Consider the following 144,179-nt stretch of genomic DNA (forward strand, 5'->3'; position numbering starts at 1 on the left):
ATGCCAGCAAGAAAATGAGCAGACAAGAAAAGCAATACATTAAAATCGCTAAGAAGAAAATAAGCGACAATCATGAAACCGTGAAGTCCTCGTCCACAAACAGAAAATGATTACAATGAAATGGAGCCGCAGGCGAGACACATGAACACCTGACATTTTTTAATAAGATTTGGTGGGGCTAGCATCCACCGGGCCCCTAGGCTCTCTGCAGGCCCTATCAACTGCCCAGGATGCCTTGTAGATGTTCTGGCTCTGGCCTCAAATGATTACATTCTCCATCCTCTGTCTCTCCTTCCCTCTCTCACCTAACAGGAGGGCTCTCATCCACTAAACCCCCCTATATCCGGTCATGTAAGGTCCTATCCAAGTGGAGAACTTGCATCCTGCTTAATACTGAATAGTAGAGGCAGTCAAAACTGATAAAACAATTAAAGCCAGTTAAAAAAAACAGTAGAGGCAGTGGTTGGCTTACCTCTCCTGCGGAACAGTAGCTAGTATGACTCAACTGTAGTTCAAGCAATGCGTTTTGCGGGTTTTATCCACTTCCTCAGGTTCATAACACCCCAAACGGCACGTGCAGCTTCTAAAAAATTGGGAGCGTCTCTCCTTTTTAAACTGATTTTAATTGTTTTATAATTATTTTGGGATGCCTCCACCATTTGGTATTACTGTTCACACACCTCTATTGGGAGGTTATCTTTTTAGCTTCGTCCCCTTCTTGGGATTTCCTAATCTTAAGGAACGCGACCAGAGAAGATCTTCTCAAACCCGAAAGGTGGTGGGAATTCCTTTGCATGCCTCATTGGTGGTTGCCACCAGAAAAATTTGAGTAATCCTCTTCACACAAATCATATCCTGTTATTGTGACAAATTGCACTATTGGCTTTTTTGGTTTTTCCAGGTCCGTCCTCCTTCAGGATCCTGCCTGCACCTCGCCGCACTACTCATTGCTGTCCTGATGCTGCCCCACCAAACAGAACAAATGGGAAGTTGATTGACAGGTTGCCTATGTCCCCTCCCACAGACACGAGGCAGGTCATTTCGGCGTGCGCGCTTCTCCGCACTGCGCTTATTCTGGGAGCCGCCATAGACATCATGTTTTTATGTTTATGGCCGTGCAGCGGTGTAATTCGAGTGTCCACGATTTAGAATAGTAATTACCACCCCCGGATTTCAGCGTGGGCAGGGCGAGCTGACATTCAGGAGACAAAACTCCGTATACGCCCACAGACAGCACCCCATGCGACTTCTCAGACACCCTGGCTCGAGATGACTGCGAACACAAAGAAAAACAAGCTCTGTTAGTGACTTCTGAGTACCAACACAGGACTGGGAAAAGGTTGTGCTTTGACTTGGGCTTTAAAGTAAAACTTAATTTTTGTTTAGAAAAAAGCAATTAATTGGGACACACACCAACTCCACAGTGTTCCTATCGTCAGATTGAAAGTGATACTGCTAGACTAGTCACCCAGTTACAGCAGGTGTGAAAATCAAGTAACAAGAATTCATAGTCTGTACAACGAATTACTGTTCCTGGAGAAGAATACCTGGGCAGTCTGCGCCACTAACAAGAGTACAAATTCCATCCTTGAAAAGAAGTGCACTTGGTGCTCATAGTAAGTTTTTAGGAATTGATTGCTGGCTGTGAACCAAGATGGTAAGGTAATTCTTAATGACATTACATTTACAAAAAACACAGTTGAGCAGCACTGACGTTCACAGCAATTTTTCAGTGAAAGTAGAATTAGGCTTCAACGAAACAGGAGGCCGATAAGAAGACAGATCAGCGGTTTCAAAAAAATATATTTTAATAAGAGAAGTAACAGACTTGGCGTTGTTTGCTCAGGGAGTCCATCCCGGCAAGGCCGGCAGCGTCCCCAGCACATAAATAAACTGCAGCGGTGATACAGCAAATACCTGACAGCCTATCTGAAAGTAAAATTGCCTCCGTAGAAAGCGGGAGTCACCGAGAAGCCTTCTCCTGTGTCTGGAGGACGAGTCGTGCTCGCCATTCATCACCGCCTGCCAAACTGGGCCAAACATAATGCACTGGAATCATACAAAAAATATCACTATCGATTTCACTGTCACTGCCGGCCGGTGATAGATCTGAGGCAGCTCTGTGACCCAGTTATGTATCTGGAGAGCTTTGCAGCAGGAGCTGACAGCGGCAAAAAACCCTTACAAGGCGCGGGATAGAAGCTACGGCTACGTGCAAGGCGGCGGCCATTTTAGAAACTGCAGACTGTAGAAAAGATGGACACTAGGGCCTTGACTCAATTAACTTTTCTCCTGAGTTTTATCCCAGGACATCTTTACAAAACTTAAAGCGGGATAAAACTCTGACATAACGTTCAATAATAATGTGTTTTCTTACTTCTTATTACCCATACCATTATCATATTTGACTTTGTGCACAAATAATATTGTCTTTCTACAAATTACAAAATCCCAAAGTACTGTTTATCTGCTCTGAAGGCTGCCATTGCATTTTATTGCATAGCTGCTGTATTTATATATTAAAATATATCTAGTGATCACTTCTCAGCTCTTTCTGCTTCTCAGCTCAGTTGCGTTAGTTTGCTAATGTTTACTAAATGTATCTGACAAAGGAATGTAAACTAAAAATAATGTTATCACCTCTTGGATGCGGCCAGAAGCTGCCCTCTGAAGCAAGGAGCTATTTTCAATGAAGAACTGTGTTTAACTGTTTGAATGCTGTTCTGCTACATTTTTTTTGTGGTAGTGGATTTTACGCTATAAATAATCTTTTAGAACAAAAAGGCAATGCTGAGTTTTATACCACTTAAAATAATAAATAAAATACACTTTTAGCTGCCATATCTCTCTCATATCTATATAATAAAACCCATATAAAAATTAGGAGCGCTGGTTTATATTAGACAGAATTGTGTAAGCAGTCATTAGTAGAAGAAACCGGGATGAAAAACAACACAGGGACTAGAAGTGGTACTGACTTACAGTACAGTATAGATAATGTAAAAGTGACATCTACAGGCTGGAGGACGGAACATAACATTTACCTCTGGTACAAAAAGCATTTCCTGACGTAGCAACATGTGAGCTGCAATAGTAATGAAGGCGAGAGCGGTCTCTGGTCTGTGATGCGGGACACAGAAGGTGGTGTAGGATAGAGATGGCCCAAACAGTTCGCCGATGTAGTCCGCTGTTCACGTTCTTGGCAAACTGTGAACATATGGCGCGTTTAACCCGCCCCCGTATACACCATCATGGAGCCAAACTTTGACCCCTTACCTCACAGTCAGCAGACACATGGCAGCCAATCAGCTAGCACCCCCCCCCCCCGGACCCCCCACCCTCCTATTAAAAAGCAGTAGCGGTGGCCATATTGGATTCATTCTCTGCTGGCTGCTGACTGTTAGTGAGAGCCGGGACAGACTTGCTGCAGATAGGTAGAGAAAGCATTAGCTAGGCCCGTGTTCTTGCTTCTCACTTACAGTGAAAGCACCCCAAACAGCCCTTATGATTGGTCTCCTTTGGGTTTTTTTTTGGGGGGGGCATCATCACAAGTTTGCCTCAGGCAGCAAAAAGTCTGGAACCGTCCCTGTATACATGTTGATTAGATCCCCTCTAAGGCGTCTTTTCTCCAGACTAAATAAACCCAGTTTATTTAACCTTTCTTGGTAAGCGAGACCTTCCATCCCACATATCAATTTTGTTGCTCGTCTCTGCACCTGCTCTAAAACTGCAATATCTTTCCTGTAATGTGGTGCCCAGAACTGAATTCCATATTCCAGATGTGGCCTTACTAGAGAGTTAAACAGGGGCAATGTTATGCTAGCATCCCAAGTCTGTATTTCCCGGTTAATGCATCCCAAAATGTTATTAGCTTTAGCTGCAGCGGCTTGGCATTGAGTATGATTATTTAACTTGTTCTTCGATGAGTACTCCTAAGTCCTTCTCCAAGTTTGATGTCCCCAACTGTATCCCATTTATTTTGTATGGTGCTAGACCATTGGTACGACCAAAATGCATGACTTTACATTTGTCAACATTAAATTTCATCTGCCATGTATGTGCCCATATAGCCATCCTATCCAGATCCTGTTGCAATATGTCCCTATCTTCATGAGAGTTGATGATTCTGCACAATTTTGTATCATCTGCAAAAATAGCAGCATTGCTTCTATTGCATCTACTAGCGCAGGGGTAGGGAACCTATGGCTCGGGAGCCGGATGTGGCATCTGATTCCCGTACAAATCAGTAGGGGTTGATTCACTAAGCTACACTGATCAAGCAGCGCTGCTTAGTGCAGCAGCACAAGTAACATACTGCTGTAGCATGCACTACTAACTTACTCGTGCTACCCCAAAACGAATGGTCGCTACAATTGTCCCACTCTGGACCCTTGACAGGCAGCCTATTGGGTCAAAGTGCGAGGACCTTGACCCACAAAGTGAATCAACCCCCAACTCAGCTAGCTAATTGTACAAGCGGTTAGTCGGTATTTCTCCTGTCTGGCTCTCGGGGGAAATTGCTGATGTTGATGAAACCTAAGAGAAGCTGAAGATGTGTCTGACACTTCCGCTGCCCAGCGGATGAACTGTATACACATCACCATGGCAACAGGGACAAGAGCCCCACTGTCCCAGTTTGAAACATATTGTATGGCTCTCACGGAATTACATGTTAAAGTGCGATAGCAAGAGCTGCGTGCACGCGAGCATGCGCAGAAGCCTCTGACCCAATGGGCTAGCGATCCACTACGGAGCCGAGAGCGGAGCGCGGAGCGGCACGGAATTGCAGCGACACTTCTAGGGGCTGGAAGAAGCCCCCAGGTAAGTAAATCAGAATACATTATTCTCACCTCACAACTCTTTAACTTTAATAAGTTTAAATGTCAGCGCTTCACACACAATGGGATTGATTCACTAAACCGTGATAACTCAAATATCACACCTTATCAAATATATCACACCTTATCAAAGTTATCACACCTTATCAATGATATCACAAGTTATCAGTCAACAAGCCTTATCAGAGTAGCATAGCGAGCGCTACAAACCTGCAGGGGCTCAGGGCAGGACGAGTGCCATTGCCAATTAGCAGGCATAAGTTCATAGCGCTCGCTATGCTACTCTGATAAGGCGTGTTAACTTTGATAAGGTGTGATATCTTTGATAAGGTGTGATATTTGAGTTATCACGGTTTAATGAATCAATTCTACAGTGTTACAACTACTGCAATTCAGCTGCATTTAAATTGCACCCAAATTGCACTGGCGGGCAGCAGATGGGAGACTGAACTGCTCGGCAAACACACAGTTCAGCCGCGCCGACCGTCTGAATGTACGGAACACTGTAAACATGTATCTGCCAGCCTATAGTAAAGGCAAAGAAGGGAGACACTCTGCATGGCCATTGGTGAGTAAGGGAGGGATCATACTGGCGTTTTGTCCCACAATAGCGTGTATTTTATTGAATTTTTTTTTATTACAGTAGACATTGATTCCACAGTAAAATTGCATGCGCCGTGTGAGAAAGTACTGCAGGTTGCCTGGGCAGTGAGTCTCGACACTGAGGAGGATCCGGGGCGCGGGGAGGGGGCGCGCGCTGCGGCGAAAAGTGGGGAGGACTGAGGAGCGCGCAGCGATGAAGACCGGGGGAGTGGCTGCGGCGATAAATGGGCGTGGTCATGACATTGTATGGGCGGAGCTAACATAATGATGTAACAGCGAGGCATAAGAAAGCAGTGTTTACGCCATGATGTGGACAAACGAGACTTTGCATCATGGGTGTGCAGAAACTGTGTGATGCTAATAGTATACCGTAACCACAAAGCAGCAAACATAGCCATCTATGACCATTAAATAATAAATGCAGTAACAGTTACCCCGGACACCAGAAAATAAACGCAATGGGCAACATGTCAGCACAAAATAAACGCAATGCGGGCAACATGTCAGTATAAAATAAATGCAATGCGGGCAACATGTCAGTATAAAATAAACGCAATGCGGGCAAACATGTCAGTACAAAATAAACGCAATGTGGGCAACATGTTAGTACAAAATAAACGCAATGCGGGCAAACATGTCAGTACAAAATAAACGCAATGCGGGCAACATGTCAGTACAAAATAAACGCAATGCGGGCAAACATTTCACCAGAAAATTACTGCAATGCGGGCAAACATTTCACCAGAAAATTAGTGCAATGCGGGCAAACATTTCACCAGAAAATTAACGCAATGCAGGCAAACATTTCACCAGAAAATAAACGCAATGCGGGATAACATTTCACTAGAAAATTTACGCAATGCGGGCAAACATCTCCCCAGAAAAGAAACGCAATGCGGGCAAACATTTCCCCAGAAAAGAAACGCAATGCGGGCAAACATTTCACCTGGAAAGAAACGCAATGCGGGCAAACATTTCACCAGAAAATAAACGCAATGCGGGCAAACATTTTACCAGAAAAGAAACGCAATGCGGGCAAACATTTCTCCAGAAAGTAAACGCAATGCGGGCAAACATTTCACCAGAAAATAAACGCAATGTGGGCAAACATTTCACTAGAAAGTAAACGCAATGTGGGCAAACATTTCACCAGAAAAGAAATGCAATGCGGGCAAACATTTCACTAGAAAGTAAACGCAATGCGGGCAAACATTTCACCAGAAAAGAAACGCAATGCGGGCAAACATTTCACCAGAAAAGAAACGCAATGCGGGCAAACATTTCACTAGAAAGTAAACGCAATGCGGGCAAACATTTCACCAGAAAAGAAACGCAATGCGGGCAAACATTTCACCAGAAAAGAAACGCAATGCGGGCAAACATTTCAACAGAACATAAATGCAATGCGGGCAAACATTTCACTAGAAAGTAAACGCAATGCGGGCAAACATTTCACCAGAAAAGAAACAATGCGGGCAAACATTTCCCCAGAAAAGAAACAAAATTGCGGGCAAACATTTCACCAGAAAAGAAACGTAATGGGAGCACATTACACCTGGAAAAGAAAGCATTTACTCACCTGGCAGAAGTCTCCGGCCTCTGGCGCGCTGCTCCCGGGACCACCTTCCTCCTGCTCGTCTCTCGCGCTGACAGGGCTACGGCAAGATGGCGCCCGAAGCCCTGTACTTGAGACACAAATAGGTCTCCAGTACAGGGCTTCAGCAGCCATCTTGCCGTAGCCCTGCTCGCCTGCCGGTGTCGGAACAGACACCGGAAAGAGGAGGCTGGAGCGGGGCTGCAGGCAATGAACTGGCACGGCGTCTATAGACGCCGCTGCCAGTTCATGAAGATAGAGTGGCCAGAGTCCCGAGGCCGGGACGTCCCGCTGCTGAAAGCGGGACGTTTCCCGGGACCTCATGCAGCCTGGGACAGCGGACCCCGAATCCGGGACGCGTCCCGGGCAATCCGGGACGTCTGGTCACTCTACTTTAAAGAGAATCTGAAGGGAAACTTAAAGCAAAAAAATATACTTACCTAAGGAGAAAGAAGGCTCGGGGTCCTATAGAGTCTTCCCGTTCTCCTCCCAGTCTCCGTGTTCCCATCATAGGCTCCCCTGCTAGCAGTCTATGACCCATTGATCGTAGACTGCTCCCTACTGGGTTTAGCTAGCTTCAGCAGTCTTCAGAAGCACTTGGGCTTCCAAAGTAGTGATGAGCATAAGGAGCATTCTACGCTACCCTGGAATTACGCATAATTTTCCACAATTTCGCATAGTTAAATTACGTTACGTTTCAATTTGCTCGGCTACTAATGTGCACCGTAATTACGCATTAATCTACGAAATTATGCGTAATCCATAACGTAGTTGTATGCAGACAAATATGCCATCATGCGGAAAAATTTCCGCATTAATCCGTCAAATGCGCATGAGTGGAAATCTCTTATGCGTACATCCCCTGTCCAATGCGTAATTTTATACGCTTGAAAATCCGTGCGCGTAAAAATAGACGCATTAACGCATGCGTTGTTGACTTCGCAATACAGATGTGATGTACGTGTAGCGGCCGTAATTACGCATAGCGTAATTTTGGAACTACGAATTGAAACTATGATGCGTAGGCGTCAACTACGATGCATAATTACGCATATGCGTAGATTACGAACATCGCTATTCCAAAGATGGGCCACTGCGGACTGCGCAGACGCTTCTCTCACGCACTCGCACGTGCTCAGTACAGCCTGAGTGCTTCTGAAGAATGCTGAAGTCTCCTGAGGCGGGAGATTTAAACCAAGAATCCTGCGAGGAGACCGAGAGGAGAACGGGAGGCTCTATAAGTGTTCCCTAACCCTGTCCTCAGGGCCCACTAACAGTGCATGTTTTGTAGAAATCCACACAGGCATATTACCTCCCAACTTTTTGAGATGAGAAAGAGGGACACTTAAGCCACGCCCATGCCACACCCCTGATCACGCCCCCGTCACACCCCTAGTCACTCATAGCATAAAGATTTCATAAGAAAAATATTTTGTTTTATAATTCACTAGCTGATTGCCCGGCGTTGCCCGGGAATGTATTTGGCTGGTGTTGGCTCCGCCTACTTTTTCTAACCCTAACACACAGTTACTCAATTACTCACTGACCAAGTTTGTGAGCTTTGCATTGTTTGGCATCAATAATTTGCATTGAAATGAAACAAATCTAATTGGCTGTGTGTGGCTCCAACCCCTTTTCTGAATTTGAACCCCAGTCACCCAATAACCAACTGTACCAGGTTTGAGGCCTGTGCCATTAACAGTGCAAGAATGGTAGCAATTAAATATTCCCCTTGAAAAGCAATAGGTGAAGTTTGATTCAATTTTGTAGGCTCCACCCACTTTTCTGAATATTAAACCCAGTCACCCAGTGACCAACTGTGCAACGTTTAAAAACCCTGCCCTTAACAGAATTGCTACAGTTTACATTTTCCCAGTGAAATTTGTATTTGTCTCCACCCACTGATGACCCGACGTTGCCCGGGTATGTATTTGACTGGTGTTGGCTCCGCCCACTTTCTAAACCTTAAAACACACAAACACTCAATGGCCAAGTTTGTGAGCTTTGGGGTCCATGGCATCAATAATTTGTATATTCCCATAGAAATTAAACAAATCAGATAGGCTGTTTGTGGCACCACCCCTCTCCAGAATTTGAACCCCAGTCACCCAATGACCAACTGTAGCAGGTTTGAGGCATCTGCTATTAACAGTGTAAAAATGGCAGCAATTTAAATATTCCACTTGAAAATCAACAGGTGAATTTTGATTGGCTATTATAGGCTCCACCCACTTCCCTGAATATTAATCTCAGTCACTCAGTGATCATCTGGGCAAAGATTGGAAACCCTGAAATAAACAGTGTAAGAATGGCTACAGTTTACACTTTCCCAGTGAAATTTGTTTTTGGCTCCACCCACTTTTTGTAACCTGGACACAAAGTCACTACTCAATGCCCAAGTCTGTGAGTTTTGGGGTCCTTGGCATCAATAATTTGTATTTTCCCATGAAATGAAACAAATCTGATTCACTGTTTGTGGCTCTGTCCCTTTTCTGAATTTGAACCTCAGTGACCCAATGACCAACTGTACCAGGTTTGAGGCTTGTGCCATTAACAGTGCAAGAATGGCAGCAATTTTAATATTCCACTTGAAAAGTGACATGTGATTTTTGATTGGCCTTTTTAGACTCCACCCACTTTTCTGAATATTAATCCCAGTCACCCAGTAACCAGCTATGCTAAGTTTGAGAACCCTGCCATTAACAGTGAAGAAGGGCTGCAGTTTACAATTTCCCGGAAAAATCTGTTTTGAACTCCACCCACTTTTTGTAACCTTGACACACAGTCACTACTCAATGACCAAGTTTGTGAGCTTTTGGGTTCCTGGCATCAAAATTGTGCTAATGGAAGCAGTTTATCCAGCAAAGAAATCTGGCTGTTTTTGGCTCCGCCCCTTTACTGAATTTGAACCCCAAACACTTAACGACCGACTGTAGCAGGTTTGAGGCCTCTGCTATTAACAGTGTGAGAAAGGCTGCAGTTTCAATATTCCCCTTGAAAATCAATAGGTGAATTTTGATTGGCTCTTGTAGGCTCCACCTACTTTTCCAAATATTAATCCTAGTCACCCAGTGACCAACTGTGTGAAGTTTGAGAACCCTGCCATTAACAGTGTAAGAAAAGCTGCAGTTTACATTTCCCCATGTAAAAAGTTAGTTGTTTTTGGCTCCGCCCACTATTTCTAATCTTGACATACAGTCACTTAATGACCAAGTTTATGAGCTTTGGGGTGTTTGGCATCAATAAGTTGCATTTTACCATTGAAATTAAACAAATCTGATTGGTTGTTTTTGGCCCGCTCCCTTCAGAATTTAAACCCCAGTCTCCCAGTGACTGACTGTAGCAGATGTTAGGCCTGTGCTATTAAGAGTGCATGAATGGCAGCAATGTAAATATTCCCCTTGAAAATCAAAAGGTGAATTTTGATTGGCTGCTGTAGTCTCCACCCACTTTTCTGAATATTAGTCCCAGTCACCCAGTGGCCAACTGTGTCACGTTTGAGAACCCTGCCAATAACAGAATGGCCCCCTTTAGTGAATTTGGACCCCAGTCACCCAATGACTGACTGTATCAGGTTTGAGGCCTCTGCCACTAACAGTGTAAGAATGGTAGCAATGTGAATATTCCCCTTGAAAATCAATAGGTACATTTTGATTGGCTGTTATAGGCTCCACCCACATTTCTGAATATTCATCCCAGTCACCCAGTGGCCAATTGTGTAAAGTTTGGGAACCCTGCAATGTAAAAAATGAAGTTGTGGGCACCGCCCACTTTTTCTAACCTTGACATACAGTCACTCAATTATCAAGTTTATCAGCTTTGGGGTCCTTGGTATCAATACTTTGTATATTCCCATTGAAAAATAAACAAATCTGGCTTTTTGTGGCTCCGCCCCCTTCCTGAATTTGGACCCTAGTCACCCAGTGACCAACTGTACCAGGTTTGAGTCATCTGCTTTTACCAGTATAAGAGAATGGTAGCAGATGAAACATTCCCTTTGAAAATCAAAAGGTGAAATTTTATTGGCTGTTGTAGGCTCCACCCACCTTCCAAAATCCTAATCTGTCACTCAATGACCAACTGTGCAAACTTTGAGAACGCTGCCATTATCGGTGTAAGAATGGCTGCAGTTTATATTTTCCCAGTAAAAGTTGTTTTGGCTCCACCCACTTTTTGTAACCTCGACACACAGTCACTCAATGGCCAAGTTTGTGAGCTGTCAGGTTCCTGGCATCAAAAATGTGTGATTGGAAGCAGTTTATCCACGAAGGAAATCTGATTGGCTGTATGTGGCCCCGCCCCTTTAGTGAATTTGGACCCCAGTTACCCAATGACCGACTGTAGCAAGTTTGAAGTCTCTGCCATTAAAAGTGTAAGAATAGCAGCAGTTTAAATATTCCCCTTGAAAATCAATAGGTGAATTTTGATTGGCTGTTGTAGGCTCCACCCATTTTCTTGAATCCTAATCGCATTCACCCAGTGACCAAGTGTGCCAAGTTTGAGAACCCTGCGATTAACGGTCTAAGAATGGCTGCAGTTTACATTTTACCATTTAAAATGAACGGCTGAAATTTGATTTGCTGTTTTATGCTCCGCCCACTTTTCCTGGGTTTGTAACCTCGGGCACCAAGTGACCAACTGTGCCAAGTGTGGGGACTTTGGCTTGATTACTGTGAGAATGGCAGCCTTTTACATTTTTTCCATTGACTTGAATGGGTGGAATCTGATTAGCTGTTTGTAGCTCCGCCCACATGTGCAGGGGGGCCGCGAGACCCCCAGAACATATGATCCCAGGTAGTAAGGGATCTGTGTACCAAGTCTCATTCAAATCGGTCAAGCCGTTTTGGCGTGATCGCGGCACATACACACATACATACATAACATATATACATACATACATACATCCGATTTTATATATATAGATATCACACTGGCCCTTTCTAGCCTAGTTCATTTTCCTTCATAGTAACATTTTAAAATTAGTAATGTATCAATTGAAAGGATGGGAATAAAGTTTAGAGTCAATTTAACACATTTTTCACTAGATAAAATACATATATTTACATAGATCTGTACATCAGTCCTGAAAGAGGGACAAATGAGGTGGAAAGAGGGACAGAGGGACAGGGTTCCCAAAGAGGGACAGTTGTGAGCTATGGGGCTGACAGATGATTGCCAAGTGCGACTGGTAACACCGTAGTATGGCAGCCTCGGCTCTTGACATTCGGACATTATCCCCTCATCCGCCCAGAACCTGTATGAGCCAAAACCAATTCCGAGTACAGCCCCCATTTGTACTTGGCAAAATAAATGATTCTGGCAAGGCCGATTCCTGAGAGATGTCAGCATGATATTGATCAGGAATTGGCCTGAGGCATATGGGTCAATCAAACACATTTGTAGTTGAGAACTATATATATTTATATAAAAAGAGGGACGTTCTGAAAGAGGGACAAATGAGGAGGAAAGAGGGACAGAGGGACAGGGCTCCCAAAGAGGGACTGTTCCTCCAAAAGAGGGAGAGTTGGGAGCTATGACACAGGTGATAGGACACAGAGCCTTCCCTCTCCTTAGGTAAGTATCTGTTTTTTTAATTTAAATTTCCTTTCAGATTTGCTTTAATTAATCAGTTCAGTTCTGTATCCACTAGTTCTGGATTCTACGGAACAAAAATCTATGCGAGAAATCTCTGAGATCTATTATCTGCCTATCTCTCTCCCTGATCATGATCCAGCAGGACACACAGCAGCAGCCTGGAGCAGGTCATGTGATTTTATGGTCACATGACACAGCAGCCAGGGTGGAGGCCTCAGATGTAGGAGCTGCCTGGCTGCAGACCAGGTGTGGGTTGTTGTGGATGAGTCATGGCTCATTCTGGTAATCCAAACCCAGTGGTGAGTACAAAGCATAGTGTGGGGCATTTACCAAGACTGCCTGTGCATAGCAAGGACCACACAGGGCATTCAATGTCAGAAATATCCCAGAGAACAGCTCTGAGGCCGGCGTACACCTAACCTTACATGAAAGGCTGCATTTTATGTTGTGTGCATTTTTTTCTGTGCATTCCCATTGACTTTCATTATGTGCATTTTTCATGCGTTTTTGAATATCATGCAACAAAACCAGCGTTTTAGAAAACGCACGCATCAAAAATGCGGTCCATAGACTTATATTCGTGGCAAAACGCAGTGTTTTCCGCAATGCTAGCGTTTCTGCTATGTGTGCACCTAGCCTGAGGAAGAGTTCATGCTTATTAAAATTTGCATGCAAACAAATTGCAAAAAATGCATGCACATTGTATTCCTGAGTGTGTGAGAATATGAGCGTGTGCATCTTCTGCATTTGAAATTTGTATGGCAATGTGTTTTTTTTTTTTTTTTGTTTTTTGTTTTGTGATTAATTTTTGGATGAAAACCCAGGGGAATGCTGAGAAATTACATTTTGTATGAAAATCGCATGTGATGTGAAAGTTAGATGTGTTTTTTTTTTTTTTCATTGTGAATTAGCTTAATTGATGATCATGCGAACAAAAGTTCATACAATATATAAAATTGCCAAAGGAGAGTTTTGCATGCAAAAAAATAATTTTTTTTTTTTTTTTTTTTTGCAATGATAAATGTGAACGCTTAATACAAATCACTTAATACCAAAGCCTCAGCTTTATATACCCCCAGAGTAGCAGCTGATGTTATAGTAGCCTTGCTTGAGAAATGTCTCTCACTGAGGTCTTGTTCCTTCTCACAGTGCATTGCGCTGGGCGCTTTTCTAGGTACAGCTTGTTACATTGATTCTAAATGTACCACATTCACTTCTATGTGCTTTGTTAGGCCTTGTTCACATTGCGTTACGATCGCGTTAGCGTTTGCGTTGGGTGGTTTTTGACGCGCTTGTTTTGTGATTTCTGTGTGTTGGGTGTTTTTAGTAAGCATTTTTTTAAGCAGGTAGGTGTTTTGCGATTTTTCTAAGTGTCCTAGCCATTATTTTTAAAGGGAAAAGGACCTAAAAATCCCAGAAACACTTCACAATTTGACAGGGGAAAAAAAGTCCACGAAATCGCTGGCAAAAGCGCTTTTTGTAGCACTTTGTGCTTTTCCCGGAGCAGTGCTTTTCAGCGCTGCTAGATTTGGGCGCAGCCGACGCCTCCATAGACTTCAATAGAAATCATTCCTATTGAAGCGCTCAGTGAGTAACGTCGGCTCCGTCAGAAGACAGAGCCGAAGTTGCTTAAAAACATAGTAATTTGGCCTCCAGCAATCGCTGGAAGCCGAATTAGGGCTGGTGCACACCGAGCGGCTTTTTGGGCGTTTTCAGATCCGCTTGCGGCTGCGGATCTGCTTGGTCAATGTATCTCAATGGGGTGGTGCACACCAGAGCGGGAGGCGTTTTGCAGAAACGAAAAATGCCTGGGTGAGGCATTTTTTGGATTGCGGATGCGTTTCTGCCTCAATGTTAAGTATAGGAAAAACGCAAACCGCTCTGAAAAACGGCACTTCAGAGCGGTTTGCCAGGCGGTTTTTGTTACAGTAGCTGTTCAGTAACAGCTTTACTGTAACAATACAGGAAATCTACTACACCAAAACCGCTAGACAAAACCGCAAAACGCTAGCTGAAACGCTACAGAAAAAGAAGAAAAAGCGTTTCAAAATCTGCTAGCATTTTGCGGATCTGCTAGCGGGTTTTGGTGTGCACCAGCCCTTATTTCATTCCCCCACTATCCATGTTGGCCTGGAGGGGGAATAGTAATTAAATCGGCCCGGACTTGTGCAGAAGCAGGATCAGCCATATACCGCTGTATCCTGCGCCCAAGTCTACCGGCGCCGATTTCAAATGTACTCGCTTTTCCTATACCTCCCATTATTATAAAATCACCCCGAAAATGGCAGTGCTTTCAGATCGGAAAGCGAACGGAACGCCCCAATCTGAACTAGCGCATAGGAAAGCATGGTGTAAGCGCTTTCAGGGCGATTTAAAAAAATTGTTAGCGCTGAAAAGAAATGAAAAAGCGCCTCTAGTGTGAACGAGCCCTTACTGTGCGTTTGAGAAACATGGCGTTGCGTGCATTTCTGTGCATAGCGATGTGAAGCGCACAGCAATGCAAGTGAAGGGGTGCACTTTATTAGCAATGCGGTTTGGAGATTCGTTTTTTACACCTAATTTTAAAAAATGTAATTTGCGCATCGCAACTCACTGAAACGCATTATGAAGCGAGCATCAACGCATGGGCTTGCTTCCATACGTTTCTGAACGCATCCAATGTGAACGAGGCCTTAAAGGGAACCTTAACTGAACAGGGGGTAAAGAGTTTTACTTGGGGCTATTACCAGCCCCCTGCAGCAGTCCTGTGCCCTCGGCGCCGCTCTGGAATCCTCTGGTCCCCCGCTGTCACTTAGTTTCGTTTTTGACGACTCACCAGTCGCCGGCCGCCATGCGTATTATTGGACGCATTCACCAATGCAATTAGCGCTATTGCGGACCGCAACGCGTACAAAAATACGCGTTGCTGCATATCTACGCGTGCGGAATGGGTCAACGCGTATTTTTGTACGCGTTGCGGTCCGCAATAGCGCTAATTGCATTGGTGAATGCGTCCAATAATACGCATGGCGGCCGGCGACTGGTGAGTCGTCAAAAACAAAACTAAGTGACAGCGGGGGACCAGAGGATTCCAGAGCGGCGCCGAGGGCACAGGACTGCTGCAGGGGGCTGGTAATAGCCCCAGGTAAGTGAAACTCTTTGCCCCCCGTCCAGTTAAGGTTCCCTTTAAGCCCCAATACGCGCCTGTTTGTTACAACCAATCAAGTTTTCCTTTCCAGCCATAGTGAAAATGTAGTTGCGATGTGTCATGTCTTTCTAGAATTAATTGGTTGTGTTTTTTGTTAACATATTGCTGATGTGTTTCAGATAAGCCTGGCACACACATTCAATTATGATTGGCCAATCACTGACCAATTTTACCACCTCTGTGCAGCATGAGGGTCAACAGATATTGAATTCTATGAGCAGAATGTGTAGGTAAAACCTCATACGAGGAGGTGGTAGTAAAATTGGTGAGTGGTTATACAATCATGATTGAAAGTGTGTACCAGGCTTAATTATTCTTTGGGAAGCTAGGGGCCCATATGCTGTTAAAGTGGACCCAAATTAAATTTACAAGACTTCAGAAATAAATTATAACTTATAATAAATAGCAGCCTTTTTTTTCAGCTGCATGATGACAAATATAAAACATTTTACATTTATTGGAGGAACCCCTCCCTTCCTTTCATATTGTCGGGACAGAATCCGGCAGACTGGTGGAGGAGATAAAAAACAAAACACAGGCTGCTACTGATGATGTCACAGGGGAGGTGATCTCAGCTTGTGTGAGATTTCACATAGACGATGCCCCTGTGAGGGAGGGTAGCTGATGACAGACACACCCATGATCAAAAACCTCCTACTAAGCTCAGAAGTAATGGCTGCCACCTGTATAACTCTAGTTATGAGAAGAGAAGGGTGAAAAGCATGCACTGAAATGCTCATAGGCTTGAAGGAGTGTTTATTTATCGTTGTGTGTGTCAGAGTGCTGCAACTAAATATTTTGAGTTAAAAAAGTTTGGTTTGGGTCCGCTTTAAGTTTTTTTTCTCCTGAGTTATCGCCTAGGTAATATTTTCACACCTTATCAATAAAATGCCTTTTAGGCCATCAGTAATCAAGAAAATACTGAAAATAACTTAGAGATTTTTTTCACCTACTTTTTACTAGTTTTTCAATTGTGAAATGCTGAAAATGTATTTTAAAGAGAAGATAATGATCTCCGAGGAGTTAACTCAGGTGAGATAGTTAATAGCATGTGGGCCCTGGTCTGAGAATCATTTTGGCGCTAGTCTACCCTAGAGGACCCTGCAGGAAACCTCGTTGGGAACAGTTCTCCAATCACAGCACAAAGCGTTGTGATTGGCTGAATAGTGTGGGCGGACTTCACTGCAACCTATTGGAAACCTAGCAGTTGGAGAGGGGGGCGTCCACCCAATCGCATGAATTTCCCCATGAGGTTTCCTGCTGGGACCCCTAAAGTAGATACCAGCGTCATCATTTGTCCCACCCGCATGGTCAGGCGTCATTCGAGTTGCTCTGGCAGCAGATACTGGGAGTTTCAGGGTGTTCCAGGCATTGGGAAAGCGGAACAGTGATGCTTTTCAAGTTCAAATTTCACATGTTCCTCTATTGAAGAGTGTGATCCACATAATTTAATATGCTTGGATTTAGGATTATAGTAGCACCTGTGTGTAGAAATTAAAGGACACAATTAAAGGGGCACTTTGGCGAAACATTTTAAGATATGTACAAACATATACAAATTAAGTTCCCCCCCAGAGTAAAATGAGCCATAAATCACTTTTCTCCTATGTTGCGATCACTTACAGTAGGTAGTAGAAATCTGACAGAAGTGACAGGTTTTGGACTAGTCCATCTCTTCATGGGGGATTCTCAAGTATTTATTTATTTTCAAAAGCACTTAGTGAATGGCAGTTGCTCTGTCCAACTGTCAAAAAACTGTGTAGCGAGCAGGACAGCTGGCCAGCATCATTGTTTAAATCCGAACATCTTTATAAAAAATAAAAGCCTTGCTGAAAATCCCCTATGAAGAGATGGACTAGTCCAAAACCTGTCGCTTCTGTCAGATTTCTACTACCTACTGTAAGTGACAGCAACATAGGAGAGAAGTAATTTATGGCTCATTTTACTCTAGAAAAAAAAATGTACTTCTTATTTGTCTGTTTGCACATATTTTACATTTTACAATTTTTCGCCATAGTGCCCCTTTAAGGGAAAAAAAAAAGAGATCTACTTACTTGGGGCATCTGCCAGCATTTGGCAGCTGATCTGTCCCTCACCACAGCTCCAGTGACTCCCGGTCCCCTCTGTGTCAGATGCCGACTTTGCCAGATCTGCAACTTCTGCGCGAGCACACTCTCATGGCCAGGAGCATTCTGCACAGGCGTGAGCACACTCCCACGGCCAGGAGCATTCTGCACAGGCATGAGCACACTCCCACGGCCAGGAGCATTCTGCACAGGTGCGAGCACACTCCCACGGCCAGGAGCATTCTGCACAGGCGTGAGCACACTCCCACGGCCAGGAGCATTCTGCACAGGTGCGAGCACACTCCCACGGCCAGGAGCATTCTGCACAGGCGTGAGCACACTCTCATGGTCAGGAGCATTCTGCACAGGTGTGAGCACACTCTCATGGCCAGAAGCATTCTGCACAGGTGCGAGCACACTCCCACGGCCAGGAGCATTCTGCACAGGCGTGAGCACACTCCCACGGCCAGGAGCATTCTGCACAGGCGTGAGCACACTCTCATGGCCAGGAGCATTCGGCACAGGCGTGAGCACACTCCCACGGCCAGGAGCATTCTGCACAGGCGTGAGCACACTCTCATGGCCAGAAGCATTCTGCACAGGCGCGAGCACACTCTCATGGCCAGGAGCATTCTGCACAGGCGCGAGCACACTCCCACGGCCAGAAGCATTCTGCACAGGCGTGAGCACACTCTCATGGCCAGGAGCATTCTGCACAGGCGTGAGCACACTCCCACGGCCAGGAGCATTCTGCACAGGCGTGAGCACACTCTCATGGCCAGGAGCATTCTGCACAGGCGTGAGCACACTCTCATGGCCAGGAGCATTCTGCACAGGCGTGAGCACACTCTCATGGCCAGGAGCATTCTGCACAGGCGTGAGCACACTCCCACGGCCAGGAGCATTCTGCACAGGCGTGAGCACACTCTCATGGCCAGGAGCATTCTGCACAGGCGTGAGCACACTCTCATGGCCAGGAGCATTCTGCACAGGCGTGAGCACACTCTCATGGCCAGGAGCATTCTGCACAAGCGTGAGCACACTCCCACGGCCAGGAGCATTCTGCACAGGCGCGAGCACACTCTCATGGCCAGGAGCATTCTGCACAGGCGTGAGCACACTCTCATGGCCAGGAGCATTCTGCACAGGCGTGAGCACACTCTCATGGCCAGGAGCATTCTGCACAGGCGTGAGCACACTCTCATGGCCAGGAGCATTCTGCACAGGCGTGAGCACACTCCCACGGCCAGGAGCATTCTGCACAGGCGCGAGCACACTCTCATGGCCAGGAGCATTCTGCACAGGCGCGAGCACACTCTCATGGCCAGGAGCATTCTGCACAGGCGCGAGCACACTCTCATGGCCAGGAGCATTCTGCACAGGCGTGAGCACACTCTCATGGCCAGGAGCATTCTGCACAGGCGTGAGCACACTCTCATGGCCAGGAGCATTCTGCACAGGCGCGAGCACACTCTCATGGCCAGGAGCATTCTGCACAGGCGCGAGCACACTCTCATGGCCAGGAGCATTCTGCACAGGCGCGAGCACACTCTCATGGCCAGGAGCATTCTGCACAGGCGCGAGCACACTCTCATGGCCAGGAGCATTCTGCACAGGCGTGAGCACACTCTCATGGCCAGGAGCATTCTGCACAGGCGTGAGCACACTCTCATGGCCAGGAGCATTCTGCACAGGCGTGAGCACACTCCCACGGCCAGGAGCATTCTGCACAGGCGTGAGCACACTCCCACGGCCAGGAGCATTCTGCACAGGCGCGAGCACACTCTCATGGCCAGGAGCATTCTGCACAGGCGCGAGCACACTCTCATGGCCAGGAGCATTCTGCACAGGCGCGAGCACACTCTCATGGCCAGGAGCATTCTGCACAGGCGTGAGCACACTCTCATGGCCAGGAGCATTCTGCACAGGCGTGAGCACACTCTCATGGCCAGGAGCATTCTGCACAGGCGCGAGCACACTCTCATGGCCAGGAGCATTCTGCACAGGCGCGAGCACACTCTCATGGCCAGGAGCATTCTGCACAGGCGTGAGCACACTCTCATGGCCAGGAGCATTCTGCACAGGCGCGAGCACACTCTCATGGCCAGGAGCATTCTGCACAGGCGCGAGCACACTCTCATGGCCAGGAGCATTCTGCACAGGCGTGAGCACACTCTCATGGCCAGGAGCATTCTGCACAGGCGTGAGCACACTCTCATGGCCAGGAGCATTCTGCACAGGCGTGAGCACACTCTCATGGCCAGGAGCATTCTGCACAGGCGTGAGCACACTCTCATGGCCAGGAGCATTCTGCACAGGCGTGAGCACACTCTCATGGCCAGGAGCATTCTGCACAAGCGTGAGCACACTCCCACGGCCAGGAGCATTCTGCACAGGTGCGAGCACACTCCCACGGCCAGGAGCATTCTGCACAGGTGCGAGCACACTCCCACGGCCAGGAGCATTCTGCACAGGCGTGAGCACACTCTCATGGTCAGGAGCATTCTGCACAGGCGTGAGCACACTCTCATGGCCAGAAGCATTCTGCACAGGTGCGAGCACACTCCCACGGCCAGGAGCATTCTGCACAGGCGTGAGCACACTCCCACGGCCAGGAGCATTCTGCACAGGCGTGAGCACACTCTCATGGCCAGGAGCATTCGGCACAGGCGTGAGCACACTCCCACGGCCAGGAGCATTCTGCACAGGCGTGAGCACACTCTCATGGCCAGAAGCATTCTGCACAGGCGCGAGCACACTCTCATGGCCAGGAGCATTCTGCACAGGCGCGAGCACACTCCCACGGCCAGAAGCATTCTGCACAGGCGTGAGCACACTCTCATGGCCAGGAGCATTCTGCACAGGCGTGAGCACACTCCCACGGCCAGGAGCATTCTGCACAGGCGTGAGCACACTCCCACGGCCAGGAGCATTCTGCACAGGCGTGAGCACACTCTCATGGCCAGGAGCATTCTGCACAGGCAAGGTCGGCATCTGCAACGGAGGGGACAGCGGAGCTACGTTGAGTGACAGGCTTCCAGGGGCTTTTTTTTTTTTTTTACTCAGACTTGTCCTTTAAAGGGATACTTTAGCCATGGATTAAAAAAAAAAATATAGATATATATCTGTTTTGCATACATGGGGCTTCTACCAGCCCCCTGCAGCCGCCCCTTGCCCTCGCAGTCACTCACGGGTCTTCCTGTCCCCCGCGGTCAGCTAGCTTCATTTCGCCGAAACTGTCCTGGTGTGTGCACAGGCCATGGCATAAGGGGTTAACTCACCAATGGCGCCACTTCTTGCTGATCAGTTGCTCGCCATCTTCTGACGCTTCTGTCTGCAGAGCTAGAAGTTCCGCTGTGAGAGCAGAAGTGTCAGGAAGATGGTGAACAGCGCGCTGCACATTGGCCAGAGGCAGCAACGTGGGGTAACCTCCCTGGCATTCAGTTTCCCCAGGATTTCTGTTCAAAAAGTAATTTTCATAACCTTTTTTTTTCCCCTGTAACTTGCCAAAATGTATCCAGCACGGGTCTAGTATGCAGTGCGGGAGAGTATTGTGTATGCACGTCCATACTGTTCACAGTGCGGGAGAGTATTGTGTATGCACGTCCATACTGTTCACAGCAGGTTTTATATTGACTTGTATAGCCGTAAATACCGCTAGGGAGGTTAACCTCTTATGCTGTGGCCTGTTACCCTAAACCTCCCGCCAGGGCAATCTGCATTTCAGAATTACTACTAGATACATACTGTAGATTTAGTAAGATGGTACAAAAAGATTGCATCATATTCATTAGTGAGCACCTTAAAGGGACACTTAAGTAAAAAAAAATGAGTTTAACTCACCTGGGGCTTCCAATAGCCCCCTGCAGCTGTCCGGTGCCCTCGCCATCTCCCTCCGATCCTCCTGGCCCCGTCGGCAGCCAATTCCTGTTTCGGTGACAGGAGCTGACAGCCTGGGGATGCGAGTGATTCTTCACGTTCCATACCACAATAGCGCCCTCTATGCTGCTATAGCATATATCATATACCATATAGCAGCATAGAGGGTGCTAATGTGTCTGGAAACGCGAAGAATCACTCGCGTCCCCAGCCTGTCAGCTCCTGTCACCGAAACAGGAAGTGGCTGCCGGTGGGGCCAGGAGGATTGGAGGGAGACGGCGAGGGCACCGGACAGCTGCAGAGGGCTATTGGAAGCCCTAGGTGAGTAAAACTCAAATTTTTTGTTTGACTTAAGTGTCCCTTTAATGCTATACAACATTAATTCAGACTGCTGATGGACTTAAAGGACAACTGTAATGAGACATAAGACATATGGAGGCTACCATATTTATTTCCTTTTAACCAATACCAGTTGCCTGGCTGTCCTGCTGATCCACTGCCTCTAATACTTTTAGCCATAGCCCCTGAACAAGCATGCAGCAGATCAGGTTTTTCTGACATTGTCAGATCTGGCAACATTAGCTGCATGCTTGTTTCTGGTGTTATTCAGACACTACTGCAGCCAATTAGATCAGCAGGACAGCCAGGCAACTGGTATTGTTTAAAAGGAAATAAATATAGCAGTCTCCATATTCTCCCCACTTCAGTTGTCCTTTGATCCAAAGCTTAATGCTAGGTATACACCATACAATATTCTGGCAGAGGTACCTGCCAGATTGATTAATTCCAACATGTCCGACCTGAATTTTGATATTCTGATCATTTTTTTTAAATCAACAAAAACAAAAAATCGACTAAAGAACGATTAAAAAAAGCGATTGGAAAATCGATACAAAATCAAATCAAACATGTTGGAAATAATCGATCTGAGAGGTAAATCTTCCAGAAAATTGTATGGTGTGTACCTAGCATTAGGTAATGAACGTACTTCACAGGAATCAGAACTTCACACAGAACTAATCAGGTTTAGAAACTATTCATTGATTGGCAGCTGAATAACCCGGCAAGCTGCCAGGTGACAGTCATTAGTCTGACAAATTCCTGCTTAGCCCAGAGGAGTTACAGTAGTTGGCACACTGAGGCCTGGGGCCCAGTAGGAGAACTTTTGCAGTGCTTGCCAGCAGTGTTGCTCGGATACGATCCGTGATCGCGGCATAGCCGTCATTCACCAGCATTTTTTCACTATCAGACGTCGTGACCTGAATCCGTGATCGGGAATTGATGACGGAATTCAATCATGGATGCGGCCGTTATTTCACGTATTCAGCCCGTGATCACGGAAAAAATAGCCGTGATTATATTATAAGCTGAAAAGCCGCCGACTTTAGCGGTTAATAGTAAAGCCTCCTTACCTGATATGAATACCAAATTTGCAGGATATGTTAAGTAGAACAGTGGAAACAAGGGATTTTTTTTTCCCTAAAACGACCTTATAGTTTTTGAGATAATCTATTTTAAAGGTTCCAGGTAAATAGTATACATTTAGGCTTCTTGCACACCAAGACGTTGCATTAGGTGCCACGTTAAGGTCGCATAACGTGCACCTAACACAACGTATGGTGCTGCAAGAGCCGACGGTAGAGTGAGCCGCGTTAGGCGGCTCGAGTCCTATAATGTCTCCCAGAGTGGCGCTGATTGGCCAGCGGGACCACGTGATGCGGAGCGAGACACTCCGCATCACGTGGTCCCGCCGGCCAATCAGCTGCCGCCAGTGCAGTGAATATTAAGTAGCCATGTGCGCGGCTACTGTAGCTGGCTCTCCCCGCCTCCTCTCCGCCCCCCACTGAGCATGTGCAAACAGTCTAACGCGGCTATAGCCGCTCCAACGCCGTAGCATGCTGCACTTTGCACAGAACGTGCAGCGTTACATGTAACGCAACGTGGGCTGTGTGAACAGCCCACTTGTGTTACATTGCTGTGCGTTGGGGGAGCGTTACGGGCGCACTAACGTGCGCCTGTAACGTCTTGGTGTGTAAGCAGCCTAAAAGAGAACCAGAGATGAAGGACCCTCATTTATTTTACCATATATATCAGTGGGAACATTAGAGAAAACACCTACCCTGCTCTCTGTTTCATCCTCCACTGCTCAGCCTGCTTGTTATCAGCCCTGATAAAATCCCCCACTGAGCATTCAGTCTAGCTTTGCCGCGCATTATTATAGCTGAGTCAGTCTTCTGTGATGCCTTTTCAAGCCCAAGTCTGCCCCCTTGTGGCTCTGCTTTCCTGCTGTGTATCATCTTCTTAGAGCCACAGAGTGGCTAATTTTTCTGATTTCTACCCCCCCCCCCTTTTTTTTTGTGCAGGAAAATTGAATTGTTTGGGATAGATTGTCAGTTTCAATTTTTTTGGGTAATTGGTGGGAAAAATTGGAAAAAAATAAGCGAGATGTACATTGGTAAGATTTTTCCAACGTTACAATCATTTAGAAAAACTGATTGTAATCCTCTATTTCAAAGGATACCTAAAAAGTTGTATGATGTGTGTCTGTCTGTCTGTTGTCAGTCTGTGCAGTACGTCAGTTGTGAGGAAGGTCTGTTGGTTATTTGGTTTATGATCTGGGGTTTGGCCTGTAAAGACCGCGAGCTCCAGAATTTCTGAGGTGCTGCCTATGTAGGGATTGATTCACTATGCGGTGCTAACCTACTTAGCACGTCTAAAGTCTTTTGGCGCGCTAACCAGGGTGCTAAGTAGGTTAGCACCGGTGTTCTCAATCAGATCGCGCGCTAAGTACCGCGCGCAAAGTCCTATGCGCGCGCTAAGTCCCAAAGGCTTTAATGGGCACTTCGCGCGGATGGCTCTGTGCAGTGTGCGCGTAAAGTTTTACGCGCATAAAGTTTTGCGCGCGAAAAGCTCGTTTAGACGTGCTAAAGGGGTTTTCACAGGCGTGCTAACAGTTAGCACCGCTTTGTGAATCAAGCCCTGTGTACTTTCAGACTTAGTTATTTATTTCCTGACAATACTGGATTTGTCAGAAAGAGGAAATAAGTTATTCTTTAGACTCAGCACTTTAGAAATGTTGATAATTGGCTGTTAAATCGTTGGGCTGCTGGGAGCTCCTATTAAGACACTTTCCCAGCTGTACATGTTTTGCTAGAAGTTCGAGGGAAGCATTTGCAGAATCTGTCTGAATGACTGACGGTGAAGCCTCTAACCAGCACTCTGACCTTTTCTGTACTTGTTCAGCCGAAACTCTACAAGTCTATAATAGAAGACGTTATCGAAGGCGTCAGCGAGCTTTTTACTGAAGAAGGCGTTGATGAGCAGGTTCTTAAAGAGCTAAAGCGAGTAAGTGCTGACTTGTTAATGTTCTGCAGATCACCTGTCTGTACTCCCAAAAAGGACACATTAGGGATTAACTCCTGACAAATGGGGGCTAAAACTCAGGAGTTTCTGACACTCGGCACCCTTACCATGCATTACTGTATTTGGGAAATATCAGATTTTAACCACTTCACTACCCTGGTCTTGTTCTCATTTCAGCACAGCTTCTGATTGCTTTCGCAATAACGTTATTGATGATTATTACAAATAATCGATTTTTTTTCAGGACAAATTAGGCTTTTGTGGCTATTTGTTTTTAGTATTTTCTCTGCATTTTAGAAGTAAAATAAGGGGAAAAAAAGTGAAAAAATACACGATTTAACCACTTTCATACATTATAGCTTTAATGTAAACCATTCTATTGTAAATTAAACCCATTTGTCTATCTCTCCTGTTTATTTAAACAGTTAATTTGTTTTCACAATGTATTAGTAACAGATTGTATACCCTACTCACTTGTTACATCTGTCCTCTCCTGCAATTTTTATTTTATACTTGTTTGCTTATTAACCCTGCCATTGAATTCCAAGGGAAAGAAAAGGGGTTTGCTGTCATTCGTTTTCAGCTCTGTAGCTCTGTATCAGCTCAGAGATAGTGTTATCTATGATTTTGTAGGGAGAAGAGTGCAGTGACTTATTTTCATGTCCTGGGGCAGGAAGTGGTTAAGGTGCCCATTAACGGTAGAATTTTTAGTGAGCGATCACATTTTTCAGATCGCTTTGTATCAAGACAGAGAACCTGGTGGGCCTCAGTTCATCCAAAATGATTGTTTCCTTAACCTCCCGGCGGTAAGCCCAACACAGTGTCGGGCTAGCCACCGCAGGAGATCGCGTAACCCCGGGAGGATTTTTTAAAAATAAAATTGATTCTATATTGTTAAGCTAGCACTTGGCTAGCTAACGATGCCCCCCAAGTGTTTCCGCTCTGCCCCCGATCACCGCCGCAATACATACCCACCAGGGATTCCGTTAATAGTGCAGCCTCCCGATCAGCTCCAGGCTTCACTATGGGGAGGATCGGGACTGCGCATGACGTCATGTCTGATTGTCACCATAGCGACAGTGAAGCTCATTGCTTCGGCTCTCGCGGGATCGCGGCGGCGGAGGGGTGAGAGTGTTGCCGGTGGCGATCGGTGGAGGGGGGGGTGTCGTGGAGGTGGCGGAGGACTTTGCGGAAATAGTCAGCCACTGCATCTGCGTACCGCCAGGGAGGTTAAAGAAATTGATCATTGTGGCAGATTTTTCCATCGATGCAATCCTAACTGGTTTAGATATGATCCGAAGTCAAAATCTTTAATGCCCTGGATCAATTTAAATATGATCTTATAGAAAATGCAATCATTCCACTAAATATTGTACCATGAATTAGTCACCTCCCACTAAGTTTGGGGAGGGAAAAACAATACCCCCCTCTCAGCAATAGGGCACCACACTCTGTGCACGAGAAAAGGAACCAGGCAGTATTTTTTTCCTCCGCATCGAAAAAAAGCGTATTGCCTCCAGTTTACTGTTAATCTCCACAGGCCACCGGCCAGCACTATGTGCGTTTTTTGCATTGCAGAAATTGCATGCGAATCTTGCAAGTGTTACCCCTGCCTGACCTCTACTTCAGAGATATAACTTTTAAAGGGGACCTGTGGAGAATATAAATGATTCAAGGCACTGGCTGTACTTGGTGAATCTGATCCACATTTTCTGCAATGAGTAATTGCAGGTGTTGAAAAAGTAACAATGGTTCCTTGTGTGAGCATCAACTCAGTCAGTAAAAATGGGAGTTTCAGGGCCATCTGTACTCCAGAATACCATCGCCATGGCCACATAGAAGTACAATTTGGAGGCAGCAGACTGAATTTTCTATAGCATTGTTACTAAATTTTGCATCCCTGATCAATGTTCATGGCCATGTTTATAATAAAGGTGAAATTTCACGTTGAATGTTGCATTAACGGACATTTATTCTGTTGTAGTTATGGGAAACCAAAGTCATGCAGTCCAAAGCCACAGAGGGCTTCTTCCGGGATCATTGCGCTATGCCTCAGTTTGTTCTGCAGCTTCCGCAGCATTTGCATCAGTCTCTGCATGCGTCAACAGGTCAGTATTATTCTGCTAACCTTCTGATAAATACTTTACATTTCAGGCTCTTAGCCCCGCCCCTTTATACTCACCTAGTGGTGCTGGGTCGCCCTGAGCTGTCTGGGTGCTCTGCAGTACTGGTCCAAGCACTATCCCATAGATCCACATCAATCTCTGCATCGGGCTACAGGCTCACTGTACACCAGCGGCTCTGGATGTGTAGCCTGGCTTTAGGGACATAAAGAGATGATTTGCACATTCAGGAGTGATGCCTCATGGGAAACCATACTTGCTCACTTAAATCTATGTTGTTTACAAATGCCTAAGATAGACATGTCCCTCTGGAGATCCTCCAAGGATGTCTCTTGTCTCCCTGCTCCTCCCTGTCCCACCTCTGACTCCCTTGACATGCGGCCGGACTCCGCCCGTGCAGTAGCATGGACCAGGTTGAAGTTCAGCTGGAAAAACCAAGCCGAATCGGGTCCATGCTGCTTGTAAGGAAACAAAGGGGAAGAGATGAAAAGCCCTCTATGGTGTAGTATTCTCAGGACAAGGGAGGTTTATAGAAAAGTATACATTTTATAATCTCAGGCGTGGATTACCAAGTAGGCAACCACTTTTCGGGCAGAGGGGGAACTTAGGCCCATCCTCTCAGGGCTATATGATGTCGGTCTCCATGGATGGGAATGGAGAAAAGGGGATAGACCCCCCTCCACCGGTGATGGGCTTCATTTATTGTATACAATGGAAACAGACGCCACAAGGATAAAATATATTTGTATCTATGTTAATATGATTAAAACAAGGGGAAGTAACAATTACCTCCCCACTGAAGAGACAGCAAGATACAATCATCAAAAACGTTTATTATGTACTCCAAAGGTTGCAACATGTTTCATGGGAGACAAGCCACTTCATCGGGCAATAAAAAACAGGAGCAGCTGGATGGCACCAACAGACATACTCTGAGTGTATACATGAATCACATGCTATATCTAGTCTATTTGATTGGGTACAATACAGATCGCGCCACTCTGCATAGGGCAATGCAATTACTAGGTTGCTCACTGTGCCCATAGGATCAGCAATAGGCACGCACAGTGTGTAAGTACCTAAGGGTCCATTTACACCTAAAGGGAATCTGAAGTGAAAATAATCGTATGATTTGGATGTGTAGTATAGCTAAGAAATACGGTAGAACATTACCGGTAGTAGCACAGATATGAGTCTCATATAGTTTCCAGTACAGTAAGAGTTACGAAACTTCACTTCTGTTGTTATCAGTGCAAAAGAACTTCTCTGACTAATAATATAGTCAGAGAGCAGTGCCATTTTCTGGAGCACTTACACATCAAAGAAACAATAAAAGACAACTTCAGATAAGGTTTTACTGCAGGAAAGTGTAAAGGGTCATTAGCTCTGCTCTGTGTCATAGTTTAAAATGCGGAGTGTAGTTTGTAAACTGCAAATATTAGAGAATGATGCAATGTTATAAAACAAAAGCTATATAACGGAAAATAAAAATGTGAGACTATTTTCTTTGCTACAAATGTTCTACTAATTATCCGTACTACACATGCAATACATTATATCATAAGTTTTTATTTTCAATTCAATGTCATGTTAATCAGTTGCTCTCAGTTATAGCAGAAAGATAACGGTTTTTCAAAGTAATCCTACCAGTGGCGTAGCTAAGGAGCTGTGGGCCCCGATGCAAGTTTTACAATGGGGCCCCCCAAGCACTCTATACATAACAATTGATACGGCGCCGGCGGACCAAAACCTGCCAATGGCAACTACAGTGTCAGAGGTGCAAGAAGGGGATGGGGAATAGCTTGTTAATGATTACCACTGTTCAAAGTATCTATAGAAGTGATTATTATGAGCACAGGACCAATAGAGAGCTAATACTGTAATTGAGGGTGAGCCCTTCGGGGCCCCTCTGCCCCAAGGGCCCCGATGCGGTCGCTACCTCTGCACCCCCTATTGCAACGCCCCTGAATCCTACCTAATAAAACCTCTGCGTCTCTGCGTCCCATGTCCGTGTGTGCCACTGTGTCTGCGCTATTGCTCATGTGCCGCAGGGACAGCCATTGTTGGCATGGGAGCAGGACAGCCAGGGGACCGGCGGGGGCACATGGCAGGCGGGTGCACGTGTGTGGCGGAGGCGCACGCGGCAGGCAGGCGGGTGCACGTGTGTGGCGGAGGCGCACGCGGCAGGCAGGCGGGTGCACGTGTGTGGCGGAGGCGCACGCGGCAGGCAGGCGGGTGCACGTGTGTGGCGGAGGCGCACGCGGCAGGCAGGCGGGTGCACGTGTGTGGCGGAGGCGCACGCGGCAGGCAGGCGGGTGCACGTGTGTGGCGGAGGCGCACGCGGCAGGCAGGCGGGTGCACGTGTGTGGCGGAGGAGCAAGCGGCAGGCAGGCGGGTGCACGTGTGTGGCGGAGGAGCAAGCGGAAGGCAGGCGGGTGCACGTGTGTGGCGGAGGCGCACGCGGCAGGCAGGCGGGTGCAGGTGTGTGGCGGAGGCGCAAGTGGCAGGCAGGCGGGTGCAGGTGTGTGGCGGAGGCGCAAGTGGCAGGCGGGTGCAGGTGTGTGGCGGAGGCGCAAGTGGCAGGCGGGTGCAGGTGTGTGGCGGAGGCGCAAGTGGCAGGCAGGCGGGTGCAGGTGTGTGGCGGAGGCGCAAGTGGCAGGCAGGCGGGTGCAGGTGTGTGGCGGAGGCGCAAGTGGCAGGCAGGCGGGTGCAGGTGTGTGGCGGAGGCGCAAGTGGCAGGCAGGCGGGTGCAGGTGTGTGGTGGAGGCGCAAGTGGCAGGCAGGCGGGTGCAGGTGTGTGGCGGAGGCGCAAGTGGCAGGCAGGCGGGTGCACGTGTGTGGCGGAGGCGCAAGTGGCAGGCGGGCGGATGCACGCGTGTGGCGGAGGCGCAAGTGGCAGGCGGGCGGATGCACGCACGTGGCGGAGGCGCACGCATGCGGCGGGTGGGCAGGCTGGCTTGCACATGCATGCTGACAGGTGGTGGTGGAGACAGACCTAGAGCCCATTATTAAACAGGCTAAGGTCTCTAGTGTCAGTATAAAAGGGCCCTGTCATTTCTATGGGCAGAGTTATAATTTAACAGAGGAAGAGCCTTGCACTTGCACTCCATCCCTCCCACAGATGTATTTGTTTAGGAGTAAAACCGCTGGAAGGTTTTAGGTTTATGTTGGGTGCCCCGTTTCTGGTATAAATAATTTTAAAGCCACGTTTTTTTAACAACATTCAATAATGCATCAAAGCACACATTGCTCCTCGCGAAGTCAAAAAACGAGGAATATTCTGATTTATGGGGTTCACACAAAGTGCAGGAACGGTTCCTGTGAACAGCTGGGCCCTTGTAAGAGATCAGTGATTCTTCATGAAGAAAATGAACGCTCAGAGTAAACCATTATCTCGTCTGTAAGTTTCCAGCGTAGAATTCTCTCCCCGCGTTGCCTGCCGATGAATATTCTGCATTGCACACGGGGGTCTTATTAAAGGTATCGCTGATGATGTAAGTCTGTGGGTTTTGTTTTAATTTCTTCTGAATGGGTTATTGATGAACCTCACGCTGTCATGATTCTGCATTCATCTCTTTCTCAGTGTATGCCAGTTATCTTACATCACGGCACAGTATTCATCTCTTTCTCAGTGTATGCCAGTTATCTTACATCACGGCACAGTATTCGTCTCTTTCTCAGTGTATGCCAGTTATCTTACATCACGGCACAGTATTCATCTCCTTCTCAGTGTATGCCAGTTATCTTACATCACGGCACAGTATTCATCTCCTTCACAGTGTATGCCAGTTATCTTACATCACGGCACAGTATTCATCTCTTTCTCAGTGTATGCCAGTTATCTTACATCAGGGCACAGCATTCATCTCCTTCTCAGAGTATGCCAGTTATCTTACATCACGGCACAGTATTCATCTCCTTCTCAGTGTATGCCAGTTATCTTACATCACGGCACAGCATTCATCTCTTTCTCAGTGTATGCCAGTTATCTTACATCACGGCACAGTATTCGTCTCTTTCTCAGTGTATGCCAGTTATCTTACATCACGGCACAGTATTCGTCTCTTTCTCAGTGTATGCCAGTTATCTTACATCAGGGCACAGTATTCATCTCCTTCTCAGTGTATGCCAGTTATCTTACATCCCGGCACAGTATTCATCTCTTTCTCAGTGTATGCCAGTTATCTTACATCAGGGCACAGTATTCGTCTCTTTCTCAGTGTATGCCAGTTATCTTACATCACGGCACAGCATTCATCTCTTTCTCAGTGTATGCCAGTTATCTTACATCACGGCACAGTATTCATCTCCTTCTCAGTGTATGCCAGTTATCTTACATCCCGGCACAGTATTCATCTCCTTCTCAGAGTATGCCAGTTATCTTACATCACGGCACAGCATTCATCTCTTTCTCAGTGTATGCCAGTTATCTTACATCACGGCACAGTATTCATCTCCTTCTCAGTGTATGCCAGTTATCTTACATCCCGGCACAGTATTCATCTCTTTCTCAGTGTATGCCAGTTATCTTACATCAGGGCACAGTATTCGTCTCTTTCTCAGTGTATGCCAGTTATCTTACATCAGGGCACAGTATTCATCTCCTTCTCAGTGTATGCCAGTTATCTTACATCACGGCACAGTATTCATCTCTTTCTCAGTGTATGCCAGTTATCTTACATCAGGGCACAGTATTCATCTCCTTCTCAGTGTATGCCAGTTATCTTACATCAGGGCACAGTATTCATCTCTTTCTCAGTGTATGCCAGTTATCTTACATCACGGCACAGTATTCATCTCCTTCTCAGTGTATGCCAGTTATCTTACATCAGGGCACAGTATTCATCTCCTCAGTGTATGCCAGTTATCTTACATCACGGCACAGTATTCATCTCCTTCTCAGTGTATGCCAGTTATCTTACATCACGGCACAGTATTCATCTCTTTCTCAGTATATGCCAGTTATCTTACATCACGGCACAGTATTCATCTCCTTCTCAGTGTATGCCAGTTATCTTACATCAGGGCACAGTATTCATCTCTTTCTCAGTGTATGCCAGTTATCTTACATCACGGCACAGTATTCATCTCCTTCTCAGCGTATGCCAGTTATCTTACATCACGGCACAGCATTCATCTCTTTCTCAGAGTATGCCAGTTATCTTACATCACGGCACAGTATTCATCTCCTTCTCAGTGTATGCCAGTTATCTTACATCAGGGCACAGTATTCATCTCCTTCTCAGTGTATGCCAGTTATCTTACATCAGGGCACAGTATTCATCTCTTTCTCAGTGTATGCCAGTTATCTTACATCACGGCACAGTATTCATCTCCTTCTCAGTGTATGCCAGTTATCTTACATCAGGGCACAGTATTCATCTCCTCAGTGTATGCCAGTTATCTTACATCACGGCACAGTATTCATCTCCTTCTCAGTGTATGCCAGTTATCTTACATCACGGCACAGTATTCATCTCTTTCTCAGTATATGCCAGTTATCTTACATCACGGCACAGTATTCATCTCCTTCTCAGTGTATGCCAGTTATCTTACATCAGGGCACAGTATTCATCTCTTTCTCAGTGTATGCCAGTTATCTTACATCACGGCACAGTATTCATCTCCTTCTCAGTGTATGCCAGTTATCTTACATCAGGGCACAGTATTCATCTCCTTCTCAGTGTATGCCAGTTATCTTACATCACGGCACAGTATTCATCTCCTTCTCAGTGTATGCCAGTTATCTTACATCAGGGCACAGTATTCATCTCCTCAGTGTATGCCAGTTATCTTACATCACGGCACAGTATTCATCTCTTTCTCAGTGTATGCCAGTTATCTTACATCAGGGCACAGTATTCATCTCCTTCTCAGTGTATGCCAGTTATCTTACATCACGGCACAGTATTCATCTCTTTCTCAGTGTATGCCAGTTATCTTACATCACGGCACAGTATTCATCTCTTTCTCAGTGTATGCCAGTTATCTTACATCAGGGCACAGCATTCATCTCGTTCTCAGTGTATGCCAGTTATCTTACATCAGGGCACAGCATTCATCTCCTTCTCAGTGTATGCCAGTTATCTTACATCACGGCACAGTATTCATCTCCTTCTCAGTGTATGCCAGTTATCTTACATCAGGGCACAGTATTCATCTCCTCAGTGTATGCCAGTTATCTTACATCACGGCACAGTATTCATCTCCTTCTCAGTGTATGCCAGTTATCTTACATCAGGGCACAGTATTCATCTCCTCAGTGTATGCCAGTTATCTTACATCACGGCACAGTATTCATCTCTTTCTCAGTGTATGCCAGTTATCTTACATCAGGGCACAGTATTCATCTCCTCAGTGTATGCCAGTTATCTTACATCACGGCACAGTATTCATCTCCTTCTCAGTGTATGCCAGTTATCTTACATCACGGCACAGTATTCATCTCTTTCTCAGTGTATGCCAGTTATCTTACATCAGGGCACAGTATTCATCTCCTTCTCAGTGTATGCCAGTTATCTTACATCAGGGCACAGTATTCATCTCCTTCTCAGCGTATGCCAGTTATCTTACATCACGGCACAGTATTCATCTCCTTCTCAGTGTATGCCAGTTATCTTACATCAGGGCACAGTATTCATCTCTTTCTCAGTGTATGCCAGTTATCTTACATCACGGCATGGTATTCATCTCCTTCTCAGTGTATGCCAGTTATCTTACATCAGGGCACAGTATTCATCTCCTTCTCAGTGTATGCCAGTTATCTTACATCACGGCATGGTATTCATCTCCTTCTCAGTGTATGCCAGTTATCTTACATCACGGCATGGTATTCATCTCCTTCTCAGTGTATGCCAGTTATCTTACATCACGGCACAGTATTCATCTCTTTCTCAGTGTATGCCAGTTATCTTACATCACGGCACAGTATTCATCTCCTTCTCAGTGTATGCCAGTTATCTTACATCAGGGCACAGTATTCATCTCCTCAGTGTATGCCAGTTATCTTACATCACGGCACAGTATTCATCTCCTTCTCAGTGTATGCCAGTTATCTTACATCAGGGCACAGTATTCATCTCTTTCTCAGTGTATGCCAGTTATCTTACATCAGGGCACAGTATTCATCTCTTTCTCAGTGTATGCCAGTTATCTTACATCACGGCACAGTATTCATCTCCTTCTCAGTGTATGCCAGTTATCTTACATCAGGGCACAGTATTCATCTCTTTCTCAGTGTATGCCAGTTATCTTACATCACGGCACAGTATTCATCTCCTTCTCAGTGTATGCCAGTTATCTTACATCACGGCACAGTATTCATCTCTTTCTCAGTGTATGCCAGTTATCTTACATCAGGGCACAGTATTCATCTCTTTCTCAGTGTATGCCAGTTATCTTACATCACGGCACAGTATTCATCTCCTTCTCAGTGTATGCCAGTTATCTTACATCAGGGCACAGTATTCATCTCCTTCTCAGTGTATGCCAGTTATCTTACATCACGGCACAGTATTCATCTCCTTCTCAGTGTATGCCAGTTATCTTACATCAGGGCACAGTATTCATCTCCTCAGTGTATGCCAGTTATCTTACATCACGGCACAGTATTCATCTCTTTCTCAGTGTATGCCAGTTATCTTACATCAGGGCACAGTATTCATCTCCTTCTCAGTGTATGCCAGTTATCTTACATCACGGCACAGTATTCATCTCTTTCTCAGTGTATGCCAGTTATCTTACATCACGGCACAGTATTCATCTCTTTCTCAGTGTATGCCAGTTATCTTACATCAGGGCACAGCATTCATCTCCTTCTCAGTGTATGCCAGTTATCTTACATCACGGCACAGTATTCATCTCCTTCTCAGTGTATGCCAGTTATCTTACATCAGGGCACAGTATTCATCTCCTCAGTGTATGCCAGTTATCTTACATCAGGGCACAGTATTCATCTCTTTCTCAGTGTATGCCAGTTATCTTACATCAGGGCACAGCATTCATCTCGTTCTCAGTGTATGCCAGTTATCTTACATCACGGCACAGCATTCATCTCCTTCTCAGTGTATGCCAGTTATCTTACATCACGGCACAGTATTCATCTCCTTCTCAGTGTATGCCAGTTATCTTACATCACGGCACAGTATTCATCTCCTTCTCAGTGTATGCCAGTTATCTTACATCACGGCACAGTATTCATCTCCTCAGTGTATGCCAGTTATCTTACATCACGGCACAGTATTCATCTCTTTCTCAGTGTATGCCAGTTATCTTACATCACGGCACAGCATTCATCTCCTTCTCAGTGTATGCCAGTTATCTTACATCACGGCACAGCATTCATCTCCTTCTCAGTGTATGCCAGTTATCTTACATCAGGGCACAGCATTCATCTCCTTCTCAGTGTATGCCAGTTATCTTACATCACGGCACAGTATTCATCTCTTTCTCAGTGTATGCCAGTTATCTTACATCCCGGCACAGTATTCATCTCTTTCTCAGTGTATGCCAGTTATCTTACATCACGGCACAGCATTCATCTCCTTCTCAGTGTATGCCAGTTATCTTACATCACGGCACAGTATTCATCTCCTTCTCAGTGTATGCCAGTTATCTTACATCAGGGCACAGTATTCATCTCTTTCTCAGTGTATGCCAGTTATCTTACATCACGGCACAGCATTCATCTCCTTCTCAGTGTATGCCAGTTATCTTACATCAGGGCACAGTATTCGTCTCTTTCTCAGTGTATGCCAGTTATCTTACATCAGGGCACAGTATTCATCTCCTTCTCAGTGTATGCCAGTTATCTTACATCACGGCACAGTATTCATCTCTTTCTCAGTGTATGCCAGTTATCTTACATCACGGCACAGTATTCGTCTCTTTCTCAGTGTATGCCAGTTATCTTACATCACGGCACAGTATTCGTCTCTTTCTCAGTGTATGCCAGTTATCTTACATCACGGCACAGTATTCGTCTCCTTCTCAGTGTATGCCAGTTATCTTACATCAGGGCACAGTATTCATCTCCTTCTCAGTGTATGCCAGTTATCTTACATCAGGGCACAGCATTCATCTCTTTCTCAGTGTATGCCAGTTATCTTACATCAGGGCACAGTATTCATCTCCTTCTCAGTGTATGCCAGTTATCTTACATCACGGCACAGTATTCATCTCTTTCTCAGTGTATGCCAGTTATCTTACATCACGGCACAGTATTCATCTCTTTCTCAGAGTATGCCAGTTATCTTACATCACGGCACAGTATTCATCTCTTTCTCAGTGTATGCCAGTCTTGTGAGCAACTTGGCATAATTCTTAAACCAGAGTTTTTATACCTAAATCTACAGCTTAAAGTGTACCAGAGACCATACAAAATAAGTTTTTTATATATACCTGGGGCCACCTTCAGCCACATCCGCAGGGATCGCTCCCACGCCTCCATCCTCGGCCTTCGCCGGTACTGGGCCCCGTAACTTTAGCCAGTTGTGACCAGTCTGCGCAAAAGTGCGCTTTCTACATAACTCATCAGCGGCTGCCGAAGAAGAGAGCACACTTCTCTTGCGTCAGACTGGCTGAAGTTATGGGACCCAATACGGGAACTGTTAGTAGATTGAGGACGGCGGCGTGGGTGTGATCCGAGCGGATGGGGCTGGAGGAAGCCCCAGGTATGTATAAAACTTTTTTTATTTTGTACGGTCTCTGGTTTAGAGTTCCTTAGAGGAGTTAAACTTTTTTTTTTATACATACCTGGGGTTTCCTCCGGCGTCCTCCAGGCTGATCAATCCTCCACTAGGTGGCCCGCTGACTTCTCAAGTCGCAGTCCGGCCTCACTCTCCCTTGTTGCACTCCCGCGGCTGGGAGTTTTCTTCACCTGCGCAGGGGTACAGCACCGACACAAAACTCTCCCGGCAACAGGAGACATGCAGGCAGGTTGCGCATGCATAGTGCCCCCCCGACTTCCAAAGTTACCGGACCGCCTACCGGAGGATCCAGGCGGCGGAGGAGGCGGACAATGGACCAATCGGCCTGAAGGGGGCTGGAGGAAGCCCAAGGTATGTACAGAAATTTTCTCATCTCAGGTTGTCTTTAACCACTTAAGGACCGCAGTCTTTTCACCCTTAAGGACCAGAGCCTTTTTTCCATTCGGACCACTGCAGCTTAAATGGTTTATTGCTCAGTCATACAAGCTACCATCTAAATGAATTTTACCTCCTTTTCTTGTCACTAATACAGCTTTCTTTTGGTGCTATTTGATTGGTGCTGCGATTTTTACTTTTTATTCTATTCATCAAAAAAGACATGAATTTTGGCAAAAAAATGATTTTTTTAACTTTCTGTGCTGACATTTTTCAAATAAAGTAAAATTTCTGTATACATGCAGCGCGAAAAATGTGGACAAACATGTTTTTGATCAAAAAAAACCCATTCAGTGTATATTTATTGGTTTGGGTAAAAGTTATAGCGTTTACAAACTATGGTGCAAAAATTGAATTTTCCCATTTTGAAGCATCTCTCTCATTTCTGAGCACCTGTCAGGTTTCATGAGGTGCTAGAATTCCAGGATAGTATAAATACCCCCCAAATGACCCCATTTTGGAAAGAAGACACCCCAAAGTATTCACTAAGAGGCATGGTGAGTTCATAGAAGATTTTATCTTTTGTCACAAGTTAGCGGAAAATGACACTTTGTGACAAAAAAAATAAATAAAAAAAAGTTTCCATTTCTGCTATCTGGTGACAAAAAAAAATGAAATCTGCCACGGACTCACCATGCCCCTCTCTGAATACCTTGAAGTGTCTAGTTTCCAAAATGGGGTCATTTGTGGGGTGTGTTTATTGTCCTGGCATTTTGGGGGGTGCTAAATTGTAAGCACCCCTGTAAAGCCTAAAGGTGCTCATAGGACTTTGGGCCCCTTAGCGCACCTAGGCTGCAAAAGAAATGTCACACATGTGGTATCGCCTTACTCAGGAGAAATAGTATAATGTGTTTTGGGGTGTATTTTTACACATACCCATGATGGGTGGGAGAAATATCTCTGTAAATGAGATTTCTTTTGATTTTTTTACACACAATTGTCCATTTACAGAGATATTTCTCCCACCCAGCATGGGTATGTGTAAAAATACACCCCAAAACACATTATACTACTTCTCCTGAGTACGGCGATACCACATGTGTGACACTTTTTTGCACCCTAACTGCGCTAAGGGGCCCAAAGTCCTATGAGTACCTTTAGGATTTCACAGGTCATTTTGAGGCATTTATTTTCTAGACTACTCCTCACGGTTTAGGGCCCCTAAAATGCCAGGACAGTATAGGAACCCTACAAGTGACCCCATTTTAGAAAGAAGACACCCCAAGGTATTCCGTTAGTAGTATGGGGAGTTCATAGAAGATTTCATTTTTTTTTCACAAGTTAGCGGAAATTGATTTTTATTGTTTTTTTCACAAAGTGTCATTTTCCACTAACTTGTGACAAAAAATAAAATCTTCTATGAATTCCCCATACACCTAATTGAATACCTTGGGGTGTCTTTTTTCTAAAATGGGGTCACTTGTGGGGTTCCTATAATGCCCTGGCATTTTAGGGGCCCTAAACCGTGAGGAGTAGTCTAGAAACCAAATGCCTCAAAATGACCTGTGAAATTCTAAAGGTACTCATAGGACGTTGGGCCTCTTAGCGCACCTAGGTTGCAAAAAAGTGTCACACATGTGGTATCGCCGTACTCAGGAGAAGTAGTATAATGTGTTTTGGGGTGTATTTTTACACATACCCATGCTGGGTGGGAGAAATATCTCTGTAAATTAAAATGTTTTGATTTTTTTTACACACAATTGTCCCTTTACAGAGAGATTTCTCCCTCCCAGCATGGGTATGTGTAAAAATACACCCCAAAACACATTATACTACTTCTCCTGAGTACGGCGATATCACATGTGTGACACTTTTTTGCAGCCTAGGTGCGCTATGGGGCCCAACGTCCTATTCACAGGTAATTTTGAGGCATTTGGTTTCTAGACTACTCCTCACGGTTTAGGGCCCCTAAAATGCCAGGGCAGTATAGAAACCCCACAAGTGACCCCATTTTAGAAAGAAGACACCCCAAGGTATTCCGTTAGGTGTATGGTGAGTTCATAGAAGATTTTATTTTTTGTCACAAGTTAGTGGAAAATGACACTTTGTGAAAAAAAACAATACAAATCAATTTCCGCTAACTTTTGACAAAAAATAAAATCTTCTATGAACTCACCATACACCTAACGGAATACCTTGGGGTGTCTTCTTTCTAAAATGGGGTCACTTGTGGGGTTCCTATACTGCCCTGGCATTTTAGGGGCCCAAAACCACGAGGAGTAGTCTGGAAACCAAATGCCTCAAAATGACTGTTCAGGGGTATAAGCATCTGCAAATTTTGATGACAGGTGGTCTATGAGGGGCCGAATTTTGTGGAACCGGTCATAAGCAGGGTGGCTTCTTAGATGACAGGTTGTATTGGCACTGAAGTGCAGGAATGTTCTCAAATCATGACCTGGACATGGCAATTAAGTCGTACCAGCAGTGATCAGAAAAAAAATTTCTGTCACTGCGGTGGGGCGGGTGAGGGTTTGGCCGGGTGATCAGAAGCCCGCAGGGGGCATATTAGGGCCTGATCTGATGGGTAGCAGTGACAGGTGGTGACAGGGGGTGACGGGGTGGTTGATAGGTGATCAGTAGGTGATTACAGAGGAGAATATATGCAAGCAATGCACTGGCGAGTTGATCAGAGGGGGTCTGGGGGGCTAATTTAGGGTGTGGGCAGGTGATTGGGTGCCCGCAAGGGGCAGATTAGTGTCTGATCTGATGGGTAGCAGTGACAGGTGGTGACGGGGTGATTGATGGGTGATCAGTGGATGATTAGAGGGGAGAACAGATGTAAACAATGCACTTTCAGAGGTGATCTGAGGGTGGGTCTGCACGCAATCTGAGGGTGTGGGTGGGTGATCAGGTGCCCACAAAAGGCAGGTTAGGGTCTGATCTGATGGGTGGCAGTGACAGGTGGTGACAGGGGGTGATTGATGGGTGATTGACAGGTGGTCAGTGGGTGATTATAGGGAAGAATAGATGTATACAGTACACAGGGGGGAGGACCTAGGGAGGATCTAAGGGTGTGGGGGGTGTGTGTTCAGGAGCCCCCAGGGGGCAGTTTAGGACCTAATCTAAAAAATAGCGTTGAGATAGTGACAGGGAGTGATTAATGGGTGATTAGGGGGGTGATTGGGTGCAAACAGGTGTCCCAGGGGTGGGCAGGGGGGGTCTGATGGGTGCAGTGGGCGATCAGGGGGCAGGATCAGTGTGCTTGGGTACTTACTAGGAGGGCTGCAACCTGCCCTGGTGGTCCCTCAATCACTGGGACCACCAGGGCAGGAGGCAGCCTGTATAATACGCTTTGTATACATTACAAAGCGTATTATCCGCTTTACATGCGGAAGATCGGGGGTTAACAACCCGCCGCCGCTGCTAATTGGCTGGCGGGTTGACGTCGCGGGTGGGCACATCCAGCATGCGATCCCCGGCCAGCTAGTCCGCAACGAGCCGCCGCCGATCGGCGTATTGCGCGGTCGTTGCGGGCTCCACTTTGCCGCCGCCCCTAGGTAGGGGCGGCCGGCAAGTGGTTAAAATCACAATCCAGTTATATATATATATAGATAGATAGATAGATAGATAGATAGATAGATAGATAGATAGATAGATATATATATATATATATATATATATATATATATATATATATATATATATATATATATATATATATATATATATATATATATATATATATATATATATATATATATATATATATATATATATATATATATATATATATATATATATATATATATATATATATATATATATATATATATATAGATATATATATAGATATATATATATATAGATATATATATAGATATAGATATAGATATAGATATAGATATAGATATAGATATAGATATAGATATATAGATATAGATATAGATATATAGATATAGATATAGATATAGATATAGATATATAGATATAGATATAGATATAGATATAGATATAGATATAGATATAGATATAGATATAGATATAGATATAGATATAGATATAGATATAGAGATAGAGATATAGATATAGATATAGATATAGATATAGATATAGATATAGATATAGATATAGATATAGATATAGATATAGATATAGATATAGATATAGATATAGATATAGATATAGATATAGATATAGATATAGATATAGATATAGATATAGATATAGATATAGATATAGATATAGATATAGATATAGATATAGATATATAGATATAGATATATAGATATAGATATATAGATATAGATATAGATATAGATATATATATATAGATATAGATATAGATATAGATATAGATATAGATATAGATATAGATATATAGAGATATATATATAGAGATATATATAGATATATAGATATATAGATCTATATATATATATAGATCTATATATATATATATATATAGATCTATATATATATATATAGATCTATATATATATAGATCTATATATATATATATAGATCTATATATATATAGATCTATATATATATAGATCTATATATATATCTATATATATATATATAGATCTATATATCTATATATATATATATATATATATAGATCTATATATATATAGATCTATATATATATATATATATATATATATATATATATATATATATATATATATATATATATATATATAGATCTATATATATATATAGATCTATATATATAGATCTATATATATATATATATATATATATATATAGTATATATATATATATATATATATATATATATATATATATATATATATATAGATCTATATATATATAATATATATATATATATATATATATATATAGATCTATATATATATATATATATATATATATATATATATATATATCTATCTATCTATCTATCTATCTATCTATCTATCTATCTATCTATCTATCTATCTATCTATCTATCTATCTATCTATCTATCTATCTATCTATCTATCTATCTATCTATCTATCTATCTATCTATCTATCTATCTATCTATCTATCTATCTATCTATCTATCTATCTATCTATCTATATATATATATATATATATATATATAGAGAGATCTATATATATAGATCTATATATATAGATCTATATATATATAGATCTATATATATAGATCTATATATATATAGATCTATATATATAGATCTATATATATATAGATCTATATATATATATAGGTTGGGAGGGGATCAAGGGATACATGGGGGGGAGAGAGCTGGAAAAAGGTTTATTTTTACACTAAAATCGCACAGCCTGTCACGGCTGCAGGCTGTGCGTCTCTCCCTGTCACACAAGATCCACAGTGACAGGGAGAGGGAGGCGGAGAGGGAGGCGGAACGGCAACTATGTTGCCTTTCGGAGGGTGATCGCTGTGATTGGCTCACAGCGATCACACGGCAGGGAGCCAATCAGTGACGGCTCCTGCCGATACCCGGAAGCCTTAGCTGTCATAAGACAGCTAAGTGCAGCCGGTTCGGTGCGCGCGATCGCGGCGGGGAGCGGCGGCGCCGGTGATAGAGATCTACGCCTTGCCAGCCAGGAGCCCATCAAAACAGGGCGTAGATCTCTATCACTGCGGTCCGGAAATGGTTAAAGGCACACAAAAAGGGTAAACAGGCGCCCTGGTAAAGATAAAATTAGGTTAAAATCAAATAAAACGTAGAAAAATGAGGTGGCCTACCTCAATGACAACCGTCCAATAAGACAACAAGATTTTTTATGCACAGACAACGCGTTTCACAGGTCTGAGTCCGCTTCCTCAGGCCAATGTAAGTGCTGCAGTGCTAACAGCCAATAGTATTGAGCGCCTCTCTTGGCTATTGGCACTGTGGACCTGTGAAACGTGTCAACCAGCTTCCCCCTGTCAACCAGCCAGGACTGTTTCTGGCTGTATTGGTGCCTCGAGCGCAGCATCTCATGCCTCCCCAAATCTAGTAAACATGGGTGTCCGAAACAGGGGCAAAATGAGGTGGACCCCCCTCCCCCCCACCTGGCCGTCCCAGCTGAATCCCGGCAGCCAGCATCAGACCTCAGAATCAGACACCACACTGATATGCAGAAAGTGACATTGCTTCCACATATTCAGTGTGGTGTCCATGGGGGTATTGTGCGCCCGCTCTCACCGGTCGTCAGCTGAGTCATGATGTCTGATGCTGGCTGCTGGAACGACTGGCGGTGAGTGGGGTACCTGTCACTCCCTACACTGGGGGCACCTGTCACTATCTAAACTGGGAGTCACCTGTGTCGAAGGCGCTCACAATCTAATCCCTACCATTGTCCTAGTCTAGTGTCCCACCATTGCGGAGTTTATGTAAATTTTGCTCCACCCATGACCACACCCACACCCTGGTCCATGGCTTGTCCCACCCATTTTTCCCACCACCCCCCCTGAACATTTTCTGTGGACGCCCATGCTTATAAATAGGAAGATTGTTACCTACATTGATTAGTTTTGCAGGCACCAATAACCAATTGATTAAGTTATATTGACAAATGTTATTGCTCAAGATTGGCCTATAGCCACAAATTATTACCTGGTCAAATACACCTCATCAGTCCAAACTTGCATAACAATCCCTTCCTATAAATATGAGGGATGTGTAGCCACTTTATAAAAACATACTTTGTATGTACAGCCTGGGTCCTTACAGGGCAGACCATTGTCCTGGAGATCCAGAGGGGTTGAGAAAATCGCACCAAAAACAATTGCAGCTTAATTAGCATATTAATAGCACCTGACATAGATTTGTTATGCTATCCATGCCTCCTTCGTTATGATAATCAGTGCTCATTTAGGTACTACAATTGCATTTCTTCCCTTTCTTAGTGATAGCATCAGTTGTTTATAAGAATCCCATAAAGCGCAGTGCTCAGATGCGCTCTGTGGTATCCCCTCTTAGACCCAGTGCACACCAAAACCGCTAGCAGATCCGCAATACGCTAGCGGTTTTGGGAGCTGATTTCAGAGCGATTCTAGGTATGTTTATAGAGGTTTTCTAAACATACCTAGCGGTTTTGGGTGCGGTTTTGTGTAGCAGATTACACATATTGTTACAGTAAAAGCTGTTACTGAACTCCTTCTGTAACAAAAATGCCTGGCAAACCGCTCTGAAGTAGCGTTTTTCAGAGCGGTTTGCGTTTTTCCTATACTTTACATTGAGGACGAAACGCTTCCGAAAACCGCAAACGTGCAGCAGGAGGCGCGTTTGCGGCTTGTCAAAAACCTCAAACCGCCGGTGTGCACCATCCCATTGCAATACATTAGACAAGCGTTTTTCCAGGCGGATGCGGCCGGCGGATTGCTCCAAAAACCGCTCGGTGTGCACCAGGCCTAACAGGTGTTACTCTAGGTATCTGCCTGGTTTCCTGTGCCTAAAAAGTGCCCAGCAACCATCTGTTCCTTGACAATCCCCTCCTGCTTCCTGATGTCTAATCCTAACACGGCCCCCCTTCCCCAATGTGAACCCCTTTCTGATGCGTAACCAGCCCCCTTCCCCCAGTTTAACACCGAAGCAGTAAGTTTGGGCGCATACAGCAACTGGTACAATTTGGGCACCGCATTGCCTTCAGTGTTATGTAGTGGCTATTGGGCATCGGAGTAGAAATGTAGGCGCCCTCTAAAGATTTTTCCATTTCACCTTCTTTTTCATTTTTGCAGAGAACCCAAGGTGGCTCTTGGAGGTGCAGATGGGGGGCAGAGGCATGTTCTCTGCCTCGTGGCATACCTCTGTGTACCCCCCCCACCGCCGCTCTCTGCGCCCCTACTCCCGCATTATAGCCACCCATGATTGGCGACATTTTTTGTCACTATCTTGGAGGTAAACATAAGGGAGAGGGTCCCCTGTACAAAACACCCACCAGGGGTGTTCCTGCGGGGTTTCCAGAGCTGCCATTGGACAGCTGTCTCCCTGGCCACGCCCCCTGCCGATCCCCTGCCTCCCTGCATGCTATGAATGGGAGACGGTCTCTCCTTCCAGCATCGTGACCCAGAGGTCACGAAAGTGAAAGTGGGCCAGTGCGTCCCACAGGAGCGACGGGGTGCGGCAGTTTTTGTGGCTACTTGTCCAATGTGGATATTTACGTTCTTTAAAGTGAACCTCCAGACTAAAAATCGACTCCGTTTCACAGCATCAGAACTTTGTTTCTCTTATACAAGCGTCATTTTTAGCTGCACAGAAGAAAACTGCTAGGGCAGTTTTCACCTTATGCTGTGCAAAGCATGATGGGATTTCTGATGTTGTTGCTCTCGTTCTGCTGTTTTGGTGCAATTTTTACATTTTGAATTTGACATTTGAAGCCTAGCACATGCAGCTGGGGAGGGGTTATCAGGACACAGGACAGTTGGAATGGTGTCTTATGCTCCCTGTCACCTCCTTTCAACCAAAAAGATGGCTACCCCCATGACAAAGATGGCAGCCCCCATGAATCACAAACATTTGCCTGTTCTTTTAAAACAGGGTGGGTAAAAGATTATATTACCTATCTATTCTAATTAACATAACGTAACTTAATAACAGTGTGTTTGTTTAGGCTGAAGTTCCCCTTTAACCACCCTGGCGTTCTGATTAAATCGCCAGGGTGGCTGCGGGAGGGTTTTTTTTAAATAAAAAAAAAACTATTTCATGCAGCCAACTGAAAGTTGGCTGCATGAAAGCCCACTAGAGGGCGCTCCGGAGGCGATCTTCCGATCGCCTCCGGCGCCCAGAATAAACAAGGAAGGCCGCAATGAGCGGCCTTCCTTGTTTTGCTTATATCGTCGCCATAGCGACGAGCGGAGTGACGTCATCGACGTCAGCCGACGTCCTGACGTCAGCCGCCTCCGATCCAGCCCTTAGCGCTGGCCGGAACTTTTTGTTCCGGCTACGCTGGGCTCAGGCGGCTGGGGGGACCCTCTTTCGCCGCTGCTCGCGGCGGATCGCCGCAGAGCGGCGGCGATCAGGCAGCACACGCGGCTGGCAAAGTGCCGGCTGCGTGTGCTGCTTTTTATTTGATGTAAATCGGCCCAGCAGGGCCTGAGCGGCAGCCTCCGGCGGTGTTGGACGAGCTGAGCTCGTCCAGACCGCTCAGGTGGTTAAGCCTTTCTTCCTTTTCTGCTATTTCACCAGGCAAAAGGTAAAGTGAACCTCCAGACTACAAATCTGCTCAGCAGCACTGAAAAGGCCTGGTGTTTCTTTAACAATTTCACAGCATCAGAACTTTGTTTTTCTTACCCAAGCCTCATTTTTAGCTACACAGAAGAAAAATGCCTGGGCATTTTTCCCCTAATGCTGTGCAAAGCATGATGGGATTTCTGATGTTCGTTTTTCTGCTGTTTTGGTGCAATTTTTTTTTTTTTTTTTAAATTTGAGATTTGAAGCCTAGCGCGTGCAGCTGGGAGGTGTGATCAGGACACAGGACAGTTGGAACTGTGTCTTATGCTCCCTGTCACCTCCTTTCAACCAGAAAGATGGCTGCCCCCATGAAATCACAAACATTTGCCTGTTCTTTTAAAACCGGGTTTGTAAGGGCCCGTCTCCACTATCGCGAATCCGCATGCGTTGCCCGCATGCGGATTCGCACAGTCAGTACAAGTGGATGGGACTGTTTCCACTTGTGCGTTTCCCCGCACGTTTTTCTGTGCAGGAAAAATCTGCAGGGTAGGGCCCTCAGAATTCGCCTGCGTGTGGAATGCAGGCGAATCGCACACAATGTATTTAATAGGGAAATCGCATGCGTTTTCCCCATGCGTTTTTTGCCGCGATTTCGCATGCGATTTCGCATAGGTATTAATGTTAATTTACACAGGCAGTGACATGGTTAATTTCGCATACAGCCTTACCTATGCGAAATCGTAGCAAAAAACGCATGCGGAATCGCACCCGCATGCGATTTGCCTGCGGTGATTCGCCGGCGATTCCGCAACGCTATAGTGGAAACGGCCCTAAGAGATTATATTACTATCTATTTTAATGAACATAACTAATGTAACTTAATGACAGCATGTTTGTTTCGGCTGAAGTTCCCCTTTAAGTGGCAGAGCAGTTTCTCGCTATCCTAGTGAGTTCCCCTGTATGAATTCCACGCTTAGGCCTCAATTCACTAAGCAGTTTAGACTAATCTACTGAAGGATTGGTGTAAATCAGTTGCATCAAAAGGGAATTCCCTAACAATTACCAAATGTTTTAGACCTATTTTTAGACCCTTAAAAGGTTCCATCCTCATGTTTAAAATGCCTCACAGAATTACTTTACCAACAGAAATCAGCTGGTCTTATCTGTCAGAAAAAGTGGGCGTGGTTCCTCCTTATTTGCCTTTGTGAATTGCATCTTTTGATCATTTTCCCTGCTTTACTGACTTAAAGGAATACTATCGATGTATGCATTTATTTTTAAATGCTGTATGTTGTAGCACACATTAGGACAAGTACTAGGAGCAATTTGATTCCTCACACAGCTGTTCCTCTCAGCTGTAAAATCCTCCGTCAGTTTTGGCGTCAGTGTTGGATACAAATGTATCTAATACTGAGGGCCAGTGGCGTAGCTAAGGAGCTATGGGCCCCGGTGCAAGTTTTACATGGGGCCCCCCAAGCACTCTATATATAACAATTGATGCGGCGCACTAAAACTTGCCAAGGATTTCCACAGTGTCAGAGGTGCAAGAAGGGGATGGGAAACACTTTGTTAATGATTACTACTATTTAAAGCATCTATAGAAGTGATTATTACCAGCACAGGACCAATAAAGAGCTAATACCGTGGTTGAGGGAGGGGCTTACGGGGCCCCTCTGACCCAGGGGCCCTGATGCGGTCGCTACCTCTGCACCCACTATTGCTACGCCACTGCTGAGGGCTCCCAGAGGGCTAGACCATGTCTCTGCACAGGGGAGTTGCTGCCTCCCAGAGGGCTAGACCATGTCTCTGCACAGGGGAGTTGCTAGTTCCCAGAGGGCTAGACCATGTCTCTGCACAGGGGAGTTGCTGCCTCCCAGAGGGCTAGACCATGTCTCTGCACAGGGGAGTTGCTGGCTCCCAGAGGGCTAGACCATGTCTCTGCACAGGGGAGTTGCTATCAACTCCTCAGTTTATGGTTTAATTATCACCTTGCTGAAAGACTCTTATTGATATGGTGGTAAGGGGTTAAAGATTCTAGCAATGTGTGTTTATTATCTTTGCTTCTCTTGACTGATAAAGATACTAATAATGCTAATTGTAGACAGTGGTCTGCCCCTCTCAGCAGCTTGTAAAGTGGATGCAGCCTGGAGTGAATCACCACAAGCAGGCAGCCAGTCTGAGTGTAAACACAGACTAGTGTTATAGCTAGTTATATTCCAGCAATATTCCAGCTCATTTAGCTACCTGTTACCACCTCAGATCAGCCTATTTCTCCTCATGTCTGCTGCATGCTGTGAGTGACACAGTGACATAAATTTGTGAGCTGTGTGACAGAGTAACCAAGCAGCTCAGGGTGACCCAAACTACTATGAGCTGTGTGAGAAATTTATTTTTAAGCAGCTATAGTGAGAGAGAGACCTGGGTGAATAAATAAAGTGCCCTTAGCACTAGTGGTAATGTGTACACTAATATAGAGTATTAAAAAAAAGTCGTTACAATCGATAGTACTCCTTTAATTACCGAATGTTTTAGACCAAGTCTAAAAACAGATCTAAAACATTACACCAAACCATCAGTAGACTAAAAACCTTCTGTAGACTAGTCTAAACTGCTTAGTGAATTGAAGCCTATAGTATGTTGTGGATGACAACTAGTGGCTAACAGTGGAATTACCACTACATGGCTTGCGAGTACTGCTGGAGAAAGAAGTGAAGCAGAGGTTGACATCATTGGAGTTTAAATAGGGAACAAATTCCTAAACAATATGGCCCCCCTCCTACACTGCACCCTGAGGCTGCAGCCTCTCTCGCCTCTGCGTCGGCCCAGCCCTGTGGTTGGCAAAACGATTGTTCTCTTAAAAAACGGGTTTGTTCCACCACCCGAGGTATACATTTTCCAAGGATGGTGAGAATTGCGCACCCACAGACTCTCCTCATTTCTGTAAAAAATATTCACCATGGAGCATGAAGTAATTATGCGAAAGCAAAAATTAGTAGTGATCAGAGTTCCACTTAAATATTTTTATGAAATCCAGTAGATGATGTATTTCAGCCTCGTTGTCCCTCTGGATTCTGCTACCGCTGTCTTATCGCCCGGCATCTGGTACATTCTGTATATGCTCTGACATTTTTCTTTCAGCAATAAGTATTTTTCAGCCAATATAAACTTTTATTTTGCTTTTTATGATTTATTTTTCAGTCCTTCAAGGAGGGAGAAATCTTTCAGCTTTTACAGGAACTGACATGGTAAGTGCTGTATTCTCAGGCCGTAAAGAATACATTATATGAAGTGTCACTGAATTGGACATTGCATAAGAATGACATTTGGAACTTATAACTAAAAAAATGTTTTGTCCTTTTTTAAGTTTTTCAGCTGCAATCGGTTCTAGAATTCCCTAATGTGCCTCTCCGTACAGATCCATGTAAAAGTGCGAATACACGAGGCACTGTCAAAACTAGATTTTAAAACGAAGCTGAAGTGAATATAAACTTATGAGATAATGATGTGTATGTGTAGTACAGCTAAGAAATAGAACACTAGTAGCAAAGAAAGGAATCTTGTTGTTTTTCAGTACAGGAAGCGTTAAAAAAAAACAAAAACTTCACTTCTCTATGCAAAAGAGCTTCTCTGAGCTATTTTGACCCACTCTTGGTCCAATACAGTCCTGTTTTCTGAAGCACTTAAAGGACAACTGAAATGAGAATATACGGAGGTTGCCATATTTATTTCCTTTTATACAATACCAGTTGCTTGGCAGCCCTGCTGGTCTATTTGGCTGCAGTAGTGTCCAAATAATGCCAGGAACAGGCATGAAGTTAATTTTTCAGATCTGACAATGTCAGAAACGCCTGATCTGCATATACTTGATCGGGGTCTTTTGCTAAAAGTATTAGAGGCAGAGGATCAGCAGGATAGCCAGGCAATGTGCATTGCTTAAAAGGTAATGAATATGTCAGCCTTCATATTCCTCTCACTTCAGTTGCCCTTTAACCACTTGAGGACTGCAGTGTTAAACCCCCCTAAAGACCAGGCCATTTTTTGTTAAATTGGCCACTGCAGCTTAGGCCTTGTTTCCATCTGTGCGCTTCTGTCCGCTTTTTATCAGCACATCAATGTTACAGATTGATACATGTTGCTGAAAAGCGGACAGAAGCGGATAGAAGCGCATAGATGGAAACAAGGCCTTAAGGCCAAGCTGCAGGGCGCAAGTGATTCCCTCCCTTCCCCCCCCCTTTTCTCCCCACCAACAGAGGTTTCTGGTGGTGGGGTCTGATTGTTCCCCCTGTGTTTTTTTTTTTTTTTTTTTTTTTTTTTTTTAATATTTACTTTATTTTTATAATGTTACTATTTTTTGTATTTTCATATCCCTCCCTCCCTTCCCCCTGCCAGCCAATCAGTGATCGGCTGTCATAGACTTCAGCCTATGACAGCGGATCACTTCCGCATCAACAGAGGGGACAGCTGTGTCACACGGACAGCGCTGTACAGCATAATTAGACAACTGTTTCGCCGTCTAACAGTCTCCATGCGGTGATCACCGCTGGGAGACTGAAGGCGGAGCGGAGCAGCGCGCGATCATCTGCTAGCCCCATTGAGAGCCATTCAAACAGAGCTTAAAATAAGGTTTTCTGCAGGAAAGTTCAAAGGGTCATTATGACTGCTTTGTTTTATAGCTTTAAGTGGACCCAAATTAAAAATACAAAATTTCAGAAATAAAATCTATTTTCTAAGGGCTCGTTTCCACTAGGGCGAATTCGCATGCGTGGCCTGCATGAGAATTCGCATAGTCAATGAAAGTGGATGGGACTGTTTCCACTTGTCTTTTTAAACGCACGTTTTTATGTGCAGAATTTTTCTGCACGGTAGGGCCTGCAGAATTCGCCTGCGTGAGGAATGCAGGCGAATCGCAGCCCATGTATTTGATAGGGAAACCGCGCGTGCGTTTTTTGCCGCGATTTCGCGTGCGAATTCGCACGCAAAGTAATACAAATTGGACCAGGCAGTGACATGGTTAAATTCGCATAGACCCTGCCTATGCGAATTCGCACGCGAAATCGCGGCAAAAAACGCACGCGGAATCGCATCCGCATGCGTTTTTGTCAGCGGTGGAATCCCAGGGATTCGCACCGCACTAGTGGAAACGGGCCCTAAATTATAGTAATAAATAGCAGCCTTTTTCAGCTGCATGATGACAAATATAAAATATTTTACATTTATTGGAGGAACCCCTCCCTTCCTTTCATATTGCCGGGACAGAATCCGGCAAACTGGTGGAGTAGGAGGTGCCTGGCAAAGGAGGAATTGCTAACGGCTGCCACCTGTATAACCCTAGTAATGAAAAAAAACATGCACTGAAGTGCTCATAGGATTGAAGGAGTGTTTATTTATCTTTGTATGTGTCAGAGTGGTGCAACTAAATATTTTGAAATAAATTAAATGTTTGGTTTGGGTCCGCTTTAAAAGACAGTGAGGTTTCTAAACGGCAAACATGATAAAATGATGCAATGTCATTAAAAAAAATAAAGCTAAATACCGAGCCTGAAAATGAAAATATTACGCTCTGATGTTCTATTTGTTATCCATACTACACATACAATTTATTATACAAAAATTTTTTTTTGCGCTTCAGGTTTGTTTTAAATACTTGTTTTCAAGTTGAACCGCACAACAAAGAGCAGTGCAATAGTGATTAGATTCATATGCTGGTCCTTATACCATAGAAATAAAGTGTATTAGTGTGCATTTAAAAAATGTGTTTTAAAGGAAAGGTCCGAGGTAATTAAAAAAAACAAAAATGTACTTACCCGGGCTTCCTCCAGCCCCTGGCAGCCATCCTGTGCCCTCGCCGCACCTCCTCTTCCAGCCGGGGTGCCCTCCGGTGCAGATGCCGACTTCAACAGGGTGGAGCAACAAACAGCCAATCAGATTTGTTTCATTTCAATGCAAATTATTGAGGCCAAAGACTGCAAAGCTCACAAACTTGGTCATTGAGTAATTGTGTTGGGGTTAGAAAAGTGGGTGGAGCCAACACCAGCCAAATACATACCCGGGCAATGCCGATTCATCAGCTAGTACAGTAATAAACCTCTGTTACATTACGTTAAGTCTGTCCTGTCTTAATTTGTTTTTGATTACTGTATTTCAGCATTAATACAGAGTTTATGGTAAGTATACAGTGTGGGGTATAGGACTGTTCCTTAGTTAGGCCTATTTTTAACACTGACTCTCAAGCAACCAGAAGCTACACTTATCTGGCAATCCCCATTGGTGCCGGATAATGGGGGTTTTAATGTACGCGGTATTTCTTTTGCTGCTTTGGTTGGTCTACCTTCTGTTAAAAGGATTCCTAATTCACTGTCTTTCCAGAATTCCTTGGGATCCGCTGGATCATTTACTCTGCCGCATGGCATCACGTACCCGATCCACCTGCCGGCTGGCATGACTGTGCAGACTGCTTCAGGTAAGTGTGTTTAGTGAAAGGCCTGGAGCCCACTAGCAGCGCTTTTCTGAGCGCTTTGTGATGTGAAAAGCTCTTGCATTAGCTATGCTATGGGTGTGATCCCACTAGAGAGGAGATGTGGTTTTATAACAATCCTCCGTAGCATTGCATTAGCAAGAGCTTTTTCGCATCGCTAGCGCTTAGAAAAGGCTGCTAGTGGGTTTGAGCCCTAAGACATGTGACTCTAGCTGGTGCTAAGATGATCCCTGTACAAGAGACGCTGGTTTAGTGGCTTGTTGATGAGTTGTGGTCGTAATGTGAGAGCAGCAAAAACTCGGTATACAGAGGCGCCAGAGTAGAGTAAAACGTTTTAAAAACCGCTTAAAAGGAGAGGGGGATGTAAAGGTGGACTCCCTCCCTCTTACAAAAAAAGAAAACTCACTTGAGTCTCAATAAAACAGAAATGTCATCATTTATTCAACTCCACAAATGCAACGCGTTTCGCGGGCGTGACCCCGCTTCCTCAGGCAAAAATGGGAGCACAACTCAGTGGGTCAAGCAATAGGTGGCGCTCAAACCTCAGAGGCGCTCAAACCTACTGCTTGACCCACTGAGTTGTGCTCCCATTTTTGCCTGAAGAAGCGGGGTCACGCCCGCGAAACGCATTGCATTTGTGGAGTTGAATAAATTGTTTGACAATTCTGTTTTATTGAGACTCAAGTGAGTTTTCTTTTTAGTAAGAGGGAGGGGAGTCCACCCTAACATCACCCTCGGCTTTTAAACGGTTTTTAAAACGTTTTACTCCACTCTGGCGCCTCTGTATACCGAGTTTTTGCTGATCTTCTAGTCCACCCTGGGAGGAGGGGTGCATCCCCATCTACTATCTACAGAGAGAGACTTCTTAACCTGAGTGGGGTCAGGTCCTAATGCTCCCCACCTGCATTTAAAGTGGTTGCCTATTGGTAACCTGTGTTTGTGAGTATATATACATATATTTGTATTGAACGCTTCATTTTACCTGACAATACTGCACCATATTGGGCTCTCGATCCTCTTCTTGTTTTTAAGTAATGTGAGAGCCACAGGCACATCTCACCGGCCTTTTGAAGAGTTTGCATGATTTGAGCTGAAGATGTTAGCAACAGAGCCCAATGCCTTTCAGAAACGCACTTGGTGTGCAAAAAACCTATGCAGAAAAACGCGCGCAGAAAACTGGAAGACAAGTGTGATCCCTGCCTCAGACAAGTGTTCCTGTAGTGCCTCAGTGCCGATACTTATTTATACTGATTTTTATTTTTTCATTAAAACTCACTCCTTTTTGCGTCTGACCAATTTTTGTGGCATTGACTTCACTCTTATACGGGAGACCAGCTGCCGGAAACCAAAATAGTTGGCACAGCCCAGCCTTGAGTGCTGGTGGGGAGTTGGAATGCTTGGGCCATTCCATTCCTATTCTAGGGCTCTGAGCGTTACGTGAAGGACAAATGAAGTGGGAGGTATATGGAGGCTGCCGTATTTTTTTTCCTTTTAAACAATACTAGTTGCCTGGCTGTCCTGCTGGTCTATTAGACTGCAGTAGTGTCTGAATAACACCAGAAACAAGCATGCGGCTAATCTTGTCAGATCTGACAGTAATGTCAAAAACACCTGATCTGCTGGATGCTTGGTCAGGGGTTATGGTTAAAAGTATTAGAGGCAGAGGATCGGCAGGACTGCCAGGCAACTGGTATTGCTTAAGGCTGGTTTCACAGTGGGACGTTACAGGCGCACGTTAGAGCAGCCTGTAACGCAGCCCACCGCACAGCAATGAAAAATCAATGGGCTGTTCACAGTGCGGACGTTGCGTTACATTGTAACGCTGCGTCACAAGGCAACGTACTGCATGCAGTACTTTGGACGCGGCTGAGCCGCGTTAGACTGCTTGCACATGCTCAGTAATGTTGGGGAGGAGCGGAGAGCGGCCAGGCACATGGCTAATTAATATTCACTGCACTCAGTGACGTGCAGTGTTTACTTCCTGGAGCGGCTGCTCTGTGCGGCGATTGGCCGGCGGGACCACGTGATGCCGCATGCGCACAAGAGTACACATCACGGCATGACGGACGCCAGAGTGAGCTGCACAACGCGGCTCACTCTGACGTCCAGATCCAGCACCACCAGGCGTTGAGTTAGGGGGACGTTATGCGACCTTAACGCCCCCTCTAACGCAACGTCCTGGTGTGAAATTAGCCTAAAAGGAAATAAATATGACAGCCTCCATATCACTCTCATTACAGTTGTTGTTGCAGTGAGAGGAAAGGGATAAAAAGAAACCGAGCTGATAATAGGGCAGTATTTTCTGTAAACGGGACTGGTGATGTGTTCTAGGACGGGGGAGGGGGGGGGGAATTAAGCATAACCCCACTTAGGCTAAAGGTCACTATCTGTGGCACAAGTACTGGATACCCTCCGCCAAGATGGACTATACAGTCACAATTCTGTGTACAGGGGCACCAAAACAGCATAAAACTATTCAAACCTGATTAATAAGAAATAACAGTGGCTTTGCCTCCAAAAGGCGTTCACACAATTTGCAACAAGTCTTTTTAATTCAAGATACACATTACTCCTATACTTCGCAATGGGATTATCCCACCTGAGCGTGATAATCTCGCTTTGCAAATGCTCCTTTTTTTATGGGCCTGAGGAAGAGGCTTGTATTACCGAGAAACGCGTTGCAAGCTGAATCGTGTATTGTGAATAAAAACAAATTGTTGCAAATTGTGTGAACCTTTTCGAGGTATTTCCAGCTCTACCTATTTTTAATCAGTTCTTAATACAGTAGTTTTTATGCACTGCAATCACAGGGGGGCCCAGAGCTGTGGGGGTCCCCAACTACGGACCCTCTCTTCCCCCCCCCCCCCCCCCAGACAGGGAACTATACTCCAGATCAGGTGTAATCATAGCAATTACAATTCCGCAAATAGCCCCTCCCCCACAGCCAAGAGAAAGCATAATGCTGCATACACACTTGAGATAAAAGTCTTTGGAAAATGAAAGATCACAGACCAATTTTACCCCCTTCCATGTAGTATGAGAGCCACACCTACACAGTCTATTCTATGGAGCTGCACTCCCCATCAGACAGAAATCTTACCCCCTTCCATGTAGTATGAGAGCCACACCTACACAGTCTATTCTATGGAGCTGCACTCCCCATCAGACAGAAATCTTACCCCCTCCCATGTAGTATGAGAGCCATACCTACACAGTCTATTCTATGGAGCTGCACTCCCCATCAGACAGAAATCTTACCCCCTTCCATGTAGTATGAGAGCCACACCTACACAGTCTATTCTATGGAGCTGAACTCCCCATCAGACAGAAATCTTACCCCCTTCCATGTAGTATGAGAGCCATACCTACACAGTCTATTCTATGGAGCTGATCTCCCCATCAGATAAAAATCTTACCCCCTTCCATGTAGTATGAGAGCCATACCTACACAGTCTATTCTATGGAGCTGCACTCCCCATCAGACAGAAATCTTACCCCCTTCCATGTAGTATGAGAGCCATACCTACACAGTCTATTCTATGGAGCTGCACTCCCCATCAGACAGAGATCTTACACCCTTCCATGTAGTATGAGAGCCACACCTACACAGTCTATTCTATGGAGCTGCACTCCCCATCAGACAGAAATCTTACCCCCTTCCATGTAGTATGAGAGCCACACCTACACAGTCTATTCTATGGAGCTGAACTCCCCATCAGACAGAAATCTTACCCCCCTCCATGTAGTATGAGAGCCACACCTACACAGTCTATTCTATGGAGCTGCACTCCCCATCAGACAGAAATCTTACCCCCTTCCATGTAGTATGAGAGCCACACCTACACAGTCTATTCTATGGAGCTGCACTCCCCATCAGACAGAAATCTTACCCCCTTCCATGTAGTATGAGAGCCATACTCTACACAGTCTATTCTATGGAGCTGCGCTCCCCATCAGACAGAAATCTTACCCCCTTCCATGTAGTATGAGAGCCACACCTACATAGTCTATTCTATGGAGCTGCGCTCCCCATCAGACAGAAATCTTACCCCCTTCCATGTAGTATGAGAGCCACACCTACACAGTCTATTCTATGGAGCTGCACTCCCCATCAGACAGACATCTTACCCCCTTCCATGTAGTATGAGAGTCATACCTACAGTCTATTCTATGGAGCTGCACTCACCATCAGACAGAAATCTTACCCCCTTCCATGTAGTATGAGAGCCATACCTACACAGTCTATTCTATGGAGCTGCACTCCCCATCAGACAGAAATCTTACCACCTTCCATGTAGTATGAGAGCCATACTCTACACAGTCTATTCTATGGAGCTGCACTCCCCATCAGACAGAAATCTTACCCCCTTCCATGTAGTATGAGAGCCACACCTACACAGTCTATTCTATGGAGCTGCACTCCCCATCAGACAGAAATCTTACCCCCTTCCATGTAGTATGAGAGCCATACTCTACACAGTCTATTCTATGGAGCTGCACTCCCCATCAGACAGAAATCTTACCCCCTTCCATGTAGTATGAGAGCCACACCTACACAGTCTATTCTATGGAGCTGCACTCCCCATCAGACAGAAATCTTACCCCCTTCCATGTAGTATGAGAGCCACACCTACACAGTCTATTCTATGGAGCTGCACTCCCCATCAGACAGAAATCTTACCCCCTTCCATGTAGTATGAGAGCCATACCTACACAGTCTATTCTATGGAGCTGCACTCCCCATCAGACAGAGATCTTACACCCTTCCATGTAGTATGAGAGCCATACTCTACACAGTCTATTCTATGGAGCTGCACTCCCCATCAGACAGAAATCTTACCCCCTTCCATGTAGTATGAGAGCCACACCTACACAGTCTATTCTATGGAGCTGCACTCCCCATCAGACAGAAATCTTACCCCCTTCCATGTAGTATGAGAGCCACACCTACACAGTCTATTCTATGGAGCTGCACTCCCCATCAGACAGAAATCTTACCCCCTTCCATGTAGTATGAGAGCCATACCTACACAGTCTATTCTATGGAGCTGCACTCCCCATCAGATAAAGATCTTACCCCCTTCCATGTAGTATGAGAGACATACTCTACACAGTCTATTCTATGGAGCTGCACTCCCCATCAGACAGAAATCTTACCTCCTTCCATGTAGTATGAGAGCCATACTCTACACAGTCTATTCTATGGAGCTGCACTCCCCATCAGACAGAAATTTTACTCCCTTCCATGTAGTATGAGAGCCATACCTACACAGTCTATTCTATGGAGCTGATCTCCCCATCAGACAGAAATCTTTGCAAGATGCTGCACACACAGATGCTGTACACATGCAACAGATTAGTACCTACAAAATACATTCATAGTCTATATCTGCAGATCTCATACACACCTTGTTTAACGGACTTCATCTGCATATCTGGCAATCATCTGCAGATCTGAAAATCCATCCTGGTGGATCTGATCTGCAGAAGATTGCCTGTTAAACAAGGTGTGTATGAGATCTGCAGATGATTGTCAGATATGCAGATGAATGTCAGTTAAACAAGGTGTGTATGATGATCTGCAGATATCATAGACTATGAATGCATTTTGCAGGAACGGATCTTTGGCAGGAACAGATCTTTTGCAGATACTGATCTGTTGAATGTGTACAGCATCTTTGTGTGCAGCATCTTGCAAAGATTTCTGTCTGATGGGGAGTTCAGCCTCATAGAATAGTCTGTGTAGGTGTGGCTCTCATACTACATGGAAGGGGGTAAGATTTCTGTCTGATGGGGAGTGCAGCTCCATAGAATAGACTGTGTAGGTGTGGCTCTCATACTACATGGAAGGGGGTAAGATTTCTGTCTGATGGGGAGTGCAGCTCCATAGAATAGACTGTGTAGGTGTGGCTCTCATACTACATGGAAGGGGGTAAGAATTCTGTCTGATGGGGAGTGCAGCTGCATAGAATAGACTGTGTAGGTGTGGCTCTCATACTACATGGAAGGGGGTAAGATTTCTGTCTGATGGGGAGTGCAGCTCCATAGAATAGACTGTGTAGGTGTGGCTCTCATACTACATGGAAGGGGGTAAGATTTCTGTCTGATGGGGAGTGCAGCTCCATAGAATAGACTGTGTAGGTGTGGCTCTCATACTACATGGAAGGGGGTAAGATTTCTGTCTGATGGGGAGTTCAGCTCCATAGAATAGACTGTGTAGGTGTGGCTCTCATACTACATGGAAGGGGGTAAGATTTCTGTCTGATGGGGAGTGCAGCTCCATAGAATAGACTGTGTAGGTGTGGCTCTCATACTACATGGAAGGGGGTAAGATTTCTGTCTGATGGGGAGTGCAGCTCCATAGAATAGACTGTGTAGGTGTGGCTCTCATACTACATGGAGGGTGGTAAGATTTCTGTCTGATGGGGAGTGCAGCTCCATAGAATAGACTGTGTAGGTGTGGCTCTCATACTACATGGAAGGGGGTAAGATTTCTGTCTGATGGGGAGTGCAGCTCCATAGAATAGACTGTGTAGGTGTGGCTCTCATACTACATGGAAGGGGGTAAGATTTCTGTCTGATGGGGAGTGCAGCTCCATAGAATAGACTGTGTAGGTGTGGCTCTCATACTACATGGAAGGGGGTAAGATTTCTGTCTGATGGGGAGTGCAGCTCCATAGAAAAGACTGTGTAGGTGTGGCTCTCATACTACATGGAAGGGGGTAAGATCTCTGTCTGATGGGGAGTGCAGCTCCATAGAATAGACTGTGTAGGTGTGGCTCTCATACTACATGGAAGGGGGTAAGATTTCTGTCTGATGGGGAGTGCAGCTCCATAGAATAGACTGTGTAGGTGTGGCTCTCATACTACATGGAGGGTGGTAAGATTTCTGTCTGATGGGGAGTGCAGCTCCATAGAATAGACTGTGTAGGTGTGGCTCTCATACTACATGGAAGGGGGTAAGATTTCTGTCTGATGGGGAGCGCAGCTCCATAGAATAGACTGTGTAGGTGTGGCTCTCATACTACATGGAAGGGGGTAACATTGGTCTGTGATCTTTCATTTTCTAAAGACTTTTATCTCAAGTGTGTATGAAGCATTAGTTACATTTTATTTTAGAATACTCCATTGCTAGAATTGTTGCTATTTGTATATAAATAACTGTGTACTTAAACAGCATGTGCCTGGTCCCTACAGCAGCCATGTGGTCTTTCATATACTGTAGTTATTATATCTGTAATTATAGACTTTTTTTTTTGTTTTTTTTTGTTCTGCAAAAAATGTCATGTAATAAGTGTATTTATAAGTGTACATACTCTTTATAAGGGTCGCTGTGACAGATCCAAATACTGTATTTGAATCCACTACTGTAACCTCAAATGAAAGTGTTTACTTGTTGCTATTTCTTTTCCTGTAAAGGTTTTCTTCTTCTTTATCTAACCAGCAGAAGCGTATATCATAATTCAACCAAAGCTTGGTCAAACAGCTCTGCCCACCCCCTCCGCTATCTCCATCCTCAACCTGTCTCTTCTACTGAGTCATGCTGTCTGCTCTGTGCGTTCAGAGACAAGACCGCTGCTTTGTGTGTTTAGTGCTGTCTGGCACAAGCATGAGGATAGCCAGACACCTGAGAGCAGACAGCATGACACAAGGGGAGATCAGGAGGGAGTTAGCAGAGAGAATGGCCTCAATTCACTAAACTTATCTCCTGTCTTTAATAACTCTTCTAGAGTTGTTACCATGGTGATAAGGCATGTAGTATTCAGGAAACATTTTACCTCAGGCAAGCCTAAAGTTAACTCTTCTGTCTTTAAATTAACTCTCCAATCCTTAAAATAACTGCAGAGTTAAAGACAGGCTGTTAATTAACTGCGTGTGAAAATAACTACAGAGGAGGTAAATTAACTACAGAGGAGGTAAATTAACTACAGGAGAGGTAACTTAAGGAATGAAGAGATAAGATACCTCTCTCACTGTGTGGAAGTAAATTTTCTCTTGCCTTATTATCTCTAGCATAATCTTAGTGAATTGAGGCCAAAGTGTCAAGTGGCAGAGCCATCCATACTTTGGCTGCAATTCAAACTGTTTTCAGCTGGCTGGATTAAGAACAGGTAACACTGCAATAGTACTTTCAGTAAATACTTCTCTTTTAGGATACGCTAGTGGATTCATTTGCTCTGGGCTATTGCAGGGTTCCTTTAAAGTGAACCAGAGAAGAAGCAACCTCATGTATTTTACCATATATATATCAGTGGGAACATTAAGGAAAACACCTACCCTGTTCTCTTTCATCCTTCGCTGCTCAGCCTGCTTGTTTATCCTCCCTGATAAAATCCCTGACTGACAAGTGAGCATTCAGTCTGGCTTTGCTCAAGAATAATTATAGCTGAGTCTGTCTTCTCGGATGTCTTTTCAAGCCCCAGTCTGCCCCCTTCTGGCTCTATTATTAATGACTCCTGAGCAAAGCCAAACTGAATGCTCAGTTGGGGATTTTATCAGGGCTGATAACGGGCAGGTTGAGCAGTGAAAGATGAAACGGACAGAAGGGTAGGTGTTTTTTTTTCTAATGTTCCCACTGATATATATGGTAAAATACATGAAGGTGCTTTGTCTCTGGTTCACTTTAAAGAGGAACGCCAGTGAAAATAATGCAATAAAAAAAAGTGCTTCATTTTTATATTATGTGCAAATGATTTAGCCAGAGTGCCCATTGTAAAATCTTTCCTCTCCCTGATTTACATTCTGACATTTATCACATGGTGACATTTTTATTGCTGGCAAGTGATGTCAGTGACAGGAGATGCTGCTTGCTTTTTTTGGCAGTTGGAAATAGCTGTTATTTCCCACAATGCAACAAGGCTGCAACAGAAACATGGTGCTGACATCACACTGTGGGAGGGGTCTCACCACAATATCAGCCATACAGCGCCCCCTGATGATCCGTTTGTGAAAAGGAATAGATTTCTCGTGGGAAAGGGGGTATCAGCTACTGATTGGGATGAAGTTCAGTCCTTGGTTACGGTTTCTATAACCTAACTTTCTTGTGTCTATTTATTTGTTTTCTTATTATTGAAATTAGGACAACTTTACAAAGTGACTGTACCAGTTATGGTAACTCAGGCCCCGGGAGCACCAAGAATTCTTCAGCAGCCTGTCCAGCAGTATTTCCAGCACGTCAGCCAGCCCCCTAAGCCGGCCATGGGCACCCAGCTTAGCGTCGGCGTTCAAGGTGGACAGAAATGGCCGCAGCAGCAGCCCGCAGCACCAGCGCCCCTGTATCCCGAGGCCGTGAACACCTATGAGGCGGGCGGCCTTTTGGCTAATAATAATACTAATAATAATAATTTTGGAAGTGCTAATGGAGCGCCCTTTATTCCGCAGACTGTTGATATGCAGGAACAGCAACTTGCAAGCAATGTGGATAATCAGCCATTGAACGGCCTAAAAGAAAATAATTGTAATGCTGATATGCCCCCAGCGCTGTTTAGTCCCGAGCCGGCTGAATTAACCTTGGCTGATAATGCAGAATCTTTGCTGAATAACTTAACCATGGCTCAGACAGTTCAAGGGCAAGAGGAAAGTGACTGTACAAGCCTATTACCATCACCTGATAATGTGCTGGAGCTGATACTGGGTGACGAGGACGGCAGTGAGAATAAACGTATACCAGTAGACGACAACAACAACCATGGTAACAACGCCAGTGGCTACAGTGAGGTGAGTTGTTGATGAGTGTTGATGTGAGCAGCGTGCTGCGTATCGTACTTGTTCCAGGTCTGTGGAAGAGTCTGCAGCACAGTGTTATCCAACCCTCTCCTCAAGGCCCACCAACACTGTATGTTTTGTGGAAATCCAGAGGCAGTTAATCAGTTCTGCTGAGACACTAATTACCCCACCTGTGCATGTTTGGTTTTCTGCAAAACATGTACTGCTGGTGGGCCTTGAGGGCAGGGTTGGGGAACTCTGGTCTACAGGTCAAAAAGGTAGAATTCTGTTTATCATCTCCAGAGAGTTTTTACATAAACCTAATGTTGAACGCGGTGAGCTTTTGTGATTGATGAGCTAAAGTTCTGAGAGGGGCCCCCAACTTCACACCCTCCGATATTGGGGGTCCGTCCTTCAGACCAGGTGTTTCTGTGGCTACACTTGTGATGGGTGTGAACCTGTAAAAATTTGTGTAGAATTTATTAAATTACATTTTGTGTAAATAATTTTGTTTAGCATGAAAATGTACAAACTATATGTGAGAAATCCTAAAATGATTTCAATGGCATTTGCACATTATTTTCGGGAAAATTAAAGCGTACCTACATTATAAATAACAGTTTTTGCTTTGAACCTAATAAGTTGACAAGATATATAAAATCACACATAATAAAGTGTGATTTTCTCACCCCAGGGTCGGTATTCTACATATGGTCTTGAAATCCCCTACCCCAGTGTGAAATTGGGCCCTGTGCCCTTTTTTTTTTCTTTCCTAACCATAGATGCAAAGGATGCTGGGGGATTTATGTCATAACTCCACCCCTCATGTCCATGTGATCTTATTTCAATGTCTGTCTGTCTGCCTAGATTAGAATTATAGCAGACATAAGACACGCTGCAGCAGTTTTCCTGTGTCTTCTCTCTCTCCTACACACTGTGAAGACAGAAGTAATTTGATCCAGGCAGGCAGAGAGCAGGGGAGGGAGGGGCAGCGGAGGGAACCAGCTTGGAGAGGAGGGCATAATGCTTTAGCAAGGCTTCAGCATGAGGAGCGAGGATGTGCTACTACAGATATAAATGTGAGTCTGTTCTATCCACTATGATGTGCCAGATGTAAACTTTATATGTTCATCTAACTGTACACAGTGCATAGACTACATATATGTATTGCCATTCAGACCTTTTTTTGGCTGGAGATGGTCTTTAATGCAAAAAGGATATCGCAATTTTCGCTCAACACTGGTGTAAACATTAAAATGGCAGCACTTGTTTTTCGACCCTTGCGGACCTTCGGACCCCAGGCTGTTAGGGTCACCAGGGGTACGCAAGGGAAAGGGTGTGCAGATTGGGGGGACCCCATCAGTTTTGCTGGAAGATTTTTAGCTCCGCCCTCAGTTCTGGAGGTAGGCATAAGTGTAACATGGCTGGTTAGGGTGCTACTGATGGGGTTTAGCGATGTACCTGTTGATTCTGGTCCCAATTATGGGATGGTGGCTTTAGCTCTGGTACCCTCATGCCTCTGACCTAACCCTAACACTGCACTCTCTGCTGACACCTGTCCCTGGAAATTCTTACCACTGACAAAATGACGTGAGTCATGAGAGCGCTATGCCAAAGAAAGTGAATGGAGGTAAACCCACAGGAGTGACCGTGATTACCAAAAATACTATCATGTACTGTATGTATAGACTATAAACAGGTGTGTATGTGTAGTGCCGGCCCTACACTAGCACATAAGGGATCATTTCCTGACCCCAGCCGGGTGACTTGCCTCGTATGTTTGCAAGTTGCTTAAAGAGAATCTGTATTGTTAAAATCACACAAAAGTAAACATACCAGTTTGTTAGGGGACATCTCCTATTACCCTCTGTCACAATTTCGCCGCTCCCCGCCACATTAAAAGTGGTCAAAAACAGTTTTAAAAAGTTTGTTTATAAACAAACAAAATGGCCACCAAAACAGGAAGTAGATTGATGTACAGTATGTCCACACATAGAAAATACATTCATACACAAGCAGGCTGTATAAACCCTTCCTTTTGAATCTCAAAAGATCATTTGTGTGTTTACCTTCTGTCCCCAGCTTCTCTCATGCACTGAACATTACAGGCTTCCTGCAGACAGCTCTGCCTGTGTTTGTAATTCCTCAGTATGTGTCAGCCAGCTACTTTCACAGCCTAACAGAGGAGGATTTTTATCCAGCTCTCTTCTATCACTGATAAGATAGCAGAGAAGCTGCTGGCTTATGTAAATAAAACACACACTGGAGTGTGCATAGAGGAACAGACCAGCACGGAAGAGTTGGCAGCCTTCCAGACACAGGCCGACAAGTCTGACAGGGGAAAGATACATTGATTTATTACAGAGACCGTGATAGTATAAAGTGCTGCAGTGAGCCAGAACAGATTAGAATAGGTTTAGGAACTTGTAGGATGGTAGAAAAAACATTGTAATTTTTGTTACAGAGTCACTTTAAAGTGAACCAGAACCGAGTAAAATTATTTAAAATAAACACAAGATGTACCTGCAAATGAATATTACATACTTACCTCTGGGCCAGTTCCTCTCAGAAGCTCACCATTTTCTTCTTACGATTCTTTCCATATCTGACAAGATTTTGTCAGAACTGAAATATATCAGTTGCTGTCAGTTATATATCAGTTGCTGTCAGTTATATATCAGTCTCTGTCAGTTATATATCAGTCGCTGTCAGTTATATATCAGTTGCTGTCAGTTATATATCAGTTGCTGTCAGTTATATATCAGTTGCTGTCAGTTATATATCAGTTGCTGTCAGTTATTACTAAAAGGACAACTGATGTGCAAGGTAATGTTCATGTTTCCCTACGGCTCAAGTGAGCAATATTAGAGTTTAACAGTGTGCTGACCAGGAAGTTATGTGGTAACGGCCATTTTCAAAATGCAGCACGGAGAATTACATTAATCACAGTGGACTAACAGGACACAGGAGAGAAGAAAGAGATCGAGTAGACCAGACGGGAGGTTAGTATGACGTGTGTATGTTTTTATTTAGGACTTTTAATTTTCAGTTCAGGTTTGCTTTAAGGGCCAACAGATTCTGAATACTATGAACAGCTTGCAAAGGTAAGCTCTTATACCACATGCAAGCAATACAATTGGCCAATAAAAATTGAATGTGTATGTGCACCCTTAGTCTCCTTAGGTTTCATTTTCTCAAACGGTTTCTGAATGGATTGTAAACTTGCCAGGGCCTTGTCCTCATCTCCTCCTGTGTCCTAGTTATCTATGCAGGTTGGTAATTTGCACCCCCTGTGATTCCCCAGCTCTGGGTAATGTGCGAACACTTTATAAATAAAAGATGATGAATGTAATCCTTTAAGTGTCTCCAGCTTTTTTCCCCCGCGTCGGAGAGCATAGTACACTTTATACACCATAGTATTAATCCATTCATTGTTAAAATGTACTGACTGCAGACAGATTGATTTTTTATATGCCTTTAATATTGGGTTTGCTGTTATAAGGTTAGTGTAGTCGTCGGTTTGCGCTGCTGTTGTTGTTGCTACTTTGTGCTGCATTAGGAGGGAGAGGATTTAGCATTCCGCCAGGACCACGCTCTTTGGCTCGCGTTCGTGTTTGCGTTCTGAGCCAAGCGTATTCAGTGATGCAGACTTAAACCCTAGCTGACAACCCTCCATGTAAATTGGGTTTTTAGAAGCTTTTGAAAAATGAGGCAGTGAAAGTACATCGATTTTTATTCCTGTATCTGCGAGAATCCTGAAGGAGTTTTTTTTTTACTTTCAGCCTTTTGTTTCTGAGGTATTGGGATGGGACATGGAGGAAACTTGCAGTTCTCGTAGTGGGACAATATAGATGACGGCCAATATCAGAGCTGTGTTTGCTTACATTCATATTAGTAGTGCTACAGTTGTAAGAGTGCTCAGATAAGGATCTTGTATCCGAATCTGGATGTTTTATGCATAGAAAGTGGAAAGGTAATGGGCTATTCAGGTCTCTTTTGTAGAGAGTTCATTTTTTTCCCATAACCACATTAACCAGTTCACCACTGAGGGGTTTTCTCCTTATGGACCAGAGCAATTTTAACCTTTCAGCACTATTCTTTCATTTGCCAATAACTTTATCACTGCTTATCACAACAAAATCATCTATATCTTGTTTTTCTCTCCACCAATTAGGCTTTAGCCTTTGCTTGGGTGGTACATTTTGCTAAGAATTATTCTAAATGCATTTTTACAGGAACAATAAAAAAAGGGAAAAAATATTTCTGTATATTTGGCCATTATAGTTGTAAAATAAAACTCTGTATTGTAGATAAAACCACACATTTTATTTGCCCATTTGTCCTGGTTATGACATTTTAAAGTATGTCCCTAGTACAATGTATGGTGATAATATTTTGTTGGGAAATTTGTATTTTTCTCTCTGGGTTACCGCAGAGGCGTGGCTTATTGTGCGAGTCTGGCCACGAGCTGTGCGGTAAGCCTGAGCCACTCGTGCCTGAATTGGAGAATAGCGCAGCTCCGATGTGATTACTGACCATCCTTTGTTGATCTCCTGGGGGTCCGGCTCTATAGGATGTACAAGTACTTCTTCTTTTTGTAGCTGAGGATACACTTCAGGCTGGGAACACACTCAGCAGAAATGCTAGCGTTGTGGAAAATGCAGCGTTTTTGCCTGCAATGGTAGTCAACGGGTCGCATGAAAAAAAAACGCCTATACAAAACACGTATGTGTTTTCTAGCATGCGTTTTTTAATAAACGCTGTTTTTATTGCATGGTCCTCAAAAACACTCATAATGAAAGTCAATGGTAATGCAATGTAATGTGTTTTGCATGCGTTTTTTTTTATGCGTTTTTATTTTTTTCTCGTGTATTTCCGCTTCCTGTTGTCTTTCTAGTGATTTGCATAAAACACAATAGAAAAAATGCACACAAAACACATATAAAACGCACGCAAAACGCTAGAAAAACATATATGCGGAAAAAACGCAAACGCTCTAAAAACGCAAAAATGCACATGACTGGAAACGCGACCTTTCACACACAGCCATGTAATATAACCCAGCCTCGAAACAACACTGAACTCAGAATTAATAATCAGTGGCTTCCTTCCTGCAGTCTTGCGGTGTGCTAAGCTCGCCACACACCAGCTGATTGCCACCCAATGTGGCAGAGCGATCTATTCTGCTCTTATGGAACGCTGATCAGAGAGGGACGGATTCCTTCCACACACAGCAATGCAGCATGAAATCTATTCAAAATCGATTGAACCATAACACTATTGACCGTTTGGTCAACTTGGATCCTTACAGAGAACCTGAACTGACAAATAAAAGTGAAAATAAACATACACACACCATACTGTACATACTCTACACCTCCTGTGTAGTCTATTAATCTTTCTCCTCTACTGTGTCCTATATGTCCACTGTGATCAATGGAATTTTCCATCCTCCATTTTAAAAAATGGCCTTTACCCCATATAGCTTCTGGGTCAGCACACTGTTAAACTGTAACATCGCCCACTGGAGCCATGGGGCAACATGAACATTACCTTGCACATCAGTTGTCCTTTCAATTATAACTGATGTAGTTTTCTGTCAGCTAAGGCTTCCAGCTTCCTGAGAGACTGGTCTGAGAAGATCTTGTCAGAATTGGATGGAAGTGTTGTTAAAAGAAAATGGTGAGCTACTGAGAGGCTCTGAGGTGAGTATAAAATATTCATTTTCAGGTACATTGTGTGTTTATTTTAAATAATTTTACCCGGTTCAGGTTCACTTTAAGGGAGCTTGTAGTGAGAGAACTATGGAGGCTGCCATCTTCATTCCCTTATAAACAATGCCAGTTGCCTGGCTGTGCTGAAGCTCTGCCTCGAATAATACATATCCCTGGCCTAGAATGAGCAATGCAGGTCAGGTGCTGTGACTCTACTCTGACTGCAGTGGCTGCATGCTTGTTGCAGGGCTGTGACTTAGCTAATGCCACAAGCTCAGCATGGCAGCCTGTAACAGGCATTGCCTGTAAGGAAATAAAGATGGCCGCCCCCGTATTCCTTTTACAACAGGTTCCCTTTATAACAACTTGTAAGCTATAAATGTGATTGTTGACTTTTTATATTCCTTTAGCTATTTACTGGGAATATCTTTTTCTTCTCCTGGTACCCAGACACATTGCATCACCCTTTTTCTAGACACATAATCACCGGGTGCAGTGAAATTGCTGGTGTTGGATGAAGTGGGCCTGTGTTGTTAGGGGCCCTTCATTGCCTTTCACTCAAGTCTATTCCAGCCAGGCTTGTAGGCGTCAAACTTTATTCTGAACAGTCCTCGGTTTTCTCTTCTTTGAGGATTATGAGCACTTAGCTGCCTGGTTTTGATATAGTTATCATGACTCCTATGACAAGTTCACCGAGAATATGGAGCTGAAGTCAAGCCTGGAGCTTTGGAGACGGCTCTTTGTCAGGAGTTGTCATGATAGCGACGCTGGTGAACAGACCTAAGCGGTTTACAAAGCATGCAATTTCTATGTACTTAACCAATAAGAGTCATCACTTCACCTCGACGTGTGCAGACTCCTGTTCCTCATACCCCTCTGCTACAGCTGAAGGAAGTAAGTTCAGGTCAATGGTTCGAACCTAATGATAGTAATCAACTTGGACGATGATCAAAGTTCAGAATTTAAGCATCACTGAGTACATTTTAAGTAAACAGTGCTTTTTTGCTGCGGTTTTACTTTTCTTTTGTACTACAACACAAGACCGATCATCTTCCCTCCGACTATTGTTCACATTTGCCTTGTTTTGTTTTTTTTTCTCTTGCAAAAGATCACTCACTCTTACCCCACCCATGGAACCTTGATTGCTTGTTTAGGTCTGAGACACATCCAGTCCTCGATAACTTGCTTAAAGCGGATCCGAGCTGAAAAACTAACTATAACAAGTAACTTAGTACATAGCAAGGAAATGAGCAGCGCTACTTAAAAACAGACTAGTGCCTACCTGCAAAAGAGTGCAAGCCCCACTTGTGGGGTCGAATACACACCGAGCATATACATGACCTGTCTACCACTGGAGGATGTTGGTTTCCTGTAACAGCTTGCATGCAGCCTATCAAGTACTCGTCCCTCCCACTGCGAAGTCAATCCTCCATGGGAGGGGCCTAACACTAACTAAATCCCAACCTATGCATATGCATAGCCTGGGTGCGCTACCAAGTAAAATTGAAAAATCGAAAATTGCGCAAAAGGTGGATCAGCGCAACACCAGGCTGCCTCCGAATGGCCTCCATCAGAGATGCGCTGAGCCCCCCCAGGAACTGCAAACGCACCTTGAACCCAAACAGAAGCTCTGCATATACACCAAAAGCATGGCTGTTAAGTGGGAGCAAAACCAAAAACGAATTAAATTAGTACATAGCAAGGAAATGAGCAGCACTACTTAAAAACAGACTAGTGCCTACCTGCAAAAGAGTGCAAGCCCCACTTGTGGGGTCAAATACACACCGAGCATACACATGACCTGTCTACCACTGGAGGGTGTTGGTTTCCTGTAACAGCTTGCATGCAACCTATGACGTACTCGTCCCTCCCACTGCGAAGAAGTCATCCCCCTATGGGAGGGACCTAACACTAACTAAATCCCAACCTATGTTAGCTGGGGGGGCTCAGCGCATCGGAGATGCGTGTTTGGAGGCCATTCGGAGGTGGCCTGATGTTGCGCTGATCCACCTTTTGCGCAATTTTCGATAACAAGTAACTTGTCTATATATCTTATGTACAGTTTAGATGGTTTAAACAGCAAGTCGGTCTGCATACTGCTTTAATAGAAAATGATTATTTCTTCATGTGATACAATGACAGCAGCCATGTTGTTTGTAAACATTACACAGAGGCAGGCTATCTGCACCATCAGCACTCAGACTGTGAAAAAACCTAACCCCCCCCCCTCCCCTCTGCCTCTGAAATCTCTGGCTAGTAACCTCCTCCTCCTCCTGCCCAGACTGAGCTCCCATGAGCCCTTGCTACTGCCAAGGCTCTCTGAAAACTGTGGGTGGGGCTTATTTAGTTTATAGGGAATTAGAATATTAAAACAAAGTATTTGGCTTGAGGTATGCCCTATAAACTATATGAAAGGAACACAATTATGCAATGGGTAAAAGTTCATCTCGGATCCACTTTAAGCTCATATTTAGAAGTGCCCCCCCAGCCCTTCAACTGCCCCCACCCCCCTTCCACCTCAAGCCCCGATTGCCCGTATACGTGGCTGGATTAGAAGACCACAAAATTGCCAACCCTTCTGATGGTGCCACTTGTTTTACAGAATGAATATTGATGGCCCTGCTCACCTACTTTTTCCGATCAGCATACCTGACAGCTGGGTGTGTACATTTGGGCTGTGTGGGGCGGGGCTTGTCTATAATGTGCCATTGTTCCCGGCCTTGGCTGCTCTGATTTAAATGCTCCCTCCTGATTTCTGCTCGGTGTAACACCCAAGCCTCACTCGCCTTCGCCTCAGGCCAGCCCTAGTCTCAGGTTAAAAATAAACAAAGCAAGACTAGGACCCATTGACACTACAGTAAATGAGGGGCGATAAATGGGGATGGTCAGAAATGCCCTTTTTGGATTCCGCTGAAATCCCAATTTTCACCAATGCCAATTTCCTTTTTCCGATTTTCCCATTTCTGAGGCTCTGACCAGAAGTTTTACCTGCATTACTAATTGGTGAGATGTTAGATGATTGGGGTTAAAGGTCAGCAAGTAATAATCACTAGGAGGGGTTGGAGTTGAACATCAGGAACGGGGTTCAGGTCAAGGCAGTAGATGCTAGGATTATATTTCAGGAGGGGTTAATTTTGGGTTGAGGCTACACTTTTATGTGTCAGGAAGTGGTGAGCATTACGTGTTGGAAAGAGGTCAATGTCCAGGGAGGGGGAGGGGGGGGGGAGTTATGGTTAGATAAAATAAGCTGATTGGTTAGAGCTAGGCCTGTATCAGACGTGAGCCTGAAGGCAGTTAATTGGCCACCTATCTCCCCTGCTCCCATGTGCCTGGCGTTGGGGGACATCCGCCTCCTGGAGTCACGTGAGCACAGCCGCACTAAGGTGACATGTTTCAGCTTCCTGCTGCTGGGAAACAGCATTGCTTCTCAAACACTGATGGCCCTTTCACAGTGGTGCTGAATTTTACCACAGCCTATCGCTAGGGCAATGCAAGTCTGTGGGGTAGTTCACATTGCCTGCGGTGTACTGGAAGTACCCTATCTAATGCAAGAGCATACCTACGTTACCTTGCGGCCCCTGTGGTGGACCGGAAGTCGTGTAAGTCTATGGCGATGCGCATGTTTTTTAAAGTGACCGCTGCATTTTCCCTCATGTACAGAAGCGTATTTTAGCAATATGCTTCCGCGATTGTCATCGATTCGCCAACAGAAAGTGAGCATCACTTCCTCCTTGGCCTGCTAGCAGACGGGGATTACCGCATACTAACGTGATAAACCGCCAAGGCCTGTTTTTGACAGTGTGGCCCCCAGGCCGCACCACATCGCTACCGCCAAATTCAGTGTGAAACCGGCCTTACACTTGTAGGGTTACTGATTATGCCATTGAGATGCATAAAGTTGCACCTTGAAGGCACTCGGTGACCTGCAGAATGGAGGCCAGACTGCTAAGCCGTCTGTGTAAAAGAATCCTAAGACAATCATCGGGGCAGTAGTGCCGATTGCCGAAACTTCGACTAACAGCGTTCCACAGCCAAAGCACAAAGTGAATTCTAACCACAATAACCTAAGTTCAATGTTATGACTCCCCTACCTGCCTCTGTGTGGAGGAGGCTGGATAGACAGATTGAATACATTATTTGTTTGATTAGTCAGGGCTTCCATTGTAATGGCCCATACTCACGAGGGACTTTTGTCGCCTCAACACGCGGCGCGCGCGTGTTGCGGCGACAGGTCGCCCGTGAGTATGGGCCGTCGCACGCGCGCGCACCCCGAACTGTCGCCCGCCGCTCATGTCGCCATGCGATTGAAAGTTTCAATCGCATGGCGACAGTCGCCGCCGCACCTCCCCCGCAACTGTCGCTAGTCCGCGTGAGTACGCGGACTAGCGACAGCAACCTCCATTGTATCAAATGGAGCTTCCGGCGGGGGGAGGAGGAACGTCGGCGACAGCTTCCGCCTCACCGCTGGTCCCTCTTCCGCGTGTGTACGCGGAGGGACCTGGCGAGAAGCTGTCGCCGGCCTGTCGCCCACACGCTCACGTGTGCTGGCGACAGGCAACATTTGCAGCCCGTGAGTACGGGCCTTTAGTCACTTGTACGAGAAACTGACAACGATGCCAGGAACTGATGATGATGCCAGGAAACTGAGTTCCATATCTGATCGAAGTACAATGGAACTCTAATCTGTTGGTCTCTGCAGATGTTTGGCCGGTTTTGAGGAACATCTTGCTAAGATGCATCACTTATGAAACCATTGTATGCTTTATAGAGGTCACAGAGCTATTTCAGAACAAGTCATGACCGCCATCAAGCCCGATCCATTTTCATGTATTTATTTCAGGCACACATTTTATGTAACTTACTGGCCAGAACTGTGAGAATAGACATCTGTTCTTCTGTCCAGTGGTCTGCAGAGATTCTGGGATGAACCAATCATGTGCTTTCCAGTTCAGTCCTCTTCTTTTTCTATACAAATCGAAGAATAGATAAAAGTTACATTTCACCGTTCAGGAAAAATTAAATTCACTTACAAGTAAAATATTTCTAATTATGGTAAATATAGCTTTAATCTCCTAATGAAGCTATTTTACAGATCAATTAGCTATGCGTTCTGAATCCATCAACAGAAAGTGTAACCATCAGTAACCAATACTTGTACTGGTATTTGTTTGTGTGGTTAAAACTTGGCAAAGACATATAAAATTACCCCAGATAGATGGTGATGTGCCCAGGGCCGGATTTGTACTCTTTACCGCCCAAGGCCACTGTCACCAGCCGCCCCCTTCAGTATAGGTAGCCTGATGACCCCCCCCCCCCCCAGTATAGGTAGCCAGATGACCCCTCCCCCCTTTCACTTCAGTATAGGTAGCCAGATGACTCCCTTAATGCCTCCTTTTCCACCCTCCCCCCCCCCCTTCAGTATAGGTAGCCAGCTCGCCTCCACACCGCAGCAGTCATCTGTGTCACTCATTTCTCAGCTCGTCTCCAGTGCAAAAGCTTCCTTCCAATTTAGCCTGCTGCTTTGGTGCCCTTGCTCCTGTGGTGCCCTAGGCCATGGCCTAGGCGGCCTTGGCCTAAATCCGGCCCTGGATGTGCCGCTACTTGTCCTCTCCACCTCACATATCTTCTCATTGGGACAGAATAGTACTTTTCACCACAAAACCGGTTCTGAAATTTTGGGCATCTTGGCAAACATTCTGCAGCACAAACCAACTTCATGTAGAGAATTTTCTACTATTTTTATGTTTGGTTTTGGTCTAGTTTTGAGGGTAGATTAAGGTTTATGATTTTCTTTATACCAATTAACTTTCTGAGATGGGAAAGGTCAGGTCCTACAGGTCTACGAATTGGGCAGTGGGTTAGAGCTCACTATATGGACAATCTCATTACTGTACTTGAGCAATGCTGGGCTCTCGTCAGCTGCTACCGTAAGGTGTCCATACACTTAACAATTTTCCCTGCGTGTTCAATCGGAGTGATCGAATCTGCTGGGAATCTATTTCCCAAATAATTCATATTTTTTATGATTTAAAGAAACACTATCGATTAAAACTTTTTTTTTTTTTTTAGTATTCTGTATTAGGGTACACCATTACCACTACCACTACTGCTAGGGGGCACTTTATTCACCTTTTCTCTCTACCTCTCTCCCTGCTTAAAAACCATCCTTTGTTCCTCACACAGCTCACAAATATACTTCACTGTTTCACAGCATGCAGGAGACATGAGGAGGAGGCTGATCTGAGGAGGTAACAGGTAACTAGATGAGCTGAAATATTGCTGTAATATATCTAGCAGGGAGATGTGTATACACTATTCCTGACTGACTGTCTCACTGACTGACTGTCTTGCTTGTGACCGTTCACTCCAGGCTGCATCTACTTCATAGGCTGCTATGATAGGGAGAGACTCTGATAAACATCCTAACAATGCCTTTGTAAACCGCCAGAGAAGCAAAGATAATAAACACACATTGCTGGAATCTTTATCCCCTTACCACCATCTGAATAAGATTCTTTCAGCAAGGTGATTATTAAATTATACACTGAGGAGTTGATAGCAGCCCCCTGTGCAGGGACATGGTCTAGCCCTCTAAGAGCCCAACACTTTTGTATTTAAAACTGACGGAGGCTTTTACAGCAGAGAGGTAGAGCTCCGTGTGGAAGGAAACTGCTCCTAGTACTTGTGGTAATGTGTGCCCTAACATACAGCATTAAAAAATAAGTTTTATTTGATAGTAGTCCTTTAAAGAGACACTGAAGCGGAAAAAAAATGATATAATGAATTGGTTGTGTACTATGAATAATTACTAGAAGATTAGCAGCAAAGAAAATATTCTCATACTTTTATTTTCAGGTATATAGTGTTTTTTCTAACATTGCATTATTCTATAATATGTGCAGATTACACAACACTCAGCATTCAAAATGATTCTTTCAGAGCAGTCTGTGAAGTAATGACCTCTCCTCTAGCAGAGAAAAAGTAAATAGTCCAGGAACAGTTGAGATAATAAAAGTCAGATAACAGCCCTCTCCACGACTAACTTAGTCGGAGAGCTTAAAGGGACACTTAAGTCAAACAAAAAAATGAGTTTTACTCACCTGGGGCTTCCAATAGCCCCCTGCAGCTGTCCAGTGCCCTCGCCGTCTCCCTCCGATCCTCCTGGCCCCACCGGCAGCCACTTCCTGTTTCGGTGACAGGCTGGGGACGCGAGTGATTCTTCGCGTTCCTGGCCACAATAGCGCCATCTATGCTGCTCTAGCATATATCATATACCATATAGCAGCATAGAGGGTGTTAATGTGTCTGGGAACGCGAAGAATCACTCGCGTCCCCAGCCTGTCAGCTCCTGTCACCGAAACAGGAAGTGTTTGCCGGCGGGGCCAGGAGGATCGGAGGGAGACGGCGAGGGCACCGGACAGCTGCAGGGGGCTATTGGAATCCCCAGGTGAGTAAAACTCATTTTTTTTGTTTGACTTAAGTGTCCCTTTAATGGCTTGTTTGCATAGAGATAACAACTGGAGTTTCTCAACTCTTCCTGTACTGGAAACAATTAGACGTATCTGATCTTAATGTTTTATTTCTTAGCTGTACTACACATACAAATCATAATATCATCATTTTTTTTTCGCTTCAGTGTCTCTTTAAGTGGATTCAGAAATATCTGTCGTGTTGTTGTGCGTGTGTTTTTTTTTTTTTTTTTTTAGCAGCCTTTGCTAAGGGCCAGTTCACGTTAGTGCGGATGCAGAATGGAAACGGTAAGCACATCCGTGAAGTAGATGCGTTCCGCCCATTTTGCATCCACTTTCAACAGTTTTATGCGTCCATTCTGCTTCCTTTCGTCTACCCATCCGCTTCTGCGTTGATCATGCCGCTGTTCGGTTAATCTATTCACCCCGGAGGCCAGCAGAAGCCTGGGGTACTCCATAGGATGCAGCAGGCCATGTCTCCCTAGCAACAGGTAGAATTTTCAGTGGTCCAACATGAACCAATGATAATTCTCCCTGTTGCTGAGGATTCTTTTGCAGCCCAGTGAAGATCCCCAAGCTAATGCCGGCTACAGGGTTGTTTAGAAGGGACCGAGTGGCGGTGATGGGCGACAGGACACCTGAGTATTACGTCACGCCTGTGATCGAAATGGGCGATGCTGATGCAGTGACTAGCCTAGTAAGAATGGGCAGTGTCTGCTTTCATAGGCTTTCATTGGACAAAACTTCCCGTCTGGTCCGGGAAAAAGTGCCAAGTTGGGACTCTGCGTTGTCTAGCCTTCCGCAGTAAGCCGTTCTTTTTAAGCAAATCTTTCTATTTTTAACATAGGAACCCACTGCATTTAAGCGGAGCTTAAAAAACATCACGGATACATTTTGAAGCGAAAGTGAATTGGGTCTTGGTTAGAAATTGGATTTGCAACTACTTCAAAAGTACTTTTTTGACCACAAAAGTAAATTCCTTCTAAAACATTCATACCAAGATTTAAACCCAAAGAAAAGCTGTACCTGTGCTGTGGCATCTGAGAACTCAAGAGCACATGTAGTACTGAGATGGAGAACCCGAGCAGCTCGGGGTGACCCAGAACCACTAGGAGAGTGTAAGGGGCTAAAAGAGACCGAAAAGTCCTCCTGCTAAAAATACTATGCTAAATATAATTTTGCCTGCTAAGTATGTGCAATAATTCAGCTTCAATAAGTGTGGTTTCCCACAATGCATCACTCCAGATTATACAAATCTTTGTCCCTGAATTTTTAGCACTGATCTGAGAGTGCAGTTGCTCTATAATCCTGAAATATGCAACCTTTGTGTTATTACACAACAATGATTTCTGGTCTTAAAGATTAAAGTGAACCCGTGTGCAACAGTTTATGAATTGAGACTAAGGCCTGATAATATTAGACCTTCCCCTTCCTCACTAAGCTTCTTCCACTGGCCAAGTGTGTCCAAATCTAACCACGTGGTGTTGGTGTAGGATTCAATTGACACCAATCTAGTGGCAGTTGGTCAGTGGGAACTGCTTTATGACGGAGGAAGAGACCACCAGCACAATTTATGATTCAAGCCCGAGTCTCGCTCCATAAACAGTTGGACATCGTTTCACTTTAAGGACCAATGAATCAATCTGCACTGAACTGAAAACCTTTGAACATGAGTCTTCCATTTTCTTTCTTGCGCCACAAATCCAATCAAAGCATGCCCAGATTCCAACGCATGAGTTGTTCTTTGTGTTGTCTAGGTGGCCACCATAGCTCCTGGAGACCTTGATATCATTCAGCTTGATGGGACGGGGGACACTTCCTCAGATGAAGAGCTTGCCGCGGTCAGGGATGTGGAGGAAAATGAGTTCCTTGGCATTATTGATACAGAAGATCTTAAAGCTCTGGAAGAAGATGATTCTGGCTCGAATGAGTCCTCCAGCAACAGCAGCGATGATGAGGACACGGAGATTGATATCATCGAAGAGGTAGATACGGTTCTCTCTGGTAATATGACCCTGTACATCACCTGTTATGGTAAACATGAATATTTTTATGGTTTTTGATAAGGTTGGCCTTTTCTCCCCTCTCTGGTACCCTGGGTAAGGCAAGTCCTTACCTTCTTGTGAATTCAGCACATAATGTAAACCTTTTTGGGACAGAGTCCAGCATCCTCAGGAGCTCATACAGAACATCTCTGTTTCATCAGTGAGTTAAATGGGTTTTCTGTTTTAGACTATCCACCCTCTTCCATTTCTGTTTAGTTAACAAGAGGGTACCAATTGCAGTGTTGAGGTTTTCTTGTTATGATCATTTGCCTTGAACAAGCCTCATATTTAACTCAATGGGCATTATTCAATTGACTTTTTCTTCTGAGTTTTTTTCCTAGGCTATAATTCATCTACTCATCAAAATAATTTTTCAGCACTTTGTAATTGAAAAAGTACCAAATGGTAGGCAAAAAGGTACTGTCAAAATTATTTTGAGTATTTATTTCCCTGCTTGATTGTGGTACAAAGGCATTTTATTGATGAGGAGTGACCATATCCCCTAGGAGAAAACTCTGGAGAAAAAGTTAATTGCTTATGGGCCAATATGTCTTAGTGGCAGATGTGGGTTACTTAAAGCAAACCTGAAGTGAAAATAAACTTATGAGATAATTGTATGTGTAGTACAGCCTAGAAATACAACATTAGTAGCAAAGAAAAGTCTCATATAGTTTTCCAGTACAGGAAGAGTTAAAGGGGAACTTCAGCCTAAACAAACATACTGTCATCAAGTTACATTAGTTATGTTAATTAGAATAGATAGGTAATATAATCTCTTACCCACTCAGTTTTAAAAGAACAGGCAAATGTTTGTGATTCATGGGGGCTGCCATCTTTGTCATGGGGGCTGCCATCTTTGTCATGGGGGCAGCCATCTTTTTGGTTGAAAGGAGGTGACAAGGAGCAGGAGACACAGTTCCAACTGTCCTGTGTCCTGATTACCCCTCCCAGCTGCACACGCTAGGCTTCAAATGTCAAATTCAAAATGTAAAAAAAAAAATTGCACCAAAACAGCAGAACGAGAACAACATCAGAAATCCCATCATGCTTTGCACAGCATAAGGGGAAAACTGCCCGGGCAGTTTTCTTATGTGCAGCTATAAATGAGGCTTGTATAAGAGAAATAAAGTTGTGATGCTGTGAAACTGTTAAAGAAACACCAAGCCTTTTCAGTGCTGCTGAGTCGATTTTTAGTCTGGAGGTTCACTTTAAGAAACCTCAGTTATCTATGCAAAAGAGCTTATCTAAGCTCTTTGACCCAACTTGGGTCGAAGTCGAAGACCCTCCTGTTTTCTGAAGCACTTAAACCGCCAAGAAACAGCGAGAGGCAGCTTGAAATAAGGTTTTACTGCAGGAATGTTCAAAGGGTCATGAGCTCTGTTCTGTTTTATAGTTTAACCACTTGAGGACCATAGGTGTACAGCCCCCTAGTGACCAGGCTATTGTTCACACTTTAGGCCACTGCAGCTTTAACGGCCCGCTGAAGGGTCGTACAACTCAGCACACAAGTAATCCCCCCCCCTTTTCTGCCCACCAGCATAGCTTTATATTTATTTTAATTTTTTTTGTAATATTACCTTTTTTTTTATATTTACATATCCCTTCCTCCTTCCCTCCGCCAGCCAATTGGCGCGATCGCCTGTCATAGCCATCAGCCTATTACAGCCGATAGTCCTCTTGCCACCCAGGGGGACAGCCGTGTCACATGCCTATCCCCAGTACAGCCCTGCCGTAGATCGCAGCACTGTACAGTGTAAATAGACGGCGGTTTCCCCATCTAACAGCCTCCTAGCAGCGATCGCCGCTGGCAGACTGATGATGGAGCGGAGATGCAATCTCCAGCAAAATACTCCCCCAGGACTTGATTCCAATCGGCGTTAGGCGATCCTGGGGAAGCCACCACGCTCACACCCATCGGCGTGACACGGTCGTTAAGAGGTTAAAATACAGTGTGGTATGTAAACCGTGAATATGACAGAATGATGCAATGTTATAAAAAAAAAGCTAGAAAACTGAAAATAAAAATGAGACTCCTTTCTTTGCTACTAATGTTCTATTCATTATCCAAACTACACATATAATTCATATAATTCATTATTTCATAAGTTCCGCCAATTTTGGATTATGGCTGCTGGGAAATGTCACCTTATACACTCACCTTCCTATAGCGGCGCTCAGCTATGCAGCTGCAACAACTTATGACAGATTGTTGTGAATTCTCCAGTTCAGTCATTCATCAGTGGCTGAGCGTTTCGTAACCTTTAGAGCATCTCCTGCTGATGATGACATATTGGAGGTCAGGAGATGTTGAGGGACGAGAAGGTAGAAACAAAGCGGCGGATAAGAACAAATGGGGCTCTCGCTGTATTTAATTCATCTCCTGTCTTGTTACATAAATTCTTTTGAACATAATGTTGCATTACCAGGTTTTGTATTTGTTCTGCTTTTACTTCTAGTTGTAGAAGTGGGGCGAGGTCACGATGCTTCTGGTCTTCTGCCAAAGTCCTGGCTCTGCCTCGGTCACCTCCGCAATGTTTTCCAATCTTGTAATTTTCCAGCCATTTCACTACAGATGTTCCTAAAAGTCCCACTACACCCCCTACCTGCTGCAGTCACTTTCTTGGGACAATTCTCTCTGCCCATTCTTAAAGGGACTCCGAGCAGTGTAGAAACTATGGAAAGATGCATATCATTTTAAAGCTCTTTCTCCTCTTTCCAATGATATATAAACCGCCACCCTACGCCTTTTAGTTTTCGCTATTTTCGCGATTGAAATTGCCGTGTATTACCGCTGTATTTTTTTGTACAGGTAGCAGTGGCTGGATGATAGTGTACTGGTTAAGGGCTCTGCCTCTGACACAGGAGAACAGAATCAGAATCAGAATCAGAATCATTTATTTCGCCAAGCATGAGCAACCATGCCCGGAATTATTTTTGGCACATACATATAGCTCAGGAAGAAAACAGAGAAGAGTGCATAGCAGCAGGGATAGATTACATTACATTTGCATCCAATTTGCGTCAGAAAAATTACATACATCACAGATCATTTGTGGCCTTGAGCTGACCAGAAAAATTACATACATCACAGTTCATTTGTGGCCTTGGGCTGACCAGCGGTTAGCCTTGTTGGCCTTGTGAGGTTGTTGCTTCAGTTGACCGAACGGGAGTGTCGCAGCCCGCCCCCCGCTTGTTGGTCTTGCACAGATGGGAGTATGTGGAGTGAGTTCAAGTGGCTGACAGCCGATGGGATGAAGGAGTTCCTATGTCTCGCAGTCTTTGTGGGGATGGCCCGAAGTCTTCGGCCCAGGGGGAGCACACTGAAGTAACAGTGGCCTGGGTGCGAGGGATCACTGGCAATCCTCAATGCCCTGGATTTCAGTCTCTTGTTGTGCAGTAGTTCAAGTGAGTGGAGGGGGCACCCGATGATCCTCTCCGCCGACCTGATGACCCTCTGTAGTTTGAGCTTGTCACTGGCGGTGGCGCCAGCATACCAGACCAGGATGGAAGAGCAGAGGATTGACTCGATGGTGGCGGAGTAGAAGCTGGTCAGAATCTCTTGGGTCATGCCAACCTTCCTCAGCTGCCGTAGGAAATAAAGTCTCTGCTGTGCTTTCCGTTGGATGACAGTGATATTGGACTTCCAACTGAGGTCGTTGGAGATAGTAGTGCCCAGAAGGCGGGCGCAGGGCACTCTGGCCACCTCGGTGCCGTCAATATAGATTGGAGGTGGGGAGGGAGCAGACCTCCTGAAGTCAATGATTAGCTCGACGGTCTTTGCTGTGTTCAGCACCAGCCTGTTGTCCTTGCACCAGTTGCAAATTCTCTCCACCTGCTGACAGTACTCCTGGATGTTATCCTTAGTGACAAGGCCGACAATGGTAGTGTCATCTGCAAACTTGATGACCTTGACTGAGTCTGCCTCCGATCTGCAATTGTTTGTGTAGAGGGAGAACAGTAGCGGAGACAGCACGCAGCCTTGAGGAGCCCCTGTGTTCGTTGTCACTACTTGGGAGCGGATGTTGCTCAGCCTGACCACTTGGGACCTGTTGGTGAGAAAGTCCGTGATCCACAGGCGTAGACTAGAGTGAACACCAAGTGCAGCTAGGTCTTCTTGAAGTATGCGTGGGCAGATGGTATTGAAAGCCGAGCTAAAGTCTAGGAGAAGGATTCTGACATAAGTGTTTGGCCTGTCGAGGTGGTCCTTGATGAGCTCCATGCAGATATTGATTGCGTCATCGGTAGACCTGTTTGCTCTGTAGGCGAACTGGAAGGGGTCGAGTAGGGGCGAGGTGGAGAGCTTGAGGTAGGCTAGGACCACCCGCTCCAGGGTTTTCATAATGACAGACGTCAGGGCCACAGGCCTGAAATTGTTGAGGTCCGCGACCCCCTGCTTTTTTGGAACAGGTACGATGGTTGACAACTTGAAGCAGGTGGGAACCTTGCTTTCCTGCAGTGACTTGTTGAAGATGTCGCAGAGGGTAGGAGCAAGTTGTTGGGCACAGGTTTTCAGGCAGGCTGGAGATACGCCGTCGGGGCCGGAGGCTTTCCTGGCGTTTAGCGTTGATAGGAGTCGCAGGACGTCGGCCTCGCTCACTGCCAACTGGTTCGGGATGTTGCTCACAGGGCCTAGAGCGGGGGTGGTCGGTACCAGACGCCCTTCCCGTGCCTGGTTCTCAAACCTGCAGTAGAAACTGCTAAGTTCTTCTGCGAGTTTTAGGCTGGGTGCTGCATGTTTAGGTTGGGGCTTGTAATTAGTGACAGCCTTCAGCCCCTTCCAAACAGCCCTAGAGTCCATAGATCGCAGGTGTTGTTCCACTTTTTCGGCGTACTCCTTTTTGGCTGCCCTCAGCTCCCGGTTGAGGTCATTTCTCCCTCTCCTGTAGTCCTCCTGGTTGCCGGACTTGTGTGCAGCTTCCTTGCTTTTCCGCAGTCGGCGAAGCTTGTTAGTGAACCATGGCTTGTTGTTCGGGTACACCTTGAACGATTTTGTTGGTACGCAAGAGTCCTCGCAGAAACTGATGTATGAAGCGACGTTATCTGCCCATTCATCCAGGTCTGGCGTTTCTAGGGACTTCCAGTCTGTGCAATCAAAGCAGGCTTGCAGTTTTAGCTTGGCCTCGTCGGACCACACTTTGACGGACTTGATTGTCGGATTAGCTGATTCCAGTCGCCTCTTGTAGGTGGGAATAAGGTGGACGAGGCAGTGGTCCGAGGAGCCGAGAGCCGCCCATGGGACCGCCTTGTAAGCAGCCTTCAGGGCTGTGTAACAGTGGTCAAGAGTGTTCTGGCCTCTGGTAGGGCAGGCTACATGTTGGTTATAGCGTGGCATCTCCTGTCGGAGGTTAGCCCTGTTGAAGTCCCCAGCGATGATGAACAGAGAGTCCGGGAGGGATGTCTCCCACTGCGAGATGGTCTCATTAAGGGCTAGCAGAGCAGATTTGACATCGGCATCCGGAGGGATGTATACTCCGGCAAGGACATACGAGGAGAACTCGCGCGGCGAGTATGGCGGCCTACAGTTAATTATTAGGAGTTCCAGGTCTGGGGAGCATTTCTTGTCAAGAACTGACGGGGGGGGGGCACCATGAGGAGCTGATGTAGAAGCAGATGCCTCCCCCTCTTTTCTTCCCGGAAAGGACAGGGTCTCGGTCTGCTCGGATGAGGTTGTAGTCCGGGAGAAGGAGGGCGCTCTCGGGGATGTCCTCATGTAGCCATGTTTCTGTGAAGCAGAGGGCTGGAGTGTTTCTGCTGAGGTCCTTCCTGTCGCAGAGTAGGTGCAGTTCATCCAGTTTGTTGGGGAGGGATTGGACATTGCCTAGGAGGACTGAGGGGATGGCCGAACGAATTCCCTTCTTTCTCAGCCTCACGCGGGCCCCTGCACGGCATCCTCTCCGCCGCCGGCCTGCTTGTGGTCTCAGAGCGGGATCTAGGACTTGCCGGATGTGGTCCCAGACCTGGTTGGATAGGAGCATGGCTTCAGGGGGCGAGGGGCCACGTGGCATCCAGTCTAGGAGCTGCTCCCTGGTGAAGGTCGTGCGTGTGGCGGGGGCGACGTGGGCGGGCCACGACCGCAGGCGTGAGGAGTGGACGGATGCCAGCGTGGAGTGATGGAGCATGGCATACTGGAGCTACAGGCTTGTTTCCCTGAGTGTATGCAGGTCGGTCAGACAGGAGGCAAGAGGCAGATTAGTGGAGCACATGTTGCGTACACAGTTCAGTCCCAGGCAGGCAGCCCTAAGCACCAGGCAAGCAGCCTCAAAAGCCCAGGCAAGCAGCCCAAAACAAGCAGTCCGAAGTGCGCAGCCAGGCAGCAGGTAGTGAGAAACAGACAGATTATGCACAGCCAGGTAGGACAGAAAGGGAATCTGCCAGCAGTGGGGGCATCAGACAGACAGTTCGATGGGGCCTTACCCTTGCTGATTGGCTGAAGAGTGCAGCAGCAGGCTGCCTGCAGCAGGTGATGGCTGGGATGGCCCTTTTCTGCAGCGGTGGGTCTCTGGTTGTGGTCTCCTTAGTGATCGGCGGGAGGCCAGGGGGTCAGTGGCTGTCTCTCTGCCGGTGCTGGGATGGCAGGTGCTGGGACGGCTCCTCCAATAGTCGGCTCCTCCAGACTCTTGCGGGCGGCAAGACCGGCTCTCTCTCGTGGCCAGAGGTCCGCGGCTGGCTCACAGCAGCTGATGAGTCGGCTCCACCGCGAGCGGCGGGTCCTCCAGGGAGGCCGAGTGGGGAGTCGTCCGGTGGCCGGCTCTCTGGCTGCTGAGTCGGCTCTTTCTGCGGGCGGCCGGCTCTCTCCGTCTGGTGAGTCGGCTCCACCCCCCCCCCCGGGCTGGCAGCAGGCGGCGGGACCTCCAGGGAGGCCGAGTGCAGCGTCCTCCGGCGGCCGGCTCTCTGGCTGATGAGTCGGCTCTTCTGCGGGCGGCCGGCTCTCTCCGGCTGGTGAGTCAGCTCCCCCCGCGGGCTGGCAGCAGGCGGCCGGTCGCTCCCTAGCTCCTGTTTGCGAATCGGCTCCTCTGAAGAGTCGATTGCAGGGGCAGTGCGCTCGGGCCTCCGGACTGGTCTCCGCGTTCACTCCACGTGGTCTCCACGTGGAGCGTGCTGAGTGCCCAACAGTTCGCCGGGAATGCTGTGGATCCTGTGGCTTGCCCGGAGAGATATCTGCAGCTTCGGCAAGGTAACTGCTGCTATACTATACTGTACACTAATATGCTAATATTACTAAACTAACAGGGTTTGAATCTTGGCTTTTCCTGTCCAGTAAGCCAACACCTATTCAGTAAAGAGACCTTGGGCAAGACTCCTTAACACTGCTACTGCCTAATGAGCGTGCCCTAGTGGCAGCACCACTAGCACTTTGAGTCCGCCAGGAGAAAAGCACAATATAAATGTTCTGTGTCTTGTCATTAGTATCAGCTGTATGGATCAGTCTGATCTCACTCTCCACTTGATTTTTGGATAGCAGCACTTTAAAGATATTACATCTCCATAGCCTGTATCCTGCTCCAGTGCTGTGCTGTCAGACCCCAAGACTTGAAGCCATGCTTATGCTGATGGCCACAACTTTTACATTGTTTTGTATTTTGGCACATTAGCTTCTATTGCTATGTTGTATACTTTGCTAAATGTACAGGTAGGCTGGATATTCTGGTGTCCTGGCTGGATTTATTGGCCAGTTCTCTGTAAACCATCTTTCTAGAAAACCTCTTAAAGAGACACTGAAGCGAAAAAACAAATGATATAATGAATTGGTTGTGTAGTACGAAAAATTACTAGAACATTAGTAGCAAAGAAAATATTCTCATATTTTAATTTTTCAGTTATCTAGTGTTTCTAGTGTTGCATCATTCTCTAATATTTGCAGTTTACACACTACTCAGTATTCTAAATGATTTTACAGAGCAGGCTAGTGAACTATTGACCTGTCCTGTGGAGAGAAAAAGAAAATACAGTGACTGACAGTTGAGATAATAAGCTTTAGAAGACAGAGCTTTTTGCGACTTTGAAAGTACTGGAGCACAATTGTTCTTTTGCATAGATAACGACTGGAGTTTCTTAACTCTTCCTGTACTGGAAACCATATTAGACTTGTGTCTGCTCCTAATGTTTTATTTCTTAGCTGTACTACCCATGCAAATCCTTATATCATTATTTTTTTCGCTTCAGTGTCTCTTTACCACCTTTACACGTCATCTATCATAAGCACCAACAAACAACAAGTATGGTAAAACCGCATCTCATTCCCTTTGTGGTGTAAAAAGGTGACCATGCCAAATTGGCCGTCCTAATGCAATCTTGTCTAGAAATAGAAACCCCTATAAAAAAAAATGTTATATTCATTTCTCTTTCATAGTACACCCCACAGTGTTCCCCATGGTACTTTTATAGAAATATAAAGTAAAATATATACTTTTATATATAATTTCCCATCCATATTCAATGGCATTTTGCTGATCGCTGTCATACATGGTCCTACATGCTTCTCTTGGGGTGGAAGCTCCATTTGTATGAACGTTCAGGCTGTGTTCTACAATTCTTAAATATATTTTGGCATATATTGTGCCAGAAATGTGGCACAATACAGGGAGTGCAGAATTATTAGGCAAATGAGTATGTTGACCACATCATCCTCTTTATGCATGTTGTCTTACTCCAAGCTGTATAGGCACGAAATACTACTACCAATTAAGCATATTAGGTGATGTGCATCTCTGTAATGAGAAGGGGTGTGGTCTAATGACATCAACACCCTATATCAGGTGTGCATAATTATTAGGCAACTTCCTTTCCTTTGGCAAAATGGGTCAAAAGGACTTGACAGGCTCAGAAAAGTCAAAAATAGTGAGATATCTTGCAGAGGGATGCAGCACTCTTAAAATTGCAAAGCTTCTGAAGCGTGATCATCGAATAATTAAGCGTTTCATTCAAATTAGTCAACAAGGTCACAAGAAGCGTGTGGAAAAACCAAGGTGCACAATAACTGCCCATGAACTGAGAAAAGTCAAGCATGCAGCTGCCAAGATGCCACTTGCCACCAGTTTGGCCATATTTCAGAGCTGCAACATCATTGGAGTGCCCAAAAGCACAAGGTGTGCAATACTCAGAGACATGGCCAAGGTAAGAAAGGCTGAAAGACGACCACCACTGAACAAGACACACAAGCTGAAACGTCAAGACTGGGCTAAGAAATATCTCAAGACTGATTTTTCTAAGGTTTTATGGACTGATGAAATGAGTGAGTCTTGATGGGCCAGATGGATGGGCCCGTGGCTGGATTGGTAAAGGGCAGAGAGCTCCAGTCCGACTCAGACGCCAGCAAGGTGGAGGTGGAGTACTGGTTTGGGCTGGTATCATCAAAGATGAGCTTGTGGGGTCTTTCCGGGTTGAGGATGGAGTCAAGCTCAACTCCCAGTCCTACTGCCAGTTTCTGGAAGACACCTTCTTCAAGCAGTGGTACAGGAAGAAGTCTGCATCCTTCAAGAAAAACATGATTTTCATGCAGGACAATGCTCCAGATCACACGCGTCCAAGTACTCCACAGCGTGGCTGGCAAGAAAGGGTATAAAGGAAGAAAAACTAATGACATGGCCTTGTTCACCTGATCTGAACCCCATTGAGAACCTGTGGTCCATCATAAAATGTGAGATATACAAGGAGGGAAAACAGTACACCTCTCTGAACAGTGTCTGGGAGGCTGTGGTTGCTGCTGCACGCAATGTTGATGGTGAACAGATCAAAACACTGACAGAATCCATGGATGGCAGGCTTTTGAGTGTCCTTGCAAAGAAAGGTGGCTATATTGGTCACTGATTTGTTTTTGTTTTGTTTTTGAATGTCAGAAATGTATATTTGTGAATGTTGAGATGTTATATTGGTTTCACTGGTAAAAATCAATAATTGAAATGGGTATATATTTGTTTTTTGTTAAGTTGCCTAATAATTATGCACAGTAATAGTCACCTGCACACACAGATATCCCCCTAAAATGGCTAAAACTAAAAACAAACTAAAAAACTACTTTCAAAAATATTCAGCTTTGATATTAAAGAGTTTTTTGGGGTCATTGAGAACATGGTTGTTGTTCAATAATAAAATTATTCCTCAAAAATACAACTTGCCTAATAATTCTGTACTCCCTGTAGCTTTGGCATAATGCTGTATTTTTTCAGAAAGAAAGGTATAATCGCACCTGTTCTGTGCTATTTTTAATGATGAAACGCACAAACTGAAGTTGTCAATTTATTTCTCTCAGATATTTAACGAGACACTGAAGCTAAAAAAATATTATGATAATTTGTATGTGTAGTACAGTTAAGAAATAAAACATTAGGAGCAGAGACACAAGTCTAATGTTTCCAGTACAGGAAGAGTTAAGAAACTCCAGTTGTTATCTATGCAAAAGAGCCATTGAGCTCCACGACTTTCAAAGTCTTGGAGAGCTCTGTCTTCTGAAGCTTATTATCTCAGCTGTCAGTCACTGTATTTTATTTTTCTCTGCAGAGAACAGTTCAAAAGTCCACTGGCCTGCTCTTTAAAATCATTTAGAATGCTGAGTAGTGTGTAAACTGCAAATGTTAGAGAATGATGCAATTTTATGAAAAACACTATATAACTGAAAATAAAGATATGAGAATATCTTCTTTGCTACTAATGTTTTAGTTATTTTCCGTACTATACAACCAATTCATTATATCATATTTTTTTTTTCCGCTTCAGTGTCTCTTTAATAGCCAGTTCTCTGTAAACCATCTTTCTAGAGCACCTCTTAACATCTTTACACGTCATCTATCATAAACACCACCAAACCAGTATGGTAAAAACTCATCTTTGTGGCATATTCCCTTTGTGGTGTGAAAAGATGACAATGCCAAATTGGCTGTCCTAATGTAATTTTGTCAAGACATAGAAAACCCTATAAAAAAAAAACTTTTCATTCATTTCATTCATGTTCCCCATGGTACTTTTATAGAAATATAATGCAAAAAAAAAAAAATTAATCCGGTGGTGCTGTGTCATCATTGGTGATGACGTAGCACGTCCTGAAGAAGCTCCGGTGGGCGGGGCGAAACGCGTAGACGTCATGCTACGCTTGTCTTCATGCTGGGAGTCGCTGTTTGATCCTTAGGAGCCGCCGCCATTGCTACACATATGAGTCCGTGCTGAGCTGCCGCCACAGTTGCACTATCTGCCACTTGGGACTGCCTGTGAACTTGCTACAAAGTCCGGACATCAGATAAGATAAGTGCTGCCTATGCCTTTCTCTGAGCCTAAAAGCTAAAACCAAGCACAAGGCAATTTGCATAGACTGCCTGCTGGCCGCAATAGACGGCATGCATCCGCCACTTGGGACTGTCTGCGAACTTATTACACAGTCCGGATGACAGATAAGACGAGTGCTGTTTTTGCTTTTTTTCAGTCCTAAAGCCTAATTGAGCGCAATCTAACATGTATTGACTGTCTGCTAGTCCTAAATGGGATTTGCGAGCTACGCAGGCCAGATGGACGTGCGCTTTTATAACAGCATTTGATACGCTTTGTGGACACTGTACACTTGTGGTAGCTCTATGGCACTATCTGCAGGCTAGGAAGTCTCCATCTATGCAGATCTATGTACGTCTGATGGACATTTACCACACTAAGAGTGCCAGTTTGCCACTTTGACTTTCTGTGTCATCAAGTGAGGCTGCAACAAAAGCATATCTACTCAGATGAACTTTGCTTTATATGCATTTAAGATTGGCACTTCAACCTCTGGACCGATCCTATGAATTGGAGTTATTTATGTCTCATCTTTACAGCGACTAGGTGGCAATACTGCGTATTTTTCATTATCAGCGTGCAGCTGTGATCAGGCTGTGAACATTATAGATCTTTTGGCCAATGACTAAATATGTGGAAAATAGTCTGACGTAATATTGTATATTTTTGTCAGCCCCATATGTCTCTTATGGCATAGGACTCAATGATTTAATTCAATCTTTCTACAGCGGCTCCCAGCAACATCAAATGTATTGCTTGCTGGCATATGTGTATTCTATGAATAGATGTTATATTAGATCACATTGATTGCACCGATTATCCTCTGTGAGGGGTGCCCTTTAAAATTATATACAATGGCTACCTATTAGGTCCCTCACAGTATCTAGGATATGGTGCATACTATGTCTTCTTTGCAGCTGTATCCTCACGCTGGCCCTTGGTCTTAGGTTTGTTACTTGGTATGATCAAGCTGGTTGTGCCTATTTCCTACCTCTGAGAGTGGTTATGACCTTTTTCTATGATACACTTTATTCAATGTTTAGGTCACCTCATGAGGCGGAGATGGGTATCCCCAGTTTGGACCCGATTGGATAGGTTTATGGGGCTTATCCCTGTCCTAGTATAGTGGACCCCTGGCACTTTATTCTTGACTTAGGTTGTATATTGCTTGACACCATTGGATCATATTGGTCATGTATATCTATGCCCTCCGTGAGTGGTTATGACCCTTCATTTTGCGTTATTTCTATTGTGGTCTCCTCGCGGAGGTAGATAAGGATATCGCCAAGGTCCATTTGCTATTTGAAGGCTGTATGAATATCCTTTAGGCCCCTCCCTCCTCTTTCAATAGGCTTAGAGGTGATAGTCTCTATACATATAGATATACCTATTCCTATCTGATCAATTTGTCCTGCCTAGTCACAGGTTCCTCTAAGGGCCAGGATATGAGTATTGCTGGAAAAGATCTATCTACTATGGAGGTTCCCCCTGGGTGATCGGTGTCAGCAGCAGCACTTTGTATTGTATTATCATACATTTCTGTGTCAGTATTCCCTGACATTATTTAAATATAGTGTGCGTGTATATGCATAATTGAATTATTTATTACATATTCATATTTTCAATAAAGTGTAGTATTTTTTGAGCAGCATATACTGGTTTGTGCTTTTTGGTTTATTTTCTGTGTCATCATAACCTGCTGATTTTCCTAGCTCTAGTTGTTTTTGGTTCCGTCACTGTGATGGTGGTATCTTATACGGAAGTTTGCCTTCTTAAAACCGCCTTACACACTCCTAGGCCATCTGGTTCACCATGAGCTTTCTGGGCAATCGGTATCTTAGATAGAAGTATTTACCACTCTGAACTTTCACTCTGAATCTTCAAGCTGCTTTTCTTTTGTACCTTCTCCAGCTAGTTCCATGAAATACGTCCTCCACCTCTCCATTATTTCCTTTCCAGATGTTGGTCGTTTACCATTCTTCTTCCTTTTTATTAATTTCAAACAGCAAAACAGCTCATACTTCATATTCTTGAGGACCAAACCTAATTACTTTTTTCCATAAACTGCCCAAACTCTTCCCAAAAATTCTTCTCCTCCTCCTCTATCTTCTCCTTTACGCTTTCTACATTGTGAATTTCATGGAGTTGAGATTTCTCATTCCATCTTTTTCAGGGACTTCTTCCAAACCTTGTTTTCTCCATTACTGCATCCTTATCTAGTCACTCCACCATCATGTGATCTTCATTTTTCTCCTTGAAGCTGACACACCACGAGGTCTTGCTGCCCATCTCTGTATCATTTGTTTGAATGTTTCCTATGTCTCCTCCAGCCCCATCAGATCTTCTTGGAATCGACTTGTTTCTTTATTACCCATCCTTTGAAGTTGTGATTTAAAATGTTCATATGTTGTCAAACTTTTATTTCTTCATTTTTTTTTCTGTCCTAATCTCTTGGCACCATTACTCCTGCCTCTCCTCGTCTGTTCCTCTACTCGTTTGTCCAACTGTCAGAAGGTAGTGATCTTTCTAGATCTGGCCTCCTCCTTACACTTGCATAGACTTAAAATCATTCACTCTTATAATTGTGTAGTCCTTTACTGACTCTTGTCATCTTGATGGTTCTGTTGTGGTACCATGTGTGTCTTTGTGTAGAAGTTTCTTGTTTGTAGTCAACAAACTTTTTTCCATTCAAAATTGTAATGACTTTTCTCTGGTACGGAGATATTTTCCAGTTATACCTTTGCACACTTCTGCCTTGTTTTCAATGTGCGAATTGAGGTCTCCCTTCATCATGACCAACCATTCCTTTGCTGTTATTCACTGTTTGCAAACTTCATAAAAAGCCAACTTTTGTTTTTCTTATCCTTGCAGTAAAGGTTTGTGAGCAACTTCATTCTCCTCTTAAAGAGAACCAGAGCTGAAGAAGCTAAAAGATTTTATACATACCTGGGGCGTCCTCCAACCCCATAAGCCTGGATCGCTCCCACGCCACCGTCCTCCACTGCCTGTATTCGCCGGTACCGGGTCCTGTACTTTGAGCCAGTTGGCAGAAGCACGCGGCCAATTGTCCGCATCACAGGTGCTCTCTCCTTATCCTTGCGCGTGTGACGCCTTACTTCGCAGGCGCCTGCGTAAGGATATGGAGGGAGCCCCTTTGCATGTGGACAATTGGTCGCTTCCGCCGGAAGTGACGGGTCCCGGTACCGGCGAAAGCGGAAGCGGAGGATTGCAGCGTGGGAGCGATCCAGGCTTCTGGGGCTGGAGGAAGCCCCAGGTATGTATGAAATCTTTTTCTTTTTTTAAGTGTCCTTCCTCTCTGGTTCCCTTTAAGGCCCTGTTTCCACCATTAGTTTATACACAACTTTTTTTTTCAGGCACAGGATACTTTACCAGGAAGTTTACACAAGATGTGGCAAATCATATTCGATGTAAACTGTCCATAGTTTTTTTTTTTTTTGTTTTTTTTTTCCTTAGAGAACTGAAAGGGGCCTGGAAATTTGGGCGCCCAGTAATGCCGATAGTAAAATATTGGTGTTTAATTTTTCAGTGATATTGGTGTGGGGCCGGCCAGTAGGCAGAGCATTTCAGGACGTCTGCTCTGCAGGGTTCCAGTTGAAGGTGACAAACCTTTTTTTTCACCTGCACTGTAAAAACCAAAAAGGAGAATAAGAATGTTTAAGAATTTAAGCTGTTGAATAAAACTATGTGAAAATACAATTATGGCCATAGCTCTTAAAGTGAACCTCCAGACTAAAAATTGACTCAGCAGTACTGGAAAGGCTTGGTGTTTCTTTAACTGTTTCACAGCATCAGAACTTTTTTTCTCTTATACAAGCCTCATTTTTAGCTGCACAGAAAAAAACTGCCCGGGCATTTTTCCCCTGATGCTGTGCAAAGCATGATGGGATTTCTGATGTTGTTGTTCTCGTTCTGCTGTTTTGGTGCAATTTTTTTTTTTTTTTTTTACATTTTGAATTTGACATTTGAAGCCTAGCATGTGCAGTTGGGAGGGGTGATCAGGACACAGGACAGTTGGAACTGTGTCTCCTGCTCCTTGTCACCTCCTTTCAACCAAAAAGATGGCTGCCCCCATGACAAAGATGGCAGCCCCCACGAACCACAAACATTTGCCTGTTCTTTTAAAACAGGGTGGGTAAGAGATTATATTACCTATCTATTCTAATTAACATAACTAATGTAACTTAATGACAGTATGTTTGTTTAGGCTGAAGTTCCCCTTTAAATTGCAGTCTCACTTTTAATAACCACGGATAATTGTTCAGTCTGAAAGCCACGCGTATTAAGCCTTGTGTGGGGGAATTTTGTTGCACGAAATGATAATTTGGGCCGGTTACAGGTTAAGTTTTTCTAATGAATTGTTGTACAAACGCACTGCTCAGTGGTGACTTGAGCTGCATCTTCTGAAATGTGGTTAGAGGAGCGGGAAGCATTCCGAGGTGAGCTGCAGCAGGAACGACAATAAAAGTCATCCAAATACCCAACTTGGTGAATTGCTGAAGTATCAGAAATGCTGGTGGCATTGTGTGCTCAGCTATTGTTGATTTCCACTGTTCACCAGCAGATGGCTCTTTTTCACTGCCTTGGACTCATCTGCATTTCCCTGTACCACCTAAGGTTAGTGTCCTCGGCCTTGGGCTTCGATCCATACCTTCCACCAACAGGTGTTGCTCTGCAGCAGTTCAATCATTCAGAATACTCATGAACTTCCCACTTCTGGACTATACACCCCCTGAGATTTTGCCAGGAGTTCAGTTTACTATTGGGTTTTTATTTGCCCCCCCCCCCCTCCTAGATTCTGAGTCTTGTTTTGTTCTAGACCTGTTTGTGATCCTGATTTTATGCCGGGTTACCTGTTTGTGTGTTCCCTGTGTGGGTCTTGCATATGGTTAGTTTGCCGTGTTGGGTTCCGCTTACTATGAAGGCAAGGCATTGACAAGGGCCTCTGCACACTAGCACAGACTTGAACATGGCTCTGTGCTACTGGGCAGACAGAAGCCTTACTGGGCTTTCGCACGGGAGCACTGCCAAGAGCTTCGGGGGGTCATGGCCCTGGAATGGTGTGGTGGATAGGACGGGAAAGCCTACCAGGTTTTTATTTAACATCGAGGTCTATTTGCGCATGGGCTGCAGAATGTGTGCAGCTCATCCGATTCAGTCTGGGTACACCTGTACTTGTGCAAGAGAGAGACTATATTTCAAATGATTGCTTTGGTCAATGAAATTCTAGTGCATATGTAGCTGTGTAGTGTTGGTGATAATCTATTGCCCCCTTTGGGCCAACAATGCAACTGGTTGAAAACTGGGCGGTTTGATTGACCAATCACGTTTTGGTTTTGCTGGCCCATATTAATACGTGATGATTGGTTTGAAAATACCTAGGGAAAGAGCCGCTCAGTCTTGGAATATGATTGGATGTTGATGGAGGCTGATTTGATGTTAGATGGAAAGATTGGTCTTGATTCTTCTGTGGTTCTCCAGGGCTGAAGATCAATAAACAACACAAGTGTTCCTATAAACCCAGCCGGTATTCATGTTACTGCAATCCTATAAACACTTCTCCATGGCGAACTCTCTTTTAATAAATCCAGAGTTTCCTGGGTTAGGAGGTTCACTATATAGATCAGTTCAGTTTTGCACTAATGATTTGAGCACCAGTTATAACTGATGCTGACACTCGGGGTTAAGTGGCCACAAGGGGATAATTTGGGTGACCGCACTGTGCTTTGATATAGTCGGAGTGCTGGTTTGCAAGATATTGGCCTCTGTTTCCTGGATTTTGCATCGGGGAGAGATGAGAAAAGGCAAGTATGAGTTAGGATGACCCTTTAAGGTTAGGTATTGTTTAGTAAGGTCGGTGTTAGAAGACTGGGAAGTTGGAGACTAGTTTTATCAGTCAGGCTTAGGAGGTTATGCAGATAGTTCAGCACTACATATGGTGGTTTGCTGTGGTTAACGTGTATATATACCATAGTACCCAACGTGACCTCTAACCTGAAGTCAGCTGGCTATTAGTGTTTGCGAATCAGAAAGTCCTGATGGAATGCTGGTACATGGAAGTGGTCACCAAGGCTAATGTTAGTGGGGGCCGGGAGTTACTGTTAAGGGGGAAGGTTGGGGGTAGATAATGGGAAGCATGATTATTATTATAGGGATTGTTTAAAACTGTATAGAAAAAATTAGGTTGCCGCTAAACAATAGCATTGCCGAAATCCCACACTGGTGACAGAATCAGCCATGTGCCGAATATAAACGTAACCCCCAGTGTCATCCAGGTTACAGTTGCAATCTCCATCCACCTAGTAAAGTCAATTTTTTAATAAGGTGGTCTCCCCTACTGTCCTAACCCCCTTCCCCCAAACCAACAGAAAATAGTGTACATCTCCCCTACTGTCCTACCCCTCCCCCTAAAAAACAAAACAAAAACTTTGTATGTCTTCTACTGTCCTACACCCCCACCACCAACATAAAATGTTGTACAATAGGAGTTTTCTCTGTTACTGTAATTCATAGCAATCTACTTGTGAACCCCTGTATGGGAAACTATCTTTGCACTGTTCTTGAATATCTTTCTACACACATATCTGTACAATAAGACCTCTTTTGAGACTATGAATCCAGTCTGCCAAGTTTGCTGCCTTGTTTCTGTTTCCCAATGATCTCCAGCCCGGTAAATTAGGCCAGCTCCAGTCATCAACTTGTCTATAGGCAGCTGTACATTATTATGACGCTATAATGCCTGGTTTATGTTCAATGATTGTCTCGGAAGTCATGGCGGAGCGAGTCCGGCTGACGCAGCTAAACCTCCTCGCCGTTGTGGATGAAGACTTTGTAATTCCGTCAGATGGTATCTTATTTTCACTTCATTGTCTGTACCTGCAGGCGGTGAATGAGGCGTTTGATATATTTCTATTAAGAAGCAATCCCTGACGCCTCTTCCTCCCATTCATCCTCTCCCTCCATCACACTGACACGTCTTCAGGAATCAATTAATGTTATCGATTTAATTGTGCTAGATAAATCAATGTAATAAAGGCCAGGATTGTTTCCAGCGGTTGGGAATGAGTTTAGCGAGGCTCTTGGAGGCATCTGAATCTACATTGCAGCTTTACGCTGTCACATAACTTAAATTACGCTTTTCCTTTTAGCAAAATGTAATGAATTCGCTCGGCAGGCACGGCCTTGGTCTCCAGAAAACCGCAGTAAATTTATTGCTCAAGCGCTTGACCTTTCGCCGGTTACCACACACGAAATGTGGCGTCGTTGTTTGTTGCTGTTGTTTTCCAAGAATGTTTCAAATGTGAAGTTCAAGTGCACAAAATTCCTTTCCATGTATACATCAGAAAATCTCCCCGCATGAAAATATGAACATTTTAGTGATTGGTGTTCATGGATTGTTCATTCGTGTCAGTTCTTGTCCATGAAGAACATACAATTTTTTTTAACCTTTTTTTTTGTTAGTTTTTTTTGTTTTATATATAAAACTCCTCAAGGGCAAGGAGTTGAATGGAATGAGCAAATAGTTTTGAAGAAACTTTATGTATAGCAAACAAATTACACAACACTGTACATTAACACCGCTTGCACCTGCACCTTATCATGCTTTCTCTTCCTTTGAGGCTCATGCTGTCCGCATCTACTCCCCTCACCATTTCCAGGTTGCTGTCATCTACCGTCCTCCTGGACCAGCCTCCACCTTCATTGACCACTTTTCAACATGGCTTCTCCACTTTCTATCCACTGACATTCCTTCCATCATCATTGGGGACTTTAACATCCCCATAGACACTAACTGTTCCACTACCACAAAATTCCTCTCACTCACCTCATCCTATGACCTCTCCCAATGGTCCTCAACCTCCACCCACAAAGATGGCCACACTTTGGACCTAGTTTTTACCCGGCTCTGTCCCGTTTCCACATTTAATAACTCTTTATTCCCCCTTTCAGATCACAATCTCATAACGTTTACAATCAGCCCCTCCCTGCCTCCTCCAGCTACTGTAGTGCAGCCATCACGCTTATGCAGGAATTATCGCAACCTCGACCTCTGCTCCCTAGCTGATTCTCTAAAACCCCTGGTCTCCCTGTCATCCTACACTGACCCCGAGTCAGCATCCATCTACTACTCCACCACAGTCTCTGCTGCCATGAACACAGCCGCCCCTCTCACCAACTTCAGCCCCCGCCGCATCAACAGACAGCCCTGGCTGACTGAACCCATCAAACAACTGAAAAGACAGTCCAGGGCAGCAGAACGGCAGTGGAGGAAAAGCTCCAATGCAGATGACTTCGCCCACTATAAAAACACGCTGCTCCAGCTCAGGGACACTCTCTCACTTGCAAAGCAGTCATACTTCTCTACACTTATTTCTTCACAATCCCATAACCCTAAACAACTTTTTAACACCTTCAACTCTCTTCTCCACCCCCCGCCTCCCCCTACAACCACAAGCTTATCTGCAGAAGACTTTGCAGCATATTTTGTGAGCAAAATTGAAACGCTACAGAACAGCTTTCAAAAGCAACCCTCTTCACCGGTCCAATCACCTCTTCCTTTTTCCTCTCCTCCTGGCAGCTCCCCTACTATTAACTATCCCTCTCCACATAACCACTCACCCACTCAAACCCCCTCCCTGCTAACAATCTTCTCTGCCTTAACTGAACAGCGTCTTTCTTCACTAATCTCTAAAGCTCATCTTACTACATGCGCCTCAGACCCTATTCCCTCTCATCTTATCCCCCAGCTCTCCTCCCCCTCATTCCTGCTTTAACAACACTGTTTAACCTTTCCATCTCAACTGGCATTTTCCCTTCTTCATTTAAACAAGCTATCATAACACCACTAATCAAAAAACCCTCTTTAGACTCTACTGCCCTTTCTAATTACCGCCCAGTCTCTCTCCTTCCCTTTGCCTCCAAACTGCTGGAACGCCACATTTACTCAGAGTTGTCTAACTTTCTCTCTTCTAATTCCCTGTTGGACCCCTTCCAGTCTGGCTTCCGCCCTCAACACTCTACGGAAACCGTTCTCACTAAGGTTGCCAATGACCTCCTAGTTGCTAAAGCCAAAGGCAGATTTTCGGTACTAATACTCCTAGATCTGTCCTCTGCCTTCGACACTGTTGATCATACCCTGCTTCTCCAGACCCTCTCAACACTGGGAATCAAGGGCCTAGCCCACTCCTGGCTCAACTCTTACCTGTCTGGACGTTCTTTCATGGTCTCCTATGCCAATACCAACTCCTCTCCACGCCCACTGTCTGTGGGAGTACCACAAGGGTCCGTCCTTGGACCCCTCTTTTCCATTTACACCCATGGCCTGGGACAGATAATAAGCTCTTTTGGGTTTCAATACCACCTCTATGCTGATGACACCCAAATTTATTGTTCTGCCCCAGACCTCTCCACGCTACTATCAAAAGTCCCCAAATGTCTATCCGCTGTATCTACATTTATGTCATCCCGCTTCCTTAAACTCAATATGAGCAAAACGGAAATTGTGATATTTCCACCTTCACTCTCTGTTCCACCTCCCATTGTCACAATCAATGTAGAGAACACCCCAATAGCATCAACCCCCAAAGCTCGTTGCCTAGGGGTAACTCTGGACTCTGAGCTCTCCTTTAAACCACATATTAACACTTTAACTACCTCCTGCTACTTCCATCTCAAAAACATTTCCAGAATCCATCCCTTCCTTTCACAAGAAGCAACTAAAATGCTTGTGCATGCCCTAATCATCTCCCGTCTTGTCTACTGCAACACCCTACTCTGTGGTCTACCAAAAAGCAGACTGGCACCTCTCCAATCCCTACTAAACTCTGCGGCCCGTCTCATCCACCTCTCTTCTAGATCCTCTGAGGCAGCCCCTCTCTGCCAATCCCTCCATTGGCTACCAGTTGCCCAAAGGATCCAGTTTAAACTTCTCACACTTGCATACAAAGCTCTACACAAGCTGTCGCCTCCATACATTTCCTCTTTAATCTCCAGATACCTCCCCGCTCGGACCCTCCGTTCCTCACAGGAGACCCTTTTGTCCTCCAGCCTAGTCACCTCCTCTCACTCTCGCATCCAAGACTTCTCACGGGCGGTCCCTCTCCTTTGGAACTCTCTCCCTGAGCCGGTTCGTCATGCCACGAGTCTGGAAACCTTCAAACGTACTCTGAAAACACACCTGTTCAGAAAAGCCTATAATTTGCTATAGGCAGCACTGAAGGCACACTGGCTCACCCACTAATCCTGGTGTTTCCTTCCCTTTTGTTTCCTCCCCACTACCCTCTAGATTGTAAGCTCGCAAGGGCAGGGACCTCCTCCTAGTGTTTCTCATACTGCTGTAATTTTAACATATGCATATGTACCAACTACATATCAACTATGTATGTATCTGTATTTATTCTATTTAATGTAATGACTGTACAGTGTCTTGTATTTCTTATGTATATTTGTTCCCCATTATTTGTTTTGTACTATGTACAGCGCTACGGAAGATGTTGGCGCTATATAAATAAAAAATAATAATAATAATAATTAAGAAAGGAGTCATACAGAATATGAAACAAGCGAAGGTGAAGACCCAGGTAAAAGTAGCCAATAGTCTAGGGCAGGGGTCCCCAAACTTATTTGGTTGAGGGCTGGGTCATCAATCATACTGCAGACTGCTGGAGGGCCGGAGTATACATAAAATGATGTAGAAAAACGTTACATTGAATCTAGGTATTGATTTCCCCAATCATGCCCGGAGACGACCTCCCAGCAGCAGCCATCCAGTCATGTGACGCCCGAAGAACGTCTTTGTGCAGCAGACAGTGAAGCATACCGAGGTGACTGCCTGCCATCCAGTTAAATAGCAGTGTCACCTGATGCAGAATTGGCTTGGAAGCCAGGGAATGACTGCTTGCTGGCTTCTACAGTATGTGGATGGGTGGGGCCAGCACTGCTATGCTATATGCGGCCGCTGATATTTAAAGTTTGCAGTAGGTAGTGTCCCCCCTTTCTTTTCGCCTGAAGAAAGGAGAAAGCGTCTCTCCAGAAACTCGTTGCGTAATAAACATTTTCTTATTTTTTCAACCAAACACGGACTTTGCTGTGTATTCTTTCTGCACGCACTGCACCTTCCAGGAACCTTCAGCAGCACACTCTATCCCCACACATAGTGGGAGTTCAGAGTGCAGCTAACAAACTTGCACACACAACCTCCAGGCACTACATTCAGCAAGACCCAGCGAGCGGCCATCTATGGAGATCAGCTGATGTGACCAATCCTGTTTGAAAGCACCACTGCTGCCTACGTCCCCGGCATAGAGAGGGACAACGCTAGACTGCTGACAGACCCATATGGGCTAGTCAGTCAGTCCTAAAGAAAGGTGAGATCATTCCCCGGCAGGCTTGCCAGGGACAACTGCTACCCTTCTGAGTGCGCTCTCCTCTCTCTCCTCCCATTCTCCCCACCGCTTGTCTATGCTGATATTTAAAGGGGCAGTGGGCTACATCTATAAGTTGTCCATTTTGTGTTTGGGGGCCAGTGGAAAAGCCTGGGGGGGGGGGGTTGGGCTGTAGTTTGAGGGTCGCTGGTCTAGGGAAACTGGGGATGAGAGGTGGGTTTGGTTTCAGTTGAAGTGGTTCAGGCATCGGTGCATTTTTAAAAAAAATTTTTTTTATGTGATACAGTATAATGTAGTGTTGGTTTTTTAAACCATGTGATTTGTTGATTTATTTCCCTGTCATCCTGTAATCCTAACCCCCTTCCTCAGTTGACAGACCACTTCTTGATGCTTAATAGTAACGTCCTTTTAAACTGCTACCCTGATAGTAAAGCTAGCGAGGTCAGGAGCGTTCCGGGGACCGGGCAGGGGCCTGGGGAATGGAGATTATGGCTACTAGGAAGCCCATTCTTTAAATACACCATTGGGAGCAGTGGTTACCAAGGGAAAACGGGAATGGGGTGTCCTGTATCAGAGGGGAGAGTAAAAAGTGGCTCCTGTGGCTGGGGTGATTGCTTTCTCCAGTGGCGTAGCTAAGGAGCTATGGGCCCTGGTGCAAGTTTTAGATAGGCCACCTTATGCACGCCATACATAACAATTGGTACGGCGCACCAAAACCCGCCAAGGATATCCACAGAGTCAGAGGTGCAAGAGGGGTATGGGGAACAGCTTGTTACTGATTACTACTATTCAAGGCATCTATACAAGTGATTATTACCAGCACAGGACTAATTAAGAGCTAATACTGTGGTTGAGTGAGGGCTCCTGGGGGCCCCTCTGGCCCAAGGGCCCCGGTGTGGTCGCCACATCTTCTTCCCCTGTTGCTACGCCATGGCCTTCTCAGTACTGTGCATACATGAAAATGTATAGAAATCACCTCACTTTTTTTATGGTGCCCCAAAACATGGCAATCTTTTTGCTAACCATTATTTAGAAAAAAAACCAAGACAAATGATCAGAATGGAATGAAATATTTGGTCACACTGCTTGTGTGTGCTTTATTTGAATGGAGATTTGCTCATTTTCAGTTGGTGTCAATGAAAAGTATCCAAAAATTGCTGTATGTGTTGGCTTTGTGCTGAGTACACATGAATTAGTTTCCCGTCCGATCAACGGGTAATCTGATGGGAAGTTGTGTGGTAAAAATAAGAGGAGACGGTGCTTTCTTGCTTTATGGGCAGAAGATCAAGGGCACAGCTGAAAGAACATTGGTTTACTAGGAGAGGGAGAGATGCCACTGATTGGGGGGGGGGGGGGGATGGCTATGCTTGTATATGTGGGGGTGGAGCATCATTTTTTTGCTAGGGAAGCCCCTGATCTGCGGTTGCCTCCCTCTGTCCATCTCTAGGATTTTTTTTATTTACTGTACTTCTCTATCAACCACCAGCCACTGCTGTTTCTAGGAATATACTGAGAAAAAGCCCTAAAATACTTGTAGTCTAAAATACGATTCAAAAAAATAAATATAGGAGTAGTTCAATCTTGCCTCCTTCAAGGAACAAACCACATCAGGTAGATATATTTATTGATGCACATAAGACAACGCGTTTCACAGGTACTGCACCGCTTCCTCAGGGCAATATAAAGTGCCTAGGTTTCAGCAGTCACCAGTGTGGGCGCGTCTCTTCTGTTAGAGCTTTTGTTCAGCATTGTCCCGAACCCTTCGGAGTATAGTATTACAAACCTCATGTTTTGATAATCCAAGGCGAGTGACCGACTAGTACCTGCACCAGAAGACCTGGGATACCAAACGGGAACGGTTTATTTTCCCGAAGGCTCTGGCGGTGGCTGCAGGAGTGTAACCCACCCTGGTGAGTATAGTCTTATTTCTTTATTCGAGCACATCTATCCAAACGATACTACCATCGGGCTGCTGGTCTTCCTCACTGCAGAATCTTGGAGGTTAGATCTTTAACCACCGAGAATTGTCACACAGTCTCTAGTTTCTAGGAAAGGGCTTCAGACGTTATTCTTGGCCTGAAAGGTGCGGAGCATGGTGCTGCTGTGAGCAGGGAAGTCACAGTTCATCAGAAGAGTGCGCAAAGTCTTTATACCTGATGTGGCAATGTCATGGGTTTGCATGTGTTAAATGATGCCCATGTAATCGGGAGTTTGTTGTTTTTTCCCTTCAGGACCCGTTAAATTCTGGAGATGATGTGAGCGAACAGGAAGTCCCAGACCTGTTTGACACAGACAATGTAATAGTGTGTCAGTATGACAAGGTAATAATGCAATATGCCGGCTTTTCTGGGCCTTATCAGTTAATTAAGTTATGCAGCAGCTGTTTACTATAAATCCGCGGACATGGCGGCGGAAACCTGCGAGTGGTATATGGAGGGTGTCCCAGTCAGCCTAGTCTAAAAAGAAAAATAAAACAAATTGCCAGGCGGTTGGCTTGGTCCTCTGCCTCCTTTTTTTTTTTTTTTACCTTAAAGGACAACTGTAGCAAGAGGGGTATGGAGGATGTCCTATTTATTTCCTTTTGAACAATACCAGTTGCCCAGCAGCCCTGCTGGTCTATTTGACTGCAGTAGTGTCTGAATAACACCAGAAACAAGCATGCAGCTAATCTTGTCAGATTTGAAAATAATGTCAAATACCTGATCTGCTGCATGCTTGTTCAGGGGCTATGGCTAAATGTGGATCAGCAGGGCTGCCAGGCAACTGGTATTGCTTAAAAGGAAATAAATATGGCAGCTTATGGTCTTCTCGCTTCAGATGCCCTTCAAAATCCAGAAAGAATGTGCAGATCAGATGGTCTAATGCCAATTCCTGCATGTTTGTTCCAGATATTTGACTCAGACCCTACTGGAGAATTCGTCATAAAATCCCAACATTTGTTTGCTCCTGTTCTGTGTAGCCATTGCTGCTTTATACCGCAGATCGCATCAGAGGAGTTAGGCATGGTACACACTTTCAATTATGATTGGCTAATCCCTGACCAAATGTACCACCTCCATGTAATATGAGGGTTTACCTGTGCAATCTGATTCATAGTATTCCATTGTCCCTCATACTAAATTGGTCTGAATACTGCTGGACTGCGCTCTCCACCTCCTAAAAAGTGACAAGAAAACGTCACATAGCGTAACTCTGCAAGGCCCAACTTTTACACACAACACCCGTGTTTCAGTGAAAAAGTGCTCCACACGTGATCACATGCGCTTTCCAAGATTGCGCTCACCAACTTGTAGCCACCTCAGGTGGGGACAGGCAAAAATGGCGCACAGCGCCAATAGTGTCAGAATGGCGCTGCACTTCAAACGAAATTTATCGTTTTATATGTTTTTTTTTGCAGGGATCGGGCTGGAGGAGAGGCAGTAGGCTGGCAGCGGGGGTCGGGCTGGAGGAGAGGCAGCGGCCGGGCAGTAGGCTGGCAGCGGGGGTCGGGCTGGAGGAGAGGCAGTGGGCTGGCAGCGGGGGTCGGGCTGGAGGAGAGGCAGCGGGCAGTGGGCTGGCAGCGGGGGTCGGGCTGGAGAGGCAGCGGGGTGGAGGGAGGATTACGCAGCATGTGTATACATTACATTGTCCCGGCCGGCGATCGCTCCTTCACTTCATAGCTTGCAGGAGTCCTGCATCCAGCCAATCACCATGCGGAAACTGAAGCCGCATGGTGATTGGCTGGATGCAGGACTCGTGCAAGCTGTGAAGTGAGGAGCGAACGCCGGCCGGGACAATGTAATGTATACACATGCTACCTAAATCCTACTCCCTCCACCCCGCTGCCTCTCCAGCCCGACCCCCGCTGCCAGCCCACTGCCCGCTGCCTCTCCTCCAGCCCGACCCCCGCTGCCAGCCCGCTGCCTCTCCTCCAGCCCGACCCCCGCCTCTCCTCCTCCAATTTTTCAATGGCGCACTGTTCTGTTTTATAAAACGCTATTTACCGTTTTAATGTATTTACATTAAAACGGTAAATAGCGTTTTATGATCGGCAGAACGGTGCGCCATTTTTTACTCTGCGCCATTTTTGACTGGATGCACCTCAGGTAACAGGTGGGTCTAGCACTCATAGTAATATCCACAGGCACTTGATACTGTTCTTCACCTTTTTCTTTAATATTAAAACTTCCTCCACATAAAAACATAAAAACACAATAGTGTAATATTGCTACACACTTGTAAGCCTCCCGCGCACTAAATGCGCACTCACGTAGTTTCCGCTTGTATATTGGCACATCTCAGATGGAACATGGAGAACAGGAGCAATTTTGGAAAGCGCATGTGATCACGTGTGGAGCACTTTTTCACTGAAACACGGGTGTTGTGTGTAAAAGTTGGGCCTTGCAGAGTTACGCTATGTGAAGTTTTCTTGTCATTTTTTAGGAGGTGGAGAGCGCAGTCCAGCAGTATTCATATAATTCTAACTGGAAAAGTGTGACAGCGATCCCATTGTTGTTTTGTAAGGACTCTAAATTGTGGTGGACATTGGGTTTGTGACAGCGCAGCCTATTCGTCAAATATAATACTAAATTGGTCAGTGATTGGCCAGTCATAACTGCACCTAACTAGAAGCGTAGCTAGGGTTTTCAGCACCCGGGGATAAAGTCAGTGTTTGCGCCCCCTCGAGACAAGATATGAACCATAAGGGGGTCCGTCATGCTTTCCCAGAGATGTTTGCGTTTTTAGAATAATTGCCTGCATGTCCGATCTGCACCTGATTAAGAACAGGATCGATTTTCAGATCAGCACTGCACAAACTCGATCCTGTTCTCCATCAGTAGCAGATCAGACATGCCGGAAATGATCAATTTGACCCATCCACCTGGCAGGAAATTGCATCGTGTGTACCGGGCATTACAGAGTTGGAAGATATGCAGAAATACACATCATCTACTTTGCTGATGCAAACATGACAAGCGCTGATTACAGCAGGGAGATAAAATGGAACAAAACTCTGGGGCAGAGAGCAGGAGGAAGCGGGGAGACAATTGGATCCTTCCACCGTCTTTCATAGACTCATCAACCGCTACTCCTCTACACCTAACACCAATCTCTCCTAATCCAGTGCCTACAGCTACTCCTCTCCTCTATACAAACCTCTTTCTCCTCCTCCACGTAACACTGCTGTAACCCCTAGTATAAACCCACTCCTCCTCCTGTACCCAGAATCCACCTCCTCTGTGTCCAGTGCAGAACATGAATACCTTCCACTCCTTTGGACTTTACTCAATTCATCTTCACCCTCGAGGCTTCTCTTGTCACACCAGGACCCCATGGAGCTTTGCAGCATGGATGGTGTAATGGTTAAGGGCTCTGCCTCTGACACAGGAGACCAGGGTTCGAATCTCGGCTCTGCCTGTTCAGTAAGCCAGCACCTATTCAGTAGGAAACCTTGGGCAAGACTCCCTAACACTGCTACTGCCTATAGAGTGCGCCCTAATGGCTGCAGCTCTGGCGCTTTTAGTCCGCCAGGAGAAAAGCGCGATATAAATGTTATCTGTGTTGTCTTGTCCATACGTGAACAAGCATAGCGCAGGCACGCTCATGCTTTGGCGGATAAAGCTGAGACCGATTGGGCCCATGCTACTTTGCAGGTGTGACCCTTTCAAACACTTTTGGGAGGTCCCAGTGCTGGAGCGGTTTAGTGGAGGGGAGCAGGGAAAGCCTCTACTGATGGAACTTTTTTCACTCTAGGCGACCCCCCCCCCCCCTTCGGTTAATCAAAATGTAAGCAGTAATCCTCTAACCTGACTTGTATCTAACACAATCTCTTCCCTCACCCCTTCATGCCTACTAACGTGACAGATGAGGGATATTGGATTATTAGGGCAGTGTCTCCCTTCGGTACGGCTCTCATCCAGATAGGTAAAAGCTGAAAGCACCACTCTTGGCGTTCAATGCTCCCGGTCTACAGGTTTAAAAATTATTCTTAATGCCAACTCTATAAACGACTTCACTACTGAGTTTTTTTCCCACAGTCCAGCTTAGCTCTGATTACTTTGTCAATTACTTTACCACTACCTATCACACCTAAATGATCTATATATTGTTTTTTTCATGACAAATTAAACTTTTTCTAGGTGATTTTTTTTCTGGGTATTTGTCTACATCTCCTGCTTATAAAACAAAAAACAATAATTTAAGTTCATCATGTACTAGGCACAGGCTCTATACTTCACTCACTGGTTCCTCGCTCTTCTCCTGCTTAATGTTTATGGTATTTTACACATGTTTACTCTGTAGTACTTCCCTTGAAATCCCAGGGTGGAGGAGGGGGGTTTGCTGTCATTCCTTTTCAACTCTTAAGCCTTTTTGTCAGCTCAGAGATGCATAAACAGCGTTATCTAGGATATTGTAGAGAGGAGAGTGCAGCGACTTATTTTAATGCCCTCTGTGATTTTTAACCCATACATAAAATAGCATTTCAAAAATGTTATAACCTGTTGTTTACCCCCTTACAGTATTTTTTATGTTTGTAGCAACCAATACTTTTTTCCTTTTTAACAATGTATTTTGATTTTCAGATCCACCGAAGTAAGAATAAGTGGAAATTCTACTTAAAAGATGGAGTCATGTGCTTTGGAGGGAAAGACTATATCTTTTCTAAAGCGATTGGAGAGGCGGAGTGGTGAACCAAGCTGTGTTCTTGCAGGAAATCTGCCCCACGTGCTCTATTTGTTGGGTTACGACGAATAATGTCAACATGTTTTGGATTTGGAAACAAGTTTTTGTTTAAGAAGAGTAACTATATTTTTGTTTTTCTGAATGTAAGGTGGGCCAGTGACATGCAAAACTTATGTTAGCAGTGCTCATTAAATATTTTTGTTTCTTATACTGGTTCATGTGTTTGTGAATGGAATGATCCTATAGATGGAATATTACATTTATGTGTGGGTCCCAGGGGCAGAACCATAAACCCTGCAAGGGATACAGCCGCAGGGGGGCCGAAGAGCCACAGGGGGCCCCATCCTGAGAGACTGACAACTGTGAATAAATGTCAGCATGAAATCAATTCACAACCTGTGGAACTGTTGCCTCCTCACCACCCCTACTCCCCTGGCCAGCCGCAATACATTACCTGTCCGCCGGCGCGAGTCCCCGGGTCCCCACAGTCTCCCACTTCTTTCAGAGTCCTCCATTTTCTTTTCACTTCCTGTCCCGTCCTGTCACAAGGAAGTTCAAACAGTAGAGCGCCCTCTACTGTTTGAACTTTGCCTTCTCACAGGACGGGACAGGAAGAGAAGACGCCGGAAGAAGTGAGAGACAGCGGGGACCCGGGGACTCGCGCCGGCGGACAGGTGATGTATTGCTGCGTCGGTCATTGCCGTATCAAACGCCACTAATGATGGGCTCCCGACCCGCCGGTGATCTAGCTAAATTTTCCAACTGAGCAGATAGACTGAATCGATCGATTTCAGGTGGAAATCAGTTAATCGGTCAACATTTGCATAACTATTTCACAGCAGATTCGATCAATGATTGAATCTGCTGTATTTTGATGGGAAATCATTTTAGTGTATGGGTACCTTAAGCCCCAAGTGGTGAAAGCCTAATAGTAAATGTTTACAGTCTTAAACAGCAGATGAATGTTGGCTATAAGATGACATACTCTGCATCGCAAAAAAGTGAATTGACTAATGACTGGCATGCTTTAATTTTTGCCTCCGAGTATAGAGTATCTTGAGAAATAACCCCCTACATTGGTTTTCTTTACTCTTCTGTAGCAAATGCTGTCTACAATGCTGCAGCCTGCACAGATTATTCAGTATCAGTTAAAGTTTCCCAAACTTTAGGATCGGCCTGACCTACTTTTTCTCCTTCGTATCAAATAGAAACTACAATATCCATATGCAACTTGTGCTATCGCCATAGATCATCTGCACAGAATCAGTGTTCAGAACCTTGACGGTTAAAGCAGTAGGCTCAGCCATACTATGCCAGGGAAAAAAACACATATATAAGTAGATAAATACTTGATCTACTTACATAACACATGTATTGTACTGTCCACTTTTTGATTTCAGTGAATGTTATATAGTAAATGACGAGAATTCTGTTCCTGGTGGGAGCCATGTCTTTTGCCCACAGTTAAGGCTAACTCGTGATGTCATTTCTGCCCTTTACTTTTTTTCTTGTCTCCTCCAATCACTGAGTCACCTCAGCCTTGCTTGTAAACACAAGTGAGCAGGGGATCGTGTTTCAGATAGGCAGCTGGCAGGGAAATATAGGGAAGAGTAGGAATATATTATAGATAAAAAGAACCCCCAGCATGCAATTCTTTGGCACCGACTACTAAAAAGCCAGTGCTCCTTAAGTATGTGATAACTCCAAATCATAACAGCAGAAAAAGTTTTGAATGCAGGCTTAGCATCTTTATCACTTAATACACTCAGACCAGTTGATGTTGAAATTTGATTTTTATGGTGACGATACCGCTTTAACATGAAGAGGAAATGTTAGATCAGGGAAAGGATTGGCAGTGCTGCTGGTCAGGCTGTAACTTACATGAAACGAACAGGGGCGTGCAGCACCCCCGCCCCCCCCCCCCCCCCCCCCAGGGAGTTACATACACACCTTGAATGCAAATCCGATGCAAACTATGCACTAATCCCTAATCTAAATAAGTTGAATGCAAACTGATACACATGGCTGCAACTAGCCACAAGTAGACTTACATTTTTGTACAACAGGAGATATTGGCAGCGCTTCCAAATACAGGCTGCACCTGAATTGACCAGCCACATAGATGTGCAGAGCCCAAAACACAGGCAGATTACACAACTTGCATTCAGAACAGATGCAGCAAAGGAGGATGTTGGCTTCAAGGACAGCCTGTGGACAGATTGTTCAATACTGGACTCTTCCACGACGATGACGTGTCTTCTTGGAAGAGACCTAACCACTAGCTAATCCTAACCACTAGCTGACAGTTAAAAACACAGTATGGACCTGAAGCTGCTAGCCATAAATGGTCTACACATTTTCTAAAGAACAGGGAAACAATTGGCAGTGCTCAATCTGCAACTGAAATGAAACCAACAGAGGCATGCACCGCCCCCCCTCCCCCAGGGACATAAATTATACCTTGAATACAAATCAGATGCAAAACTATGCACTAGACCCTAATCTAAATAAGTTACATCAAAACTGATACACAGGGATGCAGCTAGCCAGACTTGCATTTTTGTGCAGCAGGAGATATTGGCAGCACTTGCAAATACAGGCTGCACCCGACTTGACCAGCTTACTTCTGGTTAGGTGCAGGTCAGGGTGCTGTGTGAGGTAAGAGGCAGTGCTCAGCACTCTGGCTGTAAACATGAGTTTGCCTTGCAGCGCTGGGTCCCTGGTTCGAATCCCAGCCAGGTCAACATCTGCATGGAGTTTGTATGTTCTCCCCATGTCTGTGGGTTTCCTCCGGGTACTCCGGTTTCCTCCCACATCCCAAAAACATACAGTAAAGTTAATTGGCTTCCCCCCAAAATTGGCCCTAAACTGATACATACACTACAGGATACATACATAGACATAGGACTATGGTAGGGATTAGATTGTGAGCCCCTCAGAGGACAGTTAGTGACAAGACAATATACTCTGTAAAGTGCTGCAGAAGATGTTGGCGCTATATAAATACTAAATAATAATAATGAGTGGGTATGTTAAACCTCATACACACGCTCAACAAAAGTCTTTTGGATGTGCAATTGTCGGACAACTTTTGTTGTTGAAACAAACAAAGGATAGTTTGCTATTCTTCGAACAACGGATAAGTAGTGTTGGGCGAACACCTGGATGTTCGGGTTCGGGCCGAACATGGGCCAGATGTTCGGCCCGAACCCCGAACTCAATGGAAGTCAATGGGGACCCGAACATGCCGCAATACGGCCCCCCTATGGGGTCGCAGGCATAAGGGGGGAGCATGCCCCGATTGCAGGGGGGTCGGAAATTCCCCCCACCCCCTCCGCTAGCGCTCCCCCTCTGCCCGCTTCCCCATAAAAAAAAGTTTGTTGAAAGTTAATAGTACCGGTGGCTGGCTCAGTGGCTGGCTGGCAGTGGTGTGAGTGAGGAGGAGGAGTCCGACTAGGACGCGTTGAGGCCGGGCAGCGGGCGGTTCAGCGGTAGTACCCTTGTGGTACTTCCGCCCTTTCTCTGACCTCACGTCCTCTACGTGATGACGCATACGAGGGTACGCGTGACGCGTTCAGCGATCTGGCTGTAAACATGAGCAGGAAATGCTTTGCTAGGTACACACCATACCATTTTCTGGCTGATTTACCTGCCAGATCGATTTTTTTTTTTCCCCAACATGTCCGATCTGAATGTTCGATTTTTTTCAAACCGATTTCCGTTCACTTTTATGTAAATCGATCCGAAAATAGATGGAAATTCAGATCGGACATGTTGGAAATCTGCCAGAAAATTGTATGGTGTGTACCTAGCATTGGATACTGGTCAGGCCGCTGTGTGAGCTCAGTGTAGGAGCGCAGTGAACGTTCCCGCTTTCCTGCTGATCATCTCCCCAGGAAGGGATTGGCTGCTTTCCAGGTGGATCTGAGATGAACTCGTGGACAGAAGACTCGTCCAACTTCTGTCTAAGCAACTTGTCCAGCAATAGATTTACTGTGAAGAAGTGTTGAAATAATGAGTCGCTTACTATAAACATTTCCCTTACCAGTAGTTTTCGTGTAACATTTGTTTGAATTATTTATCAAGTTAACTGGGGACTGTAAATACTACTGTGTCAGAATTTGTAACTCTGACTTGTAAACATCTAAGTTTGGATTGTGAAATGTCCACCATGTGCAACAAACAAAAAAGAGGGAAAAACTTTTGTTCCGTGTTTCCATTTTGTTTTGCAATGTTGAAAATGATCTCCTCCCAACCCCCAAAACAAAAAGGCATGTACAGTAGAATGTCATTATGGTAAACTAGGATATAGTAAATCCCTGGCTATTGTAAACTCAGCCCCCGGGTCCCAACCATGTGCCTGTAGAAATATACAACGTTAATGATGATTGTTCTCTGCTAATTACGATGACTCAAAATTTTGTGTACATTTTCAGTACTACTGCCATACGTAATTATGATTTGGTTATTCAATTGATTCTGTTAAAGAGGAGCTGTCAGCCATACGATCTCAGGAAAAAAATCACATATATAAGTAGATAAATACTTGCTCTACTTACATAACAGATGTATAGCACTGTCCACGTTTTGATTTTATTGATTTTTCTATAGTAAAAAAAGAGAAAATCCTTCTTAGGATTCTCCATTTTAACGGTGCCTATCTTGAAGCCAATTCTTATGTCATTTCCTCCCTTACTCTCCTCTGCCTGATTGTGTATGCTTTGCAGCCCTCGTCCCAGTCTTTAGACACTCCCACCCAGCTCTGCAATAGAAAGTGCATTGTCTCAGCATGAGAAATACTGGCCAATCGGAGAGGAACAGAGGTGTGGGAGGGGAAAACAGGAGGGAAAGAGGCTTCAGCCAATCAGGCTGCATTAGTTAAGTCTGAGAGGAAAGTAATGAAACAAAAAAAGGACAACCCAGCATGCCCTGCAACTTCCTTTGTGTGCAAGATGTACCAAATAAGAGTCAGGTAAACTGGGGAATGATCAATTATCAACAAGAAAAGTAATAGTGATTTTAACTTTTGATTGCCTGGTTAGCATCCTTATTACTTGTTTACCAGATAAAAATAAAGAATTGATTTTATGCCCGACAGTTACACTTTAATCCATTTGTGTTTTACAGTTAGTGTCATTTTTGCATAATTTCATGCTGAATTTAACAATTGATAACAAAGCCCCTATACATGCTATCATCACCAAAATTGCTACGTATGTTAAAGGATACCAGATGTAAAAATAAAAACAAATGTGCAGTGGGTAGGGGAGTAAGAGTTAATACTTACCACTCCTTTCGTTCTGCTCAGTCAGCCGCCGTTCTCCTGAAATCCTTCCCAGTCTTCTCCGAAAGTCAGATGACTCTCCTGACATGTATTCCGGACATACTGTGCCGCGCATGCGCAGTATGTCTTTTCTGCTTCCCTGTGGCCACGTATAATGACGTAGCAGGCCACCACGTCATTATCTTTCCTCCCTTTTTTTTTTTTATTTTATTTTTTTTTATATCTGGTATCCTTTAACCACTTCTGTACCACGCTATTTTGTGCTGATCTGTGCTGCGTGGGCTCTCCAGCCCACAGCACAGATCAGGTTGCAGCCAGGCCGATCAGACTTCCCCCCCCTTTTTTCCCCACTAGGGGGATGTCCTGCTGGGCGGGTCTGATCGCCGCCGGCTGCTTGCGCTTGCGGGGGGGGGGGGCTGTTCAAAGCCCCCCTCCGCAGCGCTTCCTGGCCTCCTTCCCCTTCCCTCCCTCTCCCTCCCCTGTGAGCGGCGCAGGACGGATTTCCGTCCTGCGCCTGATGGGATAGGCTTTAGCCTATCAGATGCCGGTGATCCCCGGCCAATCAGAGGCCGGGGATCACCGATCTCCTCTACGGCGCTGCTGCGCAGCAGCGCCGTATACATGTAAACACCGGGGAAGGTCTTCCCCGTGTGTTTACATTTACCCTGCGAGCCGCCGATCGGCTCGCAGTGTGTTTACGGAGACACCCTCCGTGAACTGACATGGAACGGCCGCTCATACGAGCGGCGTTTCCATGGAATCCACTTCAGGATTCAGGGGCGTACATATACGCACCGAGAATCCGGAAGTGGTTAAGTGGGAACAAGTAAAAAAAAAATTGTTCAGAAACATTTTGCCTTTTTTAAATTGATTTTGTCAAACTACAAAGGAAAGATAGTTTTTAAACTCTGAAAAATTAGTTTGAATCCCCTTTTCCTTCGCATTTTTTAATGGATTTTGTCAAAACCTACAAAAGAAAACATGTTCTTTAAACTCTGAAAAATGACAGTTTAAAAACCATTTTTCCTTTGCATTTTTAAAATCTGTTTTCTCAGAAACGACAAGGTCTTCTGCCGTTCTTGCGTGTCGCACACCATATGCGCTGCTGAAATGCGCACTGCAGGGTGTATGATGTGGACTAGCCCTACGCGATTCTGCTGTATTCCAAGGCTGGATATTCTATAAGCCACATTAGGCATGTGCCTATAGGCACTACATCACAGATATCGAACTCCAGGCCTGGAGGGCCAGATCCATGCCAGTGTTTAGGATGGACTGAGAAACAGAAGAATGTGTTTTTCCTGATGGACCACATCTTTCCTCATTCACACCCATCAATTCATTTGAGCTGTGTAAAAAAAATGTGTGAGGACCTCTGCCCTTGAAGGACCGGTTTGACATCCCTGCACTACACTGAGATACTGTTGCCCTATGCCCAGAGCAGTGGCGTATCTAGGTAAAGGTGGCCACACACCATACAATTTTTTAAATATCTGTTCAATTTAAGAATTACAATCAATTTTTATAACTGATTGTAACATTTCAAAAATATGACCAATGTACCACACACCTATGTTCAAGGTTTCCCCAATTATGATAAAACTGGTTGGAAACTCTGAGAAAATTGCAAGGGTGTGTATATTAATAAATTGACAATCTAACACACACCATACAATCTTTAAAAAAAAGTGAAGAGAAATATCTGGCATTCCGGATCGATATAAATCGAAAAAAACAGGAGATCCGATCAGATTTTTCAATCGAATGAAAAAAAAGCTTTCGGTTTTTTTGGGGAGATACGATCGTTTTTATTGAATTGCTGTAAAATTGGATCATTTTATTGTATCGTGTGTGTGGCCACCTTAAGACAGCGCCCATGGCAAATACTAAAATTGCACCCCCCCCCACACACACACACACACTCTCTCAGTATACACACAGTACACGCACACACTCAGTATACACACACAGAGTATACATAGTGATGCTCATCCGAGCTAGGATATCCGAGATACTCGGATATCCTAGCTCTTTTTTCACTATTCGAGCTCGAATAGTATTAGCTATCCGGGCTGTGCTATCCGAGCGCACTCAGATAGCAAGCAGCTATCCGGAGATATCCTAGCTATCCGAGCTCGAATACGGAGCTCGGATAGCGTCATCAGCGGGTGACGTCACCTCGAGTCCTCACAAGCGAATCAGAGGGCTCCCAGCCCTCTGACTGCAGCCAATCACAAAGGGGGAGCCTGGCCAAGCCCCCCTCTATAAATAGCGGGCGCCATGTTGCCTCACTCGTCCTGCTTGTGACTTACTGACTGACTGTACTGAGAGACTGCTCCAGTGCTTTTTGTCTATGCAAGTAGTGCATTTATTGTTCAATACACCAAGCGTTTTTACACTCCAACACTTGATATTCACCTGTATTGCTTTGTATTATAGATAGATTGTATTTTAGGCAGTTTAGTTTGTGTGATTAGGGACTAGGGAGGGAGACTGTCACTGGTGCTGCTGCAGCTGCAACAGCTAGGCCCTGTGCCTAGGCAAGGCAGCCTGCCCTGAAGTTGAAGGAAGCTGGCAGTGGCAAACCCGCCACCACTGCGAAGCCGTCGGCAGCAGCCACCCGCCCTCCTCCACCTCCTCCAGCAGCACCAGCAGGAGTGCGTCAGAAACGCACTGCTCCTCCTCCCTCTGCAACTCCTGCCGCCGACACTGAGGCCTGTTCTGGCAGCCAGTCCTCAGTGGCCTCCTCTGCTCCCTCCAGTGATTCCCGTGCCAGCAAAAGGCGTCGCCAGACCCTGCTCAGCAACACCTTCCAGGGGGTGGTCAGGGTTCTGCCTCCCAGCAGCCGTCGCGTGCGTCAGCTGAACGGCTTGCTGGCACGGGCCATGTGCTCCCAACTCCTGCCTTATTCCCTTGTGCAGGAGGGGAGCGACATGCGTGCGCTCCTGATGTGTGCAGCCCCCGATTGGCCAATCCCCAGCTGACATTTTTTTGCACGCACGGCCATCTCTGCACTTCACCACTCTGTGATGGCCAATGTAGGGAGAGGGCTGGATCACGCGGTGGGTCAACGGGTCCACGTCACCATGGACTCGTGGAGCAGCCGGTTTGGGACAGGCCGCTCTCTGTCCTTCACCGCGCATTGGGTCAGCTTGGTGGAAGAGGGTGAGGAGGGGGGAGCAGCATCGGGCACTGTCAGAGCAGCAGCAACAACGCAGTGGGTGGTGCCACCATGCAGGGTCAGCGGAATTGCAGCAGGTTCCTCTGATCCGCTTCCATCCTCCGGCACACCAGCCCAAACCCCCCGCCTCAGCAGCAGCGTGAAGCCCCGCCACTGCCAAGCGCTGCTGGAATTGGTCAGCCTGGGGAAGACTAAACTGACGGCGAACCATGTCCTGGCAAAACTCCGAGAGCAGGAGAGGAATTGGCTGACCCCCAGAGGCCTCAGAGTCGGAGAGGTGGTGTCCGACAATGGGGCAAACCTGGTTGCCACAATCAGCAGGGGAGACCTGACCCACATCCCCTGCCTGGCACACGTCCTGAACCTGGTAGTCCAAAAGTTCCTGCGGACCTATCAGGGGATGGACCGACTCCTTGAGGCGGCAAGGAAAGTTGTGCGTCATTTCCGGCACTCGGCTGCAGCCGTAGCGAGCCTGGAAGAGGTGTAGAAGGAGCTGCACCTGCCACAGCACCGGCTCATGATCGATGTTCCAACTCGCTGGAACTCCACCCTGGCGATGTTGAAGCGTCTGGTTGAACAGAGGCAGGCTGTCGGCCAGTACGTTGCACGAGCAACAGTTACCGCCATCACTCCAACTGGGCGTGCCGCCACCAACCTCCCGTCCATCTCCACGGAGGACTGGGGGCACATGCAGCAGGTGTGCTCAGTGCTGGCACCCTTCCTGCAGGCCACCAACATGGTAAGCAGGGACCATGCAATGGTGTGCGAGTGGGTCCCCATGGTGTGTGTGCTGGACAGGGCCCTGTATGCACTGCTGGAAGAGGGAGCGGCAGCCTTGGACCAGCAGGAGCTGCAGGCAGCTTCACAGGCCACCTCTGAGGAGGAGGGCTTGGAGTTGGTGGAGGTCCCTGACCTTGCTGCTGATGAGGGGGAGCAGCAGAGTGCAGCTGGAGTGGTGCGGGGGTAGAGAGAGGATGAGGTGGAGGAGGCAGAGGATGAGGAGGACAGCACTGTCGGCTCTGGGGCTGCCGATGATGTGCCAGCAGACGTGGCCAGACTCTTCCCAATGGCAGCGCACATGCTGAGGTGCCTGCGCAAGGACCCAAGGGTCATCCAGATGAAGAAGAGGGAGGAAATCTGGATCTGCATGATGCTGGACCCACGTCTGAAGGGGAAGCTCAGCCAGTTCCTGCCTGCAGGAGGAGACCGTGCGCAACAAATGAGGGATTTGCAGCTGTCCCTTGTTGAGCGCTTGGAGGAAGCCTTCCCTCAGCCATCCACCCCCACTGTCCAGCCAGCACAGAGGCAGCAGAAGGTGGCTGCATCCACCATCAGCAAGCGCACGCGCACCACAGACCTGCTGTCTCTGATCAACGAGCTCTACATGAGTATAGAGCTGCTAGGGACTAGAGAGGAGGTGCCTGCAGCAGCATCCTTCTCCAGTCACCGACAGCGCTTGCCCCGCATGGTGGCTGACTACATGGGGTCCTTCAGCGGGATTGACAGCATTACCCCTGTTGATCCCATGGAGTATTGGGTCAAGCACCTGCCGATCTGGAGCGAGCTTGCGCAGTACGCCCTGGAAGTGCTCTCCTGCCCCCCTTCCAGCATACTGTCAGAGCGTTGCTTCAGTGCAGCCGGTGAAGTCGTCACTGAGAAGCGATCTCGTCTGTCTCACAAGTCTGTGGACAGACTGACGTTTCTCAAAATGAACCAGGCTTGGGTGGAAGGCGAATTCCTGGCCCCTGTTGTCGGCGAGAGGGGGACATGAAGTGGCGCACACACACATTACACCTGCTGCTGCTGCTGTATTTCTTCCTGCTGTCTGTGTCTCCACTGCCAGGGAACACATTACAAGGTGCTGCTGCCCATGCGCCACCAGCTATTTACGCTCAAAAATAGCTGCATTATTTTGAAAAAAAAAGAATTAAATTATTTTAGAGGTGTCCGGGTTGAAAACTGTGCTGTCCCAATTGTGTATTGGACACAATGTGGGCTTCACGACCGCTGTCTGGAACCTCATGATGTTCATTTACGGCCCTGGTACCACGGCTAGGAACCAGGGCCTATTATGTCAGTCACATCACACTGCCTGACACACACTACTACTCCTCCTGTAGCTGCATTGAGCTTCTGCTGTCTGTGTGCTGCTACCATTGCCAGGGAGAACAGAAGAAGAACTATTTTCTGCTGCCACCCACTCTCCTACCAGCTATTACCACACTACAATAGCTGCAACTACTTCCTCCTCCTGCTGAGGTCTGTGTTTTACCACCACCATGGTACACAGAAAAAGGCGCTGTGGCTTGCAATGTGCCACTAGTACCTATTATGCCATCAACACAAATATAACTATGGTGTTATTAAAATAAAATATTTCCACAAATGAAGTAAGAAAAAATATTACAAAAGAAAGGAAAACCAAGACACTTAATATAATGATAGAGAAGAAGAAGAAGAAGGAGAAGGAGAAGAAGACTAACAACCATTTTGGACACACCTTCTCATGCAAACACTTTTCATGAAGTTAATTTACTTTTTTTTGGTACCTTTTTTATAACTACTACATCAGCACATAATCACTTGATGTTTTTCTTCATAAAAAAGGTGGTTTCATGCATCATTGACCTCCTATACAAGTTTTACAAGCTATTTAAGGCCAGCTCGAATATTTTACTCGAATACAGACTCAGATAGTGACGTCGGATATCCGAGTTCGAATCGGATATTCGATTAACTCGAATATCGAGCTTCAAGTGAATTCTGATAGTTTACTATCCGAATTCGACCAAACTCGAATAGGATAATGAGGTATCTGAGCAACACTGAGTTTACACACACTCACTCAGTATACACACAGTATATACACACACACAATCAACAGCATCCTGCCTAACCTTTTTGGACAGGGTAACCCCTTCATGCATTCAACACACACACACACACACACGCACGCACGCACGCACGCACACACACACACACACACACACTTCTGATCCTCTGCCTCTAATTAAGGCAGGGAACATACTTGACTGTTTTAATACGCGTATTCTGCACAGAAGAACTCATGTGAATCAAAGGGCTAGTTCCCACTTAATGGGGTTTTTCTTGCACAGAAAAAAAATTGACATTCTGCATGATAATTCTGCTCATTTTGTCAGTTTTCTGTATCAATTACATTAGCTGTTGTGAAAAAAACGCACATGTTTTTCTGCATAGAAACACACTTGGTATGCAGAAAACGTGCGCAGAAAAAGGCGAGCTGAAAACTGAATGACAAGTGTGATCCCTGCCTTAGCCATAAACCCTGAACAAGTATGCAGATCAAATGTCTATAACACATCTGACAAGATTAGCTGCATGCTTGTTTCAGGTGTGTGAGTCAGACCCTACTGACCAGAAAGATCAGCAGGACTGCCAGGCAACTGGTATTGTTTAAAAGGAAGTAAATATGGCAGCCACCACTCTCATATGAATGAAAGCAATGAAACATTTTCAGCAATGATTATAACATAATAAAAGCCCGACAACCTATTAAATATCAGTAGGTAGATACTGAGCTATAAAAATAATGCATTTTAACAACTGAGGTACACTGTACAAGAGAGACGTTAAAACTGGCCACAGAGATGCCAACAGGATAATGGGTAAAGTTCAGAGAGTGTTATAAATAAAAGTAAGTAAACAGCACATTGAAATAAGGCTAAGGAATGTGTGAGTGACAGAGAGGAGAATGAATGGGAGATCCTGTAAGCTCCAGACCAAAAGCATCTGCTGCTATCTCAGGGGACTGAGACATGATCTGTGGTAGGGAGAGAGGGAAAAGTTCGGAGCTCACCTCTCAATAGCTTCTAATGTAGAAATATGACAAAGACTGAGACGGCCAGGCTGCTGGATGATTGTTACTCCCTTAGACTCAGGAATGCTGTCAGCAGCACTGCGCCCCCCTCCCCTGTTGTTTGAAGAGGGAGGTCGCCTGGGGCACGTGCTATGCCTGCACCCTTCCAGATACATGTCTGGCCCAGAAGCAGCTCTATTGGAGGGGTGCCTACTTAGAAAATATATTTTATAATTTTCTGAATACCATCTACAGTATCCTTCGGGATAAGATGCCCATTGTATAAGCCATGCCTCTTTCCTTATCCCCCTCCCCATTCAGGTCCTCCCACCAGCCGCCACTAGGTGCCGCCACCTGTTCTTTTGATGGCTTTGGAAGAGCCATTGATGGCAAGTCATCCTGGTGGAGGGGCAGACTTACAGCAGGTATACATGCACGTGTAGTTTTCTGTTTAAGTTATACTCTTCACACCTCCATATCAGAGGCCCGACGTCCAGTGTTTGGCCATTGTAACATTTTACTCTCCCTGATTTACCTTCTGAACTGTATCGCTGGACTGGTGGCCACATCTTTAGTCCTGCAAGTGTAAATGAGTAGACCTCCAGCCTCAGGGATATGTCATTGCAGATCTCGGGGAGTCCTAATAGAGAAAAGGGTCCATCAAGCCTCTTAATCAATAGTCCAAAGCATGCGGAAATTCCCATATAGGACTCAACCCTTAAAGTGGTCTGAAACATTCAATATAAATGTGTTTTCCTACTTGTATTATTCATACAGTTGTCATGTTTGCTTTTGTGCACAGGTAATATTGTCTCAGTGATGCTCATCCGGATTTCGGATTTCCGGGTAACTCGGATATCCGACCATTTTTCCACTATCCGGCCAGATCCGGATTCTTATTTTAATATTCTATTTTGTTACGTTTGTAATAAAAAAACTTTTTTTCTCAAAGAACAATGTTTGTTTATTCAATGTGCACTGCTTCCTGAAGGTCACAAAAACACCCATTTCCTCTAAACAAGTCCTTTCCCTTTAAATACCCCCCAATTAAAGCCCTTTCCCTTTAAAAATCCAATTTCCCAAACCCATTTCCTCTCCATAATCACTTTCCCTATGTAAACAAGTCATTTACCCTTAAATATCCCCAATTAAAGCCATTGCCCTGTAAAAAAAAACAATTTCCCTTTAAAAAACCCCCATTTCCTCTAAATAAGCACTTTCCCTATGTAAACAAGCACTTTCCCTTTAAAAACGCCCACTTCCTTTCCCAAACCCCACCTTCCTGTCAAAGCCAGCAAAAGCCCAGAAAACGCAACGCACACAAAACGCTTCTGGCTAAAAGCTATTAAACGCCTTCAAAAGCCATTGAAAGCTGAACGCTTAAACGCTAGCGTTCATGGAACAAAAAACGCGGGCGTTTAAACGCGGCGTTTAAAAACGCTGCACAGACGTCCGTCTGAACCAGCCCTTAAGCAGAAATACGGATAGCTATCTGCAGATAGTTTGACGGCCGACCCGGATAGCTGTGGATTTCTCCCAGATATCCGAATCCGGATTACAAGTTCAATAGCAAAAAGCAGCAGCACCACCACATGTCTCTCTCTCTCTCTCTCTCTCTCTCTCTCTCTTTCTCTCTCTCTCTCTCTCTCTCCATCTCTCTCTCGTCTTGCAGGGATTAGTAGTATGTCAAAAGCAAGCTCACATACTTTGGCCAGACTACTCCTGGGCCTTTCTTGTAGTTGAAGAGATTATATTTTCTCTGGTATTCTGCTGCCATCTTATTCACTTGATCTACCTCATTGGCGTGCCCCTTTCCGCCATCTTTCTCCATCTGCTGCTACTTGTAGTTTTCTCCTCACTATTCTTATCTCCTATTTTCACGTTACTACTCGCATTACACTTATCTACCGCAGTGGCGTACTTGCGCTGCCATTTCTTCTTCACTCCACCTCACTGTAATTCATTGTAATTTGTTAATGATGATATGTATTCATGAGCACAGTTGATTTATTGTTGTTTAGCACTGGCACTTTAATTTTTGGCAGCATTTTTATTGGAGACTAGCTGATTGCCTGGCGTTGCCTGGGTATGTATTTGGATGGTGTTGGCTCCGTCCAATTTTCTAACCCTAACACATAATTATTCAATGACCAAGTTTGTGAGCTTTGCTGTCTTTGGCATCAATAATTTGCATTGAAATGAAAAAATCTGATTGGCTGTTTGTGGCTCCACCCCCTTTTCTGAATTTGAACCCCAGTCACCCAAGGACCAACTGTACCTGGTTTGAGGCCTGTGCCATTAACAGTGCAAGGATGGTAGCAATTAAATATTCCCCTTGAAAAGCAATATGTGAAGTTTGATTCACTTTTGTAGGCTCCACCCACTTTTCTGAATGTTAATCCCAGTCACCCAGTGACCAACTGTGCAAAGTTTAAGAACCCTGCCATTAACAGTGTAAGAATGGCTGCAGTTTACATTTTCCAAGTGAAATTTGTATTTGTCTCCACCCACTGATGACTCGGAATTGCCCATGTATTGTATTTGGCTGGTGTTGGCTCCACCCACTTTTCCTAACCCTAACGCACAAACACTCAATGACCAGGTTTGTGAGCTTTGGAGTCTTTGGCATCAGTAATTTGTATATTCCCATAGAAATTAAACAAAATAGATTGGCTGTTTGTGCCTCCGCCCCTCTCCAGCATTTGAACCCCAGTCACCCAATGACCAACTGTAGCAGGTTTGAGGCATCTGCTATTAACAGTGTAAATATGGCAGCAATTTAAATATTCCCCTTGAAAATAAACAGGTGAATTTTGATTGGCTATTATAGGCTCCACCCACTCCCCTGAATATTAATCTCAGTGACCATCTGGGCAAAGTTTGGGAACCCTGCCATAAACAGTGTAAGAAGGACTGCAGTTTACATTTTCCCAGTGAAATTGGTTTTTGGCTCTGCCCACTTTTTGTAACCTGGACACACAGTCACTCAATGATCACATTTGTGAGTTTTGCGGTCCTTGGCATCAATAATTTGTATTTTCCCATTGAAAAATAAACAAATCTGATTGGCTATGTGTGACTCCGTCCCCCTTTCTGAATTTGAACTCCAGTGACCCAATGACCAACTGTACCAGGTTTGAGGCTTGTGCTATTAACAGTGCAAGAATGGCAGCAATTTTAATAATCCCGTAGTGAATTTTGATTACATTTTTTAGGGTCCACTCACTTTCCTGAATATTAATCTCAGTCACCCAGTAACCAGCTATGCTAAGTTTGAGAACCCTGCCATTAACAGTGAAAAAGGGCTGCAGACCGTGTACAATTTCCCAGAAAATCTGTTTTTGACTCCACCCACTTTTTGTAACCTTGACACACAGTCACTCAATGACCAAGTTTGGGAGCTTTTGGGTTCCTGGCATCAAAATTGTGCTAATGGAAGCAGTTTATCCAACAAAGAAATCTTGCTGTTTTTGGCTCCGCCCCTTTACTGAATTTGAACCCCAGTCACTTAATGACCGACTGTAGCAGGTTTGAGGCCTCTGCCATTAACCGTGTAAGAATGGCTGCAGTTTCAATATTCTCATGGAAAATCAATAGGTGAATTTTGATTGGCTCTTGTAGGCTCCACCTATTTTTCCAATTATTAATCTCAGTCACCCAGTGGCCAACTGTATCAAGTTTGAGAACCCTGCCATTAACAGTGTAAGAATAGCTGCTGTTTATATTTTCCCATGTAAAAAGTTAGTTTTTTTGGCTCCGCCCACTATTTCTAACCTTGACTCAATGACCAAGTTTGAGCTGTGGGGTCTTTGGCATCAATAAGTTGCATTTTACCATTGAAATTAAACAAATCCTGATTGGCTGTTTTTGGCCCTGCCCCTTTTTAGAATTTAAACCCCAGACTCCCAGTGACTGACTGTACCAGATTTGAGGCCTCTGCCATTAAGAGTGTGTGAATAGCAGCAATGTAAATATTCCCCCTGAAAATAAAAGGTGAATTTTCAATGGCTGCTGCAGGCTCCACCCACTTTCCTGAATATTAGTCCCAGTCACCCAGTGGCCAACTGTGTCAAGTTTAAAAACCCTGCCAATAACAGAATGGCTGAAATCAATCTAACAAATCTTATTGGCTGTTTGTGGCTCCACCCTCTTTACTGAATTTGGACCCCAGTCACCCAATGACTGACTGTATTAGGTTTGAGGCCTCTGCCATTAACAGTGTAAGAATGGTATCAATGTAAATATTCCCCTTGAAAATCAATAGGTGAATTTTGATTGGCTGTTGTAGGCTCCACCCACATTTCCGAATATTAATCCCAGTCACCCAGTGGCCAATTGTGTCAAGTTTGGAAACCCTGCCATGTAAAAAATTAAGTTGTTGGCGCCGCCCACTTTTTCTAACCTTGACATACAGTCACTCAATTATCAAGTTTATCAGCTTTGGGGTCCATGGTATCAAAACTTTGTATATTCCCATTGAAAAATAAACAAATCTGATTGGCTGTTTGTGGCACCACCCCCTTTATGAATTTGGACCCCAGTCACCCAGGCTGCTGTAGGCTCCACCCATTTTCCTGAATAGTAATCCCAGTCACCCAGTGACCATCTGTGCAAAGTTTGAGAACCCTGCCATTAACAGTGTAAGAATGGCTGCAGTTTAAACATTCCCCTTGAAAATCAGTAGGTGAATTTTGATTGGCTGTTGTAGGCTCCACCCACTTTTCTGAATCTTAATCTCATTCACCCAGTGACCAAGTGTGCCAAGTTTGAGAACCCTGCGATTAACAGTCTAAGAATGGCTGCAGTTTACAATTTCCCATTTAAAATGAATGGCTGAAATTTGATTGGCTGTTTTATGCTCCGCCCACTTTTCCTGGATTCGTAACCTCGGTCACCAAGTGACCAACTGTGCCAAGTGTGGGGACTCTGGCTTGATTACTGTGAGAATGGCAGCCTTTTCCATTTTTTCCATTGACTTGAATGGGTGAAATCTGATTTGCTGTTTGTAGCTCCGCCCAGGTGTGCAGGGGGGACGCAAGACCCCCAGAACATATCATCCCAGGTAGTAAGGCATATGTATACCAAGTTTCATTCAAATCGGTCAAGCCGTTTTCGCGTGATACACACACACACACACACACACACACACACACACACACACTTTTTCATTGTATGCTTCTCCGGGGAACTATTTCTGTGGGGCAGTGTCTTTAGCTTATAGATATTATTTATATATTTTTGAGACGTCTGCCATTTACCTTTAAACCACAGCAATACCCAGGCGAGTCATCAATCCACTCTCTAATACAACACAGGGCTCATAGATTAGACTTGTTATTTGGGGCCTGAGGCCCAGGTTTGGCTGCTCTTGTTTTTAATTGTTTTTATTTTTTAGATGGTTGAATAAAGATTTTGCATTGCCCTTGGTATCCTATATTTTATCTGCTCTAAGTCGTCTAGGTTATTTCACTTTTTATAAAGGGGGACCTGCAGTCCTTTTTGCCTTTGTGTCAGTGGGCGGTGCATGCGTCATATGTCAGTGGGCGGAGCATGCGTCATATGTCAGTGGGCGGTGCATGTGTCATATGTCAGTGGACGGAGCATGTGTCATATGTCAGTGGGCGGTGCATGCGTCATATGTCAGTGGGCGGTGCATGCGTCATATGTCAGTGGGCGGTGCATGCGTCATATGTCAGTGGGCGGAGCATGCGTCATATGTCAGTGTGAAACCCATGGTCGGCTGCTCTCTTCAGGCTGGTTGCAGGTGAATTGATGCCTGATAACATTTGTAAGACAAGAAGAATGGCCGCGGCGCTGGATGTACAGTGCTGTACAAATACACAGCCTGGGAAAAATGAGGAATAATGTGAACATAAACAAAAGAGGATGCAGCGTTACCACTTCCACGTTGCAATCACCGATTAGAAGTATCATCACTGTCCTCCCACAGGATTGTACTCACTCCCGGGTATCTCTTCCCTTGGTTGCTGCTGACGCTCCTGGTAGTATGTGGAGCTCGGTACAGGATGCTTTCACTTGTAGTGCAGGTCAGAGCGGCCTACTCGCTGCAAAACTAAGGAGAGTGGAGAGCAGAGTGCTAAGTCCCGCCTGCGGAGGTATCAGAGCCACTCGCATGACAGATGGGAGTGGTTTATCATGATTGGCTGTATTTTGAAGAGAGGCTTCATGATTGGCTCAACTGTGAGCAGAAAGTTTTGCAGGACGTGCCCTGCAAGTCCCGCCCGCGGAGGTATCGGTGCCACTCACTAGGGTTGCCACCTGGCCGGAAACTCACCGGTACAGCCGTTAAATCAGTTCAAAAGCCGCTGCCGGAAAAATGTTTTTACCGGCAATGTATCTGCCCGGTAATTTGGACTATTCCACAGAGGGGGAGACGCCAGGTCTGTTATAACAATACTTTTCTAACCTTAGATGAGGCTACAGCCTGCTCTCCCCCTCCTCCTTGGTGATTGCACAGCTCCCTGTCACTGCCGAGTCCGACTGCGGAGCTGATTACATTGATTGACTTCAGTGCGCAGAGGAATGTGCTGCATCTCCCCCTCCTCCTCCCCCAGACTAAGAACGGCCGGAGAGGAGAGAGATACAGTCACGTGGGGAGCTGCGCTGTGACTGCCAGGAGATGCTGCTGCTATACGAGAGGTGCTGGCTGTCACTGCTGTGTGTGTACATGTGTGACAGGGCTGAGCCGAACAGAACAGGGAATTGAAGCCAAGCCGAGCAGGAAGAAAGAGATGGCTGGCTTCTAGCTAGTGAGTGTGGAGGAGATGCTGCTGACCCCTGTAAAAATGGAGGAGGTAGAGAGTGTGTGAAAAGTTTGCTGGCATATTGTTTACTTTAGCTGCCTGGTCCTGAGCTACTGTGGAGAGCGAGTGACCAGCGAGGGAGGGGGAGGCACTAATTGAATGATTGCTGAGCAATGATAATGGAGTAGGTTTTCTTACTTGTATTTAATAGTGTGCAAAGCTCTGCTGTACCCCTGTGTTATATTATATACAGTGCTGCAGATGACTTTCTGCCCATACAATTGTATATAGGTTTACACTGCAGCTGCCTGGCTTCTATCAGTTCCCCTATATTCATGCAGCCCTGTCTCTCTTATCAGGCAGCTCTTCTCCTCCCCCACTAAGAGCATGCTTGATTGACGATGCAACAAAATTTCGGGTTTCTGGAAATTGGTTACATGTAAACTTGCTTGATCGGGTACATGGCGGTAACGGCGTACAATATCGGGACGAACACAACGGAACGCGCTGTCCTCCCTAATGTAAAATGTTCCCCCTAGTGCTGTATACTTTACTTGTCTGTCACTGGCTTTGGGCTCTGTCTACATACAGGTGCCCCACCTGGTTGCCAGGCATTACATGGGTGTCGTCACACATGTGCCCAAGTATACGCTGGCTAGGCTACCACATGGGGCGCATGTATGAAGCCAAAGCCAGTGACAGACAAGTAAAATGTACTGCACCGGGCAGTGCGAGGGCATTTTACATTAGGGGGACAGTGGAGGTCAGTGAGATGGTGGATACGGTGTCACAAGGAACCAGGAATGTCAGAGGTGAGCAGACGAGCCTCAGACTGGAGAAGGGAAAGACAAGGTTAATGCCAGTGCTGCTGTTATACAGTTCAGGGAAACACAGCCATTCCTATATTGCACTAATGACATCATTGTGTGTTCTATATTAGCAGAAATGTGTCATTGTTGCATTATAGGAATAGCTCTCTACTTCCCTGAGCTGTGGAGAGAGATTGGGGCTGTTTGAGACAGAGCAATGTAACCCTGCCCTCCTAGGTGCATATTGCCAAAGTTATTTAAAGTAATTAAAAGTAAGTTCCTAACCTGTAGAGAGCGAATCCTCAGCATCCTATTGTGGCTCCTCTCTGGGTGGTCTAAAGGTCCCCATTGCGGAGCGCAGACGCCCCCACATCGGGGCTGCGCAGCACGTCTTCCTGGATCGTGGTCGCACAAGCCTGTCCAAAATTGCGCAGTAGCACGGCGTCTGAGGCTCCGACTTACTGCGCATGTGCGAGCTGGCTCGCGTGGCCATGATCCAGGAAGGCGTGCTGCGGGGCCCCGATAGGATTAGTGACAATGCGTTGTTGGTAATCTTCCAGGAGGGCTGCGCTCAGTGACAGGGGACATCAGAGCAGCGAGGGAAGCCTTCATAGGACCCTGAGGCTTCCCCCTCTTTAGGTAACTATCTACATTTGAACCTGAGTTGCGAGGTGAACTAAGCTTTTTTTTTTTTTTTTTTACTTACCTGGGGTTACTTCCAGTCTGTGTCTGTGTCCCTCGCTGCAGCTCCGGTCTTCTCCAGCGGTCTTCTCCCTCACAATTCCTCTAAGCTTGATGGTAACATTATACTGTGTCTACGGCAGGTTTGCTCTCACGAGTAACCACGAATGGTTACTTGTGATTCAAATGAGGATTAATTTCTGCAGGTGTGCGGCGGGGATATAAGGTGTTAATTACCTATAATTCCGCCTTCCGCCCTGCGTTCCAAACAGGCTGCATGCGTCTTATTGGATGCATTGCAAGCCTCACTATGGGCACTTCCTCCTTCCGGCTTGAAGGAGGAAATGCCTGTAGTGAGGCTTGCAACGCGACCAATAGGACGCATGCAGCTTTCTTGAGGCGCAGGGTGGAATTATAGGTAATTAACACCTTCTATCCCTGCCGCACACCTGCAGCAATTAATCCTCATTTAAATCATGAGTAACCACTCATGGTTACTTGCGAGACCAAGCCTGGTCTACGGTAGAGTTGAGATTAGGTTGTGAGCACCTAAGGACAGCCAGTGACATGACTGTGTGCTCTGTACAGTGCTGCAGGAGATGTCAGTGCTGTGTACAGTAAAAATATAATAATAATATGGGAGGAAATTAGACTTTGACTATGGTAAGATTAGGTTGTGAGCTCCTGTGAGGACAGTCAGTGACATGACTATGCGCTCAATACATAATAATAATATGGTAGGACATTTGGAGTATGACTATGGTAGGATTAGAGTGTGAGCTCCTCTGAGGACAGTTAATTACATGACTATGTGCTCTGTAAAGTGCTGTGGAATATGTCAGTGCTATATAAATACATAATAATAATAATAATAATATGGTTGGACATTAGACTGACTATTGGAGGTTGTGAGCTCCTCTGAGGACAGTCAGTGACATGACTAGACATGACTATGTACTCTGTAATGTGCTGCAGAAGATGTCAGTGCTATATAAATACGCAAAAATAATGGCTGGCTGTACGATAGATAGGACCTTTTACTCTCTCTTCACAGGCTGGGAGTCACATCTATGGGATACCATGGATAGGCCTCTATATTTTAATGTTCTGCCTATTATCAACCATAATCTGTTGTAATCATGCCCACTTCTTCCTGTTCAATTTTGGCAGTCATCTTGAGCAATTTTGTAAAAAAGGGCGTAACAGGCCACACCCACTTTTAGGCCATACCCACCAGGCCACACCCCCAAGCCGGTATTTTTTTACCCAAAAGGTGGCAACCCTACCACTCACAGGAAGCGAGTGGCTGCCCCTATTCAGTGACGGCTGCAATTTTATGGAGCCCTGGATACTGATACTGTACCAGCAATTTGTTCAGTCTGGCAATACAGCCCTAATGTATACTTAACCTTGTAGTTCACCAGATGTGTGAGTGTTTCGACTACCTTCAATGGGAAGACAGAGCTGCTCCTGTGCAGCAGAGAATGTACCAGGGCATGCTGGGCCATTTCTAGGACACGTGCTTGTACTGTACCTCCAATGGGAGGACAGAGCTGCTCCTGTGCAGCAGAGAATGTACCAGGGCATGCTGGGCCATTTCTAGGACACGTGCTTGTACTGTACCTCCAATGGGAGGACAGAGCTGCTCCTGTGCAGCAGAGAATGTACCAGGGCATGCTGGGCCATTTCTAGGACACGTGCTTGTACTGTACCTCCAATGGGAGGACAGAGCTGCTCCTTTGCAGCAGAGAATGCACCAGGGCATGCTGGAATATTTCTAGGACAAGTGCTTGTACTGTACCTCCAATGGGAAGACAGAGCTGCTCCTGTGCCGCAGAGAATGCACCAGGCCATGCTGGGATATTTCTAGGACAAGTGCTTGTACTGTATCTCCAATGGGAGGACAGAGCTGCTCCTGTGCAGTAGAAAATGCACCAGGGTATGCTGGGCCATTTCTAGGACAAGTGCATGTACTGTACCTCCAATGGGAGGACAGAGCTGCTCCTGTGCAGCGGAGAATGCACCAGGGCATGCTGGGCCACTTCTAGGACGAGTGCTTGTACTGTACCTCCAATGGGAGGACAGAGCTGCTCCTGTGCAGTAGAGAATGCACCAGGGCATGCTGGGATATTTCTAGGACAATTTCTGATCTAGCAAATCACTTTTCCTGGTCCCTTGGAGTTCACTATGATGAGATTATACTGTATAATAAGTATTAAAATTCACATTCACTGTGCAAGCATTTTATTCCTTTACAACTTTCAGACTGACTTGTCTATTCCACTGATGTCCACTAACCAGCCTTGATTATTCCCTGAAATAGCCGGCATTCTATTACTCCCTGTGTCATTTTTCTATTTTATAGATTGCTATAGGAAGCCAGATTCCCAAGCAATTACTTATGAAATATGTTGCAAAAAATGGGTTTGACTCTTTTCCTAGTTTTCAGTAGAGTTTTATTCATATGTGGATCCTCTCTATTATACTCCATGCCACGTTTGAATTTGCTATCTTCACAAAACCGTCTGGTTCAGTATTTTTTATAACGCACATCGATTTTAGCTTTTATTGGTCACAGTACTTTCCGTTCAATTTGTGTATTACATGTCTTCAATCTCTGAAATATTTAATACAAAAAATACATGTTTACAATTTAAAATAGCTCTCTTCTATCACAGCCTTATATACATATGTTGTATTTACATATTTACACCGAGAACCTCTGTAAGGAATAAAATGTGCAGCTTCAAAGAGAACCTGTTGCAGTTGCTTCTGCTTGTAAACGTAATGCTACTTCAGTATAGGTACCACAAGGTTTATAAAAGTACCTTTATAGATGGCTAAACCCTTTTGTGTTGTGCCGAGCTGGTACCTACAACCTTGGACCTACAGTAGATTGAATAAAGGCCTTAAAGAGAACCCGAGGTGTGTTTAAAGAATGTTATCTGCATACAGAGGCTGGATCTGCCTATACAGCCCAGCCTCTGTTGCTATCCCAAACCCCACTAAGGTCCCCCTGCACTCTGCAATCCCTCATAAATCACAGCCATGCTGTGAGGCTGTGTTTACATCTGTAGTGTCAGTCTCAGCTGCTCCACCGCCTCCTGCATAGCTCTAGTCCCTGCCCCTGTCCCTTCCCTCCAATCAGCAGGGAGGGAAGGGATGCAGGCGGGGACTGGAGTTCTGCAGGAGGCGGGGAGAGCAGCAGACTGACACTATAGAGATAAACACAGCCAGCTCTGACAAGCTGTTTGTCAGCAGCGTGGCTGTGATTTATGAGGGATTGCAGAGTGCAGGGGGACCTTAGGGGGGTTTGGGATAGCAACAGAGGCTGGGCTGTATAGGCAGATCCAGCCTTTGTATGCAGATAATATTCTTCAAACCCACCTCGGGTTCTCTTTAAAGTGTATCCCAGGCGACATGTGACCTGCTGAGATACACATTTATTTGTACAGTGCAAAACATTAATAACCAGCTTGTTTTACTTGCTGCCTGAAATAGTTCATTTCTAGGTATGGAAGTGACAGCTTCTGTCTTGTCGGGAATATAGTAAGCCTCACTGATAAGCAGATTACAGTCATAAAAGTTTTCAATACAACTAGACAACTACAAACAGATCAAATACATGACCTATTTCTAACTCAGGGACACTTAATAGGCTCCACTGAGCAGTAGCAACAAAACATTCAATCTAGTTTGTAAATGTTTAAATATTAAATAAATCTATGGGATATCTAAAAAAAAAAGTAATTTTTAGGAGTACGAGCATAATTACAATTGTTTATCTCACCTCGGGTTCACGTTGGAGTATTATATTTAGGTGTATGTCCCAAACTTTTTGTTGGTCGCAAGCCAATAGGGGTGCAGTTTTTGACAGTTTAGTATTTTTGCATTAGTTTGTGTTCCAACAGAAAGGGGTAGTGCAGTGCTTCGAGTCAGAGATTTGAAGTCGTCTCAGGACACTCAGGAGCTGATCTGAACTGTTATAAGGCACTTGGACAATGTGTAAGGCCTGGAACCTACTACAAATCGCTAGTACAGCTGCGCGCGCTCGCGTTTAAGTATTGCTTTGTGGGCGATTTCATAAGCGCTTTCTGTCGATTTTGGGAGCGATTTTAAAAAGTGTAAGCTTTTGTTATAGTGATTTGCGATTAGCGATTTTAATTCTAATTGGTCCTTTCAAATTATTATATTTTTTTTACAGTTTGCAGTCATTTTAAATCGCACACAAATCGCTATGTGTAGCAATTCATGAGTGATTAGCCAGCGCTTTAATACTTTACATTTAAGCGCAAACACTCCCAAAAGGCTGCATGTCCTGCGATTGCGATTTTGCTAATCGCGGTCGCTACTGTGGAATTTGTTTCATTTATTTACATTGGCAGAGTATTTAGGGAAATCACTAGTGATTTAAAGCGTTCCCTAAACGCTCAAAAAAGCGCTCCAGTGGGTTCCAGGCCTGAGTTAGCGCAAGATGCCTGCAAATTAGACGTTACACTCCATGACTCATGTACAACAGAGGCGCCAGCAGGATAAAAGTCAATAACATTTTTAAAAATTGCTTGGAGGCGCTACACCTGCTATTGCCGAAATTCTGTTTTGTCCCCACATTTATTGCCTGATGAAGCGGGCTGGGCCTGCGAAACGCGTTGCACTGTTTTTGGGGTACCGTATAATAAATGTATTGATTTATATGAAGACAGGATCTAAGCCCACCACTTCCTCCAAGCAATTTTAAAAAATGTTATTTACTTTTATCCTGCTGGCGCCTCTGTTCTACATACAAATACTCTGTGTCCACTCCTGGTAGAGGGGAGTGCTACCCCCTTTCTTGTTTCTTTACTACAGAGAGCGACTTCTTATTCCTGAGTGAGGACAGGTCTAATCTCCTCACCTGCCCATTGAGTGGTTGCCTGAATGGTAACCCATGTTTGTGAGTATAAATTCTCTCACTAAACCACTTACCAATTGTCTTTAACATACTACACCATATTGGGCTCTCGGTTTTTTTCTATTGTATTTTTTCTATTGTATTTTCTATTTTACTCCGTGACACATGTGCAGTTAACTTTTTCTCCTGAATTTTCTCCTAGGAGATCATTTTTCATCTTCTATTTAAAATAACTTTTCAGCATTTTGCAATTGAAAAAAAATTACAAAAAGTAGTTAAAAAGGTATTATAAAAATTATTTTGAGCATTTTCTTGCTTGCTGGTTGTTTTAAAGTCATTTTATTGACTAGTTTAAAAATATCACCTAGGAGAAAACTCAGGAGAAAAAGTAAATTGCATACGGGCCCCTATCTTCTGTTTGTCCAAAGAAGCCCCCAACCTGGATTCTGCACTTTATACAGCCCTTCAAGTCTTGGGCTCCAACTTGATTCCCTTTACAGGTGTCCACCAACCAATGAGAGCGTTGGAGCACTGATGGTGAGTAGAGGTGGCAAATGAGATGCAAACAAGTTGATGCAGAGTTGTGCAAATTATGCATGCAAATGTATGCACCTTGACGTTGAACCAATCAAGTTAGGCCTCTTTTCCACGGACTGTTAAACAGTGTGCTCAGCAAGCAGTTGTCAGGCTGCAGTGAGCAGTTATCAAGCAGCAGTGAGCAGTTACCAGACAGTCGCAGGCAGTTGTGAGAGTTTGAGAGGCATTTCACTGCCTGTCAACAGTCCGTGGAAAAGAGGCCTAAGATTGGTTCATGTTCAAACTGCATAAATTTGCATATGAAATTTGCACAACTCTGATAAACTCATATTTATTTGCATCTCATTCACTATCCCTATTAGTGACAGTTGAGATGTTCTCACTATTTTTTGTCCAACAGGAAAAGATGGGATAAGGGAAAAACGCACTACTTTTTATTGTAGACCCACCATGGTGGAGACCTCTTGGAAACACAGGAAAGAGTTTGGACAATACCAAGAACTTTGCAGACACTTTGGGTTTAGAGAATGGTGAAGAACACCCCGGACCATGAGATCCACCAAATCTGGAATGGATTTTTTTAAAAAAAAAATAAAAATCCGGTCTGGAGTTCCTGGAAAGGAATATTTCCCTGTGCGTTCCCCAGTTCTATAAAATCAACCCCTTATTTTTAACTACAACTAGTTGACAGTATCAGTTTACAAAGCTACAAATATTTCGGCTAGGTTAACAGTGGGAGTTGCGTTGTGTACCCCGTAACGACAGGAATGCATCAGAATATGAAAGCAGCACTGAATGTTACGACGATACCATCATTGGGCCAATCGCTGCACTCGATCAGTAGCCGTGATCTATCACATGTCAATGCTACTGATCGAGAGCAGTGATTGGCCAATGATGGTTCCGTGGTACCTCCTGCGAGACCATCGGCACCAATTATCAAAAGGAGCAGAGGGCAGCTGTGATTGGCCGGTCTGGTGCCAGCACCCCCGCCTGATTGGTTGCATGCAAGAGCTTCCCCTCTGACTTGCCATGGTGATCTCTCGCTGGTAATGGGGTTTTACTGTAGCATGCCACCCGAGGATGAGGAGGGTAGTGTGTGTGCCAGGCAGGCAGGAGAGAAGAGGCAGGTGCCAGGTGGTCCAAATTGTTAGTCCAAACGCCCCCCTCCCCCCAGATTTTGCCACCTGAATCAAGTGATTCAGGTAGCTTCATGGTAAATCAACCCCTGAATGTAGCCTTTAGGCTCCATTGCAACACACCACTGCGAACGTAGCCTTACCGTTTGCTGTAAAAAGAGTATGGCAAAGGGATTCAAGATTTTAACTACCGACACATGCCGGTTTGTTGTTTACACTCAAGTACTGGCAGTCAAAAGTTGTAAGATTAAGATCGGCTCGGGAGGTCTTCTTGGCTCCAGTGTACAGGCTGTCAGACTTGCAGTTGGAGGTGTAGGCGGTGAAGTTGTTGACTCTGTAGAGTTCGGCTTGAGTTTTGCAGCAGCCGAGTTTGCTCATGAGTAAGAAGAAGTCTCTGCGAAAGGCCTTGGTGAAAATTGCATACAGGAACGGGTTTGCGCAGGAGTTCACCGGATAGAACAAAACCAGCAGTATTTTTGAATTGGTCACAGTGATGAGAGGAACCTTAAAGGCGGCCGATATGGCAAAGAAAGATATGGGCGCCATGCAGGTGAAGTCGGTGAAGATGAGCACCGCCATCTTCTTGGCTATTTTTGTATCTTTATTGGTTGGCGCCAGCTCCGGGTTTTGGACCGCTATGTAAATTTTGATGTAACAGGCACAAATGATAATAAAGGCAAGGACGTTGAGCACCAAGATGATTATAATGTACGCTTGAGAGAGAGGCGTTTCTATGTCCATCGGTAAGCATATGCTCACCTTAATATAATTGCTGACTCCGACGAGGGGCATCAGAGCAATGACCAAAGAAAAAACCCAGCCCCCCAGCATGATGAGAATGGCATGCCGTAGCCTCAGCTTCCGGTCCAGTTGCATTGCATAGGTTATGGTGTGCCACCTCTCCAAGGTGATCACAGTCAACGTGTAGACGGACAGCTCGCTGGAGAACACTGTGAAGAATCCGGCCGCACTGCAGCCGCTCCCGGTTTGCCAGTCGATAGCATGGTTGTAATACTGACTTTTGGTTTTAGCATCCACTGAAGCGATAAGAAGCAAGTATATCCCCATGCAGAAGTCTGCGAAGGACAGGTTGCACATCAGGAAGCGAGGAACGGTAAGTTTATAATGGCTCGTTAGAAGGACGAATAAGACGACAGCATTGCCTGCGATGGCAAGTATACTGATAAACCAGATCAGGACTCGGAGGAAGTTATAACCCATGATGTCTTCACAAGGGTTGAACGCGTCTGGCTCAGGAACACATCTCAACATTCGAGGAGGACACAGATAGTAATAATCTTCTGCTAGGTCTACACTGGAAAAAAAAAGAAGTAAGGTATATGTAAATATCTCATAGGATAACCAAATAAGAAGAAAAGACTGTGAAAAGCAATAACTACTCAATCGATAGATCATTCTATAAAGCAATAACATATTACGCAACGCTGTACACTAGGGGAGACATTACAACATTAACCAGCAGTCTCTGGCCCCTTAAAGGGAACCCAAACTGAGAAGGATATGGATTTTTCCTTTTAAAATAATACCGGTTGCCTGACTCTCCTGCTGATCCTGTGTCTCTAATACTTTTAGCCACAGCCCCTGAACAAGCATGCAGATCAGGTGCTCTGACTGAAGTCAGACTGGTTTAGCTGCATGCTTGTTTCAGGTGTGTGATTCAGCCACTACTGCAGCCAAAGAGTTCAGCAGGACTGCCAGGCAACTGGTATTGTTTAAAAGGAAACATCCATATCCCTCTCAGTTTAGGTTCACTTTAAGGACCAGAGACTGCTGATATGAAAAAATGGGTCTTACCGACGAATTGCTGCATGGACCCGCCACTCACCCATCGCCGCATGCTCATCGCTCTACTATCCCTATGGTGGCAGAACTCTGTGAGCTATTCAGGAGTCGATTTCACTGGCTTCTGACCCTGTCATCCATGTGAGCCAATGGGATTGGCTCATAGTGGTCACGGGGTCAGGAGCCAATGTAAGCAGGGACAAGCACTGTCAGGATATTTCCTAAATGTGATCTGGCACACCAGGGGTTTGATGTTGATTCATGCAAGATTTTGCCCCGGTTCAGGGGTTACTTTTATTACCCTTGCTCAACTCCTTTCAACGCCCCCAGCACCATGCTGCAGGCAATATTTAATCAAGCTAGGGGTCTAGATGCTCTTAATAACTGAAGTTGGCCACAGAGCTTTAACTTGCTGTAAGTTGCTTTGTGTGCCTCTCATTAGCCTTACCCTATTCAGCAGTGGTGCATTGTGGGTAACCACAGTTGCACACGTAAATCTGAAACATCGCAAATGCCTCCTGTTTTAAGAAGGAAACCCACACTATCCTTACCCTTTGGCTTCTCAGATTTCTTCTTGGTAATTTATGCCTCACCCTTCTATACATAACTATAGCTGACCTTTAGGCCTCTTTCACAGTGCGGCGTTAGTCGCACATTAAAACAACATTTACTGCAGAATAACTCACTGCAATGAAAAATCAATGCCCTATTCACAGTGCACACGTTGCGTTTGTGTGTAACGTGTAGCGTTATTAGAAAGTGCTGCAGGCTGTGCATTATACACGTTATTAGCTGCGTTGGACTGTTTGCACATGCTCAGTGATGACTTGGAAGCATACTTTTCAGAGCCTGTATGCTCTACTGTATGTGACGATAACGGGGCATAGAGTTGCAGTGCAGTTGCATTGTGATTTGTGTTGCGACTTTAACGTCGCATCAAAACGCAACGTCCTACTGTGAAAGAGACCTTGCTGTCTTTTGTTGGCATTGCCCAGCTTTTTGTTATGCTATTTGGAATCCAAAGGGTGGAGAGTACTAGGACAGCATAAATTGGTTTTGGGTTGACCGTGCTCGTTGGAATTGTTTGGTACCCCAAAATACACAACAAAGCAGCATGTGACTTGACTTGGACATTAGTCTTTTTTTGTTATTTTGATGGACTTACTTTGACTGTTCCCAAGTTGAGATATCACACTGACGTGTCAGGTTTCCAAAATGGTTCAGTGGGGGGGAATTTAATCTAAGAGAAAAAAGACAAACACATTTATCATATTACTTTCATGATGTTATTTTGCCAGTTAATTATCAGTGTGGTACAATCAACATAACATCAGACGTTACATTAAATTTGATTTAAGGATTGCATAAGACAAGGCTGACCAAATGGTGTCCAGTAGGGATCCTCATTCGGATTTCGCGGAATTGACATTTCCGATTGGAAAACGGATCTCGGAAATCAGATTTCTGCAGAAATACTTTTACAGAAATTTTAGCCCCATCACAGAACTCGGAAACAATGGGCCAATCAGAGAATGCAAAAACAACTCGGAAGTATTTGGCCAATCAGAGAATGCAAAAAATGACCCCAAAAAACACTACTCTAAAATCGGAAACCGATCGGAAATCTGCAGAATCGGTAATCGGCATTGTTAATCCTCGAAAGCTTTTTATTTATTTTTTAACATCCAGGCATGCAAGAATAGTTTTCAGTTTTACTTGGTTAACTGAATCAAGCACAATGCTACAGCTAGCCTTTAAAGGGGAACTGAAGTAAGAGGTATACGGAGGCTGCCATATTTATTTCCTTTTAATTAATACCAGTTGCCTGGCAGCCCTGCTGGTCTATTTCTCTGCAGTAGTATCTGAATAACACCAGACACTAGCATGCAGCTAGTCTTGTCAGATCTGACTTTAAAGTCTGACACACCTGATCTGCTGCATGCTTGTTCAGGGGCTATGGCTAATAGTATTAGAGGCGGAGGATCAGCAGGGCTGCCAGGCAACTGGTATTGCTTAAAAGGAAATAAACATGGCAGCCTCCATATACATCTCTTCAGTTCCCCTTTAAAGGGATACTGTAGGGGGGTCAGGGGAAAATGAGTTGAACTTACCCGGGGCTTCTAATGGCCCCCCGCAGACATCCTGTGTTGGCGCAGCCATTCACCGATGCTCTGGCCCCGCCTCCGGTTCACTTATGGAATTTCAGACTTTAAAGTTTGAAAACCACTGCGCTTGCACGCCCGTGTCCTCGCTCCTGCTGTTGTCACCAGGAGCATACTGCGCAGACACAGACCATACTGGGCCTGTGCAGTACGCTCCTGGTGACATCAGGGGAAGCGAGGAAACGGCAACGCAGGCGCAGTGGTTTTCTGACTTTAAAGTCTGAAATTCCATAAGTGAACCGGAGGCGGGGCCTGAGCATCACGGAGTGGCTGCGCCAACACAGGATGTCTGCGGGGGACCATTAGAAGCCCCGGGTAAGTTCAACTCATTTTCCCCTGACCCCCCTACAGTATCCCTTTAATGCTACTAATAACTATTACTGAATTACAGAAGGCCACCAGCACTTTACCACCATCACAAGCCGTACACTGACTACATTGTATCAAAGCATCATACAACATGTTCAGTGTTCTCCTGTGAGAAGATATAATAAAATATTGACAAAAATGTGAGATACTGTATTTATTTTACATTTATATTACATTTACACATTTATATTTTTGATTTATATTTTACATTTATATTTTTAATACTACACAGAGTAAAAAAAGAAATACTAATATGTTTAAAAAAAAAGAACAATATGATTAGGTGAAGTATTTTGGCATCTGGGATTGTATGAAGGTTTTCCCTGAAGTTATTTCATTTTACAGAAGGAAACAAATCATTCCAAAATATTGCACACGGTATAATTAATAACTTTTTATAAGAACTCAACTCCATGCTAATCTTTCCAAAGTCAAGTTTACAAAAACAAATTTTAATATGTTAATAATGACATTTAGTTGATTACCATTTGTAATCCAAAATTGCATAATAATGGCTTAAAACCGGCAGCCAGCATAGCCAGCCCTGCTACCTTTCAAGCTTTACTGACAAATCCATAACAAGATTATTGCCAATGTTGTGATAATTGCAGTGATAAAATACATTGTAATTTTAACAATTTGTTAGCAGCTGAAAAGTAATGCATTCTTCATTGTTTCAGTATTACTAGTGTAGTCTGAGGTGCTTGATGTCTCCTCGTCACACAGTTACTGTATCACTTAAAGAGACACTGAAGCGAAAAAAAATATGATATAATGAATTGGTTGTGTACTATGAATAATTACTAGAAGATTAGCAGCAAAGAAAATATTCTCATACTTTTATTTTCAGGTATATAGTGTTTTTTCTAACATTGCATCATTCTATAATATGTGCAGATTACACAACACTCAGCATTCAAAATGAGTCTTTCAGAGCAGTCTGTGAAGTAATGACATCTCCTCTAGCAGAGGAAAAGTAAACAGGTTAATTACAGTTGAGATAATAAAAGTCAGATAACAGCCCTCTCCACGACTAACTTAGTCGGAGAGCTTAATAGCTTTTTTGCATAGAGATAACAACTGGAGTTTCTCAACTCTTCCTGTACTGGAAACAATTAGACTGATGTATCTGATCTTAATGTTTTATTTCTTAACTGTGCTACACATACAAATCATAATATCATCTTTTTTTTTTCCGCTTCAGTGTCTCTTTAAGATATAACCACATCTGAATTATAGCATTAGTTTGGTTTTTGGAAATATTATTCCTCATATTGAAACTACAAAATCTATATTCACCAGACTGCTGACTAAGGGCCAGCGCACACCAAAAATCGCTAGTGTAATCGCAAACGCTCAGCGCTTTTTGAAATTATTCTAGGCATGGGCCTAGTGATTTTCTAATCATGCCTAGTGATCTGTGGAGCGGTTTCGCATCGCGTTTTTCAATTTTTGTTACAGTAGGGCTTCTGTAACAAAAACGCTTGGAAAATCGCTCTGATCTACCGCTTTTCAGAACGATTTTCCACTTTGCTATACTCAACATTGAGGCTGAATCGCCTCAGAAATCTGCAAAAATGCTGCAGGACCCGAGTTTGCGTTTGGGGAAAAAAATGAATCGCTCTGGTGAGCTCCATCCCATTGAAATACATTAGCCAAGCACTTTTCAAAGTGCAAGCGTTTTTAAAAAACGCTCAGAACCGCTCTTGGTGTGCACCAGGCCTTAGCCCAGTTTGTCCAATCTTTCTTAAGGCTCATACACACATCAGACTATAGTCTTTGGATAATGAAAGATCACAGACCAATCTTACCACCCTTCATGTAGTATGAGAGCCACACTCTACACCAGGGGTCTCAAACTCAATTTACCTGGGGGCCGCAGGAGGCAAAGTCAGGATGAGGCTGGGCCACATAAGGGAGTTCACGTGTCCCCACCGCAAAACGAGGACTGCAGAGCCCCCAAATCGCCCTGGGGGGCAATCCGCCGGCATTTCCTGGAAGGGGCAGAGCTTTCAGCTTCAGCTCTGCCCCTCCTGACGTCAATCGCGGCGGATCGCCGCCTCTGCCCGCCCCTCTCACTCTTCCTTCACAGAGAGGGGCGGGGGAGAGGCGGCGATCCATTCGGCGATTGACGTCAGGAGGGGCAGAGCTACAGCTGGAAGCTCTGCCCCTCAGCGTAGTCGTGGATGTTTGCGCGGGGGATTTGGGGGTCTGCAGCCCTTGTTTAGCGGCGGGGATGCGGCGGATTACTTGGGAGCACTGAAGCGAACTACAAGGTAAAATGGGAAAATATAGTTCGCTTCCGTGTCTCTTTTGCTTTTGCCGGCAGGCAGGGCCGGTTTAAGCAACAATGGGGCCCTAGAGCAAAATAAACCTGCCCCCCCCCCCCCCAACAGATACCCTGGAACAAAAATCGGCATTAGGGGACCTTTTTTGCAGCTGGTATAGTCAGGGTGTGAAGCCCCAATCGGTCGGAGCTCCACATTCTGGCTATCCCAGCCTGCATGGGGACAAGGGGTTAAAAAGTTTCAGGAGGGGGGACCCCACATAATTTTTTTAGAAAAAAATTCCTACACTCTAAACATAAAAAAAAAATTGGGAAAATAGGAAAAAATGCCAGGAATCTTCATACAGCCATATTGCGGCTGTATAGCGATCCCTGGCCAAAGCGCTGCGGCTGCGTATGGACCCCCTGGAAACCCTGTCAGGAAATGTATTGCTCTTTCTTTTGATACATGTAAAATTACACTACCGTTAGGTTTGTTACTAAAAGTGACATTTACCGCATTTAAAAGTATACTTTTTTCCTTCGAAACTTTAAAATTGATTTTCTCAAAAACTATAAGGTCTTTTTGAAAAATTGTTTTTTCCTCTTATTCCTAATGATCTCCTTAACATATCCTGCAAATTTAGGGTTTCTAGCATTTAAGGTGGATTTGCTATTAACCATTAAAGTCGGCGGGTTTTTAAATGTGTATTTTTTTCCTTTGCAACTTTAAAATCGATTTTCTCAAAAACTATAAGGCCGATTTGAAACATTTTTTTTCCTCTTGTAGCCACTGGGGGCCCCTACAAGCTCTTGGGCCCTGGGGCCACAAAATATTGTATCGAGGGCCGCAAATGGCCCGCGGGCCGCGAGTTTGAGACCCCTGCTCTACACAGTCTATTCTATTGAGCTGTACTCCCCATCAGACAGAAATCTTTGCAAGATGCTGCACACACAGATGCTGCACAGACACAAAAGATCAGTATCTGCAAAAGATCTGTTCCTGCAAAATGCATTCATAGTCTATGATATCTGCAGATCATCATACACACCTTGTTTAACAGACATTCATCTGCAGATCAGATCCACCAGGATGGATTTTCAGATCTGCAGATGATTGTCTGATCTGCAGATGAGCACAGCTCAGTACACTTCAACGCAATCTGATAATTCTGGAGGGCAACAGCAATCGTATCAATTAGCATTTAAGGGAAGTTAAATGTTTGAGTATTTACCATTCCAGTAGCTTCAAAAGCATTTATATCTTTTTTCCATTGCGTCTAAAGGTCCGTACACACGCCGGACTGGAGGCAACAACGGGTCCGTCGTCACCTCCCGCTGGGTGGGCGTTCCAGCGACAGTCCGGCGTGTGTACAGTCTGTCGGCGGACTGATACGGCTGTTTCTGAGCGATCCGCCGTGGACAAAGAGGACGCAGGAGAGGAGACAGAGATTGATGAGTAGACTACACCAGAGGCAAGTATGTTTATTTTGACTTTTAATTTTCAGTTCAGGTTTTCCTTAAAGAGAATCTGTACTCTAATATTCTTACAATAAAAAGCATACCATTCTATTCATTATTTTCTCCTGTGCCCCTCTGTGCTGTTTCTGCCACTCCCTGCTGCAATCCTGGCTTGTAATTAACAGTTTTAGGCAGTGTTTACAAACAAACTAACCAGCTTCTAATAGGCTCAGCTAAGCATAGTGTGTGAGTCACTCAGAGTATGCAGGGGGCCTGCGGAGGGTGTGTATCGCTTCTACCAATCACAAGCAGCCCTGCACATTCCACACAATCAAGCTTTAGCCCGACAAACAGGACAGAGGAAAGATACATTGATTTATTACAGAGACAGTGCAGTTAGGAAAGACTGCAGTAAGCCAGAGCAGATTAGAACAGGCATAGGAACTTATAGGATAGAAGAACTAAGGCTGAAAAATTTGTTACAGAGTCTCTTTAAAGCTCGTGTGAACTGGGGCTAATGGGGATGTGATTCATTCCAATTGGATATGAGCAGGCAGAGATCAGTCGCAGAGGATCCATGAAATGGTGAAGCAGTGAGGATTTTTGGGGCACATTTTGTGCATAATTAATGATGTGGACGAGTTGCGGTAAACGCATCTGTTTAGGATGCCCTGGCATCTTTCACATTACATCTGCTGCGTCTGTGTCGCCACCTGTCTGCTGGTCTGCGGTACAGTCCGCCATCATCCGCGCGGCCCGCTGCCATCCCTGCGTATCCCAGAACAGAAGCGAGAGCAGGAGAAGCATGGGGCCCCTTGCTGGATTGTAAGATATCAATGTGAATCCTACCTAGCAACAGGGCGGATTCTCATTGGCCCACCATAAGCCAATGAGAATTTTATCTGTTGCAGCAGGTTTTTTTGGGCAAACCAATGGGCTGCACTGCAATACTTTTGCTCTCCGCCCCCCCTGCGGTGGACCGACGGCGATGGCAGAACCGAATACACAGGATAGGTGTGCGGTTTTCATGCGGCCACCAAAAGGCTTCCATTGTGTATGATTTGCAGGTGTTAATGGAAGCAGGTCAGGACTTTGCATTTGCGTTCCAGTCCAGGCGTGTTGTGTTTGCGTTCTGATTGACATTGTGAACGGATCCAATTAATAATGCAGGATGCGTTCACTGTCTGATTTTTGTGTTTTCCTGCCTTCCGGAAAAGGCCACATTTTTTTCCTGGAAATTGAACGGGGCCTGAACTACTTTTTCTTCCCACAGATTTGCTTTTATTTCCATTTAGTCGCAGTTTTCTGTTGATGTAGGTGGCAGCAGGGGCGTAGCAATAGGGGTTGCAGAGGTAGCGACCGCATCGGGGCCCTTGGGCCAGAGGGGCCCCGAAGGGCCCTCCCTCAACTACAGTATTAGCTCTCTATTGGTCCTGTGCTCATAATAATAACTTCAATAGATACTTTGAATAGTGATAATCCTTAACAAACTGTTTCCCATCCTTTTCTTGCACCTCTGACACTGTAGTTGCCCTTGGCAGGTTTTGGTGCGCCGTATCAATTGTTACGTATAGAGTGCTTGGGGGGGCCCCATTGTAAAACTTGCATCGGGGCCCACCGCTCCTTAGCTACGCCACTGCGTGGCAGGTATAGCTAAAATTACCCTTTCATCTTAATACTGTAATAATGCTAAAAACCTTTCTATGCATCAGTGCAATTCTATGCATCAGTGCAATTCTATGCATCAGTGCAATTAACAGACCTTAATGCTGACAAGGCAAA

At 45.1% G+C, this 144,179-nt stretch overlaps 2 protein-coding genes across 5 annotated transcripts in view; one reads left to right on the forward strand and one right to left on the reverse strand.

Annotated features, from left to right (window-relative positions):
- Positions 1–12,840: 12,840 nt before the first annotated feature.
- Positions 12,841–107,420, forward strand: GTF2A1L (general transcription factor IIA subunit 1 like). Of its 3 annotated transcripts, XM_068233065.1 has the most exons (9): positions 12,841–12,929; positions 25,006–25,107; positions 27,110–27,233; positions 49,682–49,728; positions 52,850–52,943; positions 62,038–62,675; positions 77,604–77,831; positions 102,781–102,870; positions 107,113–107,420. In XM_068233065.1, exons 1-9 carry the CDS (start codon positions 12,900–12,902, stop codon positions 107,218–107,220), a joined length of 1,461 nt encoding a protein of 486 aa, XP_068089166.1. In that variant the 5' UTR covers positions 12,841–12,899; the 3' UTR covers positions 107,221–107,420. The 3 variants fall into 3 exon arrangements, with proteins under 3 accessions (XP_068089166.1, XP_068089167.1, XP_068089168.1); XM_068233066.1 differs by lacking the exon at positions 102,781–102,870; XM_068233067.1 differs by lacking the exon at positions 25,006–25,107.
- Positions 107,421–131,158: 23,738 nt separating this feature from the next.
- Positions 131,159–144,179, reverse strand: part of LHCGR (luteinizing hormone/choriogonadotropin receptor) — a 143,488-nt gene continuing 130,467 nt past the window's right edge. For both annotated transcript variants that reach the window (XM_068233069.1, XM_068233068.1), the window contains 2 exons: positions 137,305–137,379; positions 131,159–135,651 (listed from right to left, as the gene is read on the reverse strand). In XM_068233069.1, the coding sequence (XP_068089170.1) occupies positions 134,520–135,651; positions 137,305–137,379 (1,207 nt within the window). In that variant the 3' untranslated portion in view covers positions 131,159–134,519. The remainder of the gene's footprint in view (positions 135,652–137,304; positions 137,380–144,179) is intronic.

This window comes from Hyperolius riggenbachi, chromosome 4 (assembly GCF_040937935.1).
Source record: "Hyperolius riggenbachi isolate aHypRig1 chromosome 4, aHypRig1.pri, whole genome shotgun sequence".
In the NCBI taxonomy this organism is placed as follows: domain Eukaryota; kingdom Metazoa; phylum Chordata; class Amphibia; order Anura; family Hyperoliidae; genus Hyperolius; species Hyperolius riggenbachi.

Coding starts and splice junctions, on each gene's coding strand:
- GTF2A1L (XM_068233065.1), top strand. CDS start 12,900: ATGGCTCATTCTGGTAATCCAAACCCAGTG. Junction 27,234..49,681: donor GTCTCTGCATGCGTCAACAG/GTCAGTATTATT, acceptor TTTATTTTTCAG/TCCTTCAAGGAGGGAGAAAT. Junction 52,944..62,037: donor GACTGTGCAGACTGCTTCAG/GTAAGTGTGTTT, acceptor TATTGAAATTAG/GACAACTTTACAAAGTGACT.